This window comes from Strongylocentrotus purpuratus, unplaced genomic scaffold (assembly GCF_000002235.5).
Source record: "Strongylocentrotus purpuratus isolate Spur 01 unplaced genomic scaffold, Spur_5.0 spur5_scaffold_12, whole genome shotgun sequence".
NCBI classification, from domain to species: Eukaryota; Metazoa; Echinodermata; class Echinoidea; order Camarodonta; family Strongylocentrotidae; genus Strongylocentrotus; species Strongylocentrotus purpuratus.
This window is the reverse complement of record NW_022145597.1, coordinates 32,204,094-32,338,913: the sequence shown is the minus strand read 5'-3', so window position 1 is coordinate 32,338,913 and position 134,820 is coordinate 32,204,094. Positions and strand designations below refer to the sequence as shown.

The 134,820-nt window shown below is 37.6% G+C and overlaps 6 protein-coding genes and 3 long non-coding RNA genes across 12 annotated transcripts in view; 3 read left to right on the top strand and 6 right to left on the bottom strand.

Annotated features, from left to right (window-relative positions):
• Positions 1-17,050: 17,050 nt before the first annotated feature.
• Positions 17,051-19,300, bottom strand: LOC105445316. The gene is made up of 3 exons (XR_004063620.1): positions 17,994-19,300; positions 17,536-17,651; positions 17,051-17,261 (listed from the first exon to the last, which is right to left on the bottom strand). It is a non-coding gene; the product is annotated as an uncharacterized LOC105445316 (long non-coding RNA).
• Positions 19,301-20,134: 834 nt separating this feature from the next.
• LOC115922792 lies at positions 20,135-34,050 on the bottom strand. Of its 2 annotated transcripts, none has more exons than XM_030982455.1 (4): positions 31,103-34,050; positions 30,441-30,560; positions 28,146-29,891; positions 20,135-20,425 (listed from the first exon to the last, which is right to left on the bottom strand). In XM_030982455.1, exons 2-4 carry the CDS (start codon positions 30,511-30,513, stop codon positions 20,421-20,423), a joined length of 1,824 nt encoding a protein of 607 aa, XP_030838315.1. In that variant the 5' UTR covers positions 30,514-30,560; positions 31,103-34,050; the 3' UTR covers positions 20,135-20,420. The 2 variants fall into 2 exon arrangements, 1 of the variants encoding a protein (XP_030838315.1); XR_004063617.1 differs by having other exon boundaries at positions 20,144-20,425; positions 28,146-28,210.
• A 625-nt stretch (positions 34,051-34,675) lies between these two features.
• Positions 34,676-42,521, bottom strand: LOC105441118. 2 transcript variants are annotated; one of them, XR_004063619.1, is made up of 6 exons: positions 42,425-42,517; positions 40,032-40,063; positions 38,513-38,626; positions 37,163-37,194; positions 34,760-35,753; positions 34,676-34,700 (listed from the first exon to the last, which is right to left on the bottom strand). It is a non-coding gene; the product is annotated as an uncharacterized LOC105441118 (long non-coding RNA). The 2 variants fall into 2 exon arrangements; XR_004063618.1 differs by lacking the exon at positions 34,676-34,700 and having other exon boundaries at positions 34,880-35,753; positions 42,425-42,521.
• Positions 42,522-75,239: 32,718 nt separating this feature from the next.
• LOC592314 (protein CREG1) lies at positions 75,240-84,993 on the top strand. Of its 2 annotated transcripts, none has more exons than XM_030982454.1 (5): positions 75,240-75,357; positions 79,381-79,528; positions 79,924-79,992; positions 81,522-81,798; positions 83,284-84,993. In XM_030982454.1, the coding sequence occupies exons 2-5, from the start codon at positions 79,421-79,423 to the stop codon at positions 83,484-83,486; spliced, it is 657 nt and encodes a 218-aa protein (XP_030838314.1). In that variant the 5' UTR covers positions 75,240-75,357; positions 79,381-79,420; the 3' UTR covers positions 83,487-84,993. The 2 variants fall into 2 exon arrangements, with proteins under 2 accessions (XP_030838314.1, XP_030838313.1); XM_030982453.1 differs by having other exon boundaries at positions 79,377-79,528.
• Positions 84,994-86,868: 1,875 nt separating this feature from the next.
• Positions 86,869-90,727, bottom strand: LOC115922791. Its single transcript, XR_004063616.1, has 2 exons — positions 90,123-90,727; positions 86,869-88,590 (listed from the first exon to the last, which is right to left on the bottom strand). It is a non-coding gene; the product is annotated as an uncharacterized LOC115922791 (long non-coding RNA).
• Positions 90,728-91,464: 737 nt separating this feature from the next.
• On the bottom strand, positions 91,465-107,025 carry LOC100887960 (UBX domain-containing protein 7). The gene is made up of 12 exons (XM_003727778.3): positions 106,760-107,025; positions 104,737-104,905; positions 104,182-104,246; positions 103,299-103,370; positions 101,788-101,897; positions 100,565-100,711; positions 99,334-99,424; positions 98,310-98,363; positions 97,085-97,197; positions 95,296-95,926; positions 94,338-94,417; positions 91,465-93,217 (listed from the first exon to the last, which is right to left on the bottom strand). The coding sequence occupies exons 1-12, from the start codon at positions 106,818-106,820 to the stop codon at positions 93,059-93,061; spliced, it is 1,752 nt and encodes a 583-aa protein (XP_003727826.1). The 5' UTR covers positions 106,821-107,025; the 3' UTR covers positions 91,465-93,058.
• Positions 107,026-111,438: 4,413 nt separating this feature from the next.
• Positions 111,439-128,494, top strand: LOC115922790 (translationally-controlled tumor protein homolog). Its single transcript, XM_030982452.1, has 5 exons — positions 111,439-111,574; positions 122,107-122,183; positions 124,577-124,767; positions 125,788-126,076; positions 127,178-128,494. The coding sequence occupies exons 1-5, from the start codon at positions 111,547-111,549 to the stop codon at positions 127,178-127,180; spliced, it is 588 nt and encodes a 195-aa protein (XP_030838312.1). The 5' UTR covers positions 111,439-111,546; the 3' UTR covers positions 127,181-128,494.
• LOC115922789 lies at positions 116,366-120,895 on the top strand. The gene is made up of 2 exons (XM_030982451.1): positions 116,366-117,399; positions 118,065-120,895. The coding sequence occupies exons 1-2, from the start codon at positions 117,069-117,071 to the stop codon at positions 120,224-120,226; spliced, it is 2,493 nt and encodes an 830-aa protein (XP_030838311.1). The 5' UTR covers positions 116,366-117,068; the 3' UTR covers positions 120,227-120,895.
• Positions 128,495-131,214: 2,720 nt separating the features above from the next.
• LOC115918545 (RNA-binding motif protein, X-linked 2-like) overlaps positions 131,215-134,820 on the bottom strand; it is a gene marked incomplete at its 5' end in the record, with an annotated part of 4,535 nt that continues 929 nt past the window's right edge. The window contains 4 exon segments of the mRNA XM_030982450.1: positions 131,215-132,800; positions 133,256-133,415; positions 134,037-134,129; positions 134,131-134,167. Of these exon segments, the coding sequence (XP_030838310.1) occupies positions 132,220-132,800; positions 133,256-133,415; positions 134,037-134,129; positions 134,131-134,167 (871 nt within the window).

Below are 134,820 nucleotides of genomic sequence, written 5' to 3'. Positions count from 1 at the left end.
AAGGACAAAAAGAGAAAGAAGAAAGGTAAGGGAGATTAGTTGCGATTTTTCCAGCCAACATGGTGTGGATCGGGGGACGAAATGCCCTTCCTCCCCCTACCGCCACTCAGCAAAGAGAGAGAGAGAGAGAGTGAAGGAAGGGAAGGGAAAGGGAAAGAGGAGAGAAAGGCCGGGAAAGAAAATATACAGGAAGAAAATGGAAAAGAGGGAAAAGAAGACATTTTAATTGAATAAAATACGTATATACATATTCTTTTGTTTAAACGTTAAGCTGTCCTCCAAATTTCCTGTGCCCCTACCCTTATACCCTTGTACCCCGATTCCCCCTCCCTCCAAGTTGACAACCCTTTGTCAATTTCAGGAAATAGAGTTGATGTATTTAGGGGCGTTTCAATGTTTAATATAGGAGTAGGGGGAGGAGTTCAAAAAGGGTTAAAAGGGGCTTGAAAGGGGTGTTAATTGAACATTAGGGGGGGGGGGCAACTTGAGGTTTAAACAAATGTAAGGGGGCAACTCAAATTGAAATTTGAGTTTAGTTTTAAAATATGATATTAACAAAATTATTAAAAGAGAGGGCACACCTGAAAATAGACACTGAACAAATTTTAAAAAATAAAAATAATAATAAAATGGAACGCAAAGAGAGGGCACCAAGTTAAAGATATAGACGGGTAAAAGTAAAAATGTGGTTTAAGGGTTTTGGGTACAAAATATCCATTCAATATTGTTTAAATATTGCCTTCAGAGGTTTATATGGCAAAACTTTAAACTAAATTTGCAAAAAAGCAGAAATATCTGCCCAAATGTTCAATGTTGAAGTACATTCACGATATTTTTCCAGACCGGATCGATGTGATAATTTTCCAAATATATATATCAATTAGTAGGCGGTTTCCCCGCCTAGTTTGTATCGTCACGTATTTAGTCAAAAACATATTCTTTCACAGTCATGATTGGTAAAAAGCTTCAATTTCATTATTTGAGAGGGGTGTTTCTCAAACTGGTCTATACATTTTAATTGGAAAAAAATATGTATATACATGTACATATCCTATTTTAATAATTTTAAGCTGTCCTCCAAATTGATGCATTTACCCTTTCCCATTACAATATTTAGTGCGCCGTTGCTAGGAAATATATTTCACCCCCTCCTTGTTATTTATTTTTAATTTCGACATCATCCCTTAGAATGCAAAGGGGTGTGCCCCAACCTTATACCCTGATAACCCCCCCCCCCCCCTCCCCCTCCAAGTTGACACCCGTATGTAAATTTCGGAAAATAGAAAGGAATGTTAATATTATAAATTGTACAGAGAGAGAGAGAGAGAGAGAAGGAGAGAGAGAGAGAGAAGGACGGGAGCTAATGTATCCGTGTCTTTATCCGTGTCCTTGCGCTTGTCCCTGACCTCGTCTTGAGTCTTGACTATCGTCATCGTGTTCAATGGTCTACTTAACAGCCTATGAAAATATGCAACTACTAAATGTATTAATTTATGAAATCTTCGACCGCTCTTGAGTGTTGGAGCATTAACACATGTGACATGTATACAGTCTCAGAGGCGGCGGAGCGACTTCCAAAGTGGGGGGGGGGGGGGCACCAACCAAAAATGGCACATTCAGGAGAAAAAAGGGCACCTTCAAAGGGAAGGTTAAAGCAAAAATAGACAAGTTTTTAGATATTGGTATATACCCATATATTATGATTACATTATCAGGGATGATTTTAAATATTTGTTTCTCGTTATACATCATATAAGATATAGCTTAAGCATCATACTTTGCAGTTGGGTGTGATGGTCTGAAAATTCATTTGCGAGCGAGGAAAAATTTAAAGATTTGTGAGGTCAAAGTGCAAAGGCTAATTAACAGAGGTGAAAATGGGGCACTTCTTACACCTAAAAAAAAGAGGCACTAACCAGGGATGAAAAAGGCACTTATGACAATGGGAAATGGGCATTCGGGGCACTTCTTACAGGACAAAAGGGGCACTTGTAAAAGAAAAAGGGGCACCTCTCAGATTTGAATAGGGTAATTATCAGAGGTGAAGAGGCGCTTATCAAAAGTGAAAAGGGGCACTTACTAGAGATTAAAAAGGGCACTTGTGAGAATGAAAAATGGACACTTATTGCAAAGGGACATGGGAACTTGTCGAAGGAAAATTGGTACGTGTCAAAATAAAAGGGGTACTTATCAGAGTCGGAAAGGGGAAGGTGCACTTTTTAAAAGTAATAGTGGCACTTGTCAAATTAAAAGGGGTACTTTCCCTATGTAAAAAGGGGCACTTCTTACAACGGTAAGGCACACTTTTCTTGTAGGAAGGGGCAATTTTGGGGTACTTCAAAAATTGGGGGATGTGCCAGAGGTTGTGCTAGTCCGTAATATTCTTTATTTCTCATTTATAAACTTCAGAACCAAAAATAAACCATCAAATTACAAAAGGGTATCTTGTGTTATGGACAGATCACAGTCATTATATTCATAAACAAATGCAGGCACGGATCCAGGATTTCTCAGGGGGGGGGGGATTTAAAATCATGCGAGCCAAATATCGATACGTTATGGTTTCCAGCAGTGGTGTAAATTTTTTTTTTTTTTTTTTTTTTTTGGGGGGGGGGGGTCAGAAGATAACAATCTACATCATCACCACCACTTTTACCTGCAGGCCCCGCTGAACGTTTTTTTTTAAAAGTTGGTGGGGGAGGATAAAGTATTTACGTTCAGATACAGCGAAACGTAAATTGGCGTGGGGTCTAGGGCAAACCCCGGTGGGGAATAAGGGGTGGAACCCCCGGAAGCTTAGGGGTATGGGCATTTAATTACGGTCAAATGAGCATATTTCGATACCTTATTCATGACACTGACATGTCACTAATTGGCGTGAGGTCCAGGGGACGCAGCCCCCAGAAGCTCAGGAGTTTAAGGAATTAAATTACCGTCTGATGAGCATCCAGAGGCCCGCCTTAGAGCCCTGGGTGGGGACCAGGGGTTTTTAGGCATTTAATTACGGTCAGCTGACCATATTTGTGACACATGCAGGTCACTCTTTTTTCTTTCTTTCTTTCTTTCTTTCTATTTAGGTGGTCTGTTATCAACAGACCACCTATTGTTTTCGTCAGAATTTTCTTTCTTTATTATTAGGTGGTCTGTCGTTTTCGACAGATCACCTATTGTTTTCGTCAGAATTTTCTTTCTTTATTATTATTATTTATTTTTATTTCTTCCCGTTTTTTGTGGTCCGGATAACTCAAGTTTGGTTTAATTAATTTCATTAAATTTCGGCACAGTTATAGGTCATTGTCATGAGACGTGACAGGAACATTTTCAAGGTCATTAGGTTATCGTGACGTCATCCAGGCGCCATTTTGTGAAATCACGTTATCCATCATATCTTCATGATGCATCAGCAAAGGTTATTCATATTCATACCACATATACTTTAAATCAAGGGTCAACAGGTCATGTCATCAAAGGTCACATAAAGGTCATGACTCGCGCGTACGTGTGCGTCAAAATTTTAAAAAGCTCAAAATCACTTAACTACTAAAGGAGAGTACGAATCAGGTCATTTTAAGCATTTCAAAAATTTCCGTCCGTACATGTCCCCGCGCGCGTTGCGCGCGCTCATGACGCGCGGAAAAAGTCAAATTCAAAATGTTTACATGATTTAGATTCCTCTTAACGTAATTGACAATTTACATTAATTTCAGTCACTCTTCATATTTCATAAGGCCGAGAGCGTGCGTCAAAGTTCAAAATCCGCGCGTGCTGCTATAGGCAATATAATGCAAATTTCATCAAAAACATGCCATTTTAAAAATCGAAATAGCTCTTCAGATAGTCCATCGACCCCCAATTTTTATATCATGGTTGGAACAAGCATGAGTTGTAGATATGATTTCATACCGCCCTGACTCGTACAAAGTGAAACAAAGTCATCATATTGGCATCTAAACTCAAACAAAAGTAATTTGTTGATGACGTCATTTTTGTCTTTGTTTAATTGAGATTATCTCACTTATCAGTAATCGATTTTCTCCCAGAATTTAATATGTTGTAGCTGAGATAATTTTCTATCAAAAATATACCATTCATTTTTCATATGGATGACGTCATCATAGTTAAATATTCCATTAAAGGCGACAATGCATAATTTGTCATATTTACGTGTTATGTCTAAGGGAGGTCACTTTTTTCAAAACATGAATCTGCATGACAATGTGTTTTGACCAGTATCTCGGTTGTTATTTAACAGTTTTCTCCCAAATTTTAGTATGTTGTAGCTGAGACTATTTACTATTTGAATATTTCCTCATTTTTTTCAATCAGATGTCATAATCATGCTTATGGTCATCATTATCATTAACATTATCGTTTTTATCATTATATAACATTATCATTATCATCATCATCACCTTTACTATCATGATCATCATCAAGTTTATCATGATCATCATTGTTTACATGTCTATATAACTTCTCCCATTCTTAAATCTGTCATAAGACATAGACAGACCACCTTATTCGTCTTCGTGACGAATTAAATTCTAGTTATTATTTATTTTTATTTCTTCCCGTTTTTTGTGGTCCGGATAACTCAAGTTTGGTTTAATTAATTTCATTAAATTTCGGCACAGTTATAGGTCATCGTCATGAGACGTGACAGGAACATTTTCAAGGTCATTAGGTTATCGTGACGTCATCCAGGCGCCATTTTGTGAAATCACGTTATCCATCATATCTTCATGATGCATCAGCAAAGGTCATTCATATTCATATCACATATACTTCAGGTTAAAGGTCAACAAGTCATGTCATCAAAGGTCACATAAAGGTCATGACGCGCGCGTACGTGCGCGTCAAAATTTTAAGTTGCTCAAAATCACTTAACTATTAAACGAGAGTACGAATCAGGTCATTTTAAGCATTTCAAAATTTTCCGTCCGTACGTGTCCCCGCGCGCGTTGTGCGCGCTCACGGCGCGCGGAAAAGGTCAAATTCAAATTGTTTACATGATTTGGATTCCTCTTAACGTAATAGACAAATTACATTAATTTCAGTCACTCTTCATATTTCATAAGGCCGTGAGCGTGCGTCAAAGTTCAAAATCCGCGCGTACTGCTATGGGCAATATAATGCAAATTTGATCAAAAACATGCCATTTTAAAAATCGAAATAGCTCTTCAGATAGTCCATTGACCCCAATTTTTATATCATGGTTGGAGAAAGCATGAGTTGGAGATATGATTTCATACCACCCTGACTCGTACAAAGTGAAATAAAGTCATCATATTGGCATCTAAACTCAAACAAATGTATTTTGTTGATGACGTCATTTTTGTCTTTGTTTATTTGAGATTATCTCACTTATCGGTCATCGATCGTCTCCCAGATTTTGATATGTTGTAGCTGAGATAATTCTCTATCAGAAATATGTCATTTATTTTTCATTTAGATGACGTCATCATAGTTAAATATTCGATTAAAGGCGACAATGCATAATTTGTCATATTTGCGTGTTATGTCTATGGGAGGTCACTTTTTTCAAAACATGAATCTGCATGACAATGTGTTTTGACCAGTATCTCGGTTCTTATTCAACAGTTTTCTCCCAAATTTTAGTATGTTGTAGCTGAGACTATTTGCTATCTAAATATTTCCTCATTTTTTCAATGAGATGTCAGGATCATGCTCATACTCATCATCGTCATCATCATCATCAATATCATCATCATTATCATCATCAATGTCACTATCATGATCATCATCATGTTCATCATGATCATCATTGTTTACATGTCTATATAACTTCTCCCATTCTCAAATCTATCATGAGACTTAGACAGACCACCTTATTCGTCTTCGTGACGAATTAAATTTCTAGTTAGGTGGTCTGTTATCAACAGACCACCTATTGATTTCGTCAGAATTTTCTTTATTATTATTAGGTGGTCTGTTATCAACAGACCACCTATTGATTTCGTCAGAATTTTCTTTATTTATTTATTATTATTATTATTTATTTTTATTTCTTCCCGTTTTTTGTTCCTAGGATAACTCAAGTTTGGTTGAATCAATTTGATTCAATTTTGGCACAGTCATAGGTCATTATCATGAGACGTGACAGGAACATTTTCAAGGTCATCAAGTCATCGTGACGTCATCCAGGCGCCATTTTGTGAAATCACATTATCAATCATATCTTCATAAAACATCAGCAAAGGTCATTCATATTCATATCACATATACTTCAGGTCAAGGGTCAACAGGTCAAGTCCTCAAAGGTCACATGAAGGTCATGACGCGCACGTACGCGCGCGTCAAAATTTTAAAATGTTCAAAATCACTTAACTATTAAAGGAGAGTACGAATCAGGTCATTTGAAGCATTTCAAAATTTTCCGTCCGTTCGTGTCCCCGCGCGCGGTGTGCGCGCTCACGGCGCGCGGAAAAAGTCAAATTCAAAATGTTTACATGATTTGGATTCCTGTTAACGTAATTAACAATTAATATTAATTTCAGTCACTCGTCATATTTCATAAGGCCGTGAGCGTGCGTCAAAGTTCAAAATCCGCGTGTGCTGCTATGGGCAATATAATGCAAATTTGATCAAAAACATGCCATTTTAAAAATCGAAATAGCTCTTCAGATAGTCCATTGACCCCCAATTTTTACATCATGGTTGGAGAAAGCATGAGTTGGAGATATGATTTCATACCACCCTGACTCGTACAAAGTGAAACAAAGTCATCATATTGGCATCTAAACTCAAACAAATGTATTTTGTTGATGACGTCATTTTTGTCTTTGTTTAATTGAGATTATCTCACTTATCGGTGATCGATTTTCTCCCAGATTTTGATATGTTGTAGCTGAGATAATTCTCTATCAGAAATATGCCATTTATTTTTCATTTAGATGACGTCATCATAGTTAAATATTAGATTAAATGCGACAATGCATAATTTGTCATATTTGCGTGTTATGTCTATGGGAGGTCACTTTTTTCAAAACATGAATCTGCATGACAATGTGTTTTGACCAGTATCTCGGTTGTTTTTCAACAGTTTTCTCCCAAATTTTAGTATGTTGTAGCTGAGACTATTTGCTATTTAAATATTTCCTCATTTTTTTCAATCAGATGTCAGGATCATGCTCATACTCATCATCGTCATCATCATCATCAATATCATCATCATCATCATCATCATCATCAATGTCACCATCATCATCATCATCATGGTCTGAAGATGATGATCATCAACATCACCATGATCATGATCATTATCATCATCATCAGTAACATTATCGTTTTTATCATCATATAACATTATCATTATCATGATCATCATCACCTTTACTATCATGATCATCATCATGTTCATCATGATCATCATTGTTTACATGTCTATATAACTTCTCCCATTCTCAAATCTATCATAAGACTTAGACAGACCACCTTATTCGTCTTCGTGACGAATTAAATTTCTAGTTATTATTATTATTATTATTATTCTTTATTTTTATTTCTCCCCGTTTTTTGTGGCCCGAATAACTCAAGTTTGGTTTAGTTAATTTCATTAAATTTCGGCACAATTATAGGTCATTGTCATGAGACGTGACAGGAACATTTTCAAGGTCATTAGGTTATCGTGACGTCATCCATGCGCCATTTTGTGAAATCACGTTATCCATCATATCTTCATGATGCGTACTCAAAGTTCATTCATATTCATATCACATATACTTCAGGTCAAGGGTCAACAGGTCATGTCATCAAAGGTCACATAAAGGTCATGACGCGCGCGTATGTGCGCGTCAAAATTTTAAATTGTTCAAAATCAGTAAACTATTAAACGAGAGTACGAATCAGGTCATTTTAAGCATTTCAAAATTTTCCGTCCGTAAGTGTCCCCGCGCGCGGTGTGCGCGCTCACAGCGCGCGGAAAAGGTCAAATTCAAAATGTTTACATGATTTAGATTCCTCTTAACGTAATTGACAATTTACATTAATTTCAGTCACTCTTCATATTTCATAAGGCCGTGAGCGTGCGTCAAAGTTCAAAATCCGCGCGTGCTGCTATAGGCAATACAATGCAAATTTCATCAAAAACATGCCATTTTAAAAATCGAAATAGCTCTTCAGATAGTCCATCGACCCCCAATTTTTATATCATGGTTGGAAAAAGCATGAGTTGTAGATATGATTTCATACCACCCTGACTCGTACAAAGTGAAACAAAGTCATCATATTGGCATCTAAACTAAAAAAAATGTATTTTGTTGATGACGTCATTTTTGTCTTTGTTTAATTGAGATTATCTCACTTATCGGTCATCGATTTTCTCTCAGAATTTAATATGTTGTAGCTGAGATAATTCTCTATCAAAAATATGCCATTCATTTTTCATTTTGATGACGTCATCATAGTTAAATATTCCATTAAAGGCGACAATGCATAATTTGTCATATTTGCGTGTTATGTCTATGGGAGGTCACTTTTTTCAAAACATGAATCTGCATGACAATGTGTTTTGACCAGTATCTCGGTTATTATTCAACAGTTTTCTCCCAAATTTTAGTATGTTGTAGCTGAGACTATTTGCTATCTAAAAATTTCCTTTTTTTTCAATCAGATGTCAGGATCATGCTAATGCTCGTCATCATCATTAACATTATCGTTTTTATCATCATATAACATTATCATTATCATCATCATCACCTTTACTATCATGATCATCATCATGGTCATCATGATCATCATTGTTTACATGTCTATATAACTTCTCCCATTCTCAATTCTATCATAAGACTTAGACAGACCACCTTATTCGTCTTCGTGACGAATTAAATTTCTAGTTAGGTGGTCTGTTATCAACAGACCACCTATTGATTTCGTCAGAATTTTCTTTCTTCTTTATTATTATTATTATTATTATTTCTTTATTTTTATTTATTTCTTCACTTTTTTGTGTGTCGGATAACGTAAGATTGGTTATGTCAATTTGATTCAATTTTGGCACAGTCATAGGTCATTATCATGAGACGTGACAGGAACATTTTTAAGGTCATTAGGTTATCGTGACGTCATCCAGGCGCCATTTTGTGAAATCACGTTATCCATCATATCTTCATGATGCATCAGCAAAGGTCATTCATATTCATATCACATATACTTTAGGTCAAGGGTCAACAGGTCATGTCATCAAAGGTCACATAAAGGTCATGACGCGCGCGTATGTGCGCGTCAAAATTTAAAATTGCTCAAAATCACTAAACTATTAAACGAGAGTACGAATCAGGTCATTTTAAGCATTTCAAAATTTTCCGTCCGTAAGTGTCCCCGCGCGCGGTGTGCGCGCTCACAGCGTGCGGAAAAGGTCAAATTCAAAATGTTTACATGATTTGGATTCCTCTTAACGTAATTGACAATTAACATTAATTTCAGTCACTCTTCATATTTCATAAGGCCGTGAGCGTGCGTCAAAGTTCAAAATCCGCGCGTACTGCTATGGGCAATATAGTGCAAATTTGATCAAAAACATGCCATTTTAAAAATCGAAATAGCTCTTCAGATAGTCCATTGACCCCCAATTTTTATATCATGGTTGGAGAAAGCATGAGTTGGAGATATGATTTCATACCACCCTGACTCGTACAAAGTGAAACAAAATCTTCATATTTGCATCTAAAGTAAAGAAAATGTATTTTGTTGATGACGTCATTTTTGTCTTTGTTTAATTGAGATTATCTTCCTTATCAGTGATCGATTTTCTCCCAGATTTCAATATGTTGTAGCTGAGATAATTTTCTATCAGAAATATGCCATTTATTTTTCATTTAGATGACGTTATCATAGTTAAATATTCGATTAAAGGTGACAATGCATAATTTGTCGTATTTGCGTGTTATGTCTATGGGAGGTCACTTTTTTCTAAACATGAATCTGCTTGACAATGTGTTTTGACCAGTATCTCGGTTATTATTCAATAGTTTTCTCCCAAATTTTAGTATGTTGTAGCTGAGACTATTTGCTATCTAAATATTTCCTCATTTTTTCAATCAGATGCCAGGATCATGCTCATGCTCATCATCATCATCATCAATGTCACCATCATCATCATCATCATCATGGTGTGAAGATGATCATCAACATCATGATCATGATCATCATGTTTATCATGATCATCATTGTTTACATGTCTATATAACTTCTCCCATTCTCAAATCTATCATAAGACTTAGACAGACCACCTTATTCGTCTTCGTGACGAATTAAATTTCTAGTTAGGTGGTCTGTTGAAAACAGATCACCTATTGTTTTCGTCAGAATTTTCTTTCTTTATTTATTTATTTATTTATTATTTATTTTTATTTCTTCCCGTTTTTTGTGAACAGGATAACTCAAGATCAGTTTAGTCAATTTCCTTCAATTTTGGCAGAGTCATAAGTCATTGCCATAAGACGTTCCAGTAACATTTTCAAGGTCATCAAGTTATCGTGACGTCATCCAGGCGCCATTTTGTGAAATCACATTATCCATCATATCTTCATGATGCATCAGCAAAGGTCATTCATATTCATATCACATATACTTCAGGTCAAGGGTCAACAGGTCATGTCATCAAAGGTCACATAAAGGTCATGACGCGCGCGTACGCGTGCGTCAAAATTTAGAAATGCTCAAAATCACTTAACTATTAAACGAGAGTACGAATCAGGTCATTTTAAGCATTTCAAAATTTTCCGTCCGTAAGTGTCCCCGCGCGCGTTGCGCGCGCTCACAACGCGCGGAAATGGTCAAATTCAATTTTTTTACATGATTTAGATTCCTCTTACCGTAAATGACAATTTACATTCATTTCAGTCACTCTTGACCTTTTATAAGGCCGTGAGCGCGCGTCAAAGTTCAAAATCCGCGCGTACTGCTATGGGCAATATAATGCAAATTTGATCAAAAACATCCCATTTTAAAAATCAAAATAGTTCTTCAGATAGTCAATTGACCCCAACTTTTATATCATGGTTAGAAAAAGCATGAGTTGGAGATATGATTTCATGTCTCATTTGACCCTCAATTAACTCATGACGTCATCATAATGGCCTCCAAACTCAAAATTTCAATTTTCATATTATGACGTCAGCAGATTTTTGGAAAATTGATTGTATCTCTGTAAATATTGATCAATTTTCTTTTAAATTTTGATATGTTCTACCTGAGAATATTCTCTACAAATGCAGTCACCACGATATTTCATTTTGACAAAGGCATCATGGCGTATTTTTAAGATTAAAGGAGGCATGTCAATTTTTCACATTTTGCGTGTATTCTCTATGGGACATGACTTTTTCTCAAAACTGGATTCTACATTCTCGTCTTTCGCGAGCAATATCTCCCTTGTTTTATCTTTGTTTACGCTGAGCTTTGAGTATGTTGTAGCTGACACAATAAGCTATCACAAGTGTGCCCTTTATTTTTCGATCAGATGCCGAGATCATGCTCATATTTCACTTGCAACGTGGGATTTGAGAATTCCATTTCTCGTTTACGTGTAATCGCTATGGGAAATGTTTTGGTATATCGGTATTAAACGCACTTGACTTCGGACCTCGAGATCCCTGGTTCGATTCCGGGAGTCTCCAACAATTTTTTTTCTTCACTTTTTTTTCTTTTTGACCTTTCACTGTACCCTCTCCTTTGAATATAAAACAGGTAGAATCGCAAATAATGTAATTAACAACTATATTTACTCTATTATTACCCTATTATCACTTGGTCCATTACTTTTTGCGTGTAATCCTTATGGGAGATGACTTTTTCTCAAATCTGTATTCTACATTCCTGTCTTTTGCGAGCAATATCGCCATTATTTCTGCTTGGTTTTTTTTTAATCTAAAAAAAAAAAAATCAGATGTTTGGATCATGCATGGCGATATTCTAACGACAAGATGTGATTTGAGAATCCTATTTTTCGTTTAAAGGTAAAGACCAGTATTGGAAACGCCCCAATTTCAAAAAATGAAATGGAAGCTCTTATTAACAATCATGTGAAAGAATATGTTTTGAATATTACATGACGATAACATTTTTGACGGGAAACCGCCTACTAATTGATATATTTGGTAAATTAGTATATCTATATACTGTTGAGAGATACAAATGCACGTGTCCCGCACGTGTGTGTAGTCCCATACACATCTTTCTGTGTACAGTGCTTCTAACTTTATGAAGACTTGGCCAAATTTCTTATAATTTTGATGATTCCAGAACCTTGCAGTACATCTATGCTAGATGATCAACCTTTTCTGATCGATTTCACAACGTTTCTTTCACTATGCAATTGCATGACCATAACTGGTCTTTAGCTTTAAATGTAATGTCTATGTATAGTATTTTGGATCCCTCATCTCAGGTAAAATTGTCATTTTATGTATTAATTATGCTTTAATAAACACCCAACCCTAACCTTAACCCAAAACCCAAACATATAACTCTAACCGGGCGAATTATAAAAGCATTAAAATGACAATGTTATCTACGATGAGTTATTTACAGTTATTCAGCCCATGTATACGCAATGTTTATGTCTCTCCCACGGACAAAGAATTGTTTTTTTTTTTTTTATATATATATATATCTACTCACATCTCGCTCTCTTTCTCCTCTCTCTTGCTTTGTTTTTCTTCCCCTCTCTTGTACTGCACCTTCTGTATCTCTCTTTCTAATTTTTCACCCTCTCCCTCTCTTTGTATCCCTCTCCCTCTCTTGCTCTGCCTCCCTCTTCTTCTCTTGCTCTGTCTCCCTCTGTCTCTGTCTCTCCCTTTCCAGCCTCTGGCTCTCGTTCTCCCTCTTTTTTTGTCGATAAAATCTATTCTTCTTATTTAAAGTCATCATGACAACTTTTACCATGAACAAAAATATTCTTGTCAAAAATAATTCCTAGATACTGAACTTCCTCCTCACATTCCTCGATAAATACTTATAAAACAGTACAACATACACAAATCACTGGTAACTACATATCTCATGAAAATGTTTGGAACAAAATGTTTCAATTTTTACTGCACATAAATTATCATTTAAGCTTTATCAAGGCAAAACTTTAAAGTCAAACTTAATATTCTTCATCTTATCAACCATTACATGATATCAGAAGATCATGACACAACATAGCTCATATCACTAAATACCAATCCTAGTCAATATACATGTAGTTGTATGCCCAAGAATCTCAGTTCTCAACCTATGGTTTAATCAACCAAATTGTATATTGTACAATAAATAATATGACATTCTTACTTTTATCAAGTCATGAGGCTTAGAAACATGAAATTTTTCTTGTATATGAGTTGAAATCTACACATGCAATTCTGAATGCAATTACTAAAAACATGTTTCCAATAATCTGAGTTTTCTTTTTTAAATGATATATCACCTGTACCTCAGAATGTTAATATCATGGAAAAGCTAGCTTGAGCATGGTTATAAGTCTACAAACACCACCTTTGAATAAAACCTTTGCTAAAAACAATGCCAACAGAATAGCACAACAATATGATGCTGTGGGATAATTAACATAAAAACAATCCATGTATAAATATGTATTACATATTTTGCACAAAGTTGAAAACCTATAACATGGCTATACGTTAATGTCCATAGAGTTTGTGTATAACCTGTTAATACAAAGTAGAGATTATCAAATGTTCACATCATCACATCATCACCTGAAGACAATGTCTTTGACTCAAAATTAAACAATTATTTGGCATTAAAGAGCACAACCCATTGTGTTCAGCATCATTAAGCCCTCTCTGATATATTTAGATACATAAGGTGGCTGTCTAATCATCATCTCTTTTTGTTTTTTCTGTTCAAAATGTAGTGATTAATATTCCTGCACTTGCATAATCTACAATGCATATATACTGCTGTAATATTTTCTTTTTCATATCAAACTTCAGTAGTGGATTTCATGCATTTCTACAAAACATATGCTCAGGATAATAATTTTGTATGTGCTATCATAGAAATTTTGATGGGTATACATTTGTGGCTGGCAAGATCAATATAAAATAAATCTCAACATTACATAATCCTGGTAAATGCAATGTGTATTCAACAAATGACATTAACAAAATATGTTAAACTGTGATACACATCCAATAATTTACAATGGTAGACAGACAAAAGAAATCCACGTGTATTGCATTTTACATTGTGCTCATATAATCTGCTGTATTAAACATTATACTGAACCTTCACCGAGACAAGCCTAAACCTGTAATCTTGGAGCATCATGCTCCATCTCATGATTCTCTTAATGTCAAACCTTTTCGCTTGAATATAGACCAAAGGTTTGTGGTCTGTGTGTACTTCAATACAAATAATATTTGAACTTTTTGATTGCTTGTACTATTGCTAAGCACTTTTTTCAATTGTTGTGTAATTTTCTTCCCGTGGTAATGACTTCTTGCTCGCATAAGCAATCAGGAATTCTTCTCCTGAATGGTACTGCATATAAGCCCAGCACCCACATTTACCTTCAATACAAACAACTGATCCTCGACATCTTCCACAGAATCTCGACACACTTTCCTATTCTATGTACACAAATCAAAGCAGCCAGCCACTGACAAGTTAACCTTCTGCCTGGAAAATTATTTGTTGAGAAGATTAATGTGATATGTCTTAAGAACACCTCCGACAATGTAGTCATAGTCATACTTCACCCCAGCACAGGGAATGGACCCTTCCATTTTAGCAACAACTTGTTCTCAGTGGGAAGCAAGATCAACACCTGATCTCCGGTATTCAATTTCCTGTTTCTAGCATTCATATCCTAATACTTCTTGTATTTTCCCGCAGCACCTTTTAAGGCTTCCTGGGTTAACTCTCATGACTTCACCAACTTCTTACAGAGCACTATGTCATATTCATACTCATCTTTCAACTCCGGTATTACATCATCATTTGTCCTCAATTCCCTTAACATATCAAAGACACTCGCCAAGACCCAGTTTTCACTAAACCAAGTTTTTTTGAAATGGTAGAAATTTTGAAGATATTCAATACCTACACGTAGTGATAAAAAATGTCATATAAATCAAACATTTCCATTGTCACCGCTAATATCAAATATTATCAGTGTCTCCGTTACCTTTACTACTGCTATCACCTTCACCAGTATTACTGTTAGTAGGTGAAAAGCATTACCCTTGTTCATCTTTCAGATAGATGTTATTACTGATCACTGCTAATATAACGCTAATGTTATCGTATTCAATTAATCAACGACTGAGGAAATTAATTTTTTTGAACATTTTTTGTACAAAGCAAATGAGATATGAGCTCGCAAGTGATGTCACACAGTTTCCACTTTGTGCTTCACTGATTACAACTCCAAAAATTCATAATTTTCTCACTTATTTTTTATTTTTCCTCAAAATGTCATTGACTTTTTTTCTCTCTTATCTGCTTTTATGAAGACGAACTTATTTTCAGGGTGGACTTCCCCTTTAACACTTTACATGTATATGTAAGCATCTTAAAAAATGCATATGTATAATTATATGGCTAACGTCATTTACTCCTTACTGTACTGTGGGGGGGGGGGAGGGGGGCGTAAGAGCCCCCCTTCCCCCCAGATTTTTGGAGATAGCGTCGCAACCGCTTGGAATTTAAAATTGTTATTCTTGAATTTTTTTCTTCAAGTCTTATGCACATTTTGATACCATTTTCGTCGAAATTTGATACAGCCGTCAGGTGTTACATAGCAATTAGTATGCCCACATCATCAAAAAGTGCTACAATTGCATATATTCATGTACAAGCAGAAATGTGAACAGGTAAATAGATGTATAAGTGGGAGATATGAATTGATATCAAATTGCTTTGATATGTTTCTCAAAGTAACTTGATGTATTCCAGAACAAAAAATACATTAGAAATAAAACAATAGAAATAAAACAATAGATCAAGGGCTTAAAACCACAACTGTCTATGTCCAAATATGCCATTTTGAGTAAAATGCAATTGAAAGTTTGATTGCAAGCATGAAATCTGACAAAGTAAAGTAGTTATGTTCAAAGCCATTAACTTATGAATCTTGGTCAACCATCATAAATGGAGGCCATGACCTTTTGACCCTGTCCATGTCAGAAACTTACAAAATGGGAGTGCCAAATACCATCCATTGAACTCTTCAGGAATGGGTAGGCTATTGCACAACTTGATGAGATCCTTCTTCTTAAGGTTTAGGCTTTTTTTCAATGCTTGTCTTGGTAGACAAGATCCAGATTACGTGGAACTGATGATCTATCTTCTTGTAGTCATCCGAGTAGTTATACTTGTAGCAGATGGTGCCTTGCTTTTCCTTCCTGTATTGAAAGCTCTTTACATGTAGCCAGTTGAAGATGTGTCCACCTTCGTCTCGGCGTTTGTTCTTCAGGATCTGCTTTGAGACATTCTTCAGATCATAAAAGTCTCCATGGCACATGTTTATGACCTTGTATGGAAGCCGACGTCTTGCTTTGTGGAAGATGCTTTACCCAGTCATGCATTGTGAAGACATTGATGTTCTTTTTTTTCTGTTTTAATAGCAGAATGCAAACTTACTTACAATGTAGTCACATGCCTTGGTGTAATATGAACGCACTGCTGCATACAACTAATATGGCTATCAGACTCATCTAAAGTGTTCACAATTTCTCTTGTTGCGCTTTCTATGACCATTTCAGATTCTTCACGAAGATTCTCCTTGTTCTTGTAGTCCAGAAGGGTCAAGTCTGTGGCTGCAATGATTGCTTGTGGAGCTACAAGTGGCTGTACAAGTCACGCAGTAGACTTTCTAGTATTCCTTTCAGATTGTGTATCAGAGGACTTCTCGTCTGGAAGATGACACTTTCTGGTCAAACGCAATGATGCTGTGGCTGAGAAAATGTGCAATGGCTAATATTGGGTTTGAGTCACAATGACTTCAGAATTCTTTCCTGTCTTGTTTCATTACTTTACTGTCTGTCTTGTTTCTTTCTTTCCTCCACATCTTGTTTTTTTCATTTCCAGTCATTTTACTAGAAATCGTACTGGGATGACTGGAAGTTTCAGCCTTGAGGACTGTTGAGCCTGTTGCCTTGCCGACAACTTTCCCAGTATTCTGCTTCTTGCTAGGTGTATCCGAAGTGTCCCTCACTTGTCATTTTTCCCCGAGTAGTACAGCTTGAAGATGGTCTACTGTGTTGTGGCTGTGGTGCTTGAAGTTGAACCTGGGAGGAAGAGAAATTATTGATTACCATATGAGAAAGAAACAAGACTACTGACACTGTTTACAATTAAAAAGGTACACTACATTTCAAATCTTGGCGGATGACTAGCATTATTGAATAAATGTTCATATCTGTAAACTGAACAGCGGAGTGAAGATGATTGGAAGAGAAAGAGCTAACAATCAAATGAACTAAAAATAAGAAGAAAGAATAAATGATGAAAAGGTACATATTTAACCGTCACCCTGTATATATGATCAACTTTTGTACTCACTTGGGTCTGAGACTGGGCAGGTTTGCTCACATGTGGTGGATCTGTGGAGACACCTTCTTGGGAATGCAGAATGCTTGGAGTTGTGCAGTCATCTTGGTTTGGTGAGCAGGCTTTTCCTGTAGGACAAGACAAGTTTAAAAACTTCATACGATGCCTGCAACACTATTGATAATGACTTATTTATAAGCAAAAAATTGAATTACACATTAAATTAAATTTTGCAATTACCATCCTGGTTCATGTAATATCCATTTTTATTTTGTTCAAACTATTTTAGAGTGTAAAATGATAATAACTGTTGCCAATTTGAGGAGTAAAAGCTGATTAATTCAAACAATAAGAAAGCTCTCTACTGCTATGGTTAATCTATTCAAATCTGGTAATTTTAATGATGGCCATATTTAAATGGAATGAAAAGGAGTAGATGCCTTGTATAGTAATACATTTTCTAGCCTTACCTTTAGTTGAGATCCCTGAGCAGGTTTATTTTTCACAGCTGGGGTTGGCTTCTTTGGAACAAGTGAAGTCTGGACACTATTCTTGGTAGCCTTGGTCTGTTGAGTAGGCTTCTTCTACTTTATCTGTTGAGTAGGCGTCTTCTGCTGGGCTGACACTTCTCCTTCAAAAAAGAGGACTAGAGCTTGCCATTGCTGGATAAATCTTGGCAAGCATTGGCCCATAGCTCAGCCATCTCGTACAAGCATGTTTCAGAATTGCCTGCACTTTTTGAGATTCAATTTCCTGTTTACGCTGGCTTCCAGAAAGTAGAACACATCAATAAGGAGCGAGTCAATTGAATATGTTTATGGTAATGCAGATGACACAGCTGTGGCAGCAAGATCAATTAGATGATTGGGGCAACCAAGCACATTGTGGTTTGGCTGACACTTTCCGAGGCATGCCCCGATTTCCTTGTGTACACCAGTCATGACTGATGCATTGTCTGTGACTTGCAGCTGATAGAGAAATATTGTGCTCCAAATAAAATGATGTAAATAAGCACTCAGCTCTAGTTATATTAAAATCCTTGGAGGTTGACATCCATGATGTTATTTCTCATGCTGACAATTCAGACTGGAAAGCAGTGATGTGTTGCTTTGTTTTGCAATGAACAACAATGTCATTACAACCGCCATGCAAAATTGACAAATCTCGGCGACATACCTTGCAAGTTGCATGATGTTTGCTCTTTCCTGATGATGCAATGAAGTCAAAGTCAAGTCAAAGTCATCAGCATATTTCTTGTTGTAAGCTTGTCCTCTTTTGCGCTCCATCTTATTCACAATGATTTCCTGTCTTACACGATGCAAGGGTACTGCTTTGGAACCTTAAGCCTCTGTTTTTCGCACGAGATGGGTTTCCATGAAATTCTCCTTCTGTTCTCCCGACAACTGGTCATACTTCGTACATGTTGCACATTGGTCTTTTTTATTCATCATTACGTTTTTTCCGGGCAATGATATGGTGTTGCTTGGCCACAATCAGTGGAAGCTGCATAGGGAATCTAATCTGCTTAGTTAGTAGAAAACTGCAAGTACTGCGCAATTCTTAATGAATGCATGAAAGTACTTGAAACAGTCTGGACATGAAAAGTAAAATGGCTAATGGACATACATGGGAATAGACAGTTCTGGCACACAAACTGAAATGAATATACAGTACTTTGGTAGACTAAACTCAATTTCACAAAAAATGGACATAGACAGTTCTGGTTTTAAGCCCTCGAGATATAATAAGAAATAAAAAAAACAATATAATACATATTAAAGAAAATAAAATGATGAAATTTGCATATTCATAATTTATGCAAATTAACCTTTGCATTTTCAAATATCGACAGCCCCCCCCCCCCCCTGCAGTCAGGGGTTGCTCAAAATAGCCCACTACAGTAAAGGTTAATTATCATGTAAACATCATTGACAGTATAACATTGATATAATCCTATAATCATCACTGTCCTACTCATTGTCATCATATTTACCACCATGATTGTTGAGACAATATACTGTAACCCTCCAATTTTCATTAACTCAAACAACTTAATACATCATAGTGAATAACATACTATTGAAACGCATTATCACTACCAAACAAATCATCTTTCAGAGAATAACATTCCAGCATTGCGTCATGATATTAGTATTCATTCATTATCATTAATCTTCCCATTTTGATATTCCATAACAATAATAATTTAATTCAATTCAATTCAATTCAATTCAATTCAATTTCAATTCAATTTGATTTTATTTAAGTCCATTTAAAAAAAGTACATTGAAAAACATTGTACATTGACAACATATTTACATGTAGGATACACAGTATACATTGAACTTTAAACACACAATTAAAAAGAGAAGTAAAGACAAGAGTAAGAAATCAAGGAAATAGATAATGAACATGAAATGGAAATTGCAAAAGAACCAAATAAAGGTTCTGTCGAGGCAATTCCCAGCTTATTAAAATCCCGAAATTTTTACTGATAAAGAATTAGAAAAGCATAGTGACATTATGGCAAAAAAAGAGTTTAAAAGTTATAAAAGTTTAAAAGTTATAAAAGTTATAAAAGTTATAAAAGTTAGCCGGATGGATTAATTATTTTGTAGAGTTTGTGAATAAAAAAACCATAAGTTTTGATTTAAAAGAATTAAGAAACGAAATTGTTTTAATATAATAAGGAAGAGAGTTTCTTGTTGACGGTCCTCTTTACTTAAATACTTGCATGTCTCATTGTCACGTTCAAGCTTGATCTCTGATTTGAGTGTCTCCTTCAGAGTGATGGTTTCCCTGTACCCTGTCTCCTACTCCAACTCAGTCAAAAAACGAGCACTTTGCAAGGTTCATGGAATGTTCCAACTTCAATATACGGATCAGGTCGACAATCCTTAACCTGGGAAGAAAAAGCATGGATGTATGATCTTGTTATCCATCTACCTATCAATCCAGTTTTCTAAATGTGTACCATTGTTTTAGATTTCTAAAATGTTATCTATCAGTTCGAAATACATGTACATGTCATGACGTGAGTGATATGTTTAAAGATACTAAGGTTTGAAAGTCAAGGAGTGACAACACATAAATCCTTCAACTCATCACCTTAAGAAAAGGGTATTACCATCTTTACAACCTGCTTTCAATGTGATGTCCATGGCAGATGATATCATTGATAAGTGTAAGGTAAGCCAACAAAATATTGACAACCATTTTAAGAAGGAAAAATATTATTTGTTTTTATGTAAACATTTATTCATTTTTGCTAGCAATATTTAATATCTTGTTTTTTGGTATTTTTTGGTTTTTTGTACTTGTTACTGCTTTGATATTTTGATGTAAACATTTATTCAATTTTATATATTTGTTCTCATTTGCTATGTTTTCTTTAAATATTTATATATATATGTATGTTTTTTAATGCTTTTTTTTTATATGATTATATGTTTGATGTAAACTTGCATTTTTAGTCGTTGGACTTTTTGACAAGTCTTGAATAAAACCTCATTTGAATTGAATTGAATTGAATTCATTTTTGCAAAAATGAAGACATAATAAATGAAAATGTTTATTTATCAACAAAATTGAAAAATTTACTCGTTTGTTCTTCTCATTTTACTACTAATATTAAAAAGCAATCTTAACAGCTTCATGGTAACTATAATATGTAGGGATGACCTCTGTTTCCAATAAATCTAGTCCCTTGCTGTACACATGATCTATCAATGTTCCCTTCTCAGTGGTAGCATTAACAACATGCTGTTTGTAACCTTTATTACACATTAGCTTGTTTACCTGTGAAGAACCTTTAAACAAATCCTCATTAAAATCTCCCATCACAATACACCTAATGCTTCTTTTGTGTAATGCATCTAGCAAATTGTCTAATGATTCACAGAATGATTTGATACTATATGATGGAGGTCGATAAACAACTGAAATCACAACAGAAACTGGTTTGGTGACAAGAATTGCGATAAACTCTAAGTTGTCGACAGATATGTTTAATCTACTTGAATATGTATTCTTGATATACATTGCAACACCTCCGTGCGATTGTTCTTTGAGTACATTTCCAACTCCAGAACTACAGTATGACAGATGTCGTGGCTGATGATAAAATCGAAAGTTATCTAAAATAACGTCACAGAGATCATCATCATTAATCCATGTTTCGGTCAAGCAAATACAATCTACATTCACAAATTGGCACTGGGATTTGAAATCAGTAAAATGCTGTTTTAATCCTTGTACATTTTGCATTACCAAAGAAAAGTTATAATCGTGAATATCTTCAGAAGTTTCATTCTCGATAAACGGCTTCATAATCTCAATGCGTTCTTTAATTTCTGGATTACAATATATAAGTTTAGGATCGAAATGTTCTATCACAAGTCCAGATAACGAAGTAACGCGACTAAGCCCAACATATGCCTGTCCAGATTGAAATACTTTTTTTAATGATACAACAGCTTTGTCTAATGTCGAACCTTGTACTTTATGAATTGTGCAAGCATAAGCAAGCTTAAGTGGAAATTGTTTTCTCACATATTTCTTACCAATGGATTCTTGAGACATTTCGATGGAATGAATACCAACATCGGCCTTCTCAAAATTAACTTTGATGCAAACTGGATTCAAATTTGTATGATCCGTTATTATTTCTGTTACATTTCCGAAACATCCATTTGTCAGGCCTTTACTAACATCAATGTTCTTGAGCAACATCACTCTAGCATTAACTGCAATCCACAGATAAGGAGGCAACTGGGTTTTCATCTTTGTATAAGGTTTTTCCAGTATTTGATTTCCTTTTTTAACATCTTTGTCCATGTCTTGTGCTTTTACACATATCACATCTCCACATTTTGTATGCAATAATTTCTTGTTCCAAGCATCTACTTCATTGTTACATGCATAGATATGCAGAGCATTTTCACATTCTTCGCCAGTTTCACAGGACTTGAGCATTGCTAGGTCTTCATCGCAGAGAATTTCATCCCCTTCTTTTACACGTAATCTATTTAAGAGAAAAGCGAATTGGGTATCGTCTTTTTGTCTCATAATGTCTTCAAGTTCTACTTTCTTGAAATTAGCATTCCACAATGCACCATTGAGTGTGTCTTTATATAAAGGAGTTCCTAAGACTGGAGGTAACTGATACATGTCTCCCACAGCAATAACTGAAACACCAGCAAAAGCAGTTTGATCGCGTGATTGTTTTATTTGTCGTAGGCGGCCGTGAATGTAAGACATCAACTTTTGATCTACCATTGATACTTCATCTATGATTAAAATTTGCAATTCAGCCAGCTTATTTCGAAGGACACTTATTTTCTCATCACTCAGAGGTTGATACAGTCTTTGTGCATTGATTGGAATAGAAAGAATACTATGTATAGTATGGCCATTGATATTGTATGCAGCTACTCCGGTTGGAGCCATTTTCAATACTGAGACATCATCAGGATGTGGCAACATTCGAGCTAGTATACGTGTTGCTTCATAGTAAAGACATTTGATCAAATGACTCTTTCCAGTGCCAGCACCTCCAGTTAGAAAAATATGAAACGGTTCGACCGATTTTCCATTTACTCTATCTAAACACCACTGTCGTATTTTGTAAAAAACACTCTGTTGCTTCTCATTCAAAGACCTCATCAAAGAATGTCCATCTTGTTTGGAAATTTTTACAGAACGTAGTTCGATGCTATAGTCATCTTTTTTTGGTTCATTCTTTAAATCAGGGATATCAAGATCTCCATCACAATCTTCGACATCTACATTTTCTTTGGGATGTTCAAGTCGCTCTACTTCCTTTTCCGGACATAAAAGACCCCATGCATCTTCGTGTGGACCAAATTTGTCAAGGTGCTCCTGTGCATGATCAATTGCATCAGCATTCATTTCAAACTTCTTTCGGTTGGTACAGACAATTGACCAGACTTTCTCCAATTCACGTCCACATATTTTCACAGAACCTGTCTCGTAAAACTCTTCATGTGTTTTAAATGTTGGGGGCTTTAATTGTCCATCTTCAAAATATGGCAGAAAGAGTTGCAAAATGCTCAAATAATATTTTTCGGGTGAGATGATGGGTGAGAATCGGGGATATCTTACAACTGCATCTCCTGTACGAGTACGCTTCTGAATATATCCCAGATCGTTATCTAATTTAAAGACATTTTTACTTCTTGTACTTGGCGTTTGGGATGCAGTTAAGATTCTATACTGAGAACAAAACGTTGCAAGACACATATCACTGAATTCTGCGTTTTTAGGTCGAGCTTTGTATCTGTCGAGCTTGCTAGGCATCCAAACATTCTCATCATCATCATTATCGTTATCTGGTCTGCTTTTTATAACGCTTAATGGTAAACTCATTCTGACAGGGTCGGGTCCAACAGGAATGAATTCCACTTTCCTAGAACATTCTTTCAATCTGAGACTGCAAACACGATAGACGCTTTCTTGAGCAGACACTTCACGATTTTGCATGTACACCTGGCCAAGTTTTTTCATGCTTTCCTTTGCGTTCTCATTTCCCTCTTTCATTTCTGATAGTGTATGACTCAATAGCATTCCGATTTCTCGTTCAGCTTTTGACATGTAGGATACAATATAAGCCACGCATGCAAATACATTTGTTACGAACTGCAAATCCATGTTGGCATTCCAGCTTCTTAGTAGACTTGGATTAAACTGATTTACCCATACATCTTGTATTTCTCTTTTGATGATCATACTTTGTTGTGATGCTAATTCATTATGTGCATTCTCAAATTGATTTTGTGTAATGCCAAGCTTTTCAAAGAGATGGTTTACACTGTTGTACTCGATTCCATTAGATAATGCATCTTTAACTGACTTCAACAATTTCTCTGCATCATCTTTAATCTTTTCAGAAGCTCTAACTTGATCATTGTCCTTTCCCTTATTTTGCACTTTCCCACAATCTTTAGCTGGAATCTCTTCAACAGGTGTTACAATGAATGTTTTTCCAGATGGTGGTCTCGGAAAATTAAATCTACACGCCTTCCCTGTTTTTGTGCAAGATTTAGAATGTTTCTTACTGTGTTGTTGGACCTTGCTTACTATTTCATGCAGTTCTTGATCTTCCTTTTCATCCGGTTTCTGGCAAGAAATGTATTTATCTACGAATTGTACAACATCATCATCTTTATCGATACCCAACTGTGGAGCATTTTGAACCCAGAACAAGGCATGAATGTGAGGGGAACCACGAGCTTGATACTCTACTCTCCAAAATGAATCAACTACTTTACCAATCGGTGCAGCGGGAGATAAAATAACTCTCTTCATAAAAGTGTGAAATCTTTTATCAAACATTCTGGCAACTGTTACTGGATTTGATCTTAAAAGATTACATTTTTCTGTATAGTCTAATTCACTCGATTCCCTGGTGTCTCCTTTTTGTCTAAGCAATGTATTCATTAATTCTGGCCATCTCATATCGGCAGATGAGAAAGAAGCAAACCATGTCGGCTTTCCAAGCTGTCTTACCATTGCGAGAACATCTTTTTGTGTCTTTTGCCAGAATGGAGGTGTTCCACGAATTTGCTTTAAAAATTTATAGCCCTTGTCTGATTTTAGTATTTTTTTAACTTTCTCTGCATCTTTCAAATCTGAGGCAGTTATTGAAGACGAATCATCTTTTTTGTTTGGACTTTGCCTTAAAGCGATAGAAACTTGTGATATAACCTGTTGAATTTCATAAATATATTGTGCATAAAAGATGTAATCTGTATTCTGAGCAAATCTATTGTCCACGTGCATCAGTCGGTTATGCAGATAACGTCCTAATGTTATTTTTTCATCTCTTCTATCATGGAATGTTGGTTGACCTTTAGGAAATAATACTGGGAAACATTTGGCCTCATTGCTTTCATCTTGTAGAATTGATACAGGGCTTCTTCCTTCACAAGGAGCACAACATATTATGTCTTCAAAATACTGATCTAATATTTCCTGTCCAATATCTACTGGCTGGAGACACGAGTCTAACTGAATACCACGTAAGCGTTGTTCCATATCGTCTTCAGTGTCGTTGTCATCTATTTTTTGTTGTAGTTTACTGTTGTCTTGCATGTTTTCATTAGCATTTTTGTCTTTGGACAAAATGTAATCAATTTGTTCTTCCATTTCCTTCCAATATTTTGCTAAACGAGCTTTACCACCAATTTCCACTGCTTCTTCCTTTTCATTATCTTTTTCATTTCGTTCAAGTGAGTTTTCCCATTTATCATTTACTGTAACATCAAAATACCACTTATTATTTGCTTTTAAATACTGCAGAGCATTAAGCAAGTTAGATTTATCTACAAATTTGTACTCATAATAGCTTTTGTACGACAATTTTCGTTTGAGTTTAACACGGATCAATTGATCTTCAGTCTGTGGTCTTGGCAACATATCTACTGTTTCATAAGTGTTTGAAGGCACGCACACGACTGGGCCATGGACTCCATTTTGACCACCTTTAGGCAAGGCCATTAGCTTCATGAAAGGGATATTCAATGCAATCAAATGCTGTTCTAAATTGTTCAGATTGGCAAGTTCTTTTGGAACTTCATGTAGTTGTAAATTGTTCATATTTGCTTCTGCAGGTACTTTTCCAGCTTGCAATTTTCTATGACAGGTGAAGCATATCCATAGTGACGATCTGGCTGACTGGCCTATTAAACATTTTGACCGGCATTCTGAATTGCAAACATGCAAATATTCTTCACTTATGCATGTCTGAATGTTATAATTACTCTTTTTACATTTCAATACTTGGTTCTCAAAGAGAAGTTTTAAGCATACACAGCACACATATTCTGGGCCATGAGAAATTATCTTTCTAAATTCTTCAAGTACAATATCAAACTTGGACAATTTTACTGTTCGAAGTACAGACCTTTTTCGATTTCGTTTTATTACATTTTGCCTATATTTTTCAATTTTTTTATATTTAATTTTTAAGCTCATCAATTTCTTTTCCTTAAATTCGTTGCCTTTATATCTAATTTTGGACAATGTTTTCATATTTGCCTTTTTTGTATGTTTAAAGTGATCGTTGCTATATAATTCCTTCATTTGTTTTTTCATGGTATCTCGTTGTTTTTCCTTAAAAAGTTCATCATTGTGATATAATTCCTTTATTTGTTTCTTCATGGTATCTCGTTGTTTTTCCTTAAAAAGTTCATCATTGTGATATAATTCTTTTATTCGTTTTTTCATGATATCTTGTTGTTTTTTCTTAAAATGTTGATTGTTGTGATATAATTCCTTTATTCGTTTTTTCATGATATCTTGTTGTTTTTTCTTAAAATGTTCATCGTTGTGATATAATTCCTTTATTCGTTTTTTCATGATATCTTGTTGTTTTTTCTTAAAATGTTCATTGTTCAAATATTTACTTCTTATTCTACTCTTGTGCATTTGTTTAAATAGTTCATCGTTCCTATATTTATTTTTCATTTTAATCCTCATAGCTGTTTGAACATTTTCTTTGAATCCTTCATTTCTCAAATATTTTTGTTTATTTCCATACAAAATTTTCTTTTTATAACGTGAATCAAAATGATATTTGGTTTTCATAATGTTTAGCTGTATGTTCCTGAAATTTGAATCCTCTTCATACATTTCTTTTTGCCTTTGTTTTACTTCATTTATTTTTTCTATTTTGTAGGTTAAATCATTTCGATATTTATTTTTCATTTTATTTTTTTTGATTTGCGCATTGTGAATACACTTTTCCTTTTTCTTAATTATTTCATCTTTGGTCAAGGCTCGTTTTTCTCTCATAAGCTGTCTCTTGCGCTCCCTTCTTTGATTAGAACTTTGTCTGTGTTTACGTTTTTTCTTTCCATGGTCTACATTTCCAACATGAACTTCTCCAATTATTATTAATTCATCATGACTATCTACACATTTGCTTGCATCAACTCTTAAGCTGTCGTTCTCATTCATTTTTACCAATTTGGTTTTTCGAATTTCCTTGCCAAGGTCGACATCAACTTTTGCATCGCTTTCGAGGTTACTCCATTTTCGTTTTCTGCTTAAGATAGAGTTGGAATTCTGAGCTTTGTTCACTAAATTCAATCTATCAGAGTCATTCCCGGATTTAGTACAATTTTTGGAATCTCCTTTTTGTTCATTTTCATATTCTGTATTTATAGAGTCATTTCCGTTTAGAAGACAACTATTATTTAGCTGTGATTCTCTTAATTTGGTTAAGCCAATTGTCACACTCTTCAGTTTTAATTGCTGACCGTTATAATGTACATCATGAATGATTGTTTCATTTGCTTTTTCAGGGAAGAGAAATACATTTGGGTTATCAATCATCTTTTGTGGGGAAACACTCTCATCCAATATTTGAACTTCATCAAAGCTTTCACAATGTATGGAACATCCAGAGCTTCCAGACTGACTTTCACTGTGAGTATTTGACGAAGGAATTGGATTACAAACAAAATCCTGTAACTGTGGATAGCCTTTCAAGGTTTCATTCTTACCGGAAGTTGCTTTAGCACATACACTAGTTACTTCATATTCGGTGTGCAGGGGGCATCCCATTGATTTTGCTAACCTCATGCAATGCTTGTACACACCTTGCCAGCTTTGAGTACGAAGTACAACACTGTGTCCGTTACAACTCAGGAAACCTCGACTGCTTCTGGAATGTGAATCAAATATAAAGAAACCATCTTGACCAGATAATACAATGAAAGTACTTCTAGCAAATGTCACAAAACATGCATCAGAATCAGTACAGAGTTCTTTTTCGAGTGCTTGCTTCAATGTCATCGAAAGAGACTGGGCCAATATCAATTCATCTCCATCTAACAATCCAGTGACTGGTTCACGGCGTACTATGTTAAACAATTCATTGTACGCATCCAAATATTCAAATAGATCAGATATCAATAAGTATTGGTTGTCGAGTGAAGTGGATCGCCGTATGTAACAGTATAATTCATTACCGTTATTCAAAATCCTGTCTAGATCTGTACTTTTCCAATCATTGGCATTTTTTACCTTGCTATACAACAGTGCAGAAAGTGAATTGGTAACACACTGCTTTCCACTTAAGTCACCAAATCTTGTATCACCTTGATTGAATGTCCCTTGGGCAACAAGCATTATTTGTGTATCGACTCTCGTGCATTTGTCTTTGTGATCACTTTCAAGGGTTTCATCCTTGGTGTTACGTTCGTTGTGAACGACTGATTCAGACTGATTACTTGCACACTGTTCATATGTCATGTCCAAAAGATTTGCAGTACCTTTCCTCTCATCGTGATTTATCGTACCAGTCTCCAACGTGAGCCTACGTTTTTTTCCCTTTGGATCAACATGGTTTTGAAATGTTTCAGGAGACTTATCCACTACTTCATCAATTTCTTCCTCTATCTGCGACTTGGATCTACACTTCTTCAACACATGCTTTACTTTAACATCAGCCTGAATTGATGGACATGGCAAAGTTCTCTTTGACGTTCTATCTTCTTTAGTTGTTCTTGTCTGTTCCAATGAATTGAAATTGACAAAATCTACAGATTCAACAACATTAAAATGAACATTTCCTGTGTACAGTATATAAATTCCCTTATCAGATGTAACAATATTGATTCTTCCAGGTTTCTTTGCGGAGTACAATTGCCAACATGGTACTTGGTCATTGTATGAATAAATATCAGTATCGATTAAATTTGCTAAAGCGCTAATTTCAGTGTCTGTAGCCCACGTTCCGTCTTCCTTTATTCTACGTTTCAAAACATATTCTCTGACTGTTCTATATTCTTGCCTCAATGTATTACTAAACATGTCCTTGGTTTGCAATAAATGTTTCACAGTGGCATTTCTTAAAATTGCATGATTATGCTCAGTTCCAGAAATTACATAGGAAATTGCACGAAAGAAACAATTGCCATCACCAGTAATTTGTTTACTCTGTAAAGGAACTCCAAGACAGCTATTTCTATCTAACCTTGAATCACAGCCTTTGCCTATATATCTGATATTCAGTTTTGAACAAATGTTCTGTTTGTCATTATTCTGGAGGGGTACAAATTTGAAATCTTTATCCGGTCTACCACGTAATCCAAGATCTGCTACAAATTCAACTTCTGTTTCTGTTTCATCAGTACATGTGTACATATTAGCATCTATTGCCTTTTCAATGTCTTCATCTTTGATATTTGAATCTGAAGAAGATTCTAAAGGATTCCTTGAATGAGCATGATCATTAAATGACATATCAGTATCATTGTCTGTACCATCTTTTACTGTATCAAAGCTTCTATTCTTCAGGTCACTGTCAAACACTGCATCTTCTTCTACACCATCTGAAACATCTGAAAAATCATTTTTCATCATATCATCATTTTCCAATACCGATTCACAGACATTGCCTACTGGTTCATTTCTGGGCATATCTTTTGGTCTATCACAAACATTCAAAGGCATATTGCGTTCTGGTGAAACACTTCTATCGAATAAATCACATCCAGGACTTGTGTCTGTATCACTATCAGATTCTATACAATTCCTTGCACACGAACGTTTCACTGGTATATGAACATCACTGCCACTATCATCGTCTGTTTCAATTTCCCTATTTTCATCAAAATTTGATTGCAACAGATTATTCTTTGAATCGTCCTGCACAACTCCATCTGAACCTTTGTTGTCTTTCATATTGCAAATATGCTGGTCTGAGTGTTCATTATTTTTACATGTATTTGGATCAAGTCCTTGGTCACTTGCATTCATAGATTTCTTTGTATCCAGCTTCTCATTCTTTACTGCTAATTCTATTCCTTCATCTTTGTCAAATCTAATCTCTGATTTATCAGAAGAGTGATTTCCATCAGTGCCTTTTTTCCCGGCTTTGGAAGACTGACCTTTCATGTTCCTTTTTCGACCTCTTCCTCTTTTACCTCCTGCGTAGACTCTGTATCGTCTCAAATCCTGCATCTTTTCCAGAATGTTGCAAGTTCTTTGGTTAGAGCGTTGATCAGAATCTGGTTTTGACAATGGAGACAAACTAGCAGTTACGTCAGCGTATGATTGATTTTGCATTCTTTCCATTTCTTCACAGGCTTCATTGTAAACCTTCATAGAATGTAGAGATTGCACACTGCAAGCATAAATGCTCAATAGATTTTCTGCATAGGATTGCACACTGACATCTTCTTCTTCATTTTTCATTTTCTGCTTCACCTTACACTCTTTTTTGTGTACTGTGTTTTTTCTCTTACGACTCCCATAAAATGTCTTGAATGCTTTGCCAATGTAGGTAACACCTGGTTCCAACAATACACCATGAATTGATCTTTTCTGCCTTTTGTCCTGTTCATTTTCTTCTTTTGAATTTGAATGCAATCTTTCTTCTCTTTTTCTTGCCATCAGTTTTGCTCTCTTGCATTTCACTTTCACCCACTTATCGTCAACTTCTTCATTGAGCAAGTTTTGATCTATGAAATGAGACAGATTGTCTGTTACACCATTTTCATATCTGCTACATGGCTCTGCAAACAGCGTGCTCCTTTTTACTTTAACATACCTCTTCTTTGATGTCCTTACTCGTCTTGTCTGTTTGAAGATCTCCATGTTCTCATCGTCATTGTCATCATCGTCATCTGCTGACATGAGAGGCTCATATCTGTTATAATGAGATGGAATACATACTTTGTCAAATATTCGATCGCCAATATTGCTATGACCACAGCATGAGCAAATCCAAATCAATCTCTGGTCAGCAAGTTTTTCATTGTTCAAGTATTCCTCACAAGTCACATGGAAATGGTTGGTACAAGACTCGCATGTTACATAGTTGTCACTTTTATTGATCTTATCCATGCAATAACATTCATCAACATCTGTGTTGATCATCGATGTGTAACTGGAAAGCATGCTTAGAATCTCATGAACAATAGAGCTGAATTGAGTGGCAGCCATCTTCAATCTCTTTATCGCAATAGGCATAAAATGCACAATATTAAAAGTTTACAGTCTAATTAGTAATATTCAAATAAATGCCTTGATGTGTTTTGGATGTACAAGAAGGTAATACTTTTAAAGATTTCACGTACGAATCTTTGTATCTATTCTGCAATATATCTCTTCAAAGTGCAATACTTTATTAAAAACTTTTAGTTCCCCGACAATTTTTAAAATCTGTTTGTCAATGAAGCAGACTCGCAAGTGGACTCTGTCACTCTCGATGCAAAATTGTTTATCCCCTTTTCACACTTAAGGGTTTATTATAATGTTATTTTCCTTGTAATGAAAGTCACTTAATACAAACACTGAATATCTTATCAAAATTTCCTTCAACTCTCTTCTTTATCAACAAACTTTAGTTAATTACTTGAATATTAGTTATATTAACACGTTTCCTACTCTCTATGAAACTACTTAAGCTTATATGTTTTTCCTAAACCTTGTTCTCTTACTTCAATTTTTCTACTTTTGTTATTTATCAAGCTCACTTTAAAAAAAAGAAAAGAAAATCTGTGATCAAATATTTTCTTTCCAACCACTCAAGCCCACTTGTATTTTTCTACCTTGATCTCTTTAATAATTTCCTTATTCTTTTTATTTATCACGCTCCCTTCTTTTCTCCAAAACTCTGTAAATGATAAAATACCTTCTCTGCAACTTCTCAAGCCCACTTGTATTTCTGAACCTTATTCTCTTCAATTTTCCTCACCCTTTTTTTCTTTTTTTTTAATATGTTCAACTTATCAAAGACACCTCCTTTTCTCTAAACTCTGTAAGTTCTGGACTTTATTCTCTTACTTCAACTTTTCTCACGCTTTTGTAATTAATCAAGCTTACCTCTTTCTTAAATTAAAAAAAAAAGTGTCATCAAATATCCTCTATCAAAGTTCTTAAGCCCACTTTATTTCTCAATCTTGTTCTCTGGCTTTAATTTTCCTCACGAATATGTAATTTACCAAGTTCCGGTCTTTTTATTCTAAAAACTCTCTAATCAAATATTTTCTTTCCAACCACCTAAGCTCACTTGTATTTACGTTTCCTCTTACTTCAATTTTCCTCAATCTTTTTGTAATTTATCAGGGATTTTTTAAACAAAATCTGTGAATGATCAAATACCCTCTCTGCAACTACTCAAGCCCACTTGTATCTCTGCACTTAATTCTCTTCAATTCTCCACACTTGACTTCAGTATGTGTAATTTATCAGTCACTTCCTTTTTTTTTGTCTAACTCTATAAACTTTTGAACCTTACTCTCTTCAATCGTCCTCACTCTTTGTAATTTAAAGCTTACTCCTTTCTTTAAAAAAACCTCTCTGTAATAAAATATGCTCTTTCAAACTACTCAAGGTTACTTGTTCTCTTGACTTCAATTTTACTCACTCTCTTTGTAATTTTTCAAACTCACTTCTTTTTCTTTTAACTTAAAAACCTCTGTAATCAAATATCTTCTATCCAACTACTCTAGTTCACTTGTATTTCTAAACCTTCTTTTCTTTCTTCAATTTTCCCCACTCCTTTTTCAATTTTACCACGCTTACTTCCTTTTGAAAAAAATCTGTAAACGATCAAATATCCTGCTTTTCTTCTGATTAATTAATCTTATCACTGGTTAATGAATTTCCAATACGCTCACCCAAAGTTCTTTGTAAGCAAACACACTTTATTGTATCCCTACAACTGAAAATATCTCAAGTTTGTTTCCCACTTTTTGCAAACTTGCCTTTTATTTCTCAAAACTGTAATTTGATAAATTGTATTTATTCCTATCAAGCCTGTTTGTTTTTCTAACACACTGTCCCTGTTATTGCTTATTTATCCACGAGTCTCACCTGGTTCCTGTTATTGCTTATTTATCCAGGAGTCTCACCTGGTTCCTGTTATTGCTTATATATCCAGGAGTTTCACCTGCTTCCTGTTATTGATTATATATCCAGGAGTTTCACCTGGTTCCTGTTATTGATTATATATCCAGGAGTCTCACCTGGTTCCTGTTTTCTTTTTCAGTAATTTCTTTTCTTTTTCAGTAATTTCTTTTCTTTTTCAGTTATTTCTTCTGTGGATTCTTTATACAACTCTACCACGGTCTCCCGTGGGTGAAATGTGATGAAATGGATAAAGACGCACACCCTTCTTGAGTGTGGGACACTCTCTTCTGAGAGCAGGATCTCTTCTGAGATTAGGAAAAGAGGTGAGATGAAGGTTCTTTGGTTCAAATGTATACAATGAAAAGATGTCAACATAAAACAATTACTTTTCCAGGAGACAAACACAAACACATAAGTGACAGCCAGACACCTGTAACGAGAGGGGGTAAATATTAAAAGGTTTGTTAAAATGAAAAGGAGCATCATCCATCTTTCAGAAGGCAAAAATTTTAACGTTTGTGAGGTAAGATTATGCTACAATACATTCAAGATAGTTCAAGTTCAAGTGCTAGTTCAAATACAAGTTCAAAATAGTTCAAGATAGTTCAAATAGTTCAAGATAGTTCAAATAGTTCAAGATAGTTCAAGATAGTTGAAGATAGTTGAAGTGCAAGTTCAAGTTCAAGTGCTAGTTCAAGTGCAAGTTCAAGTGCAAGTTCTTTGGATAGTTCAAGATAGTTCAAAATAGTTCAAGATAGTTCAAATAGTTTAAGATAGTTCAAGATAGTTCAAGTGCAAGTTCAAGTGCTAGTTCAAGTGCAAGTTCAAGTGTAAGTTCAAGTGTAAGTTCAAGTGCAAGTTCAAGTGCAAGTTCTTTGGAGAGTTCTTTCGAGAGTAAACCCTCGCGATGTAAACAGAATAGCAACACTCATTAACTGTCCAACAGTAAGAGCTCTATTCACCTCTGCCTCCTTGCTTCTGTCTCAGTAACTGTCCAACAGTAACAGCTCTATTCACCTCTTTCTCCTTGCTTGTCTCTCAATAACTGTCCAACAGTAACAACTCTATTTACCTCTGCCTCCTTGCTTCTCTCTCATTAACTGTCCAACAGTAAGAGTTCTATTCGCCTCTGCCTCCTTGCTTCTGTGTCAGTAACTGTCCAACAATAAGAGTTCTATTTACCTCTGCCTCCTTGCTTCTCTCTCATTAACTGTCCAACAGTAAGAGTTCTATTCACCTCTGCCTCCTTGCTTCTGTGTCAGTAACTGTCCAACAGTAAGAGCTCTATTCACCTCTGCCTCCTTGCTTCTGTCTCAGTAACTGTCCAACAGTAACAGCTCTATATATTCACCTCTTCCTCCTTGCTTGTCTCTCAATAACTGTCCAACAGTAACAACTCTATTTACCTCTGCCTCCTTGCTTCTCTCTCATTAACTGTCCAACAGTAAGAGCTCTATTCACCTCTGCCTCCTTGCTTCTGTCTCAGTAACTGTCCAACAGTAACAGCTCTATTCACCTCTTCCTCCTTGCTTGTCTCTCAATAACTGTCCAACAGTAACAACTCTATTTACCTCTGCCTCCTTGCTTCTCTCTCATTAACTGTCCAACAGTAAGAGTTCTATTCACCTCTGCCTCCTTGCTTCTGTGTCAGTAACTGTCCAACAATAAGAGTTCTATTTACCTCTGCCTCCTTGCTTCTCTCTCATTAACTGTCCAACAGTAAGAGTTCTGTTCACCTCTGCCTCCTTGCTTCTGTCTCAGTAACTGTCCAACAGTAACAGCTCTATTCACCTCTTCCTCCTTGCTTGTCTCTCAATAACTTTCCAACAGTAACAACTCTATTTACCTCTGCCTCCTTGCTTCTCTCTCATTAACTGTCCAACAGTAAGAGTTCTATTCACCTCTGCCTCCTTGCTTCTGTGTCAGTAACTGTCCAACAATAAGAGTTCTATTTACCTCTGCCTCCTTGCTTCTCTCTCATTAACTGTCCAACAGTAAGAGTTCTATTCACCTCTGCCTCCTTGCTTCTGTGTCAGTAACTGTCCAACAGTAAGAGCTCTATTCACCTCTTCCTCCTTGCTCGTCTCTCAATAACTGTCCAACAGTAACAACTCTATTTACCTCTGCCTCCTTGCTTCTCTCTAAATAACTGTCCAAGAGTAAGAGCTCTATTCACCTCTGCCTCCTTGCTTCTCTCTCAGTAAATGTTCAACAATAAGAGCTCTATTCACCTCTTCCTCCCTGCTTCCCTCTCACTAACTGTCCAACAGTAAGAGCTGAATTTACCTCTGCCTCCTTGCTTCTCTCTCAGTAACTGTCCAACAGTAAGAGTAGATCTATCAAATCTGAAATGGAAAGATTCAAACACCACATTACATCCCAAACTGCTACTTAGACCGAAATCAATAACTTTTGTAAGAACCAACAGTTCAGAAATAATGTTAATATCAATATTTTGTTTAGGTACAGTACTTCAATGCATTTTCATTTTAAGCTCTTTTCCTGTTTCAAATTGTACCATTTCTGTAATGACATTATCATGGGTGGTGGCACAACATACATTTTTAACTGACCAATGTCTAAACCTCATCTACTTTGTGGATGACTTTTCAGTTTAAACAAGGCATTAGCGATGTTGTGTCTCGCCCACTTGTGAAAATAACTAGAATATCGCAATGTCCATTGCCATCTATAAGAATTGTAGGGCCTATCGCAAGCTGATTTTGAAATATCTGCCATAGAATGCAACATCCCATAAACTTTGAGAAGGGGTATTACATGATATGCTACTGCCTTTCACCTGCTTCCACTGCATCTACTCCCTCCCCCTTTGATACGAGTAGAATTATTGCATTGATATTTTACATGTGTGAAGGTAAAATGTGTTTGTGTTTGTAGTGTAGCTGAGGTTGCAGGTAAACTTTAACGCTTGACCTCAAATGACTTTTGACCTCTCTATGTGCCAATGTTCAACCTGTGACTCCCCCCCCCCCCCCCCCCCCCCTCCACCCCACACTCCAGCAAAACATAGAGAGTCATAGACAGAAATAACCGTCTGGTGTGGGTCATTTCTTTAATCAAACTGACATTTGTTGATTAAAAGCACTAGAAATAAAAAAAGAAAAGAAAAAAACAATTGCATTTTATAAAAAACCAATATGATTATTTTACAAAAATAAATACAAATAGTGAGCCCTCATTCAAGACCAGTTTTGGTCATGCGATTGCATTGCGAAAAAAACGTTGTGAAATCGATCACAAAAGGTTGATCATCTAGCATATACGGTAAGTATTGGTGTGTACTGAAAGGTTCTGGATCATCAAAATGATGAGAAATTTGACCCAGTCATGGTAAAGTTACAAGCACTGTACACAGAAAGATGTATATGGGACTATGCGACACATGCGCGATATCTATCCACTCCGGATAGATATAAGAATTTACCAAATATATCAATTAGTATCAAAATTTGTATCATCAGGTATTAGTCAAAACATATTCTTTCACATGATTGTTAAAAAAAGGTACCATTTCATTTTTTGAGAGGGGGGCTTTTCCAAAACTGGTCTATACCTTTACTGACATAATTAAAAGTAACTTGGTAGTGTCAAAAACTTATATAGAAAATTTCTTAAAGCCATAGCTTTCGTATTCTGCATTCAATTGTTCCCAATTATGCGGATCTGTTTCATTCCATCATAGCTTTAATTTAAAAACTACTTGACTTCAGCCTTTCTAAGCATATCAACTTACTTTCTGCAACTCTCTCTTCAACTCTCAGTAACCTAAAATACAAACAAAACAAAACAAAAAATTACATTTAATAAAATACCAATATCAATATATTACAATAAATACAAATAATGAGCCCTCATTCATAATGCTAAATGACATAAATAAAACAAGTCAACGCAAAGCATAGCATCCCCTCGCAGGGTACATACTGGGAAATCAAACTAAGGCCATGTTTTGATGCCATGTACTTTCATATCAAATTTGATTAAAATCCGTCAAACATTACTAAAGTTATCGATATCAGAAACCAGATTCGCATATTTAATGAGCTATGACCTTTGACCTACATACTCCGAAACTGAACTTATGCTGTATTTTGATAGCATGTACCTTCCTATCAAATTTCATTAAAATCCGTCAAACATTACTAAAGTTATCGAATAGAAACCAGATTTGCACATTTAATGAACTATGACCTTTGACCTACATACTCCGAAACTGAACTTATGCTGTATTTTGATAGCATGTACCTTCATATCAAATTTGATTAAAATCTGTCAAACATTACTAAAGTTATCAATCGGAAACCAGATTCGCATATTTAATGAGCCATGACCTTTGACCTACATACTCGGAAATTGAACTTATGCCTCGTTTTTATACCCTGTACCTTCATATCGAATTTCATGAAAATCCATCAAATATTACTAAAGTTATCGAACAGAAACCAGATTCGCATATTTAATGAGCTATGACCTTTGACCTACATACTCTGAAATTGAACTTATGCGGTGTTTTTATACCATTTACCTTCATATCAAATTTCATTAAAATCCGTCAAACATTACTCTAAAGTTATTGATTTTAAACCAGATTTGTACTTAAGGCACACAGAAGGAAGGGCTTCGACAGCGAGCAGCATAATACAGGGGTCTAGATCCCCTCCTTCTAAATAACTGTCCAACAGTAACAACTCTATTTACCTCTGCCTCCTTGCTTCTCTCTCATTAACTGTCCAACAGTAAGAGTTCTATTCACCTCTGCCTCCTTGCTTCTGTGTCAGTTACTGTCCAACAATAAGAGTTCTATTTACCTCTGCCTCCTTGCTTCTCTCTCATTAACTGTCCAACAGTAAGAGTTCTATTCACCTCTGCCTCCTTGCTTCTGTGTCAGTAACTGTCCAACAGTAAGAGCTCTATTCACCTCTTCCTCCTTGCTCGTCTCTCAATAACTGTCCAACAGTAACAACTCTATTTACCTCTGCCTCCTTGCTTCTCTCTAAATAACTGTCCAAGAGTAAGAGCTCTATTCACCTCTGCCTCCTTGCTTCTCTCTCGGTAAATGTTCAACAATAAGGGCTCTATTCACCTCTTCCTCCCTGCTTCCCTCTCACTAACTGTCCAACAGTAAGAGCTGAATTTACCTCTGCCTCCTTGCTTCTCTCTCAGTAACTGTCCAACAGTAAGAGTAGATCTATCAAATCTGAAATGGAAAGATTCAAACACCACATTACATCCCAAACTGCTACTTAGACCGAAATCAATAACTTTTGTAAGAACCAACAGTTCAGAAATAATGTTAATATCAATATTTTGTTTAGGTACAGTACTTCAATGCATTTTCATTTTAAGCTCTTTTCCTGTTTCAAATTGTACCATTTCTGTAATGACATTATCATGGGTGGTGGCACAACATACATTTTTAACTGACCAATGTCTAAACCTCATCTACTTTGTGGATGACTTTTCAGTTTAAACAAGGCATTAGCGATGTTGTGTCTCGCCCACTTGTGAAAATAACTAGAATATCGCAATGTCCATTGCCATCTATAAGAATTGTAGGGCCTATCGCAAGCTGATTTTGAAATATCTGCCATAGAATGCAAAATCCCATAAACTTTGAGAAGGGGTATTACATGATATGCTACTGCCTTTCACCTGCTTCCACTGCATCTACTCCCTCCCCCTTTGATACGAGTAGAATTATTGCATTGATATTTTACATGTGTGAAGGTAAAATGTGTTTGTGTTTGTAGTGTAGCTGAGGTTGCAGGTAAACTTTAACGCTTGACCTCAAATGACTTTTGACCTCTCTATGTGCCAATGTTCAACCTGTGACTCCCCCCCCCCCCCCCCCCTCCACCCCACACTCCAGCAAAACATAGAGAGTCATAGACAGAAATAACCGTCTGGTGTGGGTCATTTCTTTAATCAAACTGACATTTGTTGATTAAAAGCACTAGAAATAAAAAAAGAAAAGAAAAAAACAATTGCATTTTATAAAAAACCAATATGAATATATTACAAAAATAAATACAAATAGTGAGCCCTCATTCAAGACCAGTTTTGGTCATGCGATTGCATTGCGAAAAAAACGTTGTGAAATCGATCACAAAAGGTTGATCATCTAGCATATACGGTAAGTATTGGTGTGTACTGAAAGGTTCTGGATCATCAAAATGATGAGAAATTTGACCCAGTCATGGTAAAGTTACAAGCACTGTACACAGAAAGATGTATATGGGACTATGCGACACATGCGCGATATCTATCCACTCCGGATAGATATAAGAATTTACCAAATATATCAATTAGTATCAAAATTTGTATCATCAGGTATTAGTCAAAACATATTCTTTCACATGATTGTTAAAAAAAGGTACCATTTCATTTTTTGAGAGGGGGGCTTTTCCAAAACTGGTCTATACCTTTACTGACATAATTAAAAGTAACTTGGTAGTGTCAAAAACTTATATAGAAAATTTCTTAAAGCCATAGCTTTCGTATTCTGCATTCAATTGTTCCCAATTATGCGGATCTGTTTCATTCCATCATAGCTTTAATTTAAAAACTACTTGACTTCAGCCTTTCTAAGCATATCAACTTACTTTCTGCAACTCTCTCTTCAACTCTCAGTAACCTAAAATACAAACAAAACAAAACAAAAAATTACATTTAATAAAATACCAATATCAATATATTACAATAAATACAAATAATGAGCCCTCATTCATAATGCTAAATGACATAAATAAAACAAGTCAACGCAAAGCATAGCATCCCCTCGCAGGGTACATACTGGGAAATCAAACTAAGGCCATGTTTTGATGCCATGTACTTTCATATCAAATTTGATTAAAATCCGTCAAACATTACTAAAGTTATCGATATCAGAAACCAGATTCGCATATTTAATGAGCTATGACCTTTGACCTACATACTCCGAAACTGAACTTATGCTGTATTTTGATAGCATGTACCTTCCTATCAAATTTTATTAAAATCCGTCAAACATTACTTAAGTTATCGAATAGAAACCAGATTTGCACATTTAATGAACTATGACCTTTGACCTACATACTCCGAAACTGAACTTATGCTGTATTTTGATAGCATGTACCTTCATATCAAATTTGATTAAAATCTGTCAAACATTACTAAAGTTATCAATCGGAAACCAGATTCGCATATTTAATGAGCTATGACCTTTGACCTACATACTCGGAAATTGAACTTATGCCTCGTTTTTATACTATGTACCTTCATATCGAATTTCATGAAAATCCATCAAATAATACTAAAGTTATCAAACAGAAACCAGATTCGCATATTTAATGAGCTATGACCTTTGACCTACATACTCCGAAACTGAACTTATGCTGTATTTTGATAGCATGTACCTTCCTATCAAATTTCATTAAAATCCGTCAAACATTACTAAAGTTATCGAATATAAACCAGATTTGCACATTTAATGAACTATGACCTTTGACCTACATACTCCGAAACTGAACTTATGCTGTATTTTGATAGCATGTACCTTCATATCAAATTTGATTAAAATCTGTCAAACATTACTAAAGTTATCAATCGGAAACCAGATTCGCATATTTAATGAGCCATGACCTTTGACCTACATACTCGGAAATTGAACTTATGCTGTATTTTTATACTATGTACCTTCATATCGAATTTCATGAAAATCCATCAAATAATACTAAAGTTATCAAACAGAAACCAGATTCGCATATTTAATGAGCTATGACCTTTGACCTACATACTCCGAAACTGAACTTATGCTGTATTTTGATAGCATGTACCTTCCTATCAAATTTCATTAAAATCCGTCAAACATTACTAAAGTTATCGAATAGAAACCAGATTTGCACATTTAATGAACTATGACCTTTGACCTACATACTCCAAAACTGAACTTATGCTGTATTTTGATAGCATGTACCTTCATATCAAATTTGATTAAAATCTGTCAAACATTACTAAAGTTATCAATCGGAAACCAGATTCGCATTTTTAATGAGCCATGACCTTTGACCTACATACTCGGAAATTGAACTTATGCCTCGTTTTTATACCCTGTACCTTCATATCGAATTTCATGAAAATCCATCAAATATTACTAAAGTTATCGAACAGAAACCAGATTCGCATATTTAATGAGCTATGACCTTTGACCTACATACTCTGAAATTGAACTTATGTGGTGTTTTTATACCATTTACCTTCATATCAAATTTCATTAAAATCCGTCAAACATTACTCTAAGTTATTGATTTTAAACCAGATTTGTACTTAAGGCACACAGAAGGAAGGGCTTCGACAGCGAGCAGCATAATACAGGGGTCTAGATCCCCTCCTTCTTTGACTTTGGCGAGGGGATAAATATTATCCCATGACTTTTACAAGCCGATCGCCTGTCAGCTGTGACCTGTCTAATTATCAACTATCAAGATATTCATGATTGGAATTAGAAATTAATAGATCTAGAAATCTAGACTAGATCTAGATCTAGGTCTAGTCTAGATCTATGATCTAGGCCTATAGTCAGATATAGTATCTAGATCTAGTAGTAGTAGGCCTAGATCCCTACCGACTTATGGTTTTTAATTTATAACACTGACTTAGATCTAGATCTAGAAACAGGTCTAGATCTAGACTAGGTCTACACTCTACAGTCTATTGGGAGAAATGAGTATGGTAAAACCGGTCACTCAAAGTCAGTTTGAAACACTTCCTTTTCGTTTTTCGTAGGGCTTCAAAATTCAATTACAATCACATGCACTCACTGAGCTGATATGATAACACGCAGATCTACATGTAGGTCTATACTACGTAAGATGTATCGCATCTCAGACTTGATTTTTAAAACTGCAAACATTATTATAAACAAAGTCAATGCCTTTAAAAGTTTAAATACACTCACACACTTATGCGATAACGCAAAATCTCTGAATACAATTAATAGCAACAACCGAATTCTTACCAAAACTAAGCTAGCAATCAGCACAACAACACAACTAGTCTAAACAGCTAGCAGTACTCAGCAACTCATATGACCATGATCATGAGTGTGCATGCAATTCGAATCGGCCAATATCTTGGTCAGATTAAATTCGCCCTACAGACAATTCGCCCAGTATATTTCTCGCGCATATAATTTCTCACGAAATGCATGATTTTGCGTGTTATAAGGGAAAAGGAATGTCAAAACAATGGATATCTGATACCTTGTCGTTTAGGCCATGTAAAAAGAATATACATGTTTAGCGTCCCCGCCCGCTTCCTTTTTGGGGGCCGCCTCCTATAATTTGTTTTTTTTTTTTTTTTTTATTATTATTATTTTTTTTTTTGATTTTTTTTTTTTTATAGAAAAAAAAACATAAAATCTCGGCGGCCATCTTGAAAAGTAGCCCGACTGACAGGGAAAATGTACCGAGCGGCAATTTTGAGCGGCCATTTTGAAAGAAAAAAGAAAGAAAAAGGGCCTCCTCCTTCCTATTTTTCCAAAAAACAGGACGCTAAACATGTTTTTTTTTTTTTTTTTGGCCTTATTCCATTGCTCCTAATTTTCTCTAGCTCTTTCCGTTGCCTAGCTTTGGCTAGCTTTGTATTCTTATTTCACGTACGTATACCTACCACCATTTCCTTATCCTCCCGCTACATCCTCTCTCCTTCCAAGACATGCGCATTTCTGATTCCTCGATCTTTCATCCCTCTGTCCAGCTCATGTATTTTTACATGACTATAACGGACCGTCTTCCTCTTTCCTTCTCTTTATTTATGTCTCACCATTTTTCATTTTGATGACGTCATCATAGTGAAAATTTCGATTAAATGCGACATGTCAGAATTTTCGTAATTTGCGTGTCATGCCTATCGAAGGTGACTTTTCCTGAAATCTGGATTCTACATTCCTGTCTTTTGCGAGCAATATCGCCATTATTTCTGCTAGGTTTTTGTTGATTTTTGAGTATGTTGTAGCTGAGACTATATGTTATCTAAATGTCCCCTCATTTTTTCAATCAGATGTCAGGATCGATCACGCTCATGATCATCGTTATCATAATGATGATGATGATCATCATCATGGTCTGAAATCTGGATTCTACATTCCTGTCTTTGGCGAGCAATATCGCCATTATTTCTGCTTGGTTTTTGTTGATGTTTGAGTATATGTTGTAGCTGAGACTATATGTTATCTAAATGTCCCCTCATTTTTTCAATCAGATGTCAGAATCACGCTCATGAATGATCATCATCGATCACTATCATCATGATTATCATCAATATCATCATGATCATCATCATCATATGGTCTGACGATGATCATCATCAAAATCATCAGGATCATGATCATGATCATCAACATCATCATCATCATCATTAACATTATCATTATAATCATCATCATCATCATCACCATTACTATCAAGATCATCATCTTCATCATCATTATGATCATCATTGTTTACATGTACATGTCAATATAATTTCTCTATATGGGAGATGACTTTTTCTCAAATCTGGATTCTACATTCCGTTCTTTTGCGAGCAATATCGCTGTTATTTCCACTTGGTTTTTGTTGATTTTTGAGTATGTTGTACGTAGCTGAGACTATACGCTATCTAAATGTCTCCCTCATTTTTTCAGTCAGATGTCAGTATGATCATGATCATCATCAATATATCATCATCATAATCACGGGCGTCTCCAACAGTTTTTCTTCTTCCCTTTCTTTTTCTTTTTGACCTTTCACTGTACCATCTCCTTTGAATATTAACACGTACAATCGCAAATAATGTAATAAACAACCATATTTACTTTATTATTACCCTATTATCACTTGATCCATTACTTTTTGCGTGTAATCCTTATGGGAGATGACTTTTTCTCAAATCTGGATTCTACATTCTTGTCTTTTGCAAGCAATATCGCCGTTATTTCGGCTTGATTTTTGTTGATTTTTTAGTATGTTGTAGCTGAGACTTATACTATCTAAATGTTCTCTCATTTTTTTCAGTCTGATGTCATCATGGTCTGTTGATAATCATAACATCATCATGATCATGATCATCATCATCATCGTCATCACCATTACTATCAAGATCATCATCATCATGATCATCATGATGATCATCATTATTTACATGTTTATATAACTTGAAGGCAGACCACCTTATTCGTCTTCGTGACGAATTAAATTCTAGTATTTTAATTGAATTTGTACAAAAACACAATTCAATTAAAATAAATTTGTGACCACTCTTTTGTGTGCACGATTACTCAAAATTGAACCGTCCAATTTCTTTCAAATTTAACACAGTCATTGGTCATCATCTTAAGACGTGACAGGAACATTTTCAAGTTCATCAATATATCGTGACGTCATCCAGGTGCCATTTTGTGAAGTGCTCTGAGAATCAACTCATGATCATATCTTCATAACCGTAAATCCTTTCTCATTCATATTTATAACAATTATGGTCAATATACATCCGGTCAACTTAAGGTCAATAAACGCGCGCGTACGCGTCCGTCCGCGCGTCGGTGCGCGCAAAAATAAAAAATGCTCATAATCACTTTTTGATCAAATTAGAGTACGTTTTAGGCCATTTCAAGCATTTCGAGATTTTTGCGTGGGCACACCTTTGCGCGCGCATAAATTTGCGCGCGCGTTTGTGTTCGTAATGGTCTTACGCAACCCAGAATCGCCTTTTTTGTCTATCATAGTATTGCCCATTTTATTCCGAACAATTTGATACCATGTTTATCTCTTTATGACCATTAATAACGAAATGAGCGTCAGTTTAAGGTAAACGTCTGTGCGTGCGAGCTCTTGTAATACATAGCATATATGGGCAAAAACATGCCTATACGAAATACATTATTAACTGTATAGAAAAAAATATTATGGCTCGATCTGAAAAGTCAACGGCAAAATGCGTGTGAAACTAGTGAGCAATAATTGACCCAGTTGTACATTTCATCGCGCACCAGCTGCTGGTGACAATGACAATGTATATTACGTGTATAACAAAATGCGCACTATGCCCGAACTCCATTGTGACGTAACAATCACACCCTAGGCAAACTGATTGCAGTGTATCGAAAATTCGTCAGCATATTTTTGGAAAATTGATTGTATTTCTGTAAATGTTGATTAATTTTCTTCCAAATTTTGATATGTTTTAGCTGAGACAATTTTCAACAAATGTCGTTGCCACGATTTTTCATTTTGACAAAAGCATCATGGCGTATTTTTGCGATTAAAGGAGGCATGTCAATTTTTCACATTTTGCGTGTATTCTCTATGGGACATGACTTTTTCTAAAATCTGGATTCTACATTCCTCTCTTTTGCGAGCAATATATCGACATTATTTCTGCTTGGATTATGTTGATTTTCGAGTATGTTGTAGCTGAGACTATATGTTATCTAAATCACCCCACATTCTTCCAATAGGATTCGAGGATCACGCTCATGATCATCATCATTGTCTTAATGATGATGATTCTTGTCTCTCGCGAGCAATATCTCCGTCGTTTTATTTTCGTTTACGCTGAGCTTTGAGTATGTTGTAGCTGAGACAATGAGCTATCACAAGTGTGCCATTTATTTCTCGATCAGATGCCGGGATCATGCTCATATTTCACTTACAAAGTGGGATTTGAGAAATCAATCTTTCTTTTACGTGTACTCTCTATGGGAAATGTTTTAGTCTACCGGTAATGCACTTGACTTCCGACCTCGAGGTCCCTGGTTCGAGTCTGGGCGTCTCCAACAATTTTTTTCTTCACTTTTTTTTTGACCTTTTACTGTACCATCTCCTTTGAATATTAAAACACGTACAACCGCAAATAATGTAATAAACAACCATATTTACTTTATTATTACCCTATTATCACTTGATCCATTACTTTTTGCGAGCAATATCGCCGTTATTTCAGCTTGATTTTTGTTGATTTTTAAGCATGTTGTAGCTGAGACTATATGCTTTATAAATATCCCCTCACTTTTTTTGCAATCAGATGTCAAGATCACGCTCATGATCATCATCATCATCATTTTCATTATCGTCATCATGACAATCATGATCATGATCAAGTAGTTAATTTCTCAATACTTTGTGTCATATTCATTAGGCCTACTTATTTTGATATTTTTTCCCATTAAATTTAATCACGATCAACAATCATTATAATTTCTAAATATTTCGTTCATCAGTTTAGCTCATCAGTTTAGTTCAGTTCATAAGTTTATCCGTTTAGCTCATGAATTCAGTTCATTTCACATCAGTTTAATCTATCAGTTCATCAGTTCATCAGTACTTCATGAAGACAGACCACCTAATTCGTCCCCATGACGAATTAAATTTCTAGTATTTTAATTGAATTTGTACAAAAACACAATTCAATTAAAATAAATTTGTGACCACTATTTTGTGTGCACGATTACTCAAAATTGAACCGTCCAATTTCTTTCAAATTTGACACAGTCAGAGGTCATCATCTTAAGACGTGACAGGAATATTTTCAAGTTCATTAAAATATCGTGACGTCATCCAGGCGCCATTTTGTGAAGTACTCTGAAAATCAACTCATGATCATATCTTCATAACCGTAAATCATTTCTCATTCATATTTATAACGATTAAGGTCAATATCCGTCCGGTCAACTTGAGGTCAATAAACGCGCGCGTACGCGTACGTTCGTACGTTGGTGCGCGTAAAAATAAAAAATGCTCATAATCACTTTTTAATCCAATTAGAGTACGTTTTAGGCCATTTCAAGCATTTCGAAAATTTCGAAAATTTTCGCAAGCATAAATTTGCGCGCACGTTTGTGTTCGTAATGGTCGTACGCAACCGGGAATTGCCTTTTTTTGTCTATCATAGTATTGCCCAATTTATTCCAAACAATTTGATACCATGTTTATCTCTTTATGACCATTAATAACGAAATGAGCGTCCGTTCAAGGTAAAGTCCGTTCGAACCCTCAATTAACTCATGACGTCATCATGATTGCCTCCGTTCAAGGTAAATGTCCGTGCGTGCGAGCTCTTGTAATACATAGCATATATGGGCAAAAACATGCCTATACAAAATCCATTGTAGCTCTTCAGAATGGATATATACTCCCAATTCTTTTTCATATTTGGATAGATTATGAGTCGGAGATATGATTTCATGTCTTATTTGACACTCAATTAACTCATGACGTCATCATAATGGCCTCCGAACTCAAAATTTCAATTTGCATATTATGACGTCAGCATATTTTTGGAAAATTGATTGTATCTCTGTAAATATTGATCAATTTTCATCCAAATTTTGATATGTTCTAGCTGAGACAAATCTCTACAAATAAAGTCACGACGTATTTTTCATTTTGACAATGGCATCATGGCGTATTTTTGTGATTAAAGGAGGCATGTCAATTTTCACATTTTGCGTGTATTCTCTACGGGACATGACTTTTTCTCAAAACTGGATTCTACATTCTTGTCTTTCGCGAGCAATATCTCCGTCGTTTTACCTTCGTTTACGCTGAGCTTTGAGTATGTTGTAGCTGAGATAATGAGCTACAATAAGTGTGCCCTTTATTTTTCGATCAGATGCCGGTATCTTGCTCATATTTCACTTACAAAGTGGGATTTGAGAATTGTATTTTCCGTTTCCGTGTAATCTCTATGGGAAATATTTTGGTATATCGGTAACGCACTTGATTACCGACCTCGAGGTCCCTGGATCGAGTCCGGGCGTCTCCAACAATTTTTTTTCATCAATTTTTTTACTTTTTGACGTGTCAATGATCATGAAAATTGAAGACAGACCACCTAATTCGTCCCCATGACGAATTAAATTTCTAGTATTTTAATTGAATTTGTACAAAAACACAATTCAATTAAAATAAATTTGTGACCACTCTTTTGTGTGCACGATTACTCAAAATTGAACCGTCCAATTTCTTTCAAATTTAAGACAGTCATAGGTCATCATCTTAAGACGTGACAGGAACATTTTCAAGTTCATCAACATATCGTGACGTCATCCAGGCGCCATTTTGTGAAGTGCTCTGAGAATCAACTCATGATCATATCTTCATAACCGTAAATCATTTCTCATTCATATTTATAACGATTATGGTTAATATCCGTCCGTTCAACTTAAGGTCAATTAACGTGCGCGTACGCGTCCGTCCGCGCGTCGGTGCGCGCGCAAAAAAATGCTCATAATCACTTTTTGATCAAATTAGAGTACGTTTTAGGCCATTTCAAGCATTTCGAAAATTTCGAAAATTTTCGCAAGCATAAATTTTCGCGCACGTTTGTGTTCGTAATGGTCGTACGCAACCGAGAATCGCCTTTTTTTTGTCTATCATAGTATTGCCCAATTTATTCCAAACGATTTGATACCATGTTTATCTCTTTATGACCATTAATAACGAAATGAGCGTCCGTTCAAGATAAAGTCCGTTCGAACCCTCAATTAACTCATGACGTCATCATGATTGCCTCCGTTCAAGGTAAATGTCCGTTCGTGCGAGCTCTTGTAATACATAGCATATATGGGCAAAAACATGCCTATACAAAATCCATTGTAGCTCTTCAGAATGGATAGATACTCCCAATTCTTTTTCATATTTGGATAGATTATGAGTCGGAGATATGATTTCATGTCTCATTTGACACTTAATTAACTCATGACGTCATCATAATGGCCTCCGAACTCAAAATTTCAATTTGCATATTATGACGTCAGCATTTTTTTGGAAAATTGATTGTATCTCTGTAAATATTGATCAATTTTCATCCAAATTTTGATATGTTCTAGCTGAGACAAATCTCTACAAATAAAGTCAGAACGTATTTTTCATTTTGACAATGGCATGATGGCGTATTTTTGTGATTCTCTACGGGACATGACTTTTTCTTAAAACTGGATTCTACATTGTTGTCTTTCGCGAGCAACATCTCCGTCGTTTTATCTTCGTTTACGCTGAGCTTTGAGTATGTTGTAGCTGAGACAATGAGCTATAATGAGTGTGTCAATTATTTTTCGATCAGATGCCGGTATCATGCTCATATTTCACTTACAATGTGGGATTTGAGAATTGTATTTTCCGTTTCCGTGTAATCTCTATGGGAAATATTTTGGTATATCGGTAACGCACTTGACTTCCGACCTCGAGGTCCCAGGATGGTTCCATGACACATGCTCCGCCGACGATTGCTCCGCCGACATTTACTCCGCAAAACGCGACAATTGCTCCGCGACATTTGCTCCGCGACATTTGCTCCGACGTCAAATGCTCCGCCGACAGGTGCTCCGCCGACAGTTGCTCCGCCGACAGTTGCTCCGCCGACAATTGCTCCGCCGACAGATGCTCCGCCGACAATTGCTCCGCCGACAATTGCTCCGCCGACAATTGCTCCGCCGTCAATTGCTCCGCAAAACGCGACAATTGCTCCGCCGACATTTGCTCCGCCGACATTTGCTCCGCCTGAAGCGACACTTGCTCCGCCGACATTTGCTCCGCCGACAATTGCTCCGCCTGAAGCGACAATTGCTCCGACGACATTTGCTCCGCCGACAATTGCTCCGCCGACAATTGCTCCGTCGACAATTGCTCCGCCGACAATTGCTCCGCCGAGAATTGCTCCGCATGAAGCGACACTTGCTCCGGTGACATTTGCTCCGACGACATTTGCTCCGCCCAAAAAGTGTCCCATTAAATACAAATGCTACTAGTACTACGACAAATGCTTCGCCGACAATATTTTTTTTCACGGGTTGTTTTTGTTTCTTTCTTTTTTTCCTTCATTTTCTGAATGCATTTCATGAAATTATGTAAATGAAATGAAATGAATGAATGTTGATGATGTGGGAGGAAAAAGCAGTTGCCTAAAAGTCATTTCGAATATACTGAAATAACTTTCCATCTATCACTGTACGTCCCACATAATGTACACTATACACTCATTACATGTCATGGGAAGTTTTTTTTTTTTTTAAAGTAGAGCAGCAAGCCACATTCCCCAATACGCGCATACCTCCTAGTTAATTTCAAACGGCTCATCAATATGTAAGACCTGAAATTACCTCAATGAAAGAAGACTAATAACATGAGAGGAAAGAAAAGAGCAAAGAAGACAACCGTTTTTTGCTATTCCCCATAATGTTTGATTTAAAAAAATAAAAAATAAAATTATAGCTCCTTACGCAAGTTCTCCGGCGAAAGATAATTACTCCGCTCAAAATCTGTTTCATGTATTACTCATTAGCTGATCCAAAGCTCAAGGCTATCTCTCTCTCTCTCTTTCTCTCTCTCCCATGCTCCTCCTTTTCCTGTTTACACCGTTTTCTTGTCTTCTTTGCTCTTTTCTTTCCTCTCATGCTATTAGTCTTCTTTCATTTCCTTCACTTCTTCTCTGCTCCCCCTCTCGAGTTCTATTTCTCTCGTGAAATTGAAACGTAAAGTAATACAATCATGTAGTACATTCTTGTTTAGAATAATATTTTCAATAATATCCAGTCCATTTTCTAAAGGTTTCTTTCCTTTAGTTAAGTGTATGTAGCTTTAATATATATATTTATATATATATGTTAGTGTGTAAAACACTCCGTTTCATTCGAGTACTTTGTTTTCACTGAATAATTTAAGGAACTCACGAAGCCACCGGAAGAAGAGCAATTGGCTTATCATGAAGAACTAACATCAAACTGCAACAAAATGATTTGTATAATAAGCAGAAAGGCTGCCATCTCATTTTCCCGTCTGAATGGGTTCTCTTCCTTACGTATAAGTGCCCTTATTTTCTAAACTTCCATGATGACCTAGTACATTGTATAATGCTTTACCTAGTAAGATGCATTGATCGAGGTAATTTCAGGTATTACATATTGATGAGCTACTTGAAATTAACTAGGAGGTATGCGCGTATTGGGGAATGTGGCTTGCTGCTCTACTTTTTTTTAAAAACTTCCCACGACATGTAATGAGTGTTTAGTATACATTATATGGGACGTACAGTGATAGATGGAAAGTTATTTCAGTATATTCGAAATGACTTTTAGGTAACTCCTTTTTTCCTCCCACTTCATCAACATTCATTCATTTCATTTCATCTACATTATTTCAAGAAATGCATTCAGAAAATGAAGGAGAAAAAAAGAAACGAAAAAAATAGGTGTAAAGAAAATATTGTCGGCGAAGCATTTGTCGTAGTACTAGTAGCATTTGTAGTTTATGGGACACTTTTTGGGCGGAGCAAATGTCGTCGGAGCAAATGTCGGCGGAGCAATTGTCGCTTCAGGCGGAGTAATTGTCGGCGGAGCAAATGTCGGCGGAGCAATTGTCGCTTCAGGCGGAGCAATTGTCGGCGGAGCAATTGTCGGCGGAGCAAATGTCGGCGGAGCAAATGTCGGCGGAGCAATTGTCGCTTCAGGCGGAGCAATTGTCGGCGGAGCAATTGTCGGCGGAGCAAATGTCGGCGGAGTAAGTGTCGCTTCAGGCGGAGCAAATGTCGGCGGAGCAAATGTCGGCGGAGCAATTGTCGCGTTTTGAGGAGCAATTGACGGCGGAGCAATTGTCGGCGGAGCAATTGTCGGCGGAGCAATTGTCGGCGGAGCATCTGTCGGCGGAGCAATTGTCGGCGGAGCAACTGTCGGCGGAGCAACTGTCGGCGGAGCAACTGTCGGCGGAGCATTTGACGTCGGAGCAAATGTCGCGGAGCAAATGTCGCGGAGCAATTGTCGCGTTTTGCGGAGTAAATGTCGGCGGAGCAATCGTCGGCGGAGCATGTGTCGGGTTACCCCCAGGATCGAGTCCGGGCGTCTCCAACAATTTTTTTTCATCAATTTTTTTTACTTTTTGACGTGTCAATGATCATGAAAATTGAAGACAGACCACCTAATTCGTCCCCATGACGAATTAAATTTCTAGTTCTCTTTAATATACTTTTTAAACAAAGAGGAGGAGGGAGGTCAAGTCCCCTGAGCCCCACCGTTCTGCGGACCCTGGCATATTGGCCTCTTAATAAGCATATTTCTTGCCTGACTGTAAATTTTTGAATTTGTCATTTTCCAACAAATGCATACACAAATTTAGTGAACTAAAAAGCGAGGAAAAATCCCGAAAAATTATGTCATTTAAGCAAAATTTGTAAATCACTGGTATTGATTTAGAAATAAACCACGTTGGAAATTGTGTTGGGGTCAAATGCTCCAAGCCCCCCCCCCCCCCCTTGCAGTACGCCAGGGTTGATCAGGTGCGTATTTGGCGCTTGGTCTCAATGACGAAAGAAGAAGCGATACAAATCGCAACTTATTTTCCCTTCTTTTCCCCCTTTTCTTGTCTTCTTCCTTTTTATTTTCTTTCACTATCTTTCCTCCTTCCCCTTCCCTTCCTATCCATTCTTTCTCTCTCTCTCTCTCTCTCTTTCTTTCTTTCTTTTGCTGAGGTGGGGGGGGGGGCGGGAGGCAAGGGCATTTTGCCCCCCCCCCCGATCCACGACTGGTCGGCGATATCCTTCTTTTTTTCTTCTTCTTTCTCTTTTTTTCCTTCCCTTTATCTCCTTTTCCTTTTTTTTTCTTTCTCTTTCCTTCCTGCTCTCTGTTTTTGCTGCGGGGGGGGGGGGGGGGGGGGCAACAGCATGGGCAAGGTCCTTTCGGCCCCCCCCCCCCCCCCGATCTCCTTCTTTTCCCCTTTTCTTTTCTTCTTCCTCTTTTTTCTTTCCCTTTCTCTCTTCTTTCCCTTTCCCTTCTTTTCCTTCCCCCCTCTCTCCTTTTTTTTTAAATTTTTTAAAAATTTGTTTTAATATATTTTTTTTTTTGGGGGGGAAGGCCCCCTGGACCCACCTTTCCCCTGGATCCGCGCCTCGATTACGCTTGGTTCGTGCGCATTCCATGTGCTCATCTGCAGAGATCTGCGGCCTAAATAAAACAAAAAATATTAAAAATAGACCTACTCGCAATCAATTCCTATTAGTTCCCTTTCAGTCCACGCCCTAAATTGCAAAATAGCCTGAGCCCCTCCTCCCACCCCCTCCTTGCTTGCGACAAGACGTATTAAAAATATATATATAATTGACAGGCCAAGTCGGGCTAAGATGCCCCATACAATTCTAGCTCCGTCCCGCGCCACATCTGTTTCCCTTTTTTGGTGTTCAAACTGTAAACTTTTCAGAGAGTAAAATGCCAGAATTTTCCCATTTGAGAAGTGATAAAGTATGATTAAAAGATACAGACCAGTCTTATAAGGACTAAATAGCACGAACTATACTGTAACACTAACACATACTCGCCCCGATCGTAGTACCTTTGCATAACAAAATTCGCGACACGGCCGAAAAGGCTACCCGGCGGCCCGCTATAACAAGTGCTCTGATTCGCCAGAGTTAAATATACGTACACATGTTTAACATGCGGTACTGTATTTCCCGTTTTGTGTACGTAAACGATAATCCTGCACAGTAATTGGCCGATCAACTACCGCAAGCACTACAACTAACTACCGCAAGCTACTACTCAGTAACGCAAGCACTACAACTAACTACCGTAAGCTACTAACCAGTAACGCAAGCTCGCTTGCGATATATGGCGGCGATGGCCTTCCATAGGCGGGGTGTGAGTTGCGTACGTTGGTTGTTGCTAGGTTGGGCGAGCTCTAATGTATTGCCAGCCTGGTAGCGTCTTTCGTGTGCAGCTCGCATTCTGCCTGTTGGAATACGATTGTTCCTGGCGGGTGGGAGGAGTCATTCGTGTCCGCGCACTTAGCGGGGACCTGCGCATTCAACGTGGATACACTGCGAAACTGGTCTATTACCTCTCAGATAGACAGTTACATGTGTCGTGTATAACTCGTCCCCCTTCCTTTCCTTTTCTTTCCCCTCTCTCTATTTATACCCTCTTCTCTCCTTACGTCCACCTTTCGTTCCTATCTTTCTCTCTCTCTCCCTCTATCTCTCTATCTCTCTATCTCTCCCCTCCCTCTCTGTCTCTTTCCCCCTCTCCCCTCTCTCTCTTATTACTATTTTTGCTCCTCAGTCTCCTTACGACTTTTTTCTCACTTCTCAATCTTTGAATGTCGACTTCTTTCTTAAGTTTTCCCTATTACTATGTAATGTATACTTATGCTTTTTTGTTAATGTCATGATCTCGTGTGAATTTATGTACATTATGTGACATATCAATTATTTTGTAACTACTTTGTATTATGTTTATGTGCTGCCAGTGGAGGCCAATTTTCTATGTTTTTGAATATGGACCAATAAATTATCTATCTATCTATCTATCTATCTAGTATTTTTTCATTTTTAAACTCTGTATCACCGTCGGTTGGAATTTTTCCCCAAAACATGTATAAACGCTGAAGAAATCGTGTTTTGAAAGGTGAAAATGCAAATTTTGCATGAATTTTAATTTATAATAAAAGAAGCCTAACCCGTTAGGATTCTTTTGTATTGGAAATATTTTAACAGAATGTGCCAATTTACATATTTTTCAGACTGACATGAGTATCAAACTTAAGAAAGTTGTCTACAAATCAGTGTAATTCTATTTATATTCCAACACGATTTTCTGAAGATTCGCTTTCTCGCGTTATTGCATGAGGTATTTCCTTTCTATTGTGTCTTTTTCATCTAATGCAAATTTACTTAGGCCTAGTATTTAACGAATAGAATCAATCAATCAATTTCACCACATGGTCGCTTTTCCTCCCTCGCTTAGATAACTCCTAGACTTATCAAACTTTGGGTTACCAATTCCCGGATTAAATGCGTAAATTCACTACATTGCTATAATTTCTAAACGAAATGAAGGAGAACTAAGCTTTTTAATATTTTGAGCTCATAAGTTTTGGATAGGGGCGGCACAAATTTATAATTTGCCCGATGCAGGTTGCCATTAAAAAAAATGAAAAATCTGATACTCACGCTGCTGACTATAGAGATAAATTGAATGGGTGATGCTAACAGTATATAAGATTGCAAATACCTTCGCAATATCCAACTGAAAACCTAGTTCAATACACTTGTCCAACATTAAAATGTGCGAACTTAATAACGATACATTAGGTAATCCGGTCTTGATTGACTCTTCCACAGGACCACATCACCTCTACATGATTGATATCTTCATACACCGAAACACGATTGTAGTCCGAAGACTAATAATATATAATAGGAAACATAACAAATCAAGCGTAAACATTATACATCAAAATCATGAATTAAAAGTAAATAAACCTATAAGGCAGATTGTAGAATATATTATGCAATATATTGATGAACAATAAAAAATAAAAAAGAGTCATATGCCAATTGAACGAAACAAGATTTAGAAACGGGCCAAAATACATATTATCGAAAAATCGGTTTGGAAGAAAAGTTCTGTAATTAGTAGTCTGCAAAGTAGAAAATAGATGCTTACCAATCTGGTGAGAAGGTACTTAAGGCAGCTTGTTGCGGGTGAGATGAGCTCCTGAATTGATGACTCGAACCGATTATGGCTTCCCTTTTATGGAATTATTCATCGCCACTTTCTTCATCTGCGCCTCTTTGATCATTAATGTTCGAGTGTAATGATTGATAGGACCGATGAGGTTGGCCAGATGTTTTGATAACTGATAACTTTATTTTTATTTGAGAGACTTTTTATTCAATGATAAATGTAAATAGAGATATATAAAAGCGGATCTTTGTTTTGTTTTGTTTTTTGATTTTTGTTTAATCCGCGCCTCTTTGATCATTAATGTTCGCGTGTAATGATTGATAGGACCGATGAGGTTGGCCAGATGTTTTGATAACTGATAACTTTATTTTGATTTGAGAGACATTCAATGAGAAATGTTAATAGAGATATATAAGGGCGGATCTTTGTTTTGTTTTGTTTTTTGTTTTTTGTTTAATGACCGAGTTTAAGGTAGGCGTAGTACAGTGCGTCCCAGAAAAAACGAAAACGAGAATTATCGATGTTTTATCATAACTTAATCACATTTATAATTAATAAATGACACATATTTGGAAAGCTTAGATCCTCCTCTTTCATTTGATGCAAATCATTATGATGCATATTTCACGCTTGAGTGATTAAAATCAATTTGAAGAGAAGAAACCGAAAAGTCTATTGAATAATTTTGTTATTGCTTTGTCACTGAACCATGACTGTACGCAGCGGGGGCTAGGGTAGGGGGCAGTTTCCATAAATAAAATAAAAAAACAGAAACTGCAATAAATTTTCAATGATTTATTGCATTTTACCCCGGTCCCCAACATAAATAAATCCTCTGTTTATGTGATGTGTCTCGTCCTTTAAAAATTCTCCTGTAATATTTTATGCTTCCATTAAAATGAAATGAATGAATGACCGTTTATGCCCTACACGGGACCAGCAATTGTTGAGTTTCTTTAGCTATTAGCTGCTCTAAGCAAAGTTACTTGTATGGAAAAACATTTCATGCCATAGGCCTAAGAAAAAGAAACACTGTCATTTATATCAGGTTGCATTTTACAATGAATGAGGAATACTTTCTTCCAATCAATTTAAAATTTCAACCATAACACAGTATTGTAACTAATGACAGCATTCCTTCTCTGTAATTGAGGCATATGCCCTTAGACTCTTGTAGAGGCTAAGAATTTATTGGAATGATATAAATACAATTCGACAAATCGAGCTTGTAACCCTCATTATTCAAGAGCCTACTTGATAGCATATTGGTTTATAGCAAGACTGCAAGAATCATTCAATTGTGTTGAACGTTGAATAGGAAAGAGAGTAAATGCCATAATTTAGCAAACATTGCAAATATTATTTTCATGTATGTCTACCTTATAAAATGCTTCCGGATGGTGAACTAGTGAATCTCAGTTGGAATGTCATATTCCTCCATTATGAGTGTAATATCGGAAATGGGAATACATCGCTTCATATTTCATCCAGTATAGAAACATTTGCACCAGGTGAGAGTTATACACGAGTATAAACAACTAGGCCTACATTCTAACTGAACAAGCTGAAACAAAAATCAATGGGATATACCGTTAATATGTTGGTCAGTCCATTGGATAATTGGACGTAGCAGCTAGGGTTGGCTGGGATGGTACATCCCCCAGCAGTAGACCAGCGAAGCACAGGCGCACAGAGTTTCCAAGCTAGGAATTAATAGGACTACTACCTCAACACGACTAAAGAACTAGACTATATAGGCGTAAATAGTCAGATTTGACTGCATGCCAAAAAATACAACAAACAACAACAACAACTTTAGATTGCGAATAAGGTGTAGAGGCTAATGTGATCCAAGTGTTCTTTAAAAATGTTGTTTTTCCACACTGGAAAGTTTGCTTGGAGCTGGAAATATAGCTAAAGAAACAAAAACAATAGCTGGTCCAGTGTAGGGCATTAATATTCATTCATTTATTCAATTTCAGTGGAAGCATAATATACATCCATAGAGCTATATACTACTAACACTTATTAATATATATCTCTATGGATACATCATATCAAATAGTCAAACACTAAAACATGTAAGTACATGTACATGTATGCTACATAGGACTGACATAGAGATACAAAGATATAATTATATGACCTGAGGAGGGAGTACAATAGATCCCCTGTAACGTATGGTATTTAAGAAACATATAGGCATATGCTATATGTTACTGTTAGCTGTTAATTGAAGTAAAATCAGGTAACATGTCTTAAGTAGAATATTTATTTAGTAGTATACACCACATTTTAATTCTGTAATCAAATTTAGGATTGCAATAATGTAATCTGCTTGAAATGTCATGTTACATGGCAAATTTGATTTACGTTAATGTATATTTCCTCAGGCCCAGTATCCACATTGAGCCAGCCTTTTTTTTTTTATCTGGTGGGCCCTATGCAGATTAAAATTTGTCTTGCATCGGCAGTTATTTATTCTGTGGAATATGCCTTAATAATTCATATTGGTTTTGTGTAGTTTCTCTTATGTTCGTTCATGGGCCATTTGGGGCTCCTCTTTTTTAGGGTGTCATTCAACACTTTTGCAGCAGAAAATAGTATGTCATGGTGATTTTCTTAGTCCGTAAGAATGAACACTACCATACCAAATCGATTTTGAGTCGTACCTAAAGTAGGCCTTTATATTAAACAATGATACAATAATGGGCCTTTGGCCACATTTTAGGGGCGTCTGGCAGGCCCTAAGAATCAGAAAATGTGTCTGACATGGGCCATTCAGTGCATTGTGGCATTCAACTATAAAGTTACAATTAGTTTCAAGTGGTTTCTCCTTCATTTGATCATGGCCCATTTGGGGCCCATTTTTTTCAGTGAGTTTGTGGGGTGTGGGCCCATTTGCAGGAGGACATTTATCTGGCATGATGATTTCCGTAGTCTATAAGATAAACCCGACCATTCAAAACTAGTTTTGAGTGGTACCTTGCATATTTAATCTGGGTCAATGCTACATAAACTGGCTTTTGGGCCACAATTAGGGGCGTCTGGCGGGCCCTTAGCAGCAGAAAATTTGTCTGGCATGGGCCATTCAGTGCTCTGTGGCATTCATGCATTAAATTAACACTGGTTTCAAGTGGTACCTCGTTCGTTTGATCAAATGCATTTTTAGGGGCCCCCTTTGGGGGCGTCTGGCGGGCTCTTAGCAGCAGAAAATTTGTCTGGCATGGGCCATTCAGTGCTCTGTGGCATTCATACATTAAATTAACACTGGTTTCAAGTGGTACCTCGTTCGTTTGATCAAATGCATTTTTAGGGGGCCCCCTTTGGGGGCGTCTGGCGGGCCCTTTGCAGCAGAAAATTTGTCTGGTATGGGCCATTCAGTGCTCTGTGGCATCCATGCATTTAGTTAACACTGGTTTCAAGTGGTACCTCGTTCGTTTGATCAGAAGCATTTTTGGGCCCCTCTCAACTGGCCCCAGGGGCCACATGCAGCAGAGGGACCCTGGCAGACGTCCACATTTGGATATCCTAGGTTTTTCCCCAAATGTTCCAATACTCAGATATTGGTACCTCGTTCACTTGATCAAAGTGCTCTGGGCTGCCGGGCTAAGGGCGGTATCTGAATTTCAAAGAGAAAATCACATTTCTAGAAAGTTGAGTTTCTGCCCTTTCATAATATGACACCTCAATCAGGAAAAATGAGCAAGGAATGACAAAGTTCTGATTGTTTAAAGTAGCCCTTACATTTTCATAATTTTAGCAAACAAATTCGTCTTAACTGGCTGCCTGCCGTTGCAAAAAGCAGAATTGACAAAAGACTTAACTCTGTTTCGTTGACAATCAGCCATGCATGAAGTCTTTCGTCTACGGCTGATTGTCAACGAAACGGAGTTAAGTCTTTTGTTATTAGGGACTTTTAGATTTGCACGTTGACAGCTTTGACTGCAACGTGTGACGTCATTTTAAGGCACTGCGCATGCGTCACGTCGTCTCAGTCAGCGATCGAGAATGCGTCAACCTTGATTTTCCTAAATCTAGTACGGTACTAGTATATATGCCGCGTCGTCATAAAATATACAGTTCCTCAGGTAGACAAAGGAACATTCCTTCCCTGCTATTCACCTGTTCTACACATTGTTACATAATAGCAGTGAAGGAATGTTCTACCACAGCAATATGCCATTTTCGTAATGTAACCAAATTGAATGCATAGGTCTTTGTGAAGTGCCTCAATACAAACTATATTCACCTGATAAGAATAATAGTATTTCAATAGACAGAATCCTAACTGCAACATTAGTTGTTGCCAGGTTGGACAAACATTATGGCTTGACCTACCTAGCAACACTTAGTATATGCAGTTGCATTCTGACTATTGAAATACTATTATTCCTATCAGGTGAATGAAATAATTTTTATTGTGCACTTCACAAAGACCTATGCATTAAATTTGGTTACATTACGAAAATGGCCTATTGTTGAGGGTAGAATGAGGAACTGTATATTTTGTCCTCTTTCTTTGTCTGTCATGTTCATAGTGTTACTTCCTGCATGCATGTATATCGTCGAAAGCAATCTAAAAGATTTCTAATTGTAGTCAACATGGGCAGTTGAGTACGTCAACACGCATGATCAGTCGGCGTTCGTCGTGTTCTCGTCCACTCAATATAAAAGTCCCTAATTTCGTTTGTTGATACGGTAGGCAGCCAGTGAAAACGAATTCGTTTAATAAAATTATGGAAATGCAAGCACCACTTTAAACAAACAGGACTTTGTTATTCCTAGCTCATTTTTCCTGAATTCGGAGGTGCTATATGAAAGGGCAGATAATCAACTTTCTAGAAATGTGATTTTCTCTTTGAAATTCAGATACCGCCCGCCAAACGACTTTTCGGTTTCCTCTCTCAAAATTGATTTTAATCACTCATGCGTGAAATATGCATTATTATGAGTTGCATCAAATGAAAGAAGAGGATCTAAGCTTTCCAAATATGTGTCATTTGTCAATTATAATTGTGATTAAGTTATGATAAAACATCGATAATTCTCGGTTTCGTTTTATCTGGGACGCACTGTATATAGGTCAAAGTAAAAGAAGATTCATTTAGATCATAGATTATCAAAATAATGATTGATACACTTATGACCTCGACAAAATATTGTTTTTATTTTTTGTTTAAGTTCCCCCTTTACCGCGGCGCCAGTCATCCATCAGCAAACAACCCGCATACGATCTTTCCTCCGACTTGGCCTGACAAAATGATCAATGCCGAAGCTTGCGACTTTGAGAATATATCCGGCTTCACATACGGGTAGACCCGAGTGGGGTTTCAAACTTTTCTGCGCTTGGATTTCTTAAAAGCAATCCATTATTACAATTCTATAATATGTCCTTAGTCTGTTGATTTGTTCTTAATAAAATAATCTATGTTGGTCATAGCCTAGCTTTATATCGTTCATGATAAAGATTTATTAAAATAAGACAACTTTAATTTGTAGATCATGGAATTTATTTGAATTTTAATATTTAATTTTATTTATTTATTCAGTTCTGAATACATGGTAAAACTCAATATAATTGAAAGATATATATATTGCCAAGGTTCTAAGATAAGCGAAGCTTGATGTCTTAATATTAGTGTGACCCCTGATAATATTATTGGACTGAATTGAATTTTTAATTGAATGTATTTCCACTCAACCTGAAATAAAAGTGTACAAAACGATACATGTGCAACCAATGAAGTGGAGGGATAACAAAAGTATAAATACTTATCTCAGTTATTCCCTTAAATTAAATACAAGCAAACAAGATAAGGGCTTCATGGTGATGGAAAAATACAGCAAGAGGCAGAGATTGAAGAGTGATTGAGTGCGTTGTGTGTACGTGTGTAGGTGTGCGCGTGTGCGCGTTTGGTGTGGGTGCGTGTGTGTATACATAATTATGTACGAGAGAGAGAGAGAGAGAGAGAGAGGGGGGAGAGAGAGGAGGGGGTGAAGTGAAAATGTATGCCTTATAACTTCTTGATTGTGAAACTCCAGCTTTATATTTTGTAGCTACATACTTATATTGACCTGTGTCTGAATTGTCCAAAGTTTATCCACGCCCCCACCTCCCTCCTCCCCGAAAAACCTTACTGCGATCGCCCCCCTTCGACCCCCCTCCCCCTTCGCCCCCATTTCCTATCGTGGATGAAATGTGATTATTTGTTTTCCTCAACATATTTTATGTCTTGAATTCTTGCGCACCCCAGCTGGCGTGGCCCAGATTTTTTTTAATATTTTTGTTTTTAACCAGAAGGGTGGGGGCAGAATCCACCCGCCCCCCCCCCTCTATATTTTTTGTACAAGTTTATATAATTTCGAATCGTAAAGGAACCATGGGTACTGTACCTTTTTTTTGGCGCACGACCAAAATAAACGTTTTCCAATGAATTATGTAGGGGAGACCGTAGATAAAAGGTGGGGCAAATGTAACATAGGCTCCCATCCCTAGTTTAAAAAACGCGCTATTATACGCTACCAAAAAAAAATTACAAAAAGAAAAATCCGAATGAACGACCTAAAAAAATTAAAACTCATAAGGGGGTTCTCAAAAACATACACATAAAAAAAAAACTACAGGGGGGGGGTAACCCCCCCCCCCCCCTGTGTAAGCGCCTGGCTCAAGCACATATTTGTCCATATTTTGCTAAAAGGTAATTCAAGATTTTACTTCCGTGCTAAAAGAACGATCATGTGATTTTTGCCATGAACCCCCTATTTTGTTTGCTTGTATTTAATTTAAGGGGATAACCGAGATAAGTATTTATACTTGTGTTATCCCTCCACTTCATTTTTTGGGGGTAAAAAAAAAAAATTATAATAGACGACCTAAAAACGATGACCTTACCCCCCCCCCCCCCCCCCCCCCCCCCCCCCCCTCAACGAAACGGAATGTCGATCGGTCAAATTTTCAAATTTCGGGACAAAAAAAAATATGCACTCCCAATGTTATTGGGGTTCTATAGAATGTTGTTTAGGTGTTAAGAATCTGTCCAGCGTGTGCCTTTAGGTAAACAAAACAATATATTTAAAAAAATCAACAAATCTTTCTGAAGGATATGATTTGTTGGTACAATAATTGTATGTGCCAATTACCCATGGGTGGGTTACAATTACCACGTGTTGTGGGGAAATTGTAACACTTGACTTCAGGTTTTGAAATGATTATGGCTTCAAAATAATTTGTTTCACTTAACCACAACCTAGTCATATTTCAAGCCGCCAAGATATGCATCTTTCATTTCATATGCTTTTAAAGCGGGACTGCACTACTTGTAGCTACTCGCGCCTTCTATAAAGCTAACAATGCCTAAGCGGTACCCGTTGGTTCCCCAAGATCCCCTTTTTCTTATGTTAATTGAGAGCTGATTTGATGAGATAACCACCTGAGTAACCCTACAAGGAGGTATAATCCCTCCTGGCCAAACTAGTGCAGATAGACTTTAAGTAAGTAGTTAACTATGATAAAATTGATATGTCAGACTTGGAAAAAAAGTGTTTCAATTGTCCCCGGTCTCCCCTATACCGTACACAATGCAGAATAGTTCGCTGATATGTGAATAATCATTCAAAAGCCATTTGAGACATATGAAATGTCATGGACTTACTCTTTATGAGATATACTCTGTCAATATGCCAAGTTTAGTATTTTTTCGTCATTAATTCCATGGCCGTGGGGAACCCTCCCCCACCCACTTTTTTAAGCACTCGAAAGTGCCCCTTTTTACATAGGAAAATTGCCCCTTTAACTTTGTAAGAAGTACCCCTTTTTACATAGGAATAGTGCCCCTTTTACTTTGACAAGTGCCCCTATATTAATTAGTAAAAGTGCCCCTTCCCCTTTACAACTCTGATAATTAAGTGCCACTTTTATTTGGACACGGGCCTCTTTTACGTCGACAAATTCCCATTTTCATTTGCAATAAGTGTCAATTTTCCATTCTCATTAGTGCCTTCGTCTTGCAATCCCTCCATTTGTGCATGCCAATGTCTAAGCAGTTATTGGTGAAAAAACAGGCTTCTTTTCGCATTGGCCTTAACCCTACATGATTGTGTACCTGAACTTCCACTTTTTGTCTGTCTCAACTGTAGCAATACATAAATATGTATCTATGGAAATAATTGGTCAAATAAACTAAATTTGCACATTGTTTCGAACCTTTAAGATTTCATGGAAATCACATCTGGACCGCGCCAAGTAAAAAGTTTGAGAACCCTTCGCCTAGGCTGATACCGTGTCACGCGCCCAATGAGCTGAGAAAAGGTTTGCAATGGTTATTATCCATGCAAACCTTTTTTTCATCCACCCAATTTGCCAAGCATCGTTGGCTCAATCGGTAAGGTTAGCGTAGGATAATCCTTATAACGGTAGTGATAATGTATATATCATGTCTATGTATTTTCATATTAGATATATATATATATATATATATGTATATATATATATATATATTCTAACTTTATTTTATATACAGATATCTTTCGTCTATCTTTTAGTTCACTTTGTTTTTATCATTGCCATGATTTGCTTTGTGTTTTTTTTTTTTTTTTTTTTGCATTGTAAATGTGTAATGGGATCTAATGTTATGCTCTATGTGTCATTTTGAAAGAAAGATGAATAAATATCTTATCTTATCTTATCTTGTTGTAACTTGTGCTCTCGAGAGGGTCGATATATATAGAGTCAGTCAAATAAAATCTAAATCTAAACCTAAAGTAGTGTCTCAGTATAATCAGTAATTTTTCCTTCCTAATTTGTCTTATAAACAAAAATAAAGTCTAGTGTTAATTGATTGACAGGATGGCTTGCTGTTGTTGTTTAGGTTTATTAATAGACGTATCATTCAGGAGGTAATGAATTGAATATCTCGCCCGTCGCCAATTGTAGCCTTTATTCAACGCTTTGGTGGAATCCCTCACTCACACCGTTGTTATTTAGCATGGACCACTTAATCTGGGGCAGCTATAAACGCTTTGATTAAAGACTAAATATGACCATCGCTCCGATATGATCCGGGTGGTGCGGTGGTACCACTGATCTCTACGAAAATAGTAGCCTATAATCTAGGCGGAGTGCTGAGTGTTTCTTTGCTGCTAGACTAACCTTAAGCAGAACGTCTGATACGGCGAGACTACGAACCGTGAGCCGCGACTCACGGTTCGTAGTCTCGCCGTATCAGACGTTCTGCTTAGGGTTAGTCTAGCAGCAAAGAAAAAAGCTCGGCACTCCGCCTAGATTATAGGCTACGAAAATAGAGATCAGTGCAGTGGGGGTGAAGCTTTTCTTCACACACCTAATCGGAGATGAAGGTAGCCCATCCAATGTGTAAAAATTGCCAATTTGATAAGTGTAAGGATCGCATTGTACACATACAACCGCTATACTACACACACGCAATATATTCTTTGTGTATTGTATCCGCCAGGCATGATCAGTGCAACGATGGCTGGCTACCAATTAAAATAGGCATACTCTTTACCACATCAGCGTCATGATGGATAAAGTGGAATATTTATTCTTCACCACCCTATACGCTAACTTTTCACCACCCTAGCGTCATATCAGTGGCGGATCCAGGGGGGGGGGCCCGGGGGGCCCGGCCCCCCCCCCCCCCTTGAGAAAAAATCATGTAAAATCACGTGATTTTTACGATTTTGGGGGGTTGGGCCCCCCCCCCCCCCCCCCCTGGCGCTCAAGGGGGGGGGGGGGGTGCAAATTGAAATTTTTTTTGAGGATAAAAAAAAAAAAAGTGCTCACTACCCCCCCCCCCCCCCCCCCCCCCCCCCCCCCCCCCCCCCCCCCCCCCCCCCCCCCCCCCCCCCAATGAGCAACTTTTCGGCCGGCGCGATTTTCAAATTTTCGGGAGCAAAAAAAAAAAAGTTGGGCCCCCTCCCCTAAGAAATCCTGGATCCGCGCCTGCGTCATATACATTATCTATGGATAACCTGGAGTATTCTTCACCACCCTACGCTAACTTTTCACCACCCTAGCGCCATGTACAGTGTCTATGGATAAACTGGAATATTAATTCTTCACCACCCTACGCTAACTTTTCACCACCCAAGCGTCATGTAACATTGTCTATGGATAAACTGGAATATTAACTCTTCACCACCCTACGCTAACTTTTCACCACCCTAGCGTCATGTACATTGTCTATGGATAAATGGTAATATTAACTCTTCACCACCCTACGCTAACTTTTCACCACCCTATAGCGCCATGTACATTATCTATGGATAAACTGCACTATTAATTTTTCACCACCCTACGCTAACTTTTCACCACCCTATAGCGCAATGTACATTGTCTAAGGATAAAATGGAATAATCATTAACTCTTCACCACCCTACGCTAACTTTTCACCACCCTACAGCGCCATGTACATTGTCTATGGATAAACTGCACTATTAATTCTTCACCACCCTACGCTAACTTTTCACCACCCTAGCGCCATGTACATTATCTATGGATAAACTGGAATATTAACTCTTCACCACCCTACGCTAACTTTTCACCACCCTAGCGCCATGTACATTGTCTATGGATAAATGGTAATATTAACTCTTCACCACCCTACGCTAACTTTTCACCACCCTAGCGCCATGTACATTATCTATGGATAAACTGGAATATTAATTTTTCACCACCCTACGCTAACTTTTCACCACCCTAGCGTCATGTACATTGTCTATGGATAAAGTGGAATATTAACTCTTCACCACCCTACGCTAACTTTTCACCACCCTAGCGTCATGTACATTGTCTATGGATAAACTGGAATATTAACTCTTCACCACCCTACGCTAACTTTTCACCACCCTATAGCGCCATGTACATTGTCTATGGATAAACTGCACTATTAATTTTTCACCACCCTACGCTAACTTTTCACCACCCTATAGCGCAATGTACATTGTCTAAGGATAAAATGGAATAATTATTAACTCTTCACCACCCTACGCTAACTTTTCACCACCCTACAGCGCCATGTACATTGTCTATGGATAAACTGCACTATTAATTTTTCACCACCCTACGCAAACTATTCACCACCCTAGCGCCATGTACATTGTCTATGGATAAACTGGAATATTAATTTTTCACCACCCTACGCTAACTTTTCACCACCCTAGCGTCATGTACATTGTCTATGGATAAATTAACTCTTCACCACCCTACGCTAACTTTTCACCACCCTACAGCGCCATGTACATTGTCTATGGATAAACTGCACTATTAATTTTTCACCACCCTACGCTAACTTTTCACCACCCTATAGCGCCATGTACATTGTCTATAAACTGTAATATTAACTCTTTACCGTGTTAGTTTGTGTTAGTTATGCCTATGCCTTCACGGTGACCATATGGTAGGAATACTCCCCAGCAGAGGCCGCCCTCCTGTGGGGGGGGGGGGAGTAGGGGCACAGTGCCCCCCACTTTTTCAAGCACCCGAAAAGTGCCCCCTTTTACATAGGAATAGTGCTCCTTTTACTCTGATAAGTGCCCCTTTTATTTTGACACGTGCCCCTTTTCCTTCGACAAGTTCCCATTTTCCATTACAATAAGTGTCCATTTTCCATTCTCGTAAGTGCCCTCTTTAATCTCTAGTACTAGGGTAGGTGTGGGGGAATTGGAGACCCTTAAGCACATTTTCATAATTTACATAAACATGAAAAATGTTACACATACAGAAAGTTTTGTTTTCTCTTTAGTAACTTCTTCTCTTTATTGGGAAACGAAATTGTGGTCATGATGTAACTGATTAATATTATAATAAGATAAAAATAATTTATGACGTCATCACCAAAGGTCTCTCATTACCAACATGCGTAGGTAATAAGGAACAGTTACAAATCAAGACATCAAGACAAAATGGGATTGTTATAGTTAGTTCAAACACTTTTTGAAAGAGATACATGCAGCCAATGAACTTACTGTAATTTTGAAACGATTTTGAAAGAAGAAATTAATCCCATGTTATCCGCTTGTTATGCTTTATAATTCATTGATATTACAGTATATAACATATTGCAATTTAGTATGGGCAACCAGCGCCAAAATCAAAATCAACTCTATTTATTTATTGCAAAAGAAAGCCCTTCGTATTATGTACTGGTTCACCATTATTTATCTCACACAAGTCCAATATTTTACAAACTGAAAACCCTTACAGTATTCGACATAATTTCGCTACAATGTTTACTGATCATGTTTAAGTATTTAAAAAATATGCTCCCTCTTTCATTTCAAAACTTTTACACTATGATTAAAGCTATTCACTCTTACCCTACTCGTAATTCCTCAAATTTTTATCTAGTATACCCGAAATAAATCCATAAGACACCATGGTCCTGACCTATGGAACTTTCTCCCAGAATCTATTAAATCATGTTGCTCCCTCTCAGGGCCGTAGCCAGAGTTTGATGTTTGTGGGGGGGGGGGGCAAAAATGCGTTTTGTCCCCCCCCCCCTGCCCCCACTTCCGGCGCCTATGATATAGATGGTAATATCAAACTTATCTATTAGATAAGAAAGTTGCGACAGTGCGAAAGTGCGTCTCTTTGCTCATTTACCAGTCTCCCTTGTGACTATGACATTCATAGTTAGCAACTGGGAAAGTATTACATTCAGATACTGTACAAGATTGTACATTAATTTCAATTTTAAAGAGATCATAATGATGATTGTTAGCCGACACAAACAGCCTTTTTACCATTGCAAATCGGCCTGCATATATGACGTACTATCAAGTATATGATCAGGAAACGTATTAACATGTTAAAGTACAAACACTTTTCCCATAATTATACACGACACAAATAAGATAAAACAATGTTTCAAACAAACAACATCAACAGAAGGAGCTTCCTTACATGCTATAGCATGTGCCAAATGTGCCTGTTGGTTATGGAAAAGGGATCAATGGTATTTGCCCATTTTATTGTATGTCTGTTTACGTTTATATACACAATCATGCATGTACGCTTTTAAACTCTTATACGAGTTTATTTTTCTTACTAGTATATTCAAAATGTTAATTAATTCGTTCAATAACGATTTATCACAATTAACTCCTCCCTCTCCATCTCATGTTTTACCACCGCCCTTGCAGACATTTAATATAGTGTTCTGTAGACCAAGACAACACAAACTTGTTAACAAATTCGTTGTTATTCACATTCTCTCTAGTATAATTATATGGGAGATAAATTCAATGTTGTACAGTCAGTTTACATCTCAAATGCAGCTGTGCAACATATTTAAAACATTAGACATGGCAACCAAGTCACAATGAAAACCACATATTATTAAAAACATTTACGAGACCAGCTTTGCCTTCGTGCTTCATTATGTTGTCATCCCTTTGGAATCAATGTGGAATTGTGTGGAGGTCCTACATAAACAGCACAACAATTTCGCCGTTCATTTCCGATTCTCTTGAATTCATAACGACTGAAATAAGATCCATTCAAGTTGCAAACTTCCGACGAATCAACAGTTTCCCAGTTGCATGTACCTGCATAAGGTCTTGCGGTACCGCAAAATATTTCGGGAACAAGGTGTAATTGCGCATTTGCCAGGTATATTGAGGTTCATTTGTAAAATATATTCCACATATTACAGAATGTTGCAATATATGTTTTCTCTACAGTTGTATTAGAAAAAGATATACAGGCTAGTACAATAGAATTTTAAATTCTTGACGATAATATTTTGGAGAGTGCAAGTTTTATAATTTGTTTGATAGTCTGTTAAATAAAGAGGACTGTTTCATTGTTTAAGGGACTATGTCCCATTTGCAGGCCAAAAAAATGAAAAAGTTAAATTCCAACTGCATTTGAAAGATAATATTAATTTAGAACTTCCCTAAAAAAGGTGGGGCTTGAAAATGTCTTCAAGTGGGAAAATAATGACTATTAGTTCAAATCGACAATAGGGCTATAGAGCCCAAAGTAATAGTCTTGATTTTCAGACATTGTACCGAATGGTCAAACGTTTTATGCTGCGCAAAGATTCAATCAGTTTAATCTTGACCATCACAAGAAGTGGGTTATTGATGTAGACAAATGCTCATGTACCCTTTACAACTCTTTTCATGTATGTTATTACCAAAGAAGAAAAAAAGCCAGTCAGTCACTCAATAGTGTCTGACAGTGAAGTCTAGCAAGTAAATGGTTTTCCTTGCATAATTTGAATATGAGGACACTGCTAACGTTTAAATTTCACAGATAGGACATACATGACATATTCATAATTCCTGTAAAGTTCTACAGCATTTGAGGTTGGCTGCAAAAGGGACATAGTACCTTTAAAGTATCTCACCCGTCTACATATCAAGCACTATATATATTTTTTTAATTTATATAGGCGACAGAAGGGGATCGCAACTGTTCATTTCAGTTCATCCTCGTGAAGCAATTGCTTATACATAAACCCACCGATCGGAAATAATAAATCTCTTAAAGGTTTTATTTGAACCCCATGATCTCTTTTTCAGCCAACATGAAAGTCTGAAGAACTTTGCAGGAATTGTGAATATGTCACGTATGTCCTATCTGTCAGCAGGGTCCTATAGAATTCAAATTATGCAAGGAAACCTGTTTACTTTTAAGACTTGACCGTCAGACGCTATTGAATGAATGATTGACTTGCTTTGGTAATAAATAGAGCTGTAAGGGGTACATGAGCATTACATGCAGGCACGGATCCAGGATTTCTTAGGGGGGGGGGCAATTTGAAATCATGCGAGCCAAATATTGGTACGTTATGGTGACCAGCAGTGGCGTAATTGGGACGGGGTGGGTGCAAGTAGGGGCGAGTTTACCCCCTCCCCCCTCCGCGAAGCGCGGAAGCTTTGACATTTCAAAAATTATTAGAGAAAGAAGACGATTCGTTGTACCGTTATCGACTCTTAATCTTCGTCTAACTTCAGTTCCCCCCCCCCCCCGTGCGAAGCGCGGAAGCTTTGACATTTCAAAAAATTATTAGAGAAAGAAGACGATTCGTTGTACCGTTATCGACTCTTAATCTTCGTCTAACTTCAGTTCCCCCCCCCCCCCGTGCGAAGCGCGGAAGCTTTTACGTTTCATTAAATCATTAGAGAAAGAAGACGATTCGTTGTACCGTTCTCGACTCTTAATCCTTGTCTAAATTCAGTCCCCCTCCCCCACCTCCCGCGCGAAGCGCGGAAGCTTCGACGTTTCATTAAATTATTAGAGAAAGAAGACGATTCGTTGTACCGCTCTCGAAGATAATCCTCGTCTGAATTTATTTTCTTCCTCCTGCGCGAAGCGCGGAAGCTTTTACGTTTCATTAAATCATTAGAGAAAGAAGACGATTCGTTGTACCGTTCTCGACTCTTAATCCTTGTCTAAATTCAGTTCCCCCCTCCCGTGCGAAGCGCGGAAGTTTCGACGTTTCATTTAATTTTTAGAGAAAGAAGACGATTCGTTGTACCGCTCTCGAAAATATTCTTCGTCTGATTTCAGTTTCCCCCTCCCGCGCTCCCTCGCTACGCGTTTTTTGGGGGACCCCACCCCACCGCCCCCCCCCCCCCCCCCCCCCCCCCCCCCCCGCCCTGGCTACGCGCCTGCAGTCAGATGAACTTATGTTGATACCTTGTCTTCCCCCGGAAGTTCAGGGGTTTTAGGCATTTAATTACGGTCAGATGAGCATTATTTTGATACCTAATTGTGACATTTGCAGGTCACTAATTGGCGTGGGGTTCAGGGGGCGGAGCCCCCGGAAACTCAAGGGTTTTAGGCACTCAATTATGGTCAGATGAGTATCAAGGGGCCCGCCTTAGGGCCCCAGGTGGAATCCGGGGGGCTGAGCCCTCGTGGTTTCAGGCCTTTAATTTAATCATGGTCAGATGAGCATATTTTGATACATCATTATAATGTGACACTGGCAGTTAACTATTTTTTCTTTCTTGCTCTCTTTCTTTCTATTTCTCTTTAATATACTTTTTCAAAAAAAGTGGTGGGGGGGGGGGCTCGAGGATCCCGCCGTTCCGCGGGCCCTGACATGTAGGCATCTCAAGTAGCATTTTCTTGCCTGGCTGTAAATTTAGGAATTTGTCATTTTCCAACAAACGCATACAAAAGTACAATTTACTTAAAAGTGATGAAAAATCTCGGAAAATTATGTCATTTCAGCATTATTTGTAAACCACCGTTATGGAATTAGAAATAAACCACGTTTGAATTTTATTTCCCCAAAGCCCCCCCCCCCCCCCCCCTATCATTACGCCAGTTCTCCCCCCCCCCCCCCCCCCCGATTTACACCTTGTTGACGAGAAAATTACAACTGATATCCCTTACCTTTCTTCATTCTCTATTTGCTCTTTCCCTTTCTCTCCTCTTTCCCTTTCCCTTCCCTTCTCTCTCTTTTAAGTTTGCCTGGGGGGGGGGGGCGGGGCAAGGTCATTTTGGCCCCCACTCCGCTCCACACATTGTCGACTGATCTCTCCTTCTTTTCTCCCTTTTCTTTTCTTCTTCCTCTTTTTTGTTCCCTTTTAGCTCTCCTCTTTTCCTTTTCCTTCCTTCTCTTTTTTTTTAACGCGGGGACGGGGGGGGGGGGAGGCAAGGGCCTTTTGCCTCCAACCCCCCCCCCCCCGATCGGGAAAATTGCAACTGATATCCCCCTTCTTTTCTTTTCTTCTTCCTCTTTTTTCCTTCCCTTTATCTCATCTTTTCCTTTTTTCTTTCCCTTTCCTTCCTTCTCTTTTATTTTTTGATTGGGGGAGGGGGCAGCAGCCTGGGAGGCAATTCCTTTTGCCCCCCCCCCGATCTCCTTCTTCCCTCTTTTTTTTTCTTCTTCCTCTTTTTTTCCCTTTTTCTCCTCTTTCCCTTTCCCTTCTTTTCCTTTTCTTTCTCTCCTTTTTTTCGGGGGGGGGGGGCAAGGCCCGCTCGCCCCCCTGGATCCACGCCTCTCTACATGTACTAAATTTAAATCTAAAATTAACTATTCCAGTTTATCCATAGACACTGTACATGGCGCTAGGGTGGTGAAAAGTTAGCGTATGGTGGTGAAAAGTTAATATTCTAGTGTACCCATAGACAATGCACATGGCGCTAGGGTGGTGAAAAGTTTGTGTAGGGTGGTGAAAAATTAATATTCCAGTTTATCCATAGACACTGTACATGGCGCTAGGGTGGTGAAAAGTTAGCGTAGGGTGGTGAAGAGTTAATATGCCAGCTTATCCATAGACAATGTACATAACGGAAGGGTGGTGAAAAGTTAGCGTAGGGTGGTGAAGAGTTAATAATCCATAGACAATGTACATGACGGTAGGGTGGTGACACGTTAGCGTAGGGTGGTGAAGAGTTAATAATCCATAGACACTGTACATGGAGCTAGGGTGGTGAAAAGTTAGCGTAGGGTGGTGAAGAGTTAATATTCCAGCTTATCCATAGACAATGCACATGACGGTAGGGTGGTGAAAAGTTAGCCTAGGGTGGTGAAGAGTTAATATTACCATTTGTCCATAGACAATGTACATGACGCTAGGGTGGTGAAAAGTTAGCGTAGGGTGGTGAAGAGTTAATATGCCAGCTTATCCATAGACAATGTACATAACGGAAGGGTGGTGAAAAGTTAGCGTAGGGTGGTGAAGAGTTAATAATCCATAGACACTGTACATGGCGCTAGGGTGGTGAAAAGTTAGCGTAGGGTGGTGAAGAGTTGATATTCCACTTTATCCATTGACAATGTACATGACGCTAGGGTGGTGAAAAGTTAGCGTGGGGTGGTGAAGAGTTAATATGCCAGCTTATCCATAGACAATGTACATAACGAAAGGGTGGTGAAAAGTTAGCGTAGGGTGGTGAAGAGTTAATAATCCACAATGTACATGACGGCAGGGTGGTGAAAAGTTAGCGTAGGGTGGTGAAGAGTTAATATTCCAGCCTATCCATAGACAATGTACATGGCGCTAGGGTGGTGAAAAGTTAGCGTAGGGTGGTGAAGAGTTAATATTCCAGCTTATCCATAGACAATGCACATGACGGTAGGGTGTTGAAAAGTTAGCGTAGGGTAGTGAAGAGTTAATATTCCAGCTTATCCATAGACAATGTACATGCATGGCGCTAGGGTGGTGAAAAGTTAGCGTAGGGTGGTGAAGAGTTAATATTCCAGCTTATCCATAGATAATGTACATGACGGAAGGGTGGTGAAAAGTTAGCGTATAGGGTGGTGAAGAGTTAATATTCCACTTTATCCATAATTGACAATTTACATGATGCTAGGGTGGTGAAAAGTTGAGATCGTGAAAAATTATATCCATAGAAAATATGTACATGACGGTGACATAATGGTGAATAGTTTATGTGATTTGGTATTTAAAGAGTCAATGCCCCCTTTCCCAGAGAAAAGGCATATATATGCATGACATGCTTATAATTATGGTGCGGGGATATATTGCAATTCGAAAGAAGATAATAACGTTTTAATTTCTAACATAAATGAGGTGAGGTCTTAGTATAATTCTTTGATTTGCCCCTAAGTACTGCGCTTTACCCCCCCCCCCCCCCCCCCCCCCTCCATCATCTACTCTCATTATATCCGATCACCATGCCTATTTTAATTGGTAGCCAGCCCGGTGGGGTCACTCAATGTGACTTCCGGACCGCATGACCGTTACCACAAAGGCATATAACCCCCTTTTGCGGTCAATTTCAAGGACATTTTGTGAAATTTAACCCCCTTTTTTACGTCAAAACAAGGACAAAATCGTACTTTGGAATACCCCTATTTATAAGATTGTAAGGACACTTTTGCAAATTTACCCCTATTTTACCATATTTCAAGGACAAGACTCGGCTCCGAGAATTTTTCTTCCTGGTTTTCTCTTTTCCCTTCCCGGTTTTCTCTTTTCCCTTTTCCTGACCCCTATTTATCAATTTCGAGGACACCTGTGCACCCCTATTTTCTTTATTTCGAGGAATATTTTGTCCGCGGACATTGCTTGAAATTGACCCCTTTTTCCGCGATTTTGGTAACGGTCATGCGGTCCGGAAGTCACATTGAGTGACCCCACCGGGGTAGCCAGCCATCGTTGCACTGATCATGCCTGATGGATACAATACACAAAGAATATATTGCGTGTGTGTAGTATAGCGGTTGTACGTGTACAATGCGATCCTTACACTTATCAAATTGGCATTTTTTATACATAAGATGGGCTACCTTCATCTCCGATTAGGTGTGTGAAGAAAAGCTTCACCCGTGCAGTGGGTGGTACAGGTCCGCGTGATGTCAGGTGATGTCATGCAACAAGGCATTGCCATACACTGTACATTGGATGTCTGGATGCGATGTCGACTGATAGAGCTGCGCTGGTGTTTGATCTTAGTTAAATTGTGTAGCGACGACGTCGACGGCGACAAAGATTTGACTCTGAAAAAGGTACTGGGCTAGCTGTCATTCATTCTTCCAAACAATAGTAAAACTAAGACTCTTAAAGGCATCGTTTAACAATGTTTAATCTGAGATGCACGGCCCTACGTGTTATCAATATCATCAGTGTCTGTGCAGTGTTAAGCCCTGGCCTAGGCCTTGAGTCTATAATTATGGTGTAGAGTATATAAAGACCGCCAAACTTCGGACACTTAAGACAAAACGGGGGAAAACATTAAATTCATTTTTTAATTATTGAAAGATCAAATATACTATTACTGTGCAAATACTGTTTATGTAGACTATGTCATGAAAAGAAAATTAGTAAAGGAAATGGAAAACTAGAATTAGGGTCTATTTACTTACCCGCCGAACCTGTTTTCATGCCAAGCTTCGGACGTTCATGTGAAGCGCACGTATATCGCACGTATAGCACGCATTCATCGGAGGTTTGGAAACTGGATCAAAATTGTACGACGGGGGTAAGTGTGACTGCGATGATTTCATGAAAAAAAGTATTATTTTCTCGTTTTGGGTAGATTTGAGTAAGTCTAGATCTAGGTAGGGAGGCCAATGCCCGGGCGTAAGGCTTCTACACCTACGATTTGTGCGCTCGTCGCCCACTTCAAAAAAATAGCAAAGGGAAAAAAAATGATGTAAAAATAAAAATTGAAGAAAATAAGAAAAGAAAATACAATTATACATTTCACAACATACCTATAATCACGGATCTGTAACAGTCTTTCACCATTTGTTGACAATCTTGCAGATTTTGACGTTTTTTAATCCAATAATTGTGGTTGCAGACGACCTTGACGCACTCGCACCACCGACTAAGAAAATCCTGGAGGGCGTAGAGGTTTGCTCACTAAAAACCTTCTCATTGGCAGAAGGTAGACCCTAAAAATATGGGATCCGTTTTGAGTAAAGAACTTTTGATAGAGATCAACATTTCAGATGTTCACAATTGCCACTTCTAACAACTAGAAAATATAAAGAAAAAAGATTATATCTTTTTAAATACAGATTTTTACAAACTGAACATTCGAAAGTAGATAGAGTACGATGTTTCTGTCAATCTTGCGTTGGTTTGAGCCCTATAGCTACATCCATCTCAAAATGAGAAGGAAAACAGTGAACAGTGACGTCATTGTTCGCGCCAAAAATAAAGGGTATTGCGACATAATCTGAGCTCCGGTCAGATCGTGCGCAAAGCGTAGTCTTATTTATAGACCCTAGTACCTTATTCTCACAGCACTAGATACGAGTGTCGTGCAGTAATGTATGAGAAGTGCTAAAAAAGATATTTCAGTAAAAAAAAAAAGTCTACGTGAGCAGTCTATACTCCAATTGAGAATTGAAATGAAAGCCATGATTTGAAGGTGTGTGTTGTATGATACATGGTTAGTGAGTGTGTATGTTACGTATAGCGAAAGGGAGAGAGAGAGAGAGAGAGAGTGAGAGAAATATTAGTACACGTACGTTGCATGCATGGATGTGAATTGGACCTCGTAACTTCTCGATCATTGATAATAAGGAATACTCACGAGGAAATCAAATTATTGGAATACACATCTAAGGTAAATATCAATGAATTATATATATTTCTTTCCTGCCAATTTGATATCTATTCTTCATTTTTGAACCATCGTCTTCGGCTCGTAGTAGTAGAAGATGTAATCGTTCGCACATTGATGGCTGGACTGCAGCCTGCATCGGGGCTTGCCTGTGTCGGTGGAGGGATCAACTAAGAAGAAGAAGGTGTGTACGTGTGCGACCGATTCAAGGCTAGCCGCTGTTGAGTGATTGCACTTTCGCGCGAAGTTTTAAACTTCATCATGAACTTTGTCCCTCGGGCCTGTCTAATTATGAACGTAACTTTGCGACATGAAATATAATTGTTTCAAGGCTCTTACGTACGGAAAGGCGTAGAAGGAAGCTGGATAAAAAGAGCTGGATATCTCCTATTTGATGGAACTTCTGGAGTCGGCAGATGGGTGGATTTTCTTAGTGAAAGTAAATGCTTTCTTTTAATCTTAGTTTTAGTATAAACAAATTAGTAATTAAAAAGTTAGATTTGGGCATTGGCCTCCCTAATCTACATTGTAGGTAGAACTATCAGAAAGGTGTTTTTCACAACACTCGTACAATATTTTGGTGCTAAAATCTTACGAAAGCGCTATTTTTTTCGTAGTCGAAATGACACTCAATGTTGCCTGTCCGAAGCTTGGAAGAGCCCCATCTTCTGGTAGGGGAATCTAACTAGTACCCCTAGGTCCGTGGTAATGGCCGCCATTAGAAATTTTTCGCGATAGAGTGAAAAAGTATCTCATAAGCTCCCATAATTTGGGCAGAAACCACCCGAAATATGCCAAGGATTTGTTTTTAATCGATATATTGGAGGCTCTACACCTTAACTCCCCTGTTAAGGAACTGTAAAAATCTACAACCTGAAATTTGTCTCTGAATTCAATGTTTTTTGTGAGTTTTGCAGACGGCAACCTGCCCTAACTTTTTGTACTAACGATATAGGTTAGTAGAAGTATCAAATGCATGCAAGTTACCCGCCTGAGCTAGGCTCATATTTTGCGTTCGAGCCGTTGAAGTAATTTTTGTCCGAAGCTTGGCAACGTCCGAAGTTTGGCGGTTTTACTCTAGATCTAGACTAATTGAAGCCCTAAAAAAAATTGTCCTTCAAAATGATCAAGAAGTGCATCAAAAGAAATAAAAAAATTGAGTGACCTGTTTTACCATAATCGTTTCCCCCAATAGACTGTAGTGTTGTGAAAACCGTTTGGCAGACGGTTTTTAAAATTTGTAATTCCAATCATAAATATCTTGATAATCAGACAGGCGATTGGCTTGTTAAAATTATGGGGTTCCTGACTGACCTAAAGGTTTATAACTATGATTGCAGCATGAGCTAAATCCAGGATTTTGTTTCAGAATCTGAGACAAAGTTACTGGATCCCTTAACTGCTTAAAGACATAAGAGACTAAAGAGTGGAAAACTGGAAACGATTCTCGATCTTACAGTGTAGTTTTTAGCTGCATTGACCTGGCTGTGTATTAAAAGCTGTGCTATTGATTCTCAACATTTCAAACACCACTGTACAAAACTTAACTTATTTCACTCAAAATCGGTACTTTACTGACAATTGATGACACATAAATAGCAGTAAAATATAATTGTTTCAACTTATCAATGTTAAAAAGAATAATTTCAAAATTCAAATTGTAAGTCTACTGTAGTACTGACTACTAGCTACTATCAAACTCACTGATCAGCCACATCGTGTTTATTGCGTGCATTTGTGTGTTGTGTGTGTATTGATGATTTGTGCCTGCAATTGCTGCCTATTAGCCCGTTTGCAGCGCTAGAGGTCAATACGCATTAGCATTGACTCTCTATGCTTTGCTGGAGTGGTTTTAACTGGAGTTCTAGACCTATAGATCTAGACCACTCCAGCTCCAGCAAAGCTAGACCAAAGTTTCTGTCTCTTTCGTTCTTTAGCCTCTGATTTGAGTAGGGTCGGAGCTGACCCTACCCAAATCAGAGGCTTACGAATGAAAGAAACAGAAACTTGGTCTACAGCAAAGCTAGAGCTGAGAGTCGATGCTTCCAATTTGTCCCAAATAGTAATTTTTCAGAGCAACCTTACAGCTTATCTGTACTAGTTTACAGGAGGGATTAGACTGCCCTGCAAGGTCACTGGACAGGTGGTTATCTCATCAACTCAGCTCTCAGTTAACATAAGAAAAAGATGATCATGGCCATGGGGGACCAATGGTCACCGATTACGATTAGGCATTGTTTGTTATATAGAGGGCGCAAGTAGCTACAAGTAGTGCAGTGGGCCATTAGAATAGTTGAAATATATCTGGTCACATGATCGTGATCAATCAAAACCCAATCATTTTTTTATGCAGGTTCCTAGGCATTAAGTTCCTAATGTTAAGCAATACAACACATTACAACTCTCTAGTTTCTGTTTAATTTTTCTTCAATTTATATATTTCTTATTTAGCCAGGTCACTATAGAAAGACTTCGACATTCACCGGTGTCTAACGATGGGTCATTGGTCACTCATCGCTTTGGTGGTCAGCTGTTGTGTCTCTGCAGTTCTGTCCGATATTCAAAACCAGCTAGACAATGCTATCAGAATGCCAGAAGCAGAGGTATTTAAACTTTCGCATTTTATAGGTCTTTGTGAGTTCGTACAGGAAAAATAGGTTTAATGATTTTATTTCTATCCTTCTCTCTGTTTATCGCCGAATAACCAACTCAGTCAGTAGAACTGTTTTCCGATGGCCAATGTGCAGTTCTTCCCCAAGTGGGGTATTCAATAAAAAGAAGAAGGAAAAGGAGATGGAGAAAAAGAAGAGGAAGAAGAACGTTGTTTTTAAAAAAAAATTATTGCCGGTTTCATTGAGAGTTGGCTTGATCTTTGAACTCTTGAACGATGTAAAAAACTTTAGTTTCCAATTCATAGCTTTTTAGAAGATACTGTTATTGTAAGTGAACGTCATAGTAAATATGAGATGTATATTTCTGTTTGTTATGAAATCTTTAGCAATCCAGCGCATCAACACGGCCACCGTTTATTGATAAAGCAAGACGAGCAAGGTACATGGTCCATAAGGTAAGTTTACATACCCCTGATATAATGCCCCTGGCAATATTAGGGAATTATTATTCATTTATTTTATTTAAAAAAACAAAAAACATAAAGTCTCTCTGTGATGCCCCTCTATCAATAATTTGATAGACTTGTTAGAAACAAATTTCCAATGTTAACTAATGACTTAAGAAGTATGCTGAACATATCTCGCTCTTCTCTTCTCTATTCGTTTTCTTACCTTCTCTCTATTACTTACAGTGCATAAGGACATATTTTTCATATGGATATTATTATTGATGATATGGAGGCAGGAATCAGGGATGGGAATGGTACGGTGTATTGATGCAATGAATGTGGGCCATATTTCAAACAGAATATTCTCACATCTAAATGTGTACATGTGTAAATGCTCTCTTGGGTTTTTTGTACCATCAATGGATGTAAACTTTCAGGGTCTCTGTCATGGGGTTTGGGGGAAATTGGAGAGAGGGGGGGGGGGGTTAATTTCAGGGTATGGTGAAAGAAAAAAGTATTACCACTAATTACCATGGAAGCTCATTTTAGAGAATACTTCTATAACAAACACTAGCCATACAAATGGAATCTGCTGGTCACCTTTCTCTGTAGTGTATTTTATTATTTTTTCGCACTGGTATCGCACTGGTATACCCTACATGATTGTGTACCTGAACAGCAAAATCTGTATACCGGTAGCTCAAAGGGAGACACACAAAGGAGGTGGTCCTTATGTACAGGATCTTAATGTACACATTTCTGTAGCAAACACTATTCAAGGTAAAAAGAAATTGTGATTTTGATATATAGACGTGTGGTCTTCTTTACAGGTAAAAGTAGGTTTCATGATATGATTAATACTATGATTGCCTAGCTGTCAACCATTCCTATTTTGGAGGAATCTTTCCTATTTGGGGGGCCTTCAAGCTATTGTTTTGAACCCTAGATTCCTATATTTTTTTTGGAATATGCTGTGTGAAAAATATTGAAATAGACTGTATTCCTAATTTGCCTTGAGAGATTTTTCATTTTTGCTGTGAAAGGTAGGCAGGTGTGTGATTGTATTATTAGTAGGCTATGATACTACTGATAATTAATATTAAAGGGATCGGCTAACTTTGTCTCAGATTCTAAAACAAAATCCTGGATTTAGCTCATACTGCAATGATAATTATAAACCTTTAGTCAGGAACCCCATGACTTTTACAGGCTGATCCCCTGTCTGATTTTCAAGATATTCATGATGGAAAACCAAAATTTCATTCTGCGTTTTCCTAACGGTTTTGATAGCACTACAGTCTATTGGGGAAAACGAGTATGATAAATCCGGTCACTCAAAGATTTTTACTTTTTTGAGGCACTTCTTGATCGTTTTGAAGCACAATTTTTTTAGGGCTTCAATATTACACCATATCACAGACACTGTTAACACCTAGGGCTGTTCATCTCAGATTTAACATTGTTAAACGATGCCTTTAATCAGTATATTATTGATACAACAGTATTTATAAACCAGTATGTATGTGTATATTTAGGCTAACTGGACAGTCATAGCGACGTTCTCCACCAAGCCTGAGATCCTGGGACGCTCTTTCCCAGCTCCCACGTCCATCTCGGACGGTGCGCTTGGCAAAAGCTCCGGCACACCTTACTTCTACCTGGCGGAGATCGACAGCACCATGCAAGATGTCGCCAAGAACCCCAACGTGACGTTGAGCTTCAGCGAGGCCGAGTTCAGCGATGTCGCAGACTGTGCCGTTTCTTCTTCGTCTGATCCAGAGAACCCTCTCTGTGCAAGGTTGATGCTTTTCGGTAAATAAGATTTATTTTCTTTTTCTTTGTTTCTCGCTTGTTTTTATTCTGCAACCAAATGTTGTGCAGGAGGCATTATTAAAGATCACGTTGAGTTCTGGGTGGTGTTTCACAAAGACTAAGAATAAAAGACTTAAATTGGACTTGAACTATGACAGGCCATTCATGCCATTGGTTGCTCTCATGGTCTCACCATTAGTCTCTCAAGGGACGTTATAAATCTACAGAATTTGCGATAGTTCGTTGTTTTACAAAAAAAAGTTACATACATTGTAAAGTTAGGTTATATTTAAGACTAAAATTATTCTACAGTATGCGATTTATGACTTTAAAAAGCCTTGAACCAAATGTAAAATTAGAGGGAAAAAATATTCAAAATTTTTCCTTAAATAATGAACTAACAAAAAAAGTAAATTATGAGGATTTGTGATCAGGATTTGTACATCGATCCCTTAAGAGACCAATGCCAGGAATGGTGAGAGCAAACAGTGGCATGAACTGCCTGCCATATAAGTCCAACTTAAATTCGATCTTAGTCTTTGTGAAACACCCCCCAGGCCATGCTATTTCATTGTGAAAGAAACCATCTGGATGCAATTTGGGAAGGTTGATTATGTAACATAAGAATTTGTGTATATTCCGTCAGGTTTTAGAATCAACAAAACATTACAACGAGAAAGTGACTCAATAGGCCCGTCATCACTATCTCGAGATTGCCAAATATCCAGCTATTTGAACTATCCCGATCGCAAACTATCCAGCTATTTGCGTCTTCATTAGAACGAAGTAGCAAATTAGCTGGATAGTTGGTCGGGATAATATCCCAAGATATCTCGGTCTAGTTTGCAAAATATCCCACTATTTCCGAACTAGCGGGATAGTTTGCGACCGTCTTCATTAGACCGAAGTCCGGAGTCAAATATCCCGATCCCATCATGCACAACGATTTCCGGTTCGCACATGCGATCTATACCGCTCAGCGCGCTAGTACAACCACTGACCTCGAGTAAGCACGGAAAACCGCAAACTAGACTGAGATATCTTGGGATATTATCCCGACCAACTATCCAGCTAATTTGCTACTTCGTTCTAATGAAGACGCAAATTAGCTGGATAGTTTGCGATCGGGATAGTTCAAATAGCTGGATATTTGACAATCTCGAGATAGTGCAGACACGCCTCATCTTGCTGAAAAATACATGAACTGCACACAGGAATTTATATATGGGACTACACATACCGGTGGCGTGAATGTTAGGTCCAAAATTTCCAGCTGTGTCTTGTATTTTGATAATATGTGCATTTGAATAGCCACCCTTGTACGATTGATCACCGTGAAATGTAGGAGTGCAATTGTGCTGGCCTTAACTTTATTCCTGGTACGGGGAGGGGGAGCTGGAAGGATATTATCTCGTTTTTGTTTCTTTTATTTTCTGTCATAGATGTAGCGTTTTCAATTACAGTGATATATCCACTTTCCTCTAGGTAAACTGGTTCACGTTACTGACCCCAAGGAAAATGCGTTTGCAAAAGAGGCCCTCTTCTCTCGTCACCCTCTCATGCCCAGCTGGCCCAGCGGTCACAACTTTAGCTTCAAGAAACTGATCATCACCGACGTCTGGATCTTAGACTTCTACGGTGGAGGATCATCTCTTTCGGTTGAAGACTACTACAAAGCTACACCATAATCATAGCTCAACACCAACAATGGCCTGCAACACATAGGCGATAATGCTAAGACCCCAATATTAATTTTTTTTTTTAGCATAGGGCGACTGCATACATACTCAAGAAATTGTTTGCAATTAGTGAAAAATATTGTTAAGACATGATACTCAGTACTTCATATGTGCTAATTTAGAACACGATGTAAGGTGACAAAGAGGTACAGATAACACAGAAGCAGCTGGGATGGGAAGTGACATGTCCTACTTGGTACATGCTTTCAATATATAAAATGGGGTACTGGTACGTGTTTAATAGAGAGCATCCTATTGGTTGAAAAGCTATCATGTGACACTAAACATATGGTAATACTCCCCTCCAGAGCGTGTAATATACATGTAGCAACTATTTGTTGGTTTTTTCACGCTATATTGGTCAAAAAGTTTGTCACATAATTATCCAAGCAATTGTATTTGTGGTTATTGATGCGTGCATTTGTGTTAGAGGGCTGGATGCCTCTTAAAATAACCAAGGCCTGACAAATAGCAGTCACAAATGTCCTTATGTTATATAATATTGAATGCATATCACTGTTTTATATCACAAAAATGTAAAGTTATTTGCTCTTCCAGCCCGTCGTTTGTATATGATAAAGTCAAAACTTTTCTGTACGATTATCAAAATGCTTTTGATGTCTCTGTTTATGTACATGTACAAGTCAAATAAGGAAAGTGCACTGATATTACATGTTGTTTAAGATGTATGATGGGGCATGGGGATGTATTAACAATATGTGAGTAAATTGAATGCTGGGGACTTGCCTGCCATAGCAGTAACTCCTGGATTCCTGCTAAGGATGAAGTATTGTGATGAAAGAAGGGAAAGGTCACCCTGAGATGAAGTTGATTTGTACTGGTGCAAAAAACAAACCAATAATAATGTCAGATTGGACTTCCTATTGGGCATTAGCTCAATACTAGAATACTAGAATGAGAAGTTTATACGATAGAAAATGTTAAAGAGCAATCCAGCCCTTGTATTGAATTCAATTGTATGGAAGCAGAAAAAACGAAAGAAACAGAATAGCGAAAGTTTGAATTAAATCGAACCATTACTAAGAAAGTGATGAATGTTTGAAATATGAGATCACTAAATCTGTGTGAATCTGAAATTGGCAATTTGTTTAGTGGATAATGAGTTAGTCATGGCCAACTCTCTCACTTGTCATGTTCAAAAATATCATAAATTTCTGTTTTTCTCCTACGCACATCCTTTGGGGCACTATTTCAAAATAAATGTATAATAATGGATAAACAATTTTGAAATTGGGGCGTTTCCAATACCGGTCTTTACCTTTAAATAATATGATGTAATAAATGTTGGTACACAGGAATTGTGATGTAAACATGAAATGTTGAGTTAATATATTCAAATGTGTGAAAAATGTGTCTGCATATGATGTAGTGACTATTTTTTTTAATGTGGTTAGGCGAGTCAGTTCTTATCACAGCAATATAATTATGTTGTTAATATGCAATTTTGTTTATAGTTCAATTTCTTGGAAATTAAATTGTGGGGTGTGAATGCCTTCATTTGCCAATAGATAAAGCCATCGTTTTGCTTCAGTCAAAAATGATGACGTAGCTTAGATTAGGGAATAGGGAGTTTGAGAGTGTACATTCAGGTGGTAGCAATTTAGTGAAGTTTTTTCTTTATCTACTGTTCCACACACTTCTTACAACTTATACCCCCCTCCTCTCTCTCCATTATTTACCATTTTAATGCTGTAATTCCCCCTACTTTCTCTTTCCGTACTGATCCCTCTCTTTACTCTTTCTCTCATGTCCTTTTCTCTCATTTCCCCCTCTCTCTCTCTCTCTCTCCCTTTCCTCTCTCTCTCTCTCCCTTTCCTCTCTCTCTCTCTCTCTCTCTCTCTACACTTTTCCCTATTTTCTCCTCTTTCCTCTCCCCCATTCATCTACCTACAGAAAAAACTACTACCTCCATTTTTTCTTTGTTACAATTAATTCATTTCATTGTATTCCTTCTTTCTCTATTAAAAGACTTTTCCCTCCTTTTTCTCACCTTCTTCCTATCCTCCTTTCTCCCTCTCTTCCACCTCATTTTTCCTTCCCCCCCCCCCCCCCCATTTGTTGCCTCTCTCTCTATTTACATGTCTGATTACATTTTAGTACTGATCTTTTCCCTTCCCATATCTTTCAATCCTTCTCCTTTTCTCCCTTTCCAAGATATCTCCCTCTCACTTTGCATTTTCCTCTTTGTTTTCCTCCTTCTCTCTCTCACTTACTCCTCCTTTTCTCTCACTCACTTTCTCCTCCTTTTCTCTCCATTCCCCCCTCTTTCAATCCTCCCTTTCCCCATCTCCTACCCCACTGTCCATCTTGTAACTTGTCCTCTTTTGTCAAACTTCCTTCTGCTATGTATAATTATAAAAATGCAAACGTCGGTGTGAAACATTGATGTAATGTGTGATGTATTGTTTTACAGTAGTGTTGTTCATTCATATTTGACTGCAAAAATGTATCCAACTTCAGCTGAAATCATGTAATCAAGATTGTTTTTAATTTGAGTAAATAAATATTAATGAATATAATCTTTGCGTGCTATTGCATTTGTACAGTTTGAGAGGTGGATGGAGCTAAGCAAATAGTGAGATGTGTATTCTTTATGCTGTGTTGAAGGGGGGTAATCTGATATTTGTGCTCCGGCGACAGGCTTTTTTTCATTTGAGTATAGAGTTAGGGTTGCAATTAGGTTCAAAGTTGGGTTAGGGATTAGGATTAGATCTAGTGCTGGGTCCATGGTTGAATTCAGGAATCTGGCTCGTGTAGGACATCACTGCTGAGCAACCGTAGCAGGTGTTTTACAACCTTAAAGATACATATTAGTGGGCTCTTGGTGAGAATTCAACAGTGTTGTCAGTCATCAGGATTAGCCTTTAGTTTTGTAACCAAATTGCCTTATAATGCTCTGCATTTTCCACCATTCAGAAGTAACAGAGTCTCAAAATAGCCCTGTGCAATATCTCATCGATTAAACAATAATTGATGTTGAGGTGGAAATACTTGGGTTCCGGGTTCGCACTGCTAGTATCTTTTGGCAAGACGTTCATCTACATTTGCTCCTCCCCACCCAAGTTACAGTGGTAGGACATGAATGGTAATATGGTTGGATTGGCTCGAGTGCACTTGTAAAAAGCCTGGCCGAAATAATACCCAGGGAGCAGAGCGTGTACACTACCATGTGCAGATTAGCAAGTGAATCCAATGACTGGGATATTAATTACATTGTAAATTGCTATACAAATGTGGCTATATTAGTAAGATTAATGCATGAGAAAACCTTTTGACACACACACACACAATAATTTTGGCAGAACATCAGTTAGTTTACTTGATCTGTTTTTAATAAGAACATTTCACTGAGATGAAGAAAGCATTTACATGTACTTCACAAATGAAATACCTGAATACCAATAACTCGCAAGAAAATACTGGCATTTCCTAAATATTTATATAAAAAACACATTGTTACGTTATATTTATACATAATATTCACATATATGCATCATATTTACAGTACAAGCTCTTGACCGTCTCCATAATTAATGTATTTAGGAGGGGCATCTTCATTCCTGAATAAAAGCATCTATTAAAATAATTCTGAAAAGGTGAAAATACAGAAGTTTAGCGGGGGAGGGGGCCGGAGTCAAGAAAGAATGGTTTTATTAAATTGCAAGCATATTGAATGTAAACAGTTACACAAACTTTCACATAAATCTAATGGGAAATGTGCACTGGCTGTGTAATTGACAAAATAAAAATAGAATTATGTGAGTTGATCAGACTATAGTGTATTGTCATTCCAGATTTTTGTTATTCAAGATTTTGGCATTGCCCTATGATCCCTTCCAGCTCTTACAGTTTTGGAAGCAAAAAGGAAATTGGACAGAAACATGTTAAAAATAGTCTCTCATGTTGTTCTCTTTGTATCAAAAGATATACTTATATGTGCGAGATGTTTGGTATTCTATCCATGATTTCCTGTGAATCGTAGTGTAAATATCTACACGCAATGTAATAGCTTTAACAGCTTTACACTCCACACTAGGATCCTAGGTTCCACCCATTGGCTCCCATCCTATCAATCTCGGTGCTTAGCTCGGAGTCAGTGTGTGCGTAGACTGTAGCGTATACACAGTGCTACAATGTAATAGGTTTTACATGTGTAGTGCAGGATCTGCCTTTGTTAGAAATTACTCTCCAGGATGAAATCTAATGATTTTCTACCTCTCATTTGTTGAATGTTTAGCATTCTTTCACATAAAACTCTACATCAATTTTAAGAGCAGATCCATGTGTAATGAGTTTATCAAGACTTAGGAAATTTAAAACAATTCCAGGTTAAAAAAAAAACCCTGTGCAATCTTCATTTCAGCTACCATTTCAACAAATTATATGGACTGTTTCATTACATCAAAGTTACCTCATAACTAATTTCTACATGACTATTAAAATTACTTTAGAAATTACGTTAACAACATTATAGTAACCAACTGTCAATTTCAATGGCCAATTTCAAATGTCATTTTCTGCTGGTGTAAATATAAAATGATATTATTTTTAAACAACTTGTAAAGGTCCAACCAAAAATTCTTATATACCCGTACATACAAATACAAGAAAATATTAAACTTTCAAATTAGTAGAGAATACTTTTCACATTATTACATTTTACAGCCAGGAGTACAATTAAAAGAAATTTGGGGATAAACGCTCAAGAAAAGGGGCAGGAAGGGCAAATAAAAATATGATCTAAATCGTATCAAATTTACTTCATGCTGCCTCTTTGATGTATAGAATAAGCAGGAAATTTAGATTTAAAATGAAGTATTTATTGTCCATTCAGAAATTTGTTTTTCACTGATATAAGTTTATAGACCGATTCACAAACAGAACAAAATCATAATCATGTACAATTACAATAATGGTCGACTGTTATAATGCAAATGCAAAATACAATGGTGCGCTTAGAAACAACAGTATTAAGCGCCTATGGTAATAAATGTTGTGTATTATTATTATTATAAAATAGAGTTGATAACAGCTTTAAAGGGACTATGTCCCATTTGCAGGCCAAAAAAATGAAAAAGTTAAATTTCAACTGCATTTGAAAGATAATACTTATTTAGAACTTCCCTAAACTAGATGGAACTTCGACTGCGCGCAGTCGAAAATGATGCCTCCGTCATAGAGCAATTTTACAAACCAAAACAGAAGAAATTTTTCAAATTCAAGTTCAATTGTAATCCATTAAGAGGTTCTCAGAATATCGTGTTTACAAGCAATTTCTCATATACATATATGACCCTTTGATCTTTGACCTGATGACCCTAAAATCTACTCAGTTCATTGGCTCTGCAAGATGTCCTGAGTTAAATAGTAATCCATCTGTCAGTTCTAATGAGAATGCGTTCACAAGTTATTTTTGGATACATAATGAGCCCATGACCTTTGACCTCATGACCTCATGACCCATGAATCTACTCAGTTCATTGGCTCTGCAAGATACATACATGATCGAAATTTGGCAGGAATCCATCAATCTGTTCTAATGAGAATGCGATCACAAGCTATTTTTGCATACATAATGAGCCCTGTGACCTTTGACCTTTGACCTCGTGACCCCAAAATCTATTCAGTTCATCGGCTCTGCAAGATACATACATGACCAAAGTTTGGCAGGAATCCATCGATCGGTTCTTGAGATAATGCGATCACGAGCTCTTTTTGCATACCTAATGAGCCCTGTGACCTGTGACCTTGGACCTTGTGACCCCAAAATCTAATCAGTTCATCGGCTCTGCAAGATACATACAAGACCAAAGTTTGGCAGGAATCCATCAATCGGTTCTTCAGATAACGCGATCACGAGCTGTTTTTGCATACATAATGAGCCCTGTGACCTTTGACCTTTGACCTCGTGACTGCAAAATCTAATCAGTTCATCGGCTCTGCAAGTAACATACATGACCAAAGTTTGGCAGGAATCCATCAATCGGTTCTTCAGATAACGTGATCACGAGAACGGGACGTACGGACGGACGGACGTACGGACGTACGGACGTACGGACGTACGGACGGACGGACGGACAACCCGAAAACATAATGCCTCCGGCTACTTCGTAACGGAGGCATAAAAAGGTGGGGCTTGAAAATGTCTTCAAGTGGGAAAATAACGACTATTAGTTGTCAAATCGACTTTAGGGCTATAGAGCCCAAAAGTAATAGTCTTGATTTTCAGACTATTGTATTGAATGGTCATACGTTTTATGCTGCGCAAAGATTCAATCAGTTTAATCTTTGCCATCACAAGAAGTGGGTTATTGATGTAGACAAATACTCATGTACCCTTTACAACTCTTTTCATGTATGTTTTTACCAAAGAAGAAAGAAAGCCAGTCAGTCACTCAATAGTGTCGGACAGTGAAGTCTAGCAAGTGAACAGTTTTCCTTGCATAATTTGAATATGAGGACACTGCTAACATTTAAATTTCACAGATAGGACATACATGACATATTCATAATTCCTGCAAAGTTCTACAGCATTTGAGGTTGGCTGCAAAAGAGACATAGTACCTTTAAGTAGGAAGGTTACACAAAATCAGTTTTATATGACGAGGATGCCAACAGAGAGGTGGGTTGAAGTAGAACAATGGAAAAAAGGTAGAAGAGAAAGTAAGCCAAGAATAACAGGAAGTATGTAATGAAGGATCTTGATCATATCCTTACAACAGACATTTTGATAAAGCCATCACATAAAACCCATCATAAACAAATAAAACCCATCACAAACAAAAAAAACTGCTGCTAAAGAAAACATTGTTACTATAGGTCTGAGGCCATAATATTCACTATGAAAGGAATTGTGACAGAACTCAACTAAATCCCTCAGAAAAAGTTCTACTATTCAAGTTTGAGAATCTTGATGTTGGTATCATTGAAAAGCCTGTTCATTTCCCTTTACAATAATGCCCAGTTTACAATAATGCCCCGTTTGTAATGATAATTTAATCCCAGATTGTGCAGCACAACTGAATATGAGGCGAAGTCAAAAGAGAAATGTTTCAAAATGCATTTGTTATTCCTTCAAATCATCCTACCAAATTAAGAATTCCCTATTGACAATAAAAATGTCATTTCTGTAGAGGTGTTGTGGTCGAGTGGATATGTCACCAGACTATGGATCACAAGGTCCGCGGTTTGAGTCCCGCCACGGTGCTAATGTCCTTTGGCAAGACATTGATCTACATTTGCCACACTCAACCCAGGGGATGTAAATGGGTACCCGACAGGAATTTATTCCTTGAAATGCTAGAGCGCCATAATGGTAGCCATGCTAAAGCTGGGGTAATAATTGTGGAGCGCCAGGAGTGTTAAGGCTGACGGATATGAGCGTTATACAAGAACATAATATTATTATTATTTTGCAACATTTTATATTAAACTTGGTCCCAAATTCAGGTGTAAACAAATGGGGCATCATTGTAAAGGGGAATACACACGAACCAACATCAAGTATGAATACAGTAACAAGAGATATATCAACACTCAAACATGAATTGCAGAACTTTTTTGAGAAGTTTCTTACAATTCTTTTATTTCAATCTGATTAAGGGTGTTAAAATGTAGCACCTTAACATTTCCTTAGTATGCAGGATTGTGTATAATAAAAACAAAGTACATGTACATGTACTTCTTTGTTTCTAAGTGGTTTTTCTAATGTGTATGACTTTTTCTTGTAATTCTTTCTTTTCTATTTGAAGCGCATAGGGACATGCTATCCTGTAATGTGTTATGCGCTATAAAAGAACTGAGTATTATTATTATTATTATTATTTGATACTTTTATACCTTGATTTAAAGTACACAAGGTGCGTTTTACTAGATACAGAATCATAGAGATGCATAAAAAGATAGGTACACAAACAAAACATAAAAACATTTATTCTTAATCTGTTAGTTCCATCCGAATAAGATCTGGGGAAAGTATGTGTAACAGCAAAATCACATCATATTAAAAAGTCCTTTAACATAGGATTAAATCACATATAAATGCAAAGTTGATAGCAAATTTTGTGTAAAAATGACTGCTCACAACATGAAAAATGAGACAAAGCACAAACACCTTAACCCTCATCACTAACATGTTTTGGCAACTGTGGTCATGTGACTCATATCTGCTACCATCAATATGTAATTGACTGGATGAAATTGAATTTGAATGCAAACATGATTGCAAATGTTAGTGAACATGCACTTTACCCTGCATATTGAAGCAAGCACAAAAATACCCTCCTCTATAAGTATTAGCCCTATCAACGTCATCTTTTGGCAACCATAATCATATCTCTTTCAAAACGTAATTGATTAGAAATCAAATTTGAATGCACACATGATTGCAAGTTTAGCCTCATGAAGCAAGGGAAAATGTTCAGAGGTCAATGTTAACAACCAGAGTGTTATGGAAATCATGCCTGCTACCATCAATTTGTAGTTGATAAGAAGACATCAAATTTGAATGCCAACTTGATTGCAAATTTTAATCAAAATTAACTGTCCTCCTCATGGAACGGGATACAATGGTCAAATATTTCAAGTGTACCAATCACCAAAACACGTTTTGCTCTTGACGTTATACTCTTTAAAAATACAAGCTTCAATCATTAATTCTACAAAGAGATATTGCAGTTTAAATACACCCTCACTGAACATTAAACATCTTGAAGAGCATAAAATAGGGTGCACACTGAACCCAAATCGAGTTGACTTGGTTACTTGCGAGCCTTGTACATGGGATGTCATGTTATCCTTTATTTTATTCATACTCCTTAACATTTTACCTAAAGAATGCCAGGAAAAGGTTTTGGGGGTTAGTTTCATACATTCTAGCAACATGCATACCGGGTATACAAATTATATTTTCGGGTGATCGGTACGGTACACTACCATGAATGTTACATCGCATAAACGTCATTTCCTTAGGCAATCATGACCAAGTGGGCTGCTGCCAATGTGTAACTGACTGGATGAAATCAAATGTGAACGTAAACTTGATTGCAAATTTCAATTACAAAATAACTGTATGCCTCATGAAACGGGGGACAATTTACAAATACTCTCACAAGAAACAAGCCGCACCTGTGCCATGTTTTTTGCAATCCTGATCCTGTCTGCAACCATTAATGTGTAATTACTGGATGACATTTTATTTGAATGCAAACATGATTGCAAAATTCAATTTTGAATGTCTTTTGGCAGCACCTTCGGTGGTGGAGGTATGAAAATGATAGCCTCATGAAACAGGAAACCATGCACAAAGTCTACCCTAAGTTCAGCTATCTTGTCTATAGACCTTCCATCACTTGTAGCCAATTCAACGAAAGCAAACTCAAAAGTAAGGTTGTTGTTTTTTAGAAGAAAACCGTTCACCTCACAAAATGGAATTGACATGATCGCAAATCCCCTCCTTGATGTTACTTGTGTTGCAATCATCTTTGGAAAGGTTGTGTCTGCTACCGTTCCTGGACAAAGATACTTTCTTGGGGACTAAGTCCTGCGTCCGAGAGGCTGGTGCTTGAGTCTAAGGCAGAAAGTCGACGACGGGGATAAGTTGTGATGAGTTCGTACTTCTCCGCCTTAAAACCTTCCTTAGAAACGCATTTAATCAGTGCCTGGAATACAAAAAGAAAACAAGACCAAACTTATCAATGAAGCAGAAATACAATCTTGAATCATGACACCAACACAATACTAGTACATAAGAGAAAGGGGGAAATGAAATAGCTTCTTAGCCTCATTATTTCATACCCGACACAAATTTTTATTGAGAATTTGTAAAAGAGCACTCAGCGAGACAATCGTTTGCGGGTTTCATCAAGTAAACATTTAAGGCTGAATTTTTAAAGATTTCAAACCCATAATCTAACACAATAGTTGTGTAATTCCATTGGAAACTGAAATAGAAAGATGTAATTATTTCATTCTTTGGGTACGACATGCTGTAGTTATTGCCTTTACAAGTAGGACTGTATTGCAAGTCAATGCTGGCAATGCTCATGTTCTATAAATAGTAACACAAAATTGGAAATAAAATATTTAATGTAACTTAATTGTAGGGGCTTGCACCAAACAAGCATTGCTCCTTTAAAATGCCAATCCATGTCAATGTGTACATGTAGGTGAACAATATCATTTTCAGTTATTCAACCTGTCTAATAAGGTTATCCAAGGGGCACACAAAAGAGACCATTGCAGACAGATGGCCTTTATAAGGAGGTGGAACTCAAACAGGTTTAACCATATTTCTATTTTGTCTTCTATACAACTTATAACATTGTTTTTAAGTCAATTATTGCATTTAAATGCAGTTTATACTGGAAAAGAAATGAATTAGATTTTTTTTTTTAGAATTTAAATAAATATATATATCTATATATATATAAATATAGAAGTTGGAAAGGTTCAACTTTATTGGTAAGAGTTGTACAGTCTGTTTCACCTGAAGGCTCATAAGCAACTAAATAAATTTAATACAAGGCAATGTTAAATACACTCATGTGCAGTCAGGCAAGAATACAAAAGAGACACAATAATACCCAAGTAAGGGTGAACGCAAGAATACCATGGTGGAATTAAAGGTTTAAAGATATTAAGGTCATGTGGTAGGGGGGAGGAGGGAGGGGTTTAACCATATTCAGAGAGTAGAAACTTTCTCTTATGTTTACATGTGGAAATGAGTTCGGTTCTAGAGTTCGGTTCAAGAAAGTGTTGTGAAAACCTATCCTGTCTCACCTTAAGAGTTGCTGATGTTGATAGACAGACCTGTTTTCTTCTTCCATCGGGGAACCTTAACATGATTTCAGTAGTTGGCCCTGCAATAAAACACAATGAGGCATGATGTCTACGATTCACTTAAAGGTAATACAAAGTTTTGGTATGGGGTCATGAATTTGGTTCAAATGAACATATTGCAAGCATATGCGATCTTACAATATTCAGTGATCGTTGTCGCGGTTAAAATTGAGTCTAAAGTTATGAAATTATAAATAATTAACTCTTTATGCTGTATAGCTCCCTCTCAAGGTCAAGATATTAATTAAGCTATAAAACAATGTTTCTTGACTAAAATCGACCGACTAGCTAATCCCGTTTGAAAATTATATACCACAACTACATATTCTGAGATTTTCATGGTCGCACCTACTATTGTACGGCCGTAGGCGCTATTTGAAATTTATCAAAATTTACTGGGAGCACCAGTAAATTTTTTAATTCAATTTTACTCGAAAGTAAAAGTGTTTTAGGGGCTAAATTTTCTAGTGCTTATAATACATCCACAGGGGCATCCAAATATATCAAAATTGTAAAGAATCACTATCCACCCAATTTTCAAAATTTCCCAAAACTTTGTATTACCTTTAACTAGAGTATACTAAGTTTGCCTGATGAGATTCATTGACGATAACCCCTGTAGGAACTAGAAAGATGGGTTAAAGAACTTTTTTAAATATGGGATTATATCCAAAATCTGGTGAGTGCACTGTACTCTATGTTTTCATGTACAATGTATATATTTTGTTCTTGGACAGTGGTAAAAAAGGAAGTTAGCTGCACCCTTTTCATTCACAAAATGTAAATAAATGGAAATTAAGGAACAAATAATCCTGCCTACTGCACGATTTAAAAAAACAATAAAAGCGATTCTGACGGGTGACTAGGTTAGCCCTCCTCATCAATCTCCAAGATATACCTGAGGTTTCATCGGATTCATTATCCTCCCCTTTTGTGGCATCGTCGGCATCAGCCCCAGATAACCTTCCTGCATCGTCCTGCTTCTCCCCATCGATATCATCATCGACATCAACATTGACATCAACATTGACATCATTGCTGTCTATTATCTTTGGTTTGCTTTCCGAAGGTTCAGTTCTTGCCTTTTCTTCACATGAAAGTTCTCTCTTTCCCTCGCTTGTGATCGATCCATTTGATTTGGCTTCTTTCACATCTGTTCTCTCATTTATCACAGTGGTCTCGTCCTTCACGTCGTCATCTACATTGTGAACGACCTCTTCATGACCTTTGCAAGCGGCACTGACAATTACACTTGTCCTTTGAACAGCCCCGTTTGTTGCTTTAGTCTTAGAGGTCGTCCGATGCACTGCCTCACTCGAGGGCTCAGAGTCACTGAACGCAAAATCGCTCTCTATTGTCTCTACTGCATCATCGTCTTCATCATCCTCTTCATCGTCGACATCGTCTTCAGAATCGGATTCGATGGCAATGATGCTGGACTCTGCTTTGGTTTGAGCTGCTTCCACCTCGGCCAGGGATGCGGCGATGGCGGCTTCTAACTGACTATCCTCACTCGCATCAATGATGCTCTGTAACAGGAGTGGAAGAGAAAGAGAGAGAATAAACCCATTATTAGAAACTCCACAAATCCAACCATCTTCTTACATATATACTCTGAACGGAAGTTGAAGCAAGAAAGTTATATAATGTTTTTCAGAATCGTACATTTCTGAATCAGGAATCAAAGAGTTTATAAGGCATTTTCCCAGGAAGGGTAGGAAGCCGTTTGGTCAAGGGAATATTTTCCCTCTTTTTTCTGCCTTGGCATCTTGGAGAAATGAGGTAGAAAATGTGTGATTAATTGCTATTACATGTAATTTTTCATTATATTTCAATTGTGCTTTATGCTATTTACTTTGTACAGGTGAATGAGTGCTTTCTGCTATTTACTTTGTACGGGTGAATGAGTGATTGCCAAAATAATAATAATAATAATAATAATAATAATAAAACATGAACAACATGAGGACCATTTTAAGGTAAGCGGGAGAAGGTACCCTAAAACGAAAAGTGTTTACTTTTCCTGCGCTCCCATTGTTCTATGAGCTCTGTGGCATGCCAACACCTTGGCCTCAGGAAGGGCAAAACATCTCAACTAACCGGGACCCATATACTAATAGTAATAGTAATAGTAACAGTAGCTGCATCAAAGACATGGAACAGTATCCCTCTTTCCATAAGGAAAATTACCTGTCTTGCCACCTTCAAAAGATCCCTCAAAACTCACCTTTTCCCCCAATGATCTATGTGATATACTTCCTGTACTGTACTTTCTTGTCCTCTTTACATATATTTGTATTTGTAAGCGCTATGGTACTTATTGTTTTTAGCGCTCCTAAATATTCAATATTATTATTATTATTATTATTATTAAAAAAAACACTTTTGAGGGCCCTGATTTGTATAACTGAGGGGGGTGGGGGGGGGGGGGTTCGCCCACAATAACTGAAGTAAGAATGTATACATTTTCCCTTTGCATTTTTCTTTTCTTACAATGATTCCCTACGCTAGCCTGCAGTCATGGGATTCCTGACTGTCCTAAAGGTTTATAATTGTGATTGCAGCATGAGCTAAATCCAGAATTTTGTTTAGAATCCGAGGAAAAGATAGCTGATCCCTTTAAATGGATAAATGTCATAGTCATACAGGATACATTCCAAAGAAAGGCCTGAAACGGTATTACTTACAGATGTTCTAGCCTTCTTGGCAGGTGGCCCAGATGACGAAGGGCTATCGGCCGGCGGTGACAGAGGAACAATGTCTGGAATGTCCATTTTGTGGTCACATAAGAACTGCATCACTGAGAGAGGGGAGAAAAGACCATTTTCATTACTTTCTTAAATTTATGTATGTTTTGCATTAGATTAGTTGCTCTAATCGAGTGTTTTGTTCATTTGTTTGCCCCATCATTCCATCTGCCTTGATTTTGTTGGTTCTGTAACTCCCCAAGTAAGTCTGAGCTAAATGAATGATTACCGGTAACAATAATAATATCAACACCCTCATCCCAGAAGCTACCCCATGGAGTTCCCATAATTTTCGTTAAAATTTGTGTACAAATCATAACGTGTTAATTTTCTTACAGAAAGCAGTCGAGAAAGCAATCAGACATGGGTAAAAAGGACACACACTCCAGCGACAAATGCTCTACAGTCTAAGTCATATACTTACTAAATTCCTAACTTCAACCTTAGACCAAACACAAGCCTAACTCTAACCCATCATCCTAAACCTAACCTAATACCCAATAGCACCCCAACCCTAACCCAAGATCTAGGACTAAATACAGCACAGAGCAAATAACACTGACGCTAGAAGAGATGTCCCAGGAGCAAATGTCAGCTGAGCAAGTGTTGCAGATGTTAATGTCTTCAGGGAAATTGTCCCAGAAGCAAATGTCCCTAGAGCAAGTGTTGCAGAAGTTAATGTCTTCAGGGAAATTATCCCAGAAGCAAATGTCCCTAGAGCAATTGTTGCAGAAGTTAATGTCTTCAGGGAAATTGTCCCAGAAGCAAATGTCCCTAGAGCAAGTGTTGCAGAAGTTAATGTCTTCAGGGAAATTATCCAAGAAGCAAATGTCCCTAGAGCAATTGTTGCAGAAGTTAATGTCTTCAGGGAAATCGTCCCAGAAGCAAATGTCCCTAGAGCAATTGTTGCAGAAGTTAATGTCTTCAGGGAAATTGTCCCAGAAGCAAATATCCCTAGAGCAATTCGTCCTTGTTTTCACGAAGTGACGGTAGTGAGGAAAATCGTAACGCAAAGTGAATGCAATTTTTTTTCACTACCGTCACTTCGTGAAAACAGCGACGAATTGTTGCAGAAGTTAATGTCATCAGGGAAATTATCCCAGAAGCAAATGTCCCTAGAGCAATTGTAGCAGGAGTAAACTTGGATCACCCTGGCATGACTTACCAACATCACAGAAAGCTTCGTTGTCTATTCTATGCCAAGTTGCCATCTGTTCTCCTGAGGAAAAATGGGAATAAAAAAAAAAAATCACTACTATGAACATTTCTTTCTTTAATCATACTTTTCAATTAACATGTCTTTACATTATCAGCTCATCTTCTAGATAGTATTGGTAGGTTCCATCTTGATTTCTTCTATAAATCTGTTTCCTTCGTCACATTTGATTTTTTTTTCTGGGGGTAATCTTCTCTTTCTCTTCTTGCCCCTTCTCCACCCCTCTCTTCATCCACCCCAAAATCATTCTTTTTCTCTCTCTCTCACCTTCTATCAATCTTCTACCCAATTCCTCTTCCACTCCCCCCCCCCCCCCACACTCCGGGGTCAGAGGGACACATACCTGTTCCCCAAATCTCTGGTAAAGGGGTACTTTTTCGAGTGACGAAGTCTGGTATGTATAGACTTTCACACCGGAGATAGGGTGGGGTGCTTTCAAAGGGAGGTAAACACGCATACGCATACCCTAAATAACACTGAGTGGGGGGGGGGGGGGGGAAGGGTGCTTTCAAAGGGAGGGAAACAAGCATACCCATACCCTAAATAACACTGAGTGGGGGGGGGGGGGGGAGGCCTCCACTGCATCCCTTCTATCTAGCCCTCCTTTGTTCTTCCCTCTGATCCCTCTTCTCTGTTCTCTTCTCTTCTCCTTCTCCTTCCTCGAACCCCTTTTCAGGAATGCCAGTTAGAATTTAACAGAGGGTGTGAAAATCACCTAGAATGAGCTATTTTGTACACAAAAAAGCGTTAACTATGGTCAGAAAATAACTCGCCAGGGCCTGAATTCAGGCTATTGCCTGAAAACTGGCATCCCTGCCTTTTCAAGTCATCCCTCCTTCAATATTTCCTATTCCTTCTCCCAATTGCATCCATTTCTTCTCTTAATGTATAACTTCATAAACTTATATTTATATCATATCAATTTATAATATATTATGCTATTTCTCTTGCATCACACATGTATGTAACAAACCTGTTCTTGGATCCAAAATAGAGACATAGGGGAACTCTGTAACTTTATAAAACTGCATGTACCGCTGCCCTTCATCGCTATCATGGTACACCTAAATGCAAACACAGGCAGAAGAGATTTCTTGTAGTTCAAATTTTTCCAAAAATGATTTTGACAATTAAATATACAGTGAAACCTGTATGTACAGGGCCCCGTTGCACAAAACGTACCATTGATGGTAACTTTGCCACCAAGGGTAACTACCATGGAAACCTTGATTTTGATTGGCTGTTCAGCCCTGTTACCATGGTAATTGCCATTGATGGCAAATTTACCATCAATGGTAAGTTTTATGCAACAGGCCCTGATCTCTCAAGGGAAACCTGTCTTTATATACAGGTGTGGTGGTCTTTATGTACAGGTCCTTGAATGATGTTTCAAACAATGAGAAAGCCCATTCAAGGGAAATAGAAAATAAGGTCTTGATCATAGACAGGGGTTCTTTCTATACAAGTGGTCACTAGCACAGGTTACTGTAAATTTACTGCATCCCCTTACTGTTAGACATTTACAAAATACATTTACTGCTGCTGCTTTTATATGAAAGCACTTTCCTTTGGCCTTACAGCTAGCAGCTGTTATCATGTCATAGTGCATTACGGTAAATCATTTCCGTACCACGTATACAATCACTAAACTTGGACGAAGAGAGGCAGAATTTTAGAAGATGCCTTCTTCTGACTAATTGCTTTGAAGGGGAAGATGAAATCTGTAATTTATCCACTTTATGATGTATCTTTCAAGTGGTCCATACTGATATTTAGCAGATTTCAACAAAGGAAGATAATGAGAGAAACACATTGATGACATTAATGAGGAGCAAATGTGAGATCACTATGAGCAGACATACCCGATGAAAGATCCTTGAATTCTCTTGAATATTTGTTTTGTAAGGGAAAATGAAATTAATAATTTAGGACTATCATAAGACATCTTTTAAGAAATCTACACCGCTATTAAGCTGATTTTAAAAGAAGAAGAAAGGAAAAAAGACAAACTGAGGATATTTTAGGGACAATCAGATAAATCTAAAGTGACGCCGGAGCAAATGTAAGAATAGGGACTTTTAGATTTGCGTGGACTGATACGTGTGACGTCCATTCAAGGCAGTGCATTAAAAGGACGTCGATCGTAGCAATCCATGTTGTTGTTGTGCAAATCTAAAAGTCCCTATTAACGTGGGAAGACGTACCTGCCAAAAGATGAAAGACTCCCTGATGATACTCTTGACAGTAGAGTCACTCCAGATGTCTCTGTTAAGTTGCTGACAGCTGAATTCTCTTACATTCTGAACGTTGACCATGAGCCACTTGCCCTGGGCTTGCCCAGCTTCCCGTGCCTGTCAAGGTCAAGATGGATGTAATTGTGATGAAATGACATTTGGAGAAATACAAATGTATTCCTGTTGGTGTGTAGTCCTGCTTACATCCTATATTTTGATATGTAAACTTCTGAATGTGTTTCATAGATCTTTAAATATTTTTTGAAATATTTGCTTTTCAAACTTGCTAAGCTCCAACCCAAAAACCTCAAGATCTCATTCCCCTTGTGACATCATCTGTCAGTCATCAATGAGCTAACTTGAGAAAGTGGTATGCAATTTTGATAATGACCGGTCATTAGGGCTGCGACGTGCGGTCGAATGCTCGAGTACCCGCACGGTTGACAACTACTCGGGTACGATTTCTCGTACTTGAATATTCGGCCGCAAAAAAACAAAAATCCCGGTCACCTGGCGCTGTCCAGGCCCACGCTTACCCGTGCCAGGGAGAGCGGCGGCCGCTGGCATGGTGCCGTCGGTAAAAATGTTTCCCAACTCAAGCACTGTCAAACTCACCACTCAGAAACTGGGACCAAATGTCCGGATTTCTGTTTGGACTTGGAGAAAAATGGATTATTCTGCCATCTTTGGTTTTTAAAACAGCATTGTTTACTGTCATTATTATTATTAAATCGGCGCCTTCAACTGCAACTCGAAGTCAAATTGCATGCGTTTTCGGCGACGGACCTGGGATAGTGCTTCAGTGGTATGGTGGTGGCAAAAAAAAAAATCAACAACAAAAAAAAATCAAAAATTTAAAAAAAAATCAAAAAAATTCAACAACAAAAAAAAATCCAAAAAAATTATAAAAAACATGGCGTCCGAATATTTGAGTATTCGCTTGTAAGCTTGGGAGTGTACTCGGGTACCTTATTACACTGTTGTGCACAGCTTTACCGGTCATTATCAAATGATAATGACCGGTCATTAGTAAAATCATTTTATAAATTATTTGTATACTAATTTCCTACTACAAATTATCATTTTTTTAACAGTATTCTCACTTTTTTTGTTAGACCGGCAAACTCGTATTTACGATCCTGCCTTAAAAAAAATGCTTTTTAATTCTGTCCTACAAAGAGACCCTTTCTCACCGTAACAAATGTTCCTTTGTGCATGAGGTCTAGAGGTGGTCTGAAAAGATCTTCTAATGTTCTCTTTTTCGATGATGACTTGGGGTTGTGCATCATCTCCTCCTGGAGCCCTGGAAGAAAGGGGGAAAAAGATGAATGTGACTGCCTCGATTTGATTTCATTTAAAGCCCCACTGCACTACTGATAGCTACTTGCGCCCTCTATATAGCAAAAATGCCTAATCGGTGACCATTGGTCCCCCATGGTCCCCTTTTTCCTATGTTAATTGAGAGCTGATTTGATGAGATAACCACCTGTCAGTGACCATGCAGGGAGGTCTAACCCCTCCTGGCCAAACTAGTGTGATGGGGCTTTAATTCAAAATCACCATTTTCCACTATGCATGTTTTTATAGAACTACCGTCTTTGGATTGATATAGAATTAGTCCATTCAAAATTTCATGCTTAATAATCTGATAATTTAATGAAACATGATGTAAACAAATACTCTTGGTAGACATCTTGTATAATTTACAAGAATCATTTATCTCATGGCGTGTCTCCAAACTCAGCTCGCTTTACCTCCTGATGATGATGCATACTTCAAATGAATCTTGTAACAACTTTGGAATTAATATTCCAATTTCACATGATCTACAATTCGTTATAATTTCTAGCTACTTTCCTAATGCAATTGCATGCCCAGCTTTTAACATGATCTTTATGATAGAGGCTGGGAGAGGGAATCCTTTTTTTCTTCAAAGGTTTACTAATAAAATATTTAATGGCCTTGAGTGGGACACAAGGATATATCCCAAGACCTTAAAAGCAGAACAGGATCAGGAACACAAATCGTGTGAACAAAAACTAGTGTTTGAAGCTTTCATAAGGTTGACGCACAGATACATGAAATTGGCAGTCTTGAGATATCTGTTCCATAAGAAATGTACAGAAAGGAAAATATTAAAAAAATAAGCAAATATTAGAGGTGAATAGAACAGAAGACCTAATAAACTGTTCTTGTATATCTTACATCATTGTATGACGTCCCTATGCGCTTCTAAAGATGTTGGATGTCATCACCTTGGCTTGAGCTATGGCAGCCACAGGAGTGCACATGGCATTTCCAGGACTAAATCCTGTCAGGTACTGTACCCATTTCACACCCTGGTGTAGTCCAGATTCAGTCCGTTCGTTCTTTTTATCCCCACACACAGCGCGGTCTCTCCACTGATCGCGCAATCCCCAAATTTCCGTCCAGATTTAGAGGAATGGCTAGGTCTACTTTCAACGTTGAGGGTGTGTTATTTTATCAGCTGATTGGGTGCGCTGAACGAAAACGGTACAGAGGCTGGACTAACCCTGGTGGAGAGAGACAACTGTGGATAAAATGCCTTGTCTAAGGACTATACGCACTAGGCAGAAATTTGAACCTCAAACCTTTTGCTTGAGAGTCAAGTGAATGAAACCATCATGCTCCCTCATAACGATGCTCCAAGAAAGGCAAAATACGATATCCATTAACAACTCACTTGTTTCTGCTTGGAAGTCGCGTAGACCATCAAAAACGGACTGTCTGGCCCTTCTTTGTCTAGGAACTGGACCTGCAGAAAATGATAATCAAAATTATGAGCTTCGACCAATGAAACTAAATTAACTTGAGCCATAATTCTTACCAGCGAAAAATAACAGCAACAACCAAAAAATCATTTGAAATTTGACAAAAGGATAATTCTATGCAGCGTGTCCCATTCGACACATGTCTTTTATCCACATATTTCATCTAGAAATGAAGAACCTCTTGATATAACTGAAAATTGTGCTTTCTACTATCATTAGTATTACCGGTAGTCATTGTCCTGTTAAGAGATTTTACATTCACAGATAAAGTCATACAGGGCCTAGGCACATCACATGAGGTCAGCCACAATTGCTTTAGACAACCAATAACAAGAAAAGGGATGCCACAAAACCATATTTCACTATTACAAAGAGAAGCTTTACCAGTACTGAATTGCTCCCTCGCTTGCTCACTTTAATCTGACTGGCGTTCAAGAGATCTGTGCATAAGAAATTGTCCGGGATGCATTTTTTTACAAATACCGATAAATAAAATAAAACACCTCACAAAACAGAATAAGGTTATCAGCTTCTTGATATGAAGAAAATTCAACAAAATCTGATGTTTTTTTTTTTTTTTTTTTTTTTGGGGGGGGGGGGGAGGGAGAAGGGGGCAGGTGGATATGGGTATTTCCATAAATTAGCAACCCACTTTGTGACACTTTTGGTGTCCCACTTACATAAGGAACCCACACATATTTGTGGCTCTTAGTAAAAGACTTAGATATTGGATTGTAAAGTGATTTCCAAGCATAATATTGCATAATATTGCACTATAAACAGACGTTAGCTTACCAAATGTGGGAACATCCTCAACCAATGTGTCCATTTTACTTGGAATTGGAGCACGGACAGAATCGCTGGAATAAAAATAAACAGAACAAAAGGCGCACAGTTAAACAATTTGCAAGTTCTCATTACTAACCTCTTGCAAGTTGCAAATCTAGCAAAAAAACTGAAGGTAAAAATTTGACTTATGTCCAGGCCATCAGGGTAGTCAGCTAAGCCATTCAAAATGCAACAGCGGCAGGTTCCAATTTTGAAATTACATGTTTGAAAATCACCTGCACGTTTAAATCTGCACAATCAAAATTATCTATGAAATATTACCAGGTAGTCATAAATCTATTGCATAAATGGTCCAAAATATAAATCACATTGCACCAGAGAGCATAAAACCCAAATCACTTCAGCGAGAAGTGCGAGCACCAGACCCCAGCAAAAAAATCTGTACTGCCGTAATGGTCGTTAATTTCTGTACCAATTACGGGACATCCGTACTAGTTGGCAGCTCTGCCCTCACCCCTCTCTCTCACTACTCCCCAGGTTATGAAACACTTTTTCACTTACTTGAGGGGTATTGATGGGCCAGCAGCCGAAGACAGGGAGGAAGTAGCATTGACATCTTGATTCTGCATGGCATCAACGTCAATCACACCGTCTAAGTGCATGGAGATCGCCCTCTCTAGGTCACCATTGCATACCTCCAGCATTTGCAAACCCACTACAGTTGTGGATCCTGTATTTCAATGTATGGGAGTAGAGTACTTGTATTAGATAGGCAATTGTTTTGTTCTGAATTTAATTTTTGTTAGGGCTCCAAATACTAAACATACCAACATTTTCAAATAAACAGTAAGCTTAATGTTGGAATTTCACTTGAAATGGCAACATAGATGCAGTTTATGTTTATGTTTATACTGCAATTAATGTATATATTATTCCATTCCCAATGTAACAATCATTTTCAGAATGTTATTAATTACGTTTGTGACGATGTACATTTGATATTATTGTATTACCGCTTACCGGGATGTATTTTTTCTTGTATTATGTACATGTACAATGACTGTAAAACCAGTGAAAAAAGAATTTCCTGAAAGGGACAATAAATTTCAATTCAATTCAATTGAGCTAGTCAATTTTTGGTCCAAGTCAATCGATAGGCATCGAGCAGCAATGAGAATTAGAGTTAGAACTGGTGTAGCTGGACTGTTGAGATGACAGCATTCTTCTAGAAACCAAACCCCATGCACACCCTTCTCACTCTCATTCTCAGTTCTCACACTAATTGTTTTTTTCGTAAAGTATCAAAAAGGCTAGGTTACTAAACTAATAGTAGTAAATACTGCCTAGATCCACACATAGGAGCATCACTATCCTGGCTGTGTAGTAAAAGCTGTGCTTTTGATTCTCAACATTTCAAACACCACTGTACCAAACTCAACTGATTTCACTAAAAATCTGTACTTTAGTGACAATTGATGACACCTAATTAGCAGTAAAGTACATTTTTTTTAACTTACTGATGTTAGAAAGAATAATTTAAAAATTCAAATTGTAAGTCTCTTGTCAAACTTTGCTTACAGCTGCATTGACAAGATTGTGTACAGTCTATGCAATATTGTGTGGTGTGTGTATTTGTGTATGGGGTCTAATAATACCCGCCTCACAGCAAGCATGCAGTGCTAGAGGTCAATACGCATCGACATTGACTCTCTATGCTTTGCTGGAGTGCCTAGATCTAGACCCTACTCAGTCTATCCAAAAAATACTCCAAAAATAACAAGAAAATTGACACGAAACAGGTAAATAAACATGACGACTTTTAACTCATGATCGTTATTTGGACATTTAATGAATATTTACTTCATTTTGGGTATGTTTTAGGAGACTAACGTTAGGGTATCTCCACGCCAGAGTTACAGGTCAATTTTTGGATACGTTTCTGAACAAGCGCTGAAAATTTTAATAATTTAGGAGCCAAAAGAGGTTCCGATTCGGCTCAATCTATCCGCATGGTGCGATTCGGCTGGGATACCATCTGTGAGCTGTGTAGGGGGAATGTCAACAAATGTCAGTTTATAAATTACTAGGTCGGCTCTCGACCCTACCCAATTGCCAAATCAGAATTTTGAGGCTAACAAACGAAAGAGACAGAAATTTTGGTCTAAACCCGAGTCCATGTAATCTAGACCTAGACCGAATTTTTCGTCTCTTTCTTTCTTATTTGGGTAGGGTCGGCTCTCTCTTTAAACTAGTCTAAGACCCTAGGCTAGCTACTTCCTTCTTCTTCTTCTTCTTTGCTATATAAGCTCAAGAATACTAGACCGAATTTTTCGTCTCTTTCTTTCTTATTTGGGTAGGGTCGGCTCTCTCTTTAAACTAGTCTAAGACCCTAGGCTAGCTACTTCCTTCTTCTTCTTCTTCTTTGCTATATAAGCTCAAGAATACTTTGCAGGTAAATAAAAGTTTTAACAAGATAAAATTAACCTCTTAAATTAATAATAAACTGTAGTTGTATCTTGTAAGTTGAAGTTGAAAATGAAAGTTTAAAAAAAAGTTAAACTTGTTAAACTTAGTCTTAGCTCACCAGTCACTGATGCAAACTGCTCTGCGAGTGCATTCATGTCAGATTTACTTGCCGCTGACATCCTCTGAAATTCATTCACTTTAATGGTTACGTGACTCAAAATTGAGCAATTGTGAGAGTAACATTCATTCACGATATATCACCCAGCCCTAGGCGCTAAGCCTAGTATAATGCATACGATGTAGGCAAAACTAACTAGATTTTAGATACATGCTATGCATACATACTATTACTAGCATTACACTGCAGTGCAGTTTATGTGTGTTGATACGAATGGAGCAGCGGCCATACGGCACTACAGTTTAGCTAGTCTAATTCAAGGGAGCGTTAACCCTAAAAAAGGCCGGGCTTTTTGAGGTCTTAGTACGGCGGGGGGGGGGGGGGCATTATGCCCGCCCCCCCCCCCCCCCCCAGTTGCGCAAGACTCGAAAGAAAAAAGTCAGCGAGCGGCGGGGCGCCATCCATATGCGTTTCCGAGCAATCTGAAAAATTGTGGAGCGGGGGGGGGCATAATGCCCCCCGGCCTCATTAGGGTTAAATAGGTTCATTTTCAAGGTTCAGGGTTCATTTTATTTCTTTCTTTCACAACATTTTTACATATAATAATAGAACAAAAAACAGCATAAGAAAAAACAACTTAAGTGCAACTTTAAGTCAATATATAATCCAAATGAAAGAAAATGGATACCTTAAAAAAGCTGGGCTTGTAAGAGCAAGGTCCCCATATAACATAATCCATCAATGTTTCAAAACTACACATGATTAAATATGGGGGAAATATTTACAAAAGGGATAGCTTGAAATTTGAAAAGGAGAGGATGAAAATATATACAAAGGGATCGAGAGGAAAAAAGCAAACTGGAACGAGAAAAACAACACAACAGAGAAAAACAGAGAAAGAAGAAAGTTATATGTATAAATGGGGAAATGGTATTTGGTGTAAAGAAAAAGCAAAATAGAAGAGAGGAGGGGGGGCGGAAGAGAATGTGAAATGCTGACATTTATATTGAATAATCAAACATAACACAAACAAAAAGATAATGCCCGTTATCAATAACAATTGATAAATTATTACCTAATATCATTTCTGGTGATATAATTTTTATGTTAATTGTCGACATAGTTACTCAATAAATGTAATTTCAATTTGCGTTTAAAAACAAAGACACTGACATATCTAGTTACATTGATAGGAAGTGAGTTCCAAAACTTGGGACCAGTACAAGCCAGCGTCTTCAGAGCAAAAGCAGTTCTTACACGTGGAATATGAAGTGCAGTTGCCTGCCTTGTATTATAGCTATGAATTTGATTGTTCTTTCGAAATATTTGTACTAACGCATTTGGGAGAGTACCATTTTCAAAACCATACATAATTGCGCCTAACTCACTGTATAAAGTAAAATATGTCTTCAACCTTCAATAGCTTATTACTGTAGAACAAAACATTATGAGCATGATAGCTCGCATTAAACACAACTCTAACCACCCTCTTTTGGGCAACACAAATCTTATCTAATTGTGTTTTCAATGACTTCCCCCATGCCAGCACTCCATAATTGAGATAAGGCCAAATTAAAGTAGAATACAAAATAAGCAAAATTTCTTGTGGGACAAAAGAACTTAATTTATAAATTACACCAGTATTTCTAGACACGACTTTACAAATATTAGTACAATGAGATGCCCAAGACAGCTTCTCATCAATAATGTAGCCCAAGAAACTTGGTGGAAGTTACTCTCACAACATTAACATCATCAAAAAATACATTTCCAGGTACATCCTTTAGGGAGTTACTAAAAAACATATAGTTTGTCTTTTGAAGATTCAAGGACAACGTATTTGCATGAATCCACAACATAACTTTCTTTAATTCAATATTAACTGTATCTAATAAAACTTTAGGGTTTTTATGAGAAAAAAAATACACTTGAATCATTTGCAAAAATTATGAAAAATATCAGATGAAAGATAAAAATCATTAATATATAATATAAAAAGAAGGGGCCAAGAAGGGACCCCTGAGGGACCCCACAAGATATAGTTTGATGACTAGCTCCTGAACCAGCTAAGAGCGAGCGATGCCCCTCACTCCATAATATAACAATTTACTTATTAAAATTTCATGATCAACCGTATCAAACGCCTTAGAGAAATCCAAAAATAAACCAATTGTATGAAGGTGACCATCTAGTGCTTGAGCTATTTTATCAACAAAGTGTAAAATTGCATGTGTAGTGGTGTGCTTTTCACGAAAGCCAAACTGGAATTTTGAAAATATTTTAGTCTTTTTTTTTAAATATCACTGTTCTATCATATATAAGCTTTTCTAAAAGCTTTGAAAAGGATGTCAATAGTGAAATGGGTCTACTTAATGTTTGAGGATCACCCTTTTTAAATATTGGCACTACCTTAGCAATTTTCATTTGTCCCGGTTCAATACCAGATAAGAAAGACAAATTATAAATATAAACAAGTGGTATCACAATTCCATGTATAATATCCTTAATTAATTCATTTTTTATGCCATCAAAGCCAGGACTTTTATTACTTTTAAGCGAGCTCACAAGTTTAAACAATTCTATTTCATTTGAGGGCATTAAAAACATATCTATATTTGGGTTCTTGCATAAACTCAATAAAGCTTTTCTGACATCTAGAAATAGAGTCCTGAAGTTTTAGCCCGACATTACAAAAATAATCATTAAAATTGTCCACAATAATTTGTCTATCTTCTACGGAACAACCATTCACATTTATACATTTGATATTTGTAGTTTTTACTGATGGTTTAAAAAAACTTCTAATTACTTTCCATGTATTCTTATTTCTTAATATTATTAAATGTCATTTTGAAATTGAGCAGAGTAATATTTTTTCGTAGCATCACGCAATACAGAAGTAAGAGTATTTCTATCATTAGAATACTTTCTCCACAAAAAATCAGAGCTTCTCCTTTTATATTGATAAAAGTGGTCGAGTGGTTTAAGGCGCTTGACTTGGAGATGCGAAGGTCGAGGGTTCGAATCCCGACACGGCACTAATATCCTTTGGCAAGATATTAACCTGCACTTGCTACTCTCCACCCAGGTGTTAAATGGGTACCCGGTAGGATGCGACCGTCATTGTTGGTCAAACAGTTTTTGAGCGTCATGTAACGCCTGGCTGGAATACTCCCCAGGGAGTGGAGATTGTGCACACATTGTGTGCGGGTAAGCACTGAATCCAATGACCGGGGTAATAATATATTTGTAAAGCGCTTAGAGACATTTGTATTTAGCGCTATATAAATTAAATTTATTATTATTATTAATACAACTTATTTTCTTAGTAATTGACCTTAATATTGATTTAGTTATCCATGGCATACGAGGAACTTTGTTATAATTCTTCTTTTTATATTCAACCAGAGGAACATTCTCACCATACATCAATATGAATTTATTAAAGAAATTATCAAAAGCACTTTCAACATTTTGGTCTGAAAGAACATCATTCCAATAAATGATAAAGTGCTTTAATATTTTAGAGTTAAGCTAGTTCAAGTTCAGTAGTTCGATGACTTCGATCACTGGCAATTGTAATTTATAGATAATGAAATTATGTTTTCGGGGGGGTTGAACCCCCCCCCCCCCCTCCTTCCTGATAATGTAATCACAATGCAGGGGCAGGCCTATACTAATTAATTTGTTTTCTTCGCTTTGAGGTTTCCCTTTGTAGGTGCCCTTTTTTTGATGAGTGCGCTTTTTTGTTGTTGGTGTCCTTCCCCCCCCCCCCCAACCTCCCATTTTGGAAGTCGTTCCGCCGCCCCTGAGTAAGAACACCTTTTGTTGTTTTTGTGTGTCCCAAAATTTGAAAATTTGGCCGGTCTAAATTTTGTTTGTTTCGTTGAGTGGGGAAGGGGGGGGGGGGGGGAGTAAGGTCAGATTTTTTTCACCCTTTACCACAATTAAAAAAAAAAAAAATTAATTAAAAAAAAGGAAGGGGGGGGGGTCCTCCAAATCACACACAAAAACAAGTTTAAGGGGGGGGGGGCGCTTTTCAATATTTCCGAGGATTTAACTTTAGTCTGACACGTGAATTGAGTGGTCATTAATTGTGCAACATGCTTTTTATATGCCTGTCTTGATTTTCTGTCAAATGTGAGGGGAAAAAAAGAAACATGAAAAATCGAAATGCAGGAAAAACCCCAGGTTTTTAATTGCTAGTTGCTAATTCACGACGTTGGATGGAATAACCCCCTCCCATGCAAAGCCTCTTCTGTTCCGCTTCGCTATACCTCGTGGGGTCACATTTATGACAACATCCGGCAATTAAACCCCCCCCCCCCCCTTTAAAAAAAATCCTGCGTACGCCACTGCTTGTGGCTGCCTCCTTTTTTCTCGAAGTGTTTTTTTTTTTTTTAGTCCTCTGCCACTTTGAAAGACGTTCCATCGCCCCTGACCGTCGCGGGGTAATTTACTACTGGCAATGATTGGTAAATTCAAGAAATCATAAATCACAAATCCGCATGGATACCAGACTAACATATAATTGTAGTGAGTGGCCAGTGCAGTTGCATGCACGATTCATTCGTCATTCATTCATTCATTCATTCATTCGTTCAACCTAGCTAGCCATCATACGCATGCGCTTATAATATGAGTCACCTCAACGACGTACTTGCCTTGCCAGTTTACGGTGTATGTACGTACGTTTATCCACACGTAACATCCTTTTTAGTCCGCAGCCGAATCAAAGCTGACGAAGACGTTCTGGACCTATCAAGAATCCAGTTAATCCTATCACAATGATTATCTACAAGGACTTTCTTACCGGTAATTCTAATATTCCTATATTATGTTGCAATTTGGGTAATATCTTGTGAATAAAAACATTTGGTGTTGAGGAGACTAAAGGATATTTATACACTGTGTCAAGTCGCCTATTGTACGACTCGGTTTACACTTCTGTAAACCTACACTGGTGCTGTAGCCTACATCAGTGACATTGGCGACATCTTACAATATCCTACTTGACAAGAAATTTCATTATGCTTGATTTCAACCTATTCCTGTTATTGTAGGGAGTAGACTAGATCTAGATCTACATCTAACTTAAGTGTGCCAAAAGATTTGTTGAAATTTGGAAAATAATACTCATTGTGATCATTTTCGCAAGAAAATATGGCGATGTCATTTTGACACAAAAACCAGCATCACCAGCAGTAGAGGGCGCTGGTCCAAGAATGAGGATCATCCGCGTAAACGAGGATAAACTCGTAAAAGCGGACATATTGCGTCCTTAAAAATAAGGATCTTTGTGGATGTTTTTTTCTTTGGCAGTAACAGTCTTTCACCATTTGTTGACAATCTTGCAGATTTTGACGTTTTTTAATCCAATAATTGTGGTTGCAGACGACCTTGACGCACTCGCACCACCGACTAAGAAAATCCTAGAGGGCGTAGAGGTTTGCTCACTAAAAACCTTCTCATAGGCAGAAGGTAGACCCTAAAAATATGGGATCCGTTTTGAGTAAAGAACTTTTGATAGAGATCAACATTTCAGATGTTCACAATTGCCACTTCTAACAACTAGGATCTAGAAAATATATAAAAAAAAGATTGTATCTTTTTAAATACAGATTTTTACAAACTGAACATTCGAAAGTAGATAGAGTACGATGTTTCTGTCAATCTTGCGTTGGTTTGAGCCCTATAGCTACATCCATCTCAAAATGAGAAGGAAAACAGTGAACAGTGACGTCATTGTTCGCGCCAAAAATAAAGGGTATTGCGACATAATCTGAGCTCCGGTCAGATCGTGCGCAAAGCGTAGTCTTATTTATAGACCCTAGTACCTTATTCTCACAGCACTAGATACGAGTGTCGTGCAGTAATGTATGAGAAGTGTTAAAAAAGATATTTCAGTAAAAAAAAAAGTCTACGTGAGCAGTCTATACTCCAATTGAGAATTGAAATGAAAGCCATGATTTGAAGGTGTGTGTTGTATGATACATGGTTAAGTGAGTGTGTATGTTACGTATAGCGAAAGGGAGAGAGAGAGAGAAATATTAGTACACGTACGTTGCATGCATGGATGTGCGCTATGATTGTGTTCGCTGCAAGATGGATTTTAATTGGACCTCGTAACTTCTCGATCGTTGATAATAAGGAATACTCATGAGGAAATCAAATTATTGGAATACACATCTAAGGTAAATATCAATGAATTATATATATTTCTTTCCTTTTTTGAACCATCGTCTTCGGCTCGTAGTAGTAGAAGATGTAATCGTTCGCACATTGATGGCTGGACTTCAGCCTGCATCGGGGCTTGCCTGTGTCGGTGGAGGGATCAACTAAGAAGAAGAAGGTGTGTACGTGTGCGACCGATTCAAGGCTAGCCGCTGTTGAGTGATTGCACTTTCGCGCGAAGTTTTAAACTTCATCATGAACTTTGTCCCTCGGGCCTGTCTAATTATGAACGTAACTTTGCGACATGAAATATAATTGTTTCAAGGCTCTTACGTACGGAAAGGCGTAGAAGGAAATGGCTACAAACCAGCTGGATATCTCCTATTTGATGGAACCTATGGAGTCGGCAGATGGGTGGATTTTCTTAGTGAAAGTAAATGCTTTCTTTTAATCTTAGTTTTAGTATAAACAAATTAGTAATTAAAAAGTTAGATTTGGGCATTGGCCTCCCTACCATGAGAACTTTGCGCATTGAGCGCTATACCATGAGTTTACTCGCTCCCATTGGCCAATCTGCTGGAGTGGCTTCCAATTAAAGTGAGAAAGGGCCTCCTTAACTTAAGCGCAACTTAGTTCGATGGCATGCCACCAGTAGGGGCGCTGGTTCAAGAATAAGGATCGTCTTCATAAACGAGGATGATCTTCGTAAACGCGGACCGATGCGTCCTTAATAAAAAGGTTTCATATTTTTGATCGACGCATTGGCGATGCAAAAAACGGATTCCATGATGATTTTATTGATGCAATTTACTAGGTTGTCTGAATATTGCGTGCCCGATGTTGTGTCCTAAAATTGCGCGACCATGCAAAATTCAAACCTTTATTGCTCGTTGTCAGATTTAAATACTGTAAATTACTATGGTCTGACGATAAATTAGGTTCTGATGAAATGAGTATGTATCACAAGAAAATCAAGCAATTTCAAGAATAAAATATAGTGTACAGTTTATGTAAGAGCCATCGGCTCAATCAGGGCGCGACAAACCCGCTTGCCCGACGTCCCGGGGCAACCAAATTGAGCCGTCGGGCAAGTAAATCAAATTATCACTTGCCCGATTCGGGCAAGTGATACTTTTACAGTAATTTCCTAGTGTCCAAGAACTCTACCATTCACCCGTCAACTTCTTACCCGTCGTCAAAATCCATAAGCAAAAAAGCGATCGTTCCGATTTCGAAAAAACTTCACAGACAGCTAGCCAGCTCAGCTAGCTCAGCGCGCATGCAACAGTGACACTTCAAGCCATGAATGCCGCTCCGCCTCCACGCACGGCCGGCCGTGAGCTAGCTAGAGACAGCTAGCGCGATCGTACCAGCTGCGAGCTTATTCGCGCTCTCTCTCTCTAGCTCTGCAGGCCGCACCGACAGGCCTTTGCTATTCTCTGATTGCCGATTGGTTGAATCACGCCAAATATGACGTCATTATTCTAGGGAAATGAACACGTGCGAATCGGAATGGAATAAACAACAGGGATTTTCTAGTAAGTACAAAAAGTCAAATGTTTGATATTTATTCATAATGACTGTTAATGATTGTGAACATATTATTTAAAACTCGCTGCTCATATAAATCAGATGAATGTTTTTGTCTCGTTTTCAATTTATTACTGCGGTCTCAAGATCCGACCGAGCGAGTCATTTTGATAATAGTATCGAGACCCCCAGAATATAAGCCGTTGTTGTTTTGTTTTCATGGTTTTAGCGACGTTGTTTAGTCTAGTTTTCGCATACTTATCCGAGATTTATCGTAAAATATCTTCAATATTATTATTTAGTAAGAATTTACAAATTTTGGCATGATATTTATAGCAGTGAATGATGAAATAAAAATGTCCGTACTTTATTTAAAATAGTTGATTACCCATTATTTACATGACGTTTCTTGATGGAAGAGTTACGAGATAATAAATGCTTTAACCTCGAGTCCTTTTTCGCTTTAAAGTTTTGGGCAAGTGGAAATATTGTTTGGGCAAGTAAATTGAAAACCCACTTGCCCGACAGGGCAAGTGGTGAAAAAAATTCTTGTAGCACCCTGTCAATACAATTAAACATGCAAATAATTGACAAAAATACAATGATTCAGAATCACTATGAACTTAGATAGGAGTATATCCTATCACTGTATATATCGTCTTATCGGTACTCGATTATATCACAATATATCACTCCATATTTCCAAAGGAAAATAAATTACCTGATGACCAGGTCATCCTTCGAGGTATAACATAAAATCAATCATCCACCGACTCTAGCCTGGTCTTTATATATAAAGTAAACTGTTGTGGGTTAGAGAGTCCCGATTTAGAGTTCGTAAATACCACCTCTTCCTGTTTCTGAGTATGTGAAACGAAATACTCCGGTGTATGTAGTATCCCGGTGCGGTGGTGCATGACCTGCTAAGCCTGTCCAACCTGACCGGTGTACGACCGCAACGGGCGTTGACTCAACGACTTGACGCGAGTAGGTTAGTTGACCTAGTAAATTGCTACCAACAACATCTATTCAGTGAACACCTGTCCATTACATTCCCCCCACCCGATCGATCAAAAACTAATAACTCATAACTGAAAAAAAGTAAAAAGAAAAGAAAAAACACGAAATGGTAACCATCTAAAATTTCATAGTTGTGATAAATATCTATAAAGATTTATCAAGCACCAAAAATAAATAATATCATGTTCAAGAGAAGGATATATACACTTTGTATTCTTCTTTCGTGTCCTCAAATGCTCTGCCAGGCCTTGGCACACTGGAGAGCCTTCTCATTTGCTGCCACCAGGTCTTCCAGGCAGCATTGGTCGATTAGGAGTGGACATCTTAATAGGTGTGACATGGATTGCACGGATGTTCCACACTCGCAGTTGGTGTCTGCGTCGTCAGTATATCCCCATTTATTCATGTTGTATTTACATCGCCCCACACCTGTGCGAAGCCTCATGAGGGACTTCCACGTCTTCCAATCACATCTATGGCCAGGGGGCAGCTGTTCCTTGGTCGGGATTGGTAGCTTTTCATGGTGGTGGTTTTCAGAACGTTTCTCTTCCCACAAGATCACTCTGGTTGAATGAGGAGGTTGTGACAGTGGCTGGACTGTATGAAGGAAGCTTTTCCTTGACTTCAGGCGGGTAGGGGCCGGTTGATGCGAGTAAAGGGGATGGCGGGTGTCCTCAACTTGTCTGCTGCGTTCAGTCCTACTTGCAACTGTTCTGCGGACATCGGATGGAGCAATGCCGGCCAGGGAGTGCAAGCTGTCCACATTCGTGGGCTTGAGGCAGCCAGTGATGCATCTGCGGCTGTCGTTGAGTGCTGCATCAACTTTCTTTGTATGGGATGATCTTCCCCATACAGGGCAGGCATATTCTGCTGCAGAGTAATAATAATACAGGGTTCGTACGGGTCATGGAAAACCTGGAAAGTCATGGAATTTTACTTTATTGCTTTTAAGGCCTTGAAAGTCATGGAAAATTATTTTTTCCATTGGAAAGTCATGGAAAGTCATGGAATATCAAAATTATGGACAACTATAGTATTTTCTCACTATACAAGTGAATAAATGGAGATATTTCAACCATTTTCTTCTCGTATTTTCTTTCATTCGTAACATACCGACTGATTGTACTTGTGAATGTGTTCACTATGATCGATGGATAAGCGCTGTGTACGTGGGTGTGTACGTGTACGATACGAACTACGTGTGTATGGTCAGTGTATGGCGGTACGGTCCACATCGTGCGCACATGGCTAGCTTGCGAGCGAGCTCGCTAGCGCTAGCTCAGTTCAGCAAGCTAGCGCACGTGTACGTGTGCAGTGTGTGTGTGCATATGATGATGGTGCCAACGCGACATGTGACACTCCAAGAACGAATGTAATGCCTCGATTGCACTTTGGCTTTGCATTAAATTGCGACCACTTAGACTACTACAATTTTTACACTTCTCCAATAAATGAGGAAAAAGTAAATTAGTAATATTTGTTTTTTAATTTTCATTATTTAAATAAAAAAGGAACAATACTGACGTGTCAACAAGGCAAATTGGCAGCGCTAGCTCGTTGACGATCTATATATCGACGCGACGGCATGTGTTTTGAAACTTTTGTGCATGTGTTGATTCTTCATGAAACGGAGTTGTTTATTTTCACAGACCTTGGAACTCGTCACGTGGATATTTTCACCATTACAAATTTTGTGGAAGTGATATTCAAAATGCCTGGAAATTGTCATTTTAAGGATGCTTGGTTAGAACACCCGGATTACCGTGGCTGGATTTTGAAAGAAAGTTCCGATCTGGGGACTGCTAGATGTGCTGTTTGTATGTGTAAATTCAGTGTCCGTAATATGGGCGAAGCAGCCGTCAAGAGCCACAAGAAGAGTGAAAAACACACAGCAAACCTCCAACAGCAACAACGTCGTAAGTGAGCATTTTTAATGTGAATTTTACCGATCCTTTATTGAGCATGAATCCAAATAATGACTGATAATAATTATATAAAAATGAAAGATTTGAGATTATTTAGCGATGCGATGTCACCTCGCAGGCATTGGTTACTGCTTACTGCGACCAGCCCGTTCGGGAGCGTCCCCGGCCCCGGGCCGGGCCGGCTAGGTTACTGCATGCAACAGCCCGAACGCTAACCCAGGGGGCTCCGCACTCACACGCCAGTGTTGTACCGGGCACTGTATGTGGACTGCAGAAAAAAAAAATAATAATAATTTACCTTAAAATTGACCCCAAAAATCATAAAACTAAATTTTGTACTTACAATTGGGTCCAACAGTTTGCTTGCCTTGAGAAGTATTTCCTCCTTTCTATTTCTTTAAAATATGTTTTTAAGGAATGAGTCAAAAATTAGTCCACTTGTCTTAGTGACTTACATCAATTGGCCAAAAGTTGCCGTGAATTTTTTTTTTTTTTCCTTCCCCATACTGTCAAACGGTTGTCAAAATAGGAAAACGTTTATGCTTTTAATGGTCGTTTGAACGGCAGTTAAACGTTTTGACTCGGCCCTAAATCTTACCAAATGATGATATTTATATTTTATTTATTTTAATAGACATTTTTTTCTTTTCTCCTAGATTCTACTCTCTCACTCAAGAGCTTCTTCAAGGCAAAAGGTGCAGAAAGTTCATCAGTATCTATCACGTCTACAGATGCAACAACCAGTACTTGTGCGCCATCAACCTCTAAAGTGACAACTCCCATTCCTGTTGCTGCAAGAGAGGAAACTTTAAAAGCTGAAATACTCTGGTGTCTGAAAGTGGTGGAGGATCATTTATCATTTCATTCTTGCCAGCACAACAGTGAGCTCTTTCAAAGAATGTTTCCGGACTCAGCTATTGCTAAGGGTTTCACGTTGTCAGAAACAAAATGTCGGTATATGACGGTGTTTGGTTTGGGCCCATATGTGCAAGACCTCCTTTATGACAACATAAAACAATCAAACCACTATGTGATACTGTTTGATGAAAGCCTCAACAAGAAGCTCCAGAAAAAGCAGATGGACTTCCTCATAAGAACATGGCAACACAATGAAGTTTGCACTCGCTACTTGACGTCTGTGTTCATCGGACATGGTTCAGCTGTTCACCTCAAGGAAGAACTGAATAAAGTTCTGCACACAGTTGGCTTGGAAAAATTACTGCAAATATCAATGGATGGTCCCAACGTTAATTGGAAGATGTATGATGACTTTACGCGAGAGTACACTGCTGACCTGACCAAATCCATACTGAATATAGGCTCATGCGGGCTCCATATAGTTAATGGTGCTTTTCTGACAGGTGCCAAGGCTGCTGACTGGGAGGTGGAAAGCTTTCTATCATCCTTGTATTACCTGTTTTCTGATTCCCCTGCCAGAAGAGAGGATTATCAGAAGATAACTGGAGATCATACCATGCCACTTAAGTTTTGCAAGACCCGATGGCTGGAAAACCTTCCTGTTGCAGAGAGAGCAATCAGCATCTGGGAGAGTGTATGTGCGTATGTTAAAGCAGTAGAAGAGAAGAAAATCCCTCACCCAAAGAACAAGTCCTTTGAAACTGTTTCAAAATGTACTCATATAACTGATTTCTTAGCAAGACTGTACTTCTTCATATCTGTTGCAAAGCTGGTCAATCCTTTCCTAACAGACTATCAGACTGATGCACCAATGCTGCCCTTTTTAGCTGAAGACCTTACTAGAATGCTTGCATCCCTTATGCAGCGATTTTTAAAGCTGGACAGGAGTACCATTACTTCTCCTTACAAGATAATGCAGGTAGATGTTAGCAGTGAGGCCATTCAGCTGCCCTTGGCCAAGTTGGACATTGGATTCTACACTGAGAAGAAGCTGAAAGATCTGAAGGCGAAAAATATCATCAGTGAGCTGAAAGTTCTGGAATTTCGCACTCAAGCAAAGAAGTTTCTTGCTGCAATGACCCGGAAGCTCATTGAGCGATGTCCGCTTAAGTATGCACTTGTGAGAAATATAGGATGCTTGAGTCCAAAGAACATGGCAAAAGACAAAGAAAACTCCACTGCAAAGCTGAAGAGGGTGCTTAACACCCTTAGTGATGCCCACAGACTTAAGGATTCATGTGACGATATCCTAAGAGAATACTCAGAAGCATGTGATGAGGCATCAAGAAGTGCAGAGATGAGAGACTTTGATCCAAAGAAAGAGAGATTGGACTCTGTAATGTGCAAATTTCTGTCCGAGTCTCGCTATTCGACCCTCTTAAAGTTGGTCCGCATGTTGCTTGTCTTGTCCCATGGACAAGCCTCCATTGAGAGAGGTTTCTCAATCAACAACGAAGTTGAAGAGGACAATCTCCTGGGACACTCACTGATATCATTGAGGGCCATTTATGACCATATCAAGTACATGTATGTTGGAGGAATCAAGAATGTGACTATTGACAAATCAATCATGTTGGCTGCGTCTGCAGGCAGGCAGAAATACCACATCTATCTCGATGAACAGAGGCGTAAAAAGGAAAAGGAAAAGAAAGAAGGAAAGAGAAAAGGACTGATGGATGGTTTGGAAGAACTAAAGGCCAAACAAATGAGACTGCAAGCAGATGTGAAAAGTCTTCACACCTCAGCAGACAAGTATGCTGAGGAAGCAGAGTCACAAGGAAGATTGACTTGTATTTCCAAATCAAACAGCCTCCGACGTACAGCAAAGGAGAAGGCATCCCAGTTACAAGTAATTCAGAAACAGATTGATGAACAGCTGAATGCCATTAAGAATTATTAAAGAACTTGGACAGTTTGTTACCAATGCCACCAAATATTCAGACAGGTGCAATGTGTAGAGGGATTTCTTTCAAACAGCTACATGAAGATGTCTCAAGAAAAAACTCATTCAGAAATTATTGACCAGCTTAATGCTAGCGAAACAAGAATTCATCAGCTGATGTGAGTAGGCCTACTGTGTTTTGTTGGTGAAATCAAAATTGGTGATGGTATGTGTGTGAGTTTGTGTGTTGGTGTTGTTTTGTTTTCTTTTTTTTTTGGGGGGGGGGGGTAGTTACCTTGTACATGCAAAGGAGAGCTATTGAAGGAATCATGGTGGTCCATGAAACCAGGAACAGGCAATTTGTATTCTTTAGAAGTGAAAATTGCCATTAAAAAATGGACAATTGTTGATATGAATACATGTATGTGTAATTGTAAGAATATTATATAGCAGTGCATATCGAATATGATGAAAAAATAACATGTAATTGTAACAGATGAAATAACTAGATAACAAAAGCTGCCTTTCTATTAGTAGACTTGAAACATGCACTTTGCTTCGCTTTGATTTGAGATCAAATTTTCAGTCTACCGTGTAAAAAAAATGTGTAAAAGTCATGGAAAGGTCATGGAATTCTGGCTAGAAAAGTCATGGAAAGTCATGGAATTAAATTTATGAGAAAGAGTATGAACCCTGTAATAATAATAATAACCTAGACTTATATAGCGCATTTCATAATCGAAGAAAATAGCAATGCGCTTTACAATATTAATACAACAAAATTACACATAACTACTAATTCATGAACTAAAGAAATATCAAAATAAGGAAAAGATTAATAATAATCAAACATTATAAACATCCATTACAGAGAAATGAAGGCAATTATATCAGAGTACAGTAATGTAATTAAATTTTGATGAATACAATTAATACAGTTTAAATGATATTAAAGTAACACAACGCAAGAGTAGTTGACCTCAGCGTGGAGGAATTGGCACCCCAAGATGAGTTTGCCAGTTTCCGTAGTAGGTTGTTCCTTGTCCCAACTTTACCCTTCACCTTTTGAACATGCTGTTTGTATGAAAGGGTTCGGTGAAGAGTGATTCCAAGGTAGACAGGGTGATCGCAGTGTTTCAATGAGACATCGTTCCACTTCAGGGACAGCTTCCTCCCAGCATTGTAGTTGCGGAGATGGAACAAGCTAACCTGGGTCTTGGCAGGGTTAGCCTTCAGATGGTTGTTGTTGTAGTAGTCTGTCAGGTTGTCTAGGGCTGATGAAAGAGTGGTTTCTATCTTGTCTATGTGGATTTTCTGGGCTGCTATGCCAAGGTCATCAGCATAGATGAAGCTTCTTGTTCCTGGGTACACTGGCTGGTCATTGGTGTAAACATTAAATAGGACAGGAGCAAGTACGCTGCCCTGAGGTAGACCATTCTTTTGTTTCCTCCATCTGCTGTGCTTCCCGTTGAGCTCTACATAAGAGCATTTGGATAAGCTTAGTCAGATGGGAGTCCTTTGTCATGGTATAGAGCTTGTCGAGAAGTATACGGTGGTTAACAGTGTCGTAGGCAGCTGTCGGGTCGACGAACACAACTCCAGTCGGTTCATTCTTCTCGAAACCATCCTCGATGTGCTGGGTATTTAGCACTTGGCCAGTGCACCATCTTCCAGGCCGGAAACCTGCTTGCTCTGGTATCAGGTGTTGTTCTGTGACTGGCCCCAGTCGTCTCAACTGATTTAATTTGGTCTTTGTTATCTTGAGGTCAGACTGAGGCCGACTTGAAGCACAAATGCATGTACATATATATGTGTCCCTCATTCGCTTCGTGTTACTCACTTCTTCTAGTCTTCTATTTAAATGATATTATATTTTCTCTCATTTTCTTCCATTGCAGGCGATGAGCTTTTCACCGACATCTACCCCATGAAGCTTGTTGGTCCAAATCAAAACTTTATTCAACTTAAAGGAAAGGTTGGTACACGTTCATATAAGTAATGAAATATACCATGCACTAAGAGGCCCTGGTTAAAATCATAGATTCTCTAAGGTGACTGGCAAAGTACTATGCCAGTCATTGAAGATGATCATTTTACAAGTGCCTCAAAAAAGTGCATGGTCGACGAGCTTGTAGCTCAAACTGTATTTTAATTGGAAGGCCATGTGTCGACAAAGATTACATAATACATGATTACATGATGACGTAACATGATATTAAAGTTGCTCAAGCGTGGGTATATAAAGGGCAGCACACGGACATACACACAGGAGCGTAATACCCATTGGTAGTGATTGGGAGTGATCCCCAAGGTGCCTACTTCACGAACGACCATATACCCATGCATGAGCATCTTTAAAGGGAAATCCGAGTAAACAAAATATTTTAATTTTACACCTTTAACCACATTATGAATTCCCATTTTATTTTTTTCCCGGTTAATTCTAACCCAAGATTTTGACATAGTAATCCACAAAACAATTAATACACAGTTTGAAATAGTCCATTGGTAACAATTTTTTTCCCCCAATATATATCATTTTTTGAAACCAGTTAATACCATTAACCCTTACTGTACTGGGGGGGGGCCTGGGAGGCCCCCCCCTCGACATTTTTGGAGATCGCGCCGCAACCGCTCGGAATTTTGAATTGTCGTTTCATGACTTTTTTCCTTCAAGTCTTACGCACATTTTGATACCATTTTCGTCGAAATCGGATATACCTGTAAGGTGTTACATAACAATTAGTATGCGCATGTCATCAAAAAAGTGCTATAATTGCATATATTCATGTACAAGCAGAAATGTGAAGATATGAATTGATATCAAATTACTTTTATATGTTTCTCAAAGTAACTTCATGTATTTCAGAACAAAAGAATACATTAGAAATAAAACAATAGATATAATAACAAATAAAAAACAATGAAATACATAAGAAAATAAAAAGTTGAAAATCGCATCAAATTTGCATAAATTATCATTATTAATTACATCAAATAACTATTTTTTGTGTTAGAAAAGAAGTTTCATATGAATAATGAGTTTCAACATAACAAAAGTGGAGTCTGACAATTTTTGTAATGATTCTAGTTCCCTGTATATTACCAGATTAGATATTCATGAATGCGTAATTTGCGTATTCATAATTTATGCAAATTAACCTATGCATTTTCAAATATCATAAAAATAATGAAACCTCATGAATTTGAGATGAAGGAAACATTTATTCAATACATTTTCAAGATTCTTCACAAGTCTACGGACAAATATGTAGAGTTTTCTGTAAAATGCATAAAATTAGCATTTTGCATAATTAATTAGGCTATAACGACAAAAATTTGCATATTAGGAAAAAACTAATTATACCATCTTGTTCCTTACGTAAATATCTACAATCATGCAAATTTTCGCGTTCATCGGACATTCGACGGCCGAGATCATAGGGGGGGGGCCTCCGAGGCCCCCCCCCCCCCCCCCCCCAGTCAGAGAGTGCTCAAAATAGCCCAGTACAGTAAGGGTTAAAGAAAACGCCTATAGTTTCAGGGGAACTGCACCTACCCCTCCCCCATTAGGGGCACTGTCCCTAGATCCCGCCAGGGGGCCTACACAGACCCTTGCCTGCAATTTTTGGTTGCTGGCTATTCCAATTAATTTTCCCGCTGTAAGTTGATTCTGGTAAGAGCCCTGATTATTATTAATTTCATTATTACGGTATAAAGATATCAACTGCTACGAGAGGACTGGCCGTTTTTATATGCTCAAGGGAAATTTGCATCCGCTGCTATCACCCCGAGGTGCGGCTGGGTGGGCGGCGCGCTGAGGGGCGATAGCAGCAGATGCAAATTTCCCCCGAGAGCCAGTATAGAAACAGCCAGTCCTCGAGTATTAAAGCAGTCGATATCCCTTTTATATGCCGAATTCAAACAAAAATCCAAGAATTCTTACCTTATCCTTTTATCGAGTAAAGATTGGTTAAAACATGACAGAAAATCTGAGAAACTGTCTGTTTATCAAAAATGACTGAAATTTTCAATCAGTTGGGAATCGCAGACAAAAAGCACTGTATGGTGTCCGCGCTCGCTCACAGAACATTTTAACACGCAAACCAATGGGTATCGCAGCAAGATTTTATTATTTTCCCGGTAACTGGAATTTTGAGGGATTTCACTCTTGGACTATTAAATGGTTTTGTCATTTTTTTGTTTCTTTACGGGAATGGCTTAAATCACGACCGCAATTTCGACCAATCAGATGGCTGGATTTCTTAAGTGAAGTATATAATTATTGTTATTATTTATTATTTTTGTTCTTATCAGTAGAAGTAGTAGTAATACGCTAATTCATATATATTTATTGTATGGATGCAGAGAGTGACCGAAAATTCTTCAGCTGGGGATATAAACATCGGAGGCAATCCGTCTGCTGAGGAAGCAGCTGAAACCACCGAAGAGACTAGTGTAAGTGGCGTAGACATCGTCCTTGCAAATCGTCTTACAGAAGTCACGGAGTACACTAAAGAAGCATACCAGCAGGACAAGATCAAGCCTTATATCAAGAAGTAAGTATCAATCAAATATTCAATTGCCTAAAAATTAGAAGCTAATGATCTCAGGAGGACTACATGCATGTACATGTATTTCATCAAAAGCAAATATATAAGAATGAAATTAAAGGACAGTACATAACTGCTTACTGAAAAATCAAACCTTACCAACAGACTTCTCTAAAAAGAAAGCACAAACATCAGCAAAATGAAGGTGTAAATTAAATCTGACAAATAATAAGAGTTATTAATTTTTGAAAGTCGTAATCACTATACATATGAGAACTTTAAATTGGCTAAATAGGTAATGTCACTGTGACGTAGTGTCGGACCACTTTACCATTTGTTCTAAGAAACAACATGCCTAAAATAACAATGTTTCAAAATGTGCAGTGCCCCAAGGAAGAATGAATATAAGGGGGGGGGGATAATAATGTTTTTGTTAAGGAACTTTCTGCACACCACAAACAGGAGAGTTGTCCGTATGTACTTAACTATCCAATGACACCCAGTGATTTCAAATTTCAAACACTCATAACTCTTATTATTGGTCTGATTTATTTCAAACAAATTAGATCTTTACAAGGGTTGGCTTTCCCTTTTAACGATTTCCTTAAGAAACCACTGATCTTCTTTTTTTTTAAGCCTCCATCACCAAAGGTGGTGCCTGAGATTGAAATCTGTTCTAATGGTTCTGGAGTCATTGCAATTCCATTAATTCCATTTGAAAAGTATAGCACATGAAAGATAATTGTAAAAAATGAGTGGCAACAAAAGGGAGGAGACCTAAACATAATGGAATGAATGTCAATTTTAATTAATGTCAAACGTTATTATATCAATTAAAAGTCTTTCATTCTCATTATCATGATAATTTCAAGAACAGCTTGAGTCATGATCTTATCTGAATTTAGGTGGAGGTACATATCAAAGATGCAGTTGTCTTTGTCTTGTTTAGTTCTGCAGACCTTCTGTTTTTTAGGGCTAAGTCACTGATGGCTCTTGTGGGTTTTATTTCTTCTTCTCACTGTTCAGATTGATGAAAGCAAAGGATGATCAAATTAAGGAACTAGAAGCAGAAGGCAAGAAAAATGAAAAACTAGTGGAGGAGTTGAAGTTACAGTACACAGCCTTCAAGAACACTTTTAAGGAGGACCTGAAGAGCGTCATACTGACCGGTTTCAAGAAGAAGGAATTCCAATTCTTTCTAGGTGAGAGTTTAAGTGACGAAGCCATGCTTATTCTCATGACATACCCCGAGGACGATCCCGAAGGCAGACCTTTAATGTACTTTGTCAAATATGGACTGAAGGAAGTCAAAGTGGTAAGTACAGTGTGCTGTTCAAGTCTTTTTTTTAACGTAACCTAGCCATCCTAGCGCTGCATATTAATATTTGAATATATGAATATTTGCGTTGGTACGGTGTGGTGGAGATCAAAATTAAATCGGCCAGATTCTGGCCTTACCAGTTTGTCGCAATTAATGGACAAGTTACGACCTGGGTAGTGTTCATTTCCGGTAAGCCTCTCGATTTTGTCGCAAGTTCGTAATGTCATTTAAGTAAACTTAGCTTTGATAGGATGGCTAGATTACTTCTTTTTTTTAAAGTGCTGTTTAGAGTTCTCGTCAGTGCATCACAAATTTGCTGCGGTTTCCAAGAATTGGGGACCAAATCTTGCTGGCAAGGGTGATAAATCAGTCCATGTGTCCACTTCAGCCTGAAAATTGCTCTGGTCTTCTTAAAAAAAAAATACCTGGGATGCTACTCAGCCATAACTATGTCAATTTAAAGCAAGGATTTGTGCCTCCGGCACGAACATCAGTGGTGGTGGCATTATATTTTGGGTTATCTGTACATCTGTCTTTTTGTCCATCCATCCTGATTCTCATTACCCTAATAAATCAATTGATAAAACTTGAAAGGCATTACAACAATTCAAATGAAAGATGAATGAATATGGAAGGATGAACTGATAGGATTTGGAGTTTTAAGGGCTTAAAGGTCACAGAGTCATAAAAGTATTTGAAAATACCAGACATCATCTTGTTACCATGATAACTTCAAACTTAACATGGATAAAGTAGAGGTATCTTTATAGTCGAGTAGCCTAATCACTTGACTCAGAGTGCGATATTTTAGATCAAAAGATTTGTTTTCTCTAGCTATGAGTGAAATTTGAAGCCCTCATCTTGTACACAACAAATGAGGGGAATTTAACATTACCAGTTGAAAAACTCCAATTTTAAGAGTAACCATGTCGAGCTAAAATAAATATTGAACTTTCATGCTACCTTTCTTTCTCTCTTTTTCTTGACCAACTGTAAATTACTTCAGGTATTAAAGCGAAGTACAACATTCTTCCACGGTAGAATTAATTTCTTTGTCATGTTTTTTGTCTTTGTCTTTTTCCTTTTCTCAAACAGTAATAACAGCTCATCCCTAGAATGTTATCCTGTAGATATATCCACTCACCAAGTTAATCACTTTCTTTCGCTGTCACTGCAAGGGAAAGAAGCCGGACATCCAAATGCCATCCTCAACATGTATCTCAAAGGAAAATCTGGTATCAGAGACATTGCACTAAAGAGACAATCCTCCAAAAGAATTAAGGGAAATTTTTTGAGATGAACTAACTTGAGCTTGGGGAGGAGAGGGGGAGAAGCTATTACAAACTTAGATGTGGCAATTTGACTCATAACCTGAGTCGACTGCCACATTTTTAGAGTTTATTGTCAATATACACTTTACGTGTGAAAATAGTCAACCGTGGCAGTTGATCGTCTGTTGCATTAGTTGACGGAAGCAGGTAAAGGTTTCATGTTGAATCCATCACGTGTTTGCATAAATCTTTTGCAGGCTATTTCGCATAACATTTAGAGGTTGTTTGGTATTAAAGCAATAGACGAGTTCAAAGACTAGGTACTGCATTCATCCTGATGAAGATGCAACATTACTCCAGCTGCCGTGAATGCTGCCCTCTTATGTCAACTACCTGTCAGATATATAATGGAAATTGCTATGGCTCAAACATGTCTTCTGCATTTTGTATAATGATTTCAAATTGACCGATCTCACAACAACTGAAATCACTTCCAAGTGTATGTTTTTCTTCTTATAGAAGCAACAAGGCACAAAATTAAAAGCATTTTTTTTTAAATGAAAATAACATTTATGATAACAGAACTGGTTCAGTTGTATTTATTGCTGAATGTTGAACTTTATTGGATATTAAATCTCATTGTTTTAGAAGATTACTTGGGAATAAACATGTAAACACAGCCATGTAATATATATATATATATATATATCTTTAGTCCAAGTAAGCCAGATCTAATTGTTGCTAATTTTTTCCAATTAATTCAAATAATTCAACCGTTTTGGCTTCATATAATGTCTTTAATTACAGGTAATATACATATGGTTATAGACCTAAGCATTTATCATGATTGTATATTGCCATATATCATGCTTGAGCTTTGCAACAGATATCATATTCAAACTTATCAATATCATTTGTGCAATTGTTGATAATGAATCTCAAATATAAAATCATTAATATAGTAAGAAAATGACAAAGACAATCCTGAATGTTTACAGAGAATTGAGAAAAAAATATATAATTGCTTTTCCCCGCCATCTCTGAGAACAATAGGCTTTTATGATATTCCATTCAGAGATATTCCAGGGTTCCATTACATACAAATCTACATGTATGTGTGAACACTATATTTAATACAAAATTAAAAACAGATCAAAACCAGGACGACTTCTGTGATACAGTTTCATGTTCAGTGTGGTGAATTACTGTAAACAAGTGATGTTTTTGTTTAGTGATTGTTTGCTTGAAGCTGGAAGGATGTTGACTTTATGTTAAAATTACATTATGATTAAAGATAAAGGTGAGTTCTGGTCATCCGATTGCATTGTGAAAGAAAAAGTGTGGAATGGATCAGAAAAAAGTTGATCATGCAGCACTGCAAAGTTCTGGAGTCATCAAAATCATAATAATTTGACCCAGTCTTGGTAAAGTAACAAGCACTGTACACAGAAAGATGTATATGGGACTACACAATTGGTGTCGGGGGCTACCAACCTTGATTTCCTAATCTTTCTAAGCTCATTACTTGTCCAGTATACATTTTCTACCAAAATTGTTTGGCAAATGACATTTATTTGTAATCTTGAACATTCAGTCTAAGTTTCTGTGAGAATTTTTTTTTTTTTTTTTTTTTTTTTTTACACCAGAACTTGCCTTTATCTTTAAACACCCTTCTGTCTCCAGCCTCTAAATGAAGTACATGTAAGTGACTGAGAAAGAAGAAGAAAGCTCACAATTATTTTCACCTTTTACCAGAACTCAACTTTCTTTTTTGAAAATGAGATTTTTGAATTTGAAAGTGTATGATGAAATTTTGATGAGAGGAAAGCTTCTATAACCGTACAAGTGAGGACAAAAGGATGATAAAGCACATGAGGGAGAGAGAGAGAGGGTGTGGGGGGGGGGGAGGGATAAATTGAAAGATAGAGATGGTAAAAAGAGAAATTGAAAGAAGATGAAACTACCTGTAGATCCAAGATCAGGGGGGGGGGGGGTGAAGGCAGAAGAAAAATCTTAAATACTTGCGTACAGTTTTGGAAGTAAAAAGGAATTGGTTTGCGTTCCATGCCAGTTACATAAATTATGATTTTGCCTCTCGTTAAAAAATATTGTACATCTGCATGTATCCCACTCGAGAAAAATCTCACTACAGGACATATAACCGGTAGCATTGATAACTGGAAATTTTCTGAAGCCTAAGCAAAACTATACATGAACTTATAAGTAAATGTAGAACTAAAGTGATGCCAGTGAGAAATATTGCAGTGTTTCTCTATCCCTGTCTCATCTCTTCCACTCCTTAATTATTTTTATCTATCTTTCTAATATTCCTCTTCTCTCTCTCTCTCTCTCTCTCTCTCTCTCTCTCTCTCTCAAGTTGTCTCTTCTCTCTTTTATCTATCTTTCTAATATTCTTCTCTCTCTTTCTCTTCTCTCTTTTATCTATCTTTCTAATATTCCTCTTCTCTCTCTTTCTCTCAAGTTGTCTCTTCTCTCTTTTATCTATCTTTCTAATATTCCTCTTCTCTCTCTCTCTTTCTCAAGTTGTCTCTTCTCTCTCTTTATCTATCTTTCTAATATTCCTCTTCTCTCTCTCTCTCTCTCTCTCTCTCAAGTTGTCTCTTCTCTCTTTTTATCTATCTTTCTAATATTCCTCTTCTCTCTCTCTCAAGTTGTCTCTTCTCTCTTTTATCTATCTTTCTAATATTCCTCTTCTCTCTCTTTCTCAAGTTGTCTCTTCTCTCTTTTATCTATCTTTCTAATATTCCTCTTCTCTCTCTCTCTCTATCTCTCAAGTTGTCTCTTCTCTCTTTTATCTATCTTTCTAATATTCCTCTTCTCTCTCTCTCTCTATCTCTCAAGTTGTCTCTTCTCTCTTTTATCTATCTTTCTAATATTCCTCTTCTCTCTCTCTCTCTCTCAAGTTGTCTCTTCTCTCTTTTATCTATCTTTCTAATATTCCTCTTCTCTCTCTCTCTCTCTCTCTCTCTCACGCCGTCTCCTCTTATCCTACTTAATCCTAAAACTGTCCGTCTATATCCTCTCTTCTCCTTTTATATCGCTCTCTTGTTATTTTTCCTTTTCCTTATAAAAATGAATTGTTTAGTCACGACTGTTTAAGGAGGCTCGTCGCTAAACTGGGTCTAGTGTTCATACCCAGTCCCCCCCCCCCCCCCCTCCCATGAAACCTAAACGGGGCAAATCATTTTGATTCGGGATCCTTTGTGAAACCATGGGTTTTATGAAACATTTTTACATGCAAAATGAAAAAAAGCAAAGGGGCACATACTTAACATGCATGTCATGTTTCAATATATTTAAAACCTATTCATGCATATAACCTACACACACAATTCATGAAATGCAAACCAGCATCGTTCGCCAATTCAATTGTTACCCCCCCCCCCCCCCCCCCCCCTCTTGTCAGGTTTTTAAAAGCCAAAACGACACATAATCCCATTCCCCCACCCCTCCCTCCACCCCCCCCCCCCCCCCCCCCTCCCACCTGATAATCATGGATCTGCAACTGATAGAAATACCGGTATTCACATTCTGGGACGATCGAAGGGACAGCTAAACTATTTCCAGATTATTGTCCAAAGCTTTCAGAGTACGGATTACTATCAATTTTTATAAGCAGACCAGAACAATAGGAATATTTCATGGTTTGCACAAAGTAATGCAATATCTCATTTCTTTTATTTACAATCAACATATAAAAAGAATTCACAGTTAATTATGCAAAGACAATGGACATAATTACCCATTCTTTATCAAACTTTGTTGCTCTGATAAATGTGAAATTTAGTACAAAAACATAATGGTATAAATGGAAAATTGAAGAAAAAAAAGACCACTTGGTTTCACCTAATTTTAATTTTGATGAAAACTGAATGGCTTTACTTTTGTGTGACTTGGGAAAATATATCGCACTCTCCTCTCTAAAATATTTCACTCGTTGAGCAATCTTGAGAAAATGCTCATTAGCTTGTGCAATATCCTCTGACATCTTGCTCATCATGGCCATGCAATTTTATATAGATTTACACTATATGGAACGTTTAAAACCTCTACTTGGCTTCTTTTTCCAAATCAAAATCTTTCCATCTTCGTTACGGTTGGTCATCTTTGCCTTTTCTTCTTCTGTGTCTTCTCGCTGATTTTCCTTTCTCTTTCACAGCATTACAAATTCAGACATCTCCACTCGAAATTCATCTTCAACCCTCCTATCGGATCAGTCTTGCTCAATAAAATAAAATGTTGACAAGAATAATGACTCTATTTTTGGTTAAGCACATGTATCATGTCAACAAACGACCTGAAAATAATAAAAATATTCTAGGTTCATATAGCATCAATATAGTCTCTATCAAAGGGCTTTACATATAGAAGTACATATCATTAGCCTCGCCATCGAATTTAGGCTTATCCACACACAATGTATACACATTCTCCACTCCCTGGGGAGCATAAGAGCCAGGCACCAGCTTACAGATGCTCACAATGCAGAGTTAACTACAACAACTTTCGTATCCTACCAGGTACCCATTTAACACCTGGGTGGAGAGTGGCAGATATGGATTAATGTCTTGCCTTAGGACGTTGGTGCTAGGCTGGGATTCGAACCCTCAACCTTAGATTGAGAGTCAAGTGAATGAACCACTATACCAATTGCATTTCAAGATTAATCCTGACAGGTATCTATTACATTCCTGGGTCAAAAGAAACTGTAAAATGTAGTATATAAGGACAATCACATTGGGCAGATATTTGAACCCTCAATCTCTCAAATGAGGACCAACCAAAGGAACCACTATACCACAGAGGTCCAGCAAGAAAGTCTGTTTCATTTCACATTTATCATAATCATCTGTACCTGTCCCTGTCTCTATCCCTCCTATCTCTTTCTCTTTCCCCATCCCTATCTCTGCTGTCTCGTTGCCTTTCTCTATCTCTATCCCTCCTATCTCTTTTGTCTTCTCTCTCTCCGCTTCTATCATTCCTCCGTTCCTCTCTATCTCTCCTTCTTTCACTTTCCCTCTCTCCATCCAAATCCCTCCTTTCTCTTTCCCTTTCTCTTTTATCCATCCTTGGTTTTTCCTCTCGTTCCCTATCCAAACGACCATTCCGATCCTTCTGTTCGCCTTCTCTTCTCTTAACTTTGGTTTCATCATCCTCGTATCTTGTAGAATGGTATGAACTCCTAGCTTCGTTATCGTCGTATCTCCTCATGCTCTCCCCTCTTCCTTTATGTTCAGAACCATCCACTATCCTCCTATCATCTCCCCGCTTTGTCTTTTCTTTCTTTTTTCTATAGTCCTCATCTTTTTCCTTCTTGATTTTCACATCAGAGGTTGACTCGCTGTCGTCGCTATCGGGTGCCCTCTTCTTTTTTTTCTCCTTCTTTTCTTTCTTTGATTTCTTCTTCTTTGCTGGTCTCTCATTTCCTAAAATAAAATGAAATTGAATATGAAAACAGTGTCAAACAATTAAACATTTGAACAATACATCCAAATGTGAAAAAGATATTTCAGAGTATTGAAGTAATGTTAAACATTTTGACTTGGTCAAGAAAGTAAATGAATTATTAAATTGCTTATCAATCTGGCTTACAGTGAGCGTTAAAAAGAAATCCCTGAAAGTTTGAAGAAAAATTAAACACATTTAGGAAAGAAAAACTATTATTAATACAATCAAAGAGCAACCTTTATTTGAGATGTACGCATAGAATTACAGACAACGTAGAAAGCCCTACTAGAGCTAGATTCAGACAACACATATTTTTATGTCAATTTAAGTTCACAATTCCATAATATAATTAGATTATACTTCAAAACATATGGGACGTACCTTGGCCTTGCTTTCCACATTAAGCCAAAACAGAACTTATTCACTACCATACCTTTCATTGGTAGAACTAATTCCTCTTCATCAGATGTTGGAGGTGTCTTTGGAGCGCATCCCTCTTCTCTCAGCTTCTTAGTTGCATCATCCAACTCCTCGTCATCCTTGGGCTTGCGATACTCTGACACATGATCTACCCTCAATGTCCTTCCCTTCAGCTGCATCAGAAAGATAATTATATTATCAAAAACTTTCAAGATTAGTACGGGACAGGCATTTTCAAGGCAATAAAATCTTTATGAACTGCAAAAATTCAGTGTTGTGCCATTTTTTAATTTCAGATTCAATCATTTTACAGCATGAAACTTTTATGAAAGAGAACCACTCGCGAAATTGAATTTAATGCCCTTTGTTTTGGCTACAGTAGAAAGAAACAATATTGTTAAATCCAAAGCTTTTTTGACACAAAACTTTCGCGAATAATAAAGGACAAGCTTTTAAAGACAAGAAAAACTTTTGCGAACTGCACAAATGCAGTGTATTGCGATTTTTTACCCAAATATTTTACAGCATGAAACTTCTATGAAACGGAACCACTAGCTTAATCAAGCACAATTTTTTTGAACGATACCAATGTGTCAACTAAAGTCCCTTTCATGAACCCTCTTGTAAACATTAACAATGGATAATAGCTAGGAGCTCTGTAATTATCTTTAACAGGACCACATCAACGCCAATTATAGAAGTGCTACTATACCTTGCATAATAGACACTTTAGACCCTCATTCTGATACGACACATGAAACTGCGCTTACGCTCTTCTGGCAATTAATACGTACCTTAATACCATTGAAATTATCCACTGCTAGAATGGTGCTCCGTTGATCCTCATAGGCAATGAAGCAATATCCCTTGGACTTCCCTGTTTTTTTTATCCCGCACCAGGTTGATGTTCACAATCTCTCCATACCTACAACATGGAGAAACAATTCTATTATTCTAAGTTTTGACTTTTGAGTATGAATTTTGACAGACATTAAAGAGAAGATTGAGTTCTGGGAAAAGGTGACAAATAATTTGTGAGCGTTATCATTGTTATTGGTATGCAGGGTGGAAGAACATCAGATGAAACATGTTCCCTGAAAAGCATGGCTCTTCAAATGCCTTCATAATTCTAAATATGGCATGTAACATCATAAAAATCAGGACGGATTTTTTACGCCACGTGTTCGTGTAGTCCCATATACATCCTTCTGTGCAGTGCGTGTAAATTTCCCAAGACTTGGCCAAATTTCTTATCAATTTGATGATTCCAGAACCTTGCAATACACACAAATACTCGTACGCTAGATGATCGACCTTTTCTGATCGATTCCACACCGTTCCTTTCACAATGCAATCGCATGAACAGAAGTCAACTTTATCTTTAAATCATAAAACTGTGGGTATGATAACAGACTCTTCAACCTTTGGTGACCCAATGTTTGCCCCAGCTACAAGTGTTCCTCCATGCTTTCTTTCATCAAAGATACTGGTATGGTCCGGGCTTTGGTTGGGTTGTGATCAGGGGAGAGTTTCACAAAGATCCTAAATTGAACTTATCTCTCAGTTGGACTAACAATT

Coding starts and splice junctions, on each gene's coding strand:
- LOC115922792 (XM_030982455.1), bottom strand. CDS start 30,513: ATGCAGGATTTGAGACGATACAGAGTCTACGCAGGAGGTAAAAGAGGA. Junction 29,892..30,440: donor TCGAAAAAGGAACATGAAAG/GTCAGTCTTCCA, acceptor ATGATTTTTCAG/ATGTTTCAGATGGTGTAGAA.
- LOC592314 (XM_030982454.1), top strand. CDS start 79,421: ATGGGTCATTGGTCACTCATCGCTTTGGTGGTCAGCTGTTGTGTCTCT. Junction 79,529..79,923: donor TCAGAATGCCAGAAGCAGAG/GTATTTAAACTT, acceptor TGAAATCTTTAG/CAATCCAGCGCATCAACACG. Junction 79,993..81,521: donor CAAGGTACATGGTCCATAAG/GTAAGTTTACAT, acceptor GTGTATATTTAG/GCTAACTGGACAGTCATAGC.
- LOC100887960 (XM_003727778.3), bottom strand. CDS start 106,820: ATGTCAGCGGCAAGTAAATCTGACATGAATGCACTCGCAGAGCAGTTT. Junction 103,371..104,181: donor TGAGGATGTTCCCACATTTG/GTAAGCTAACGT, acceptor CATTTTCTGCAG/GTCCAGTTCCTAGACAAAGA. Junction 98,364..99,333: donor TATTTTGGATCCAAGAACAG/GTTTGTTACATA, acceptor ATTTTTCCTCAG/GAGAACAGATGGCAACTTGG.
- LOC115922790 (XM_030982452.1), top strand. CDS start 111,547: ATGATTATCTACAAGGACTTTCTTACCG. Junction 111,575..122,106: donor CTACAAGGACTTTCTTACCG/GTAATTCTAATA, acceptor CTTCCATTGCAG/GCGATGAGCTTTTCACCGAC. Junction 122,184..124,576: donor TTATTCAACTTAAAGGAAAG/GTTGGTACACGT, acceptor GTATGGATGCAG/AGAGTGACCGAAAATTCTTC.
- LOC115922789 (XM_030982451.1), top strand. CDS start 117,069: ATGTGTTTTGAAACTTTTGTGCATGTGTTGATTCTTCATGAAACGGAG. Junction 117,400..118,064: donor CCTCCAACAGCAACAACGTC/GTAAGTGAGCAT, acceptor CTTTTCTCCTAG/ATTCTACTCTCTCACTCAAG.